This window comes from Channa argus, chromosome 17, assembly GCF_033026475.1.
Source record: "Channa argus isolate prfri chromosome 17, Channa argus male v1.0, whole genome shotgun sequence".
Lineage (NCBI taxonomy): Eukaryota > Metazoa > Chordata > Actinopteri > Anabantiformes > Channidae > Channa > Channa argus.
The window spans coordinates 12907686-13022818 of NC_090213.1; the positions used below are offsets into that span (position 1 = coordinate 12907686).

The 115133-nt window shown below is 39.6% G+C and overlaps 7 protein-coding genes across 19 annotated transcripts; 4 read left to right on the top strand and 3 right to left on the bottom strand.

The window, feature by feature from the left end:
- The first annotated feature begins 227 nt into the window (after positions 1-227).
- gpatch2 (G patch domain containing 2) lies at positions 228-8859 on the top strand. Of its 4 annotated transcripts, none has more exons than XM_067481902.1 (10): positions 228-424; positions 1210-1453; positions 1956-2494; positions 2923-2987; positions 3244-3441; positions 4057-4177; positions 4773-4812; positions 4916-4980; positions 5145-5233; positions 6839-8859. In XM_067481902.1, exons 1-10 carry the CDS (start codon positions 375-377, stop codon positions 7006-7008), a joined length of 1581 nt encoding a protein of 526 aa, XP_067338003.1. In that variant the 5' UTR covers positions 228-374; the 3' UTR covers positions 7009-8859. The 4 variants fall into 4 exon arrangements, with proteins under 4 accessions (XP_067338003.1, XP_067338004.1, XP_067338005.1 ...); XM_067481903.1 differs by having other exon boundaries at positions 230-424; positions 1956-2491; XM_067481904.1 differs by lacking the exon at positions 228-424 and adding an exon at positions 469-940.
- A 1349-nt stretch (positions 8860-10208) lies between these two features.
- On the top strand, positions 10209-38359 carry LOC137102409 (estrogen-related receptor gamma-like). 5 transcript variants are annotated; one of them, XM_067481910.1, is made up of 8 exons: positions 10209-10227; positions 23116-23361; positions 23510-23667; positions 24715-24831; positions 31529-31639; positions 32319-32501; positions 36058-36327; positions 36480-38359. In XM_067481910.1, exons 2-8 carry the CDS (start codon positions 23129-23131, stop codon positions 36722-36724), a joined length of 1317 nt encoding a protein of 438 aa, XP_067338011.1. In that variant the 5' UTR covers positions 10209-10227; positions 23116-23128; the 3' UTR covers positions 36725-38359. The 5 variants fall into 5 exon arrangements, with proteins under 5 accessions (XP_067338011.1, XP_067338009.1, XP_067338008.1 ...); XM_067481908.1 differs by lacking the exon at positions 10209-10227 and adding an exon at positions 10299-10454; XM_067481907.1 differs by lacking the exon at positions 10209-10227 and adding an exon at positions 18302-18681.
- A 6131-nt stretch (positions 38360-44490) lies between these two features.
- On the top strand, positions 44491-46133 carry si:ch211-57i17.5 (usherin). The gene is made up of 2 exons (XM_067481366.1): positions 44491-44774; positions 44869-46133. Exons 1-2 carry the CDS (start codon positions 44562-44564, stop codon positions 44956-44958), a joined length of 303 nt encoding a protein of 100 aa, XP_067337467.1. The 5' UTR covers positions 44491-44561; the 3' UTR covers positions 44959-46133.
- On the bottom strand, positions 46119-57528 carry fez2b (fasciculation and elongation protein zeta 2b). Of its 5 annotated transcripts, XR_010911201.1 has the most exons (12): positions 57117-57528; positions 54107-54215; positions 53259-53375; positions 52426-52567; positions 51408-51535; positions 50838-50987; positions 50466-50546; positions 49903-49978; positions 49753-49818; positions 49405-49432; positions 49214-49290; positions 46119-49025 (listed from the first exon to the last, which is right to left on the bottom strand). XR_010911201.1 is itself a non-coding variant. In XM_067481363.1 (11 exons), exons 1-10 carry the CDS (start codon positions 57422-57424, stop codon positions 49422-49424), a joined length of 1188 nt encoding a protein of 395 aa, XP_067337464.1. In that variant the 5' UTR covers positions 57425-57528; the 3' UTR covers positions 46119-49025; positions 49405-49421. The 5 variants fall into 5 exon arrangements, 3 of the variants coding, with proteins under 3 accessions (XP_067337464.1, XP_067337466.1, XP_067337465.1); XR_010911200.1 differs by having other exon boundaries at positions 49214-49432; XM_067481363.1 differs by lacking the exon at positions 49214-49290.
- A 1853-nt stretch (positions 57529-59381) lies between these two features.
- Positions 59382-72867, bottom strand: wdr26b (WD repeat domain 26b). Of its 2 annotated transcripts, none has more exons than XM_067481369.1 (14): positions 72116-72867; positions 69942-70041; positions 68989-69045; positions 67633-67769; positions 66589-66686; positions 66338-66494; positions 64693-64852; positions 64069-64209; positions 63602-63721; positions 62910-63055; positions 62679-62757; positions 62443-62572; positions 62028-62222; positions 59382-61783 (listed from the first exon to the last, which is right to left on the bottom strand). In XM_067481369.1, the coding sequence occupies exons 1-14, from the start codon at positions 72418-72420 to the stop codon at positions 61758-61760; spliced, it is 1851 nt and encodes a 616-aa protein (XP_067337470.1). In that variant the 5' UTR covers positions 72421-72867; the 3' UTR covers positions 59382-61757. The 2 variants fall into 2 exon arrangements, with proteins under 2 accessions (XP_067337470.1, XP_067337471.1); XM_067481370.1 differs by having other exon boundaries at positions 64714-64852; positions 72116-72866.
- A 1354-nt stretch (positions 72868-74221) lies between these two features.
- LOC137102584 (adenylate cyclase type 3-like) lies at positions 74222-87593 on the bottom strand. The gene is made up of 21 exons (XM_067482238.1): positions 87533-87593; positions 83320-86443; positions 82484-82633; positions 81219-81355; positions 80993-81104; positions 80724-80851; positions 80309-80467; positions 80070-80232; positions 79851-79958; positions 79576-79652; positions 79208-79369; positions 78906-78993; positions 78290-78406; positions 77155-77426; positions 76970-77051; positions 76644-76802; positions 76158-76304; positions 75930-76046; positions 75694-75820; positions 75483-75607; positions 74222-75348 (listed from the first exon to the last, which is right to left on the bottom strand). Exons 2-21 carry the CDS (start codon positions 83998-84000, stop codon positions 75166-75168), a joined length of 3294 nt encoding a protein of 1097 aa, XP_067338339.1. The 5' UTR covers positions 84001-86443; positions 87533-87593; the 3' UTR covers positions 74222-75165.
- Positions 87594-89395: 1802 nt separating this feature from the next.
- Positions 89396-94813, top strand: LOC137102585 (alpha-N-acetylgalactosaminidase-like). Its single transcript, XM_067482239.1, has 9 exons — positions 89396-89553; positions 90192-90348; positions 90801-90941; positions 91293-91504; positions 91609-91703; positions 92077-92238; positions 92578-92775; positions 92885-93025; positions 93979-94813. The coding sequence occupies exons 2-9, from the start codon at positions 90194-90196 to the stop codon at positions 94180-94182; spliced, it is 1308 nt and encodes a 435-aa protein (XP_067338340.1). The 5' UTR covers positions 89396-89553; positions 90192-90193; the 3' UTR covers positions 94183-94813.
- The last annotated feature ends 20320 nt before the right edge of the window (positions 94814-115133 follow it).

A 115133-nucleotide genomic window follows, 5' to 3' on the forward strand; every position in this document is an offset into this window, starting at 1 on the left:
TAGTTCTTGATACTACTAATAATCTTATCAAGATATGATTAAAATAAATGTTCTATTTTTAATCCTTAGTTACAACTCATATATTGATAAATTGAATTATATTATTATTATTGTTGTTGTTGTTGTTGTTGTTGTTGTTGTTTTCAATTTTACTGTAGTCTGATGCCCTAATCCTGGTAATGCCCTGGTAATCGTGACTTTTTTGCCGCACTTGAAGGCAGCATACTACCTCTTGCTGCTTTCACGGTGTCCTCCTCTTGTCGCATATTGATCCAGCTAGCTGATCGTTAGCTTTTGTGTCATGATGGTGTCTGTGGTGTGTCACTGTTTATCTGTTGTTTCTGGCTAAAGATATCTGGAATTTTGCGGCTTTAATGTTCCGTGCAGCTAATCTAAAAACCATCGGCAAAGCGGGAACCGGCTGGTAGGTGGTCTTTGAAATCACGGAGACGTAACATATTGTTCACGTCCACTCCACTCTCGTGAATTCGCCGGTGTGGGGAGAGCTAAAGCTAGCAATGCTAACTGGCTAGTAGCATAGCTGTCCTAACGCATCAAATGTTTCCTTTGTTGGTTAGTTTCTAGGGTCATTCGCTGTAACTAGCACATACAACGGAAGAAGTGTTGGGACTTGAAAGCAGTTAATTAACTAGTTTTAGTGATAGTTGGACGTTTGTTAAAGATAACGTTAACTCAGCCAGCTAGCAGGAACCGTTAGCATATGAAGCCATTATTCGCTAACTTAGAGCAGTGTCAGCGTTAACGTTAAATTCAGTCTGCAGACGACATCGCAGGCTTTTACCTTTTACCTCAGCAAGATTTTGTATTTGGCGTACGTCAAAGTAAGTACTGAGAAGTAAACTCATTGGGTGTTGGCTCTTACATTGCTCGACGAAAAGACATGAATAACGTGTAATACGTGAATTGCAGTGTGGCCAAGGTGAGTTTCACAGCTATTTCACCGTCTATCTATGTAGCTAAGCTAGTCAGCATGAGAGCGCTTGGATGTGGGTCTGTTGATGGCCCCATACTTACTAGTGGCAGCGTCCAAGCATACACAGATTTTCGCAGTCCAATGCCAATATGTATCCCAGTAACACCCATAACTACTGTGCAGACACTGCTGGTTGCCCAGTAAAACACAAGAATAATCAGTTTATGTGTTACCCATGTACAACAGTAACTTTACCCCATTTTCCTCCACCTCAGGCACTTTCGCCGGACGATGGATGAGCTGGTCCATGACTTGGTATCAGCACTGGAAGAGAGCTCTGAGCAAGCTGCGCGAGGTGGTTTTGGTGATGGAGGAGATCATGCACTGGCAGTGGGCTGTCTGCTGAAGAGGCAGGCTCGGAAGCGGAGGGGTAGAAAACGACGCTCGGACAACCCACACCCGCCCTGGGAGGCAGGGCACCTTAGTGAGGGTTCAGAGTCAAGTGTGGAAGAACACAAGGTGAGGTCATGTGAGTGGATGGAGGACAGTTACTCCTTTCAGTTTCAAAACCATCTGCCAATAAACAACCTAAAAGGTGCTCGAGCAAAACACTTAAGTCAAAAGCAGTTTTCAGTCTAATCTAGGCAAGTCAATGCAATTTTATTAGTAAAGCATTTCTAATACAGAATGGCAATCCAAGATGCTTCACATCATTATGTAAGAAAATTGGTAAAATCAAATCAAATGCACATAATGTCAAGGTGAAATTCTTAGATTCTTAAATCATATCAGGAAAAACATCTTAAGAAACTTCTCTTTCTGTTTACAAAATGTGTTAGAATTGCTCATGTAAGTCAAGATTCTTTGTTATTTAATTGGCAGTAAACTGTTTGGTAAAGTGATACATAATCCTTTATTACTGTCCCATAACATTTTCCAGTGGTTTGTTTATTCTGCCTGTCTGCTTTCACTTTGGCCTAACTGGCAGTCTCAGTACTTATTGCAGTGCCGTTTGTTGCAGGACTACCGTGGCAGTATTGGAGGTGTTTCAGCTGCCAACAGCCATGCTCGTGACAATAGTGACTCAGATGAACAACTTGGCCCCAAACGGCGTACCCCTATCACAGCTGACGTGGGGCGAAGCAAGCGGCCACTTTGGCCAGATGACCTGGCTGTCCTGGGATCTACAGAGGGAACTCGCAGTCTCAGGCGGCGGCGTAAGGTCAAACGCATGGCTGTAGACCCACCTGTAGAACCAGAACCTCCCTCCTGCACCATGCTTGGGCCTCCACCTGTCCCAAAAGCCCGTCTTGGAGGCAGGTCGCATAGAGTGGGTGCAAATGAGGGAAGAGGGGCAATGGAGCTCTGCGGAGGTAGCCTGGTAGGAGGGAAGAACAGGGTGAAGAAGAGGAAATTAGCCATGCACAGACTGGGTGTAGAGGCTACAGATGAAGGGGTTGTGGTGGAGAGTGAGGACATTTCTTCACCAATTGAAGGGTCCAAGGACAAGATGGAGTTGGAGGAGCACAAGGGCTCAGATGAAGACATGAGTGACAGGTGGTTAGTGTTTTGATTTTGTTGTTCCTTTAGTGCCCTTTGTTTACAGAAGTTGCAACCCCTGAATCTCTGCTTTCATGTTCTATAAACTTGGGTATGTGTGAGTCAAAAATGAAGTATTGTTGTTTTTAGGCCTAGGAATAAAATATTACACATTTTTTGTTTTTTGTCATTATTATCACCTTGTTCACCTGGGACCACAAAATGTAACTATTTTGTGCATAGTTAATATGGAATAAAGTGTTAATTTTAAAAACAACTTATCTTAAAAAGACTTAAAAAGTCAGGTCATAAATAATCCCCAGTGTGTGTGTGAGAGAGAGAGAACTAGTTAATGTTTCTTCTTCTTGACAGTTGGGTTCTTTATCTAAGGACATTTTCTATGTTTTATATTTTAATATTTTACATTTTTTTGTGCTTCTCTTATGTAGTGAAACCAGCAGTGTCAGTAACAGCAGTGACGGGGGCCTCTACACCAATGATGAGGGGAGACAAGGTACATATTCAGTTATATTTAAAACTATGAATTTCACTGAAAAACCGGTTGGTTTTGTTTACTGTACTTCATATTGGTATTTGAAAGTAAGAAGACACCAGAAATGGACCTCAGTGCTACTCATAACTTTATTTTAACATTAAACTACAGTAATATTGCAGCAAGCTTTAAAATAGCTGAGATCACACAATTAAAATATATGTAGTAGTGCTTAACAACCAGATTTTCACATGTTCTCAATCTTTGTATCTTTTAGGTGACGACGAACAGAGTGACTGGTTCTATGAAGGTGAGCCAGGCTCTGGTTCAGGGCCTGGAGGTGCATGTGGAATAGCAGGAGTGGTTCCCTGGTGGGAGAGGGAGACGGCGCCAGAAGAGCTGGACCTAGCTGACCCCGTCTTCAATAGCATCCTCACAGGCTCCTTCCCACTTATGAGCCCTGGAGCACAAAGAGGCAAGCTGCAGTCACATCAGTCACACTCATATGTGGCATGCTTGAGTTGGTTGTTACATTATAATATGTATACGCACATCTGTAACATGTCACACCAGAACATACACACACCCTAATAAACACATAATACATAACCTTATGCTCATACATACTTACTTATATTACATAACGTTTACAGTATAATGTCGAGGATTTACGGCTCAGTAGGAATGTGCATGCACATACATCTTACCTTGTTGTTGCTCTCCAGTTCATGACCAGCAGGAGGCAAACATTTCACACACAGAAAAACAAGGCAATGCTACATTATGTGGCAATATATTGTTGCTGTAAACCCAAAATAGGTAATTCACGCCTCCATGTCTATGGTTTTAGTTTGAGGGATACATGTATATGAATGCTAATACATTTTCCTCTGCCTTCATGACATCATCAAGAACAGAATTTTAATATAGAGAATTAGGAGGGAGGCTAAATAATATCATCACTCTCTAAACTAGAATCATATTAACAGAGTTGAAATATTACACTGATCAAAGTGATATAATTATTTCAATAGTCAATTAGCAATTTGTGAATTTTATTGGTGACACACTCCTGCTTCACTCCTGCCAGGTTTCCAGGCAAGGCTGAGTCGTCTCCATGGAAACCAGCAGGCGTCTGATGCGGGGTTGCAAGGCAGCTCCAGCCAAGGCTTCAATGAAAGACTGAGCAGGCAAACCCAGGACTCCCACGAGTGAGTGAAACATCTTTTTTTTTTTTTTTTTTACTGCCTCTCATTCTGACAGTCTGTTCCTTGCAATCTGCTCTTGAAATTATAAAACATTTTATTTAGTCAAAGATGTTTTACAGAAGAAGTGGTTGAGACTGTGAAAAGTAGCTCCCAGCAAGCTGCAGTTTTCATGAAATTAATTCTGTTTAATCATCTAGTACACATATTTGCAGAAAAAAATAGTAATTTTATTAAACACAATATGAAATCAAAGTAAACTGGAACTTGGTTCACAGCATAGCTTTTAGACACGTTAATTTACAAAGATTTTTGTAGTAACTTTTGTTTTATCAATTTTGCATTTGTTCCAATTTGCTTAAGTGCAGACTGATCAATAAAAAGTGTGAAACTAAGTTCTTGCACTCTAAATGCAAGTAAGGCAGCAGGTTTGAAAAGCCTAAAAGGTTCTTAGGTTTTTTGTTAAACTTATTCTGGTGGAAAAGGGCCAAGACTTCACTTACTGCAAGAAATGATGATAAATACCAGTTTGGTCTCTTCCTCTGGAACACTGCCTTGATGGGAATATGTGGCCTTAATTATACTATTATGTCTCCAACAGTCCGTGGTTTAGCTCCGGCTCAAGGAGAGAACACGGACAGGTGAGCAACGTTTCTTTGAATAGATTGAAATGCAGCATAAAGGGTTTGATCTAATGCAAAGACCTACGTGTTTGTGCTCTTCACTCCGTCACTTTCACTTCAGTTGCATTGGGATCCACGGACAGACAGAGGGCATCGTAGAAGCTGTTCAGTAAAAACAGCCAGCAGGTGAGAATAATCAGTTAATACCTAACAAGAACTTAGATTCATTTAGTTTAATGCCTGCCTAGTATTGGTTTGTAATTTTCAGACAAATAGGAAAATGTTTTATAGTGCTTTTGTAGATCAAACTAATGCTGCCAAATTGTTGTCCTGCTTGACTGATTCTGCAGACAGACCAGTGGGCACCTCGGCTCTCTGTGTACAGGAGATGTCAAGCGGAGGCGAAAAGCAGCCCCACTCGGTTCCATTGCCCCCTCAGGTATTGGATGCACACCTAGCTACACCTAACACACCATCTGGCACTTACTACCAACTTCCCCTTTCGCTGTATTTTTGGCTCTCACTTTGTCTCTTGTGCTCCTCCCCCTTCCTCTTCTGAGCTCCGTATGGTCACCGGCCTGCTTTTCTGCTCAACTTCTATCTCACACATACAGTGATGTAAACACTGCGTTAGGAAGTGAGCATGTCACGCAACATTTTTAAAAGGGTTAATTGAGAAAAAGGAGTCTCTCATGTCTCATATTCCTCTATCTCTTCTCCCCTCCCTTTATTAAATCCTGCTTTATCTCTTAACCCCCTTTCCTTCTAGGCTTTGCTGGACAAGAGTCAGCTGGCTAAGTCATGCTGTCAGAGAGATACTGGATTAGCTTTTAGCCATTTACACTAGTGTATCACCCCCCTCCCCTCACATCACTACCTCTGGGCCAGTTATGCTTCTGGGGCAGGAAGGGTGAGGTGGCAAAGCCTAATGCTGTTATGCTAAGTCCCACTTTAAAATATTCTGTAGCCATGTTTTTATTTTTTTGTCATGATCTTACCTTAAATACAGAATTATACTCAAATGTAGTGCCAGCTAAAGACATTAGTCTATAGTTTGCTGTCTGTTGGGTTTCGTGCACAAATGTGTAGACTGCTGAAATCTAATTTTCCAAACTGACACGTTCAGTTATACGTTGGATACATCAACACTGTTTTAAATTCTGGACGCAGTTCGGATGCAAAGGTATAGGAGGTGCCAACCTCACAGCAGGGTGCCTACGAGGGCCTGCCAAACTCACAATTTGACTTGGCCCAAATGTGAGTCAGTAGGCATTTGTGTAAATGATCAGGCAGCTTTTCTTTGCACTGCATACAAATAAAGACAGGATTACAAAGGCTAATAGGTCATCCTTCTCTGGGACTGAACCTTGATTTTTCTTGGAAAAGCGAACACAGAATGACCCCTGCTGGTTTTAGACCGACGTGGGTGCACTTCCCCTCATAGGCTATATTTTCTACACTACCGGAAATGTTGGTATTATTTAGATCTTATGTCTTCAGAGGAACTTAACAGTTTGAATGTAGTGGTAATAACCCTCAGAGCATCATGTTCCATAATCGTGTTTTTAACCTGTACCAGAGAATAGACACGCATGTGGAAGAAGACACATTTAAATTTTGCAAACTCTGCTATTAGAGCTTCACTAATGTTAACTAACATTTGTGTATGATTGGCATATGCAAATTTGGTTTAGCCTTTACTAATGTACCTGCAGGTAGCCTTATGAAGCTCTGCTAATTGCTATGTTTCTCACATATAAAAGAGCTGCTTTTCAGACAGTATTAACATTGCAATTAACATTAAACTAAATAAGAGCCACGTTTTGAAGTAGTGTTTGTAAATTTGATTAATTTACTTTACTGATGAGGTGTTTCTCTAGCCACATGTAGAAAATAGCCCTTAGCCCTCATTTGAAAAAAACCAACATTACTTATGTAATGTTAATATTGCTGGCACACTCCCTGTATGATTAAAAATGTGTGCACATGTACAGAAGCTGTCAGGGCCCTTCCTCTATTCCAACATGTAACCTTTATTTTTCAGGAGTTGTCGGGGAGAATGCACCTCCCATTCCTGACACAAACATGGGGAACCGCATGTTGCAGAGCATGGGCTGGAGCCCCGGGATGGGTCTGGGTCCAGAGGGAAGAGGCATCACCGAGCCCGTCCGGGCCACGCAGAGACCAAAAGGCACAGGTCTTGGTTTCAACTGAACACAGTTTCTGGAGCGTGACCCTGAAGAGGGCTGGGAAAAGATGATTCAATCACTACAAGAAGTATTGGAGATAAAACACTGCTTAGGGCGATGAACAGTTAAATGGTCCGGAATAATCCAGGAATGTGCATCATATGATGGGATGGAGTGAGGGCTGCCCTAGCAACAGAGTCTGAAGTGAAGGAGAAACCTTCCCATATTGGGGAAACTACAGAACTCTGGCATATCCTCACGGACAGCTCACAGATATTGAAGGAACCACATGCTAGAGTGAATGACTGAAACTGAGCTGAAGAAAACCCTTTTTGCAAACGTGGTTTTAAAAAAAAAAACATCCCTGTTGGGGAAAATGAACCACATTAAGGCCTCATTGTTAGCGTGTTCAGCAGGTGTGCTGCCTCGGCCATTACAGACCTTGGACCTGAGGTATTGTTGAACACATACTGAAAGCAGTGCACCAGTGATAACAGTGCAGTTTGTTTTCAGTCAGTGGTATTTGCTATTTTTGAGTTAAAGATAAGCAGTTTTGTCAAATATTGCACAACAATTTTTGGAAGACTATTTGAGCAGACTATACCTCAAAATCTATTTTAGGTTTCTTTTTTATTTTAATCAATCAACACTGTATGGAAGTGCGGGGAGATCTGGATGATTTTCCCACCCATTTTATTCTTCATTCAATGGAAGAAGTTGACTCATCAGAATGTTATTATCTTCACAAAAACAAACACAAAAGATAAAAATCAAAACCACAATTTTCCATTCATTTTAACACCACTATGTATTCCTGTGCAGCTGTGGTTGCCACAGGTTTCTGCTGCTGTTTACTAAGGAAACACATTTGAACATGTGAGGTAAAATCATTTCCTTACACTTGATTGTCCTGTTTTACCCATTTTTATCCCGAAGTATGTTTGTACTGCTGCCATCTACAACGAGGCTCAGTGATACACACTGTATGATGAAATAATGCCATACCCTGCGTTTCCATGCAGGTTTGAAATTGCTGTTTAATTCCAGAACATTAATACATTTAGCAAATTTGAATGTTTACAACATGTGAGCAAACTTGACACCCATTCAAAGGTTCTGCTTAACACTGTTAATGTGTTTTTGTTTCATTTCCTTAATTAGACTTTTTGACAAAGGGTGGTCTCGGCAAAATTCGTTTCCCACTCTTGTATGTGTTTTACGGCTCGAGACACATTTGCTTCCAGATGTGAACTGATTGGCCTCCTGCTTCGCTCCATAGTTCAGCCTGATCTACATTTGACCTGGGAGATTTCAGCCAGCCAGACTGGTAGAAGAGGTGGTCGACCTCTTATTCAGAAAGTGGTGTTTGTTCTTACCTATAGACCTCTTACAGAACTAGTTTTCTCCATTAGGCTAATGAAAATTCAGAGACAGTTCTTGAAGCCAAACTGAGCCTAAAACTAGTTTATTTAATCGATTAGTTTAAACCAAAGGAGTCTTGACAATTAATTTGAATTGTAGATTTTTGAGGCCTATGACCAATGACATAATTTCCACATGTGATTGTAAGGTTTCTAAAATGCCCCCCCAGTTTCAGTTTATTGCCCTACAATTTTCTGTCTATGTGTGTATGTCTGTCCATCCCTAAAAATGGAGTTTTAGGAGAATCTTTGAGTTCAAATTGTTAGTCTGTCATCTTCAGTTATTACTGTGTGTTCATAGCAATAACGCAACAAGAACTTGTGTACTTTTTGCCCCATGTTTTGCCTTTCAGGCTACTATCAGATTGCCCCCCCTGCTGAGGTTATTGGGGCTTTATGCAATCTGTGAGCAGCGTTACACAGAGCTAAATAAAGTACCCTCATCATCTCTCCTCTTTGTGTAATGAGAAATTATTGAAGCAAAATATTAGTGTTTTTGTGAAGTTGATACAATAGCTGCTATGGTTAGTCAATAATTTGATTAACCAGTCAACAAATTCATGTGTTTCATAGTGTTCAAACCAACAATTCAAAGCTGTTTCTTTCATTTGGTGCTTTTCTTTCTATTGTGCTCTCTGTAGTGGTCATTTTAAGATGAGGAGTCATTTAATTAAGTCTGGCAGTTTATTCAATGAATAATAATATTAATTGTTAGATGCAGCCCTAGTTTGTTCTCCTTTTAAGCATCCCAGAATTTAGATTATCAAATATATTTGTACATGTTTATTTCTCATTCCATTTGTTAGAGCAGCAATTCAAACTGTATTAATATATATTATTTTACCACAATTATTATAAGAAGCACAATCATAGAAGTCTCTCTCTCTCTCTCTCTCTCTCTCTCTCTCTCTCTCTAAATATAATTCTTGTCATTCACGTGTCAACATTGTTGATATTGGTCCCTTTTGTTTTCACATTGAAATTTGCTGAATAACCAGTTGATAGACATTTAAAGGATGACAATGCACTTTCTGAATAACCCTAAATATATTTTTGGCATTTCTGTTCTGCAGTACCTTGTTTCTTATTGCCCACCATTCACACTAGTTTACTAGGCCAGTAATAGTGGTCAAGCTCTAACTTTGATCCGTGCCTGCTGTTTTTGAAAGAAACTTATTAGCTGATAAAAGAAACCAAAACTGTTGAGATTTTTTTCCTGCCAAATTGAAGGTTTGCAGTCTGTTGTGAGCCATCACACTGGGACTGTAAAATGAACTTGTTGAATTAACATTTTTTGCCCAGTGTGAAGGAAACCAGCCTCTGGTCATGATGACATTCATTACTTAAACATAAACCAAGAGAACTTTCTAGTCAGTGTTCCTGGGGCAGTACATGCACAAACCTACACTCACAGCTGCTTTGAAGAGAGCTTTAAGCCAGAACTGCTCATGAGAACATGCCCTCTGAATATTTCCAACTCTATCAACACATGCATCACATTCACATGCTGACTCAACACCACTGAAATATGATGCATTCTCTCTCTGTCTCCCTCCCTCCCTCTTTTCCTCTTGCTCTCTTTCCCATCTTTGCAAGGCTGCAATACAAATCCCTCCTCTGTATCTATGGGAATACAGGAGCGCTGTGTGTCCTCTACCCTCCCTTCTACTCACCACCTCCCTCTGCATATAAGGGAACACTGGCTGTGTCCTCCACACCCCCCATAGTCTGCCCCACCACCACCCCCACACCCCCTTCTCTTTAGACACACTTTCTGTCAGACACTCTCTGGACTCCTGTGTGTGCACACTACAGACAGGAAGGTAGGTAAACTCAGCACTGGATCAGAGTGAGATGCTGAGAGGAGAGAATGAGGGGCATGTGGGTGTGTGAGTTTATATATTTGTGTGCGTGTGTGTGTGGTGCTGCTGCTGCATCGCTGAGCTACGGAGACCGGAGGCGAGGAGAGCTGGAGCGTTTGTCCTTGAGACTGACTGACTGACTGCAGCTGTAGAGCGGGGGACCAGCCAGCCAGTGGATGAAACTGACAGTGAGTACTGAGCAAAAGCAGTAAGACGAGCGAACGGGAAGAAGTAGACGCAGGGTTTCTTTTAATTGTAGAAAATGGACTGATGTGGTTTTGTTCTTGTCTGCTCCTAAATAGTCCAGCATTGTGTTTGAATAGAAACAGAGGTGTGTATACAGTCTGTGTGTGTTTAACCAGGTGAAGATCTACTCTGCTCCCAGGTGAACTCGTCTCTCAGGCTTTTTATTGGCTCCCATCAATACTTGGTTTTATGTCTCTGTGTAAGACTTTGTAAGCAGTTCAGCAGTTGTTAAGCTATTCAGTATTTCTGCAGCATTGTCTTTGTTTCTTTCTTTGTGTGTGCGTGTAGTATCAAGAAAGATGTCATCAAACATCTGAACATCTATACAGCTCTGCCCCTCCCCCCTCTCACTCCTTCTGTTGACGGATCGATAGTTGTGCATCTATAATTGGAAGTCATCATTTATGGTGACCCTCCAAAGCGAGTCATTATCATGTGTAATCTTGCAGAAAATTACATTTTGACTGGTGTACTTCGGCGTGGCCAGGAATCAGCGGACTACGCTGAGCGGTCTAGCTGGCTGAGGGATGACCAGAAGATGGGGACACTGAGAGAACCCCTTACTAAAAGCCTAAGGAAGAAAGGGGTGGAGTTTGGGGTAAGCCATGGGGCATTTTAGAGGGGGGAGGCTTTTTTTCGTTCCCCAAAAGCTTGGAAATCCTAGGGGTGCCCCTGGGTTCATCTGTAAGATCAGATGTGCAAGGACAGGAAGGAAATATGAAAATGAAAATATTTCCAGAAAGGAAACAGAGGGAAATGATGATTTGAAAGAAGAGGTGGAGGAATCAGAAAAAGGTGGGGAAGTATTGGCATTAGTTCTCCATGGTGTGAGACAGTGTCATGAGATGAGACTGGCTCACCTGTGGAGCTGCTGACAGAATGTGTTAGACAACATTAGAGGGGTGCCTAGATGGATAGGTAGAAAGAAAGCCAGAAGGTAAATACACAAAGCTGCACAGACTTTTTTTTTTTAAACCAACATGACAAGACAGCTCTTTGAGTTTGTGTTGATTTGTTTATTGTAGTAATGCTGACAGTGAGCCAGACGGCTAAATTTACCACCTGTGGAGGGAAAAGTGATATGATGAGATAGACTGTGTCCTGTGTGTGTGTGTGTGTGTGTGTGTGCGTGCATGTGTGTGCCTGTGTGGTGCTGACTCCCAGGATTCAGTGTGTGTTGAACCTGCATTTGTGTCTGTTCACCTGAGTCAGGTTTCGGAAGCAGATGTGTGGATGTACTGTATGTGTAAGACTTTGTAACATGCTGTCACTTGTGTCTGAATGAATTACATTTTTTTTATGCTCAAGTCAAGACTAGTAAAAGCTTTCTGAAATAAAGTAAAGCAAGTCATCAGCTAAATGTAAAAAAGTCATTTATTCAACTTAAACACAAGTAGTAAAATTATTCTTAGCTCATTGCTGGGGATACATTAATGCATTATGAGCATTTTACCTTTACCCAAACCCAGTTTGTACCAAATACTTTAATTTTGTATTATTATTCTTTTTAATTTTTCCTTCATATAGGATTTTAGATGCTTGTCATGTTTTTTTTCCGGAAACTCAATTTTGCACCTTGACTCTTTTACTGTTGAGCCATGTAGCTGTAATCTGGGAAGAATGCGGTTTGACATTGTGTCGCTGAAAATAAGCAGCCTATGTTGCTCCAAAACGTGTCAATTCTTCAGACATGTGCAAGTTACCCACGCTGTGTTAAAGGGCCCACAGCATCACAGATGTTGCTATGTTCTGTTAATGATATTATGAACTGTAGATGGTGAAATCCCTATATTATTTGTAATTTTACATTCATATTTGAATTTACTACAAAAAGTGTTGAAGTATTTGTTCAGGCAGTGTTTCACAGAGTGAGTCATCCTTACATCTGAAAGACTCAGCTTCACTAGGATGGTCTTATTTTACCCAGATGGTCAATATTGATATCTTACATTACAAAACTCCTCTTCTTTTGTTGCCCCTGTCCCATTTTCAGTGTGTTGCTAGCAAATACAAAATAAGCATACCTGCATTACATTTCTTAATTTTAACATTTCATAATGTTGTCTTTGGACTATTTAGAATCCAAAATGGCAATATCTTTTTCACAAAATGTTCCGACTTATGCACAGTTTCGCAGTTCAGATAGTAGTTTTAATCCTGAGGTTTGGGCTCCCCCCAAAAAATCACAAGTTAAATCTGAGGGTTTGTGAGATAAGAAAAACAAAATGATGCATTTTTTTGTTTGTTATTGTAATATTTGCTGTTTTAGACAGATATCAGTTAGCCTTTCTTCTCTGGACCTCAAACTATTTAATTGGATTAAAACATCCCTAAAGTTATAATGTGTAAATCTGACAGATTTGACTGCGTGTGCAGTAAGACGTCACCATTCGAAAAGATTTGGAACTGCTGTTTTGATGCACTGTATTTTAGTGCAGTATAAAGCAGTAGAAATGCTAAAAAGTTTTATTTGGGTCTAAGGAGAGAGGGTTGCAAACCACTGAAGTTGTAAGGAAATGCAGAGAGGTGGGTGAAGTGAAGCTAATGTTGGGACCAGAAGCTGATCAGTTAATCCAATCCTGCTCATTTAGAATATAAAGGGCCCGTGCAGCAGTAATCCACATTATGCTGTTAGGATAGGCTTGGTTACATAATTACCTTAAGAGCTTCCAGATGGGCACCTGGCAGAGAAGACAACATGGCATGATGATGGGACAGAGGAACACTGAACAATGAGCACGCACCATAATTACAGTAAGCTGTTTAAACTTGAGTCCCATTAAAACTGCATTAGAGTCCTTAACCATGCTTTTAAATAACCAGCCCGTATCAAACATGGTCAGTTAAAGGAATTGTGAAAAGCTGATGTGAATATAATAGAAATTCCTCCACTAGGAGGCACTACAGCCAAGTCATTAGGATTAAGAATGAGCCGCCTGCAATTCCGCAGTTACTGTTCATGGAGTCTCAGATGTTTTTTAGAAATGATCCCAAATTAGTTGTAACAAAACCCTGCCGCCTTAGCGCCTTCCTGTACATGTATGTTTCCCAGCACTGACTCATTTCTACGCAGTGGGACTGTGGAATCTCCAGTTAAGTGAAAACCATTTGATGACCATTGACCCGCTGAGGATCGCAGCACCAGCAGCAGGTCCCAGTCGCTCTAAGTGACATTTCTATGGTTACATCGCTTTAGGCTTCTCCCTGAGGCTTTCTAAGGTTTCAGACGTGGACATGTGTGTGTGTCTGCGTGTGAGACCTCTGATCCCTGAACGTACAGTGTGCTACAGATCAATAAAGTGAAATTGATCCTATTCCAAGTGCTCATCTGTCAGTCAATGCATTGTATGTATCATTTCCCTGCCACCAATCAATTTAAAGGCATCAAGCCATAAAGCATGAAAACAGACTGAAGCTTATTTCTATCTATATGTGATTAGTTTGTCTCTCTCTTCACAAATGTCCATGTTATTGTTCATATCACTTATTTATTCTCTCCCTCTCTTTTGCTCTGTCTCTTCCCTTTTGTAAACCATTTACGTGTTTGAGTTACTGTGTTGGTGCAGCAAAACAATAGTGTTTGCACACAGTGTCAGTCGTCTTTACCTCTGTCTCAGTAATTGATGGATGGCTATGAGTCAGGCATAAACTAAGCAGATTACACTCACTATATCTGAGGGCGGATGCTAATGTGTGTGTGTGTCTGTGCGTGAGTGTGTAGTGGGGGGTTGGAGTTTCAGAGTGACTGTCCGGTTTTGGAAGTCAATCCGACAGCTGTACCCAGCGGCTGCGATTTGATGGCTGTAAGTTTAGGGATGAGAAGAAAGGGGTAAACGCACACACACGTGCACACACACACACACACACACACACACGGGTAGTGGTGTCTGCCTCATTCCTGTATTTCTTTTCTTCAGAGAAAACTGGATTCATCTGGTGTGTGGGGTCAATAGCTGGCAGCTGGGTGCTGAGTTACAGGCAGCGTCCCTCTGGAGCAGCTATTGAACTCCTGTCTTCGGTTCTTCCTCAGCAGTGTAAAAATATTTTTGATGTTTAACTGCAGCTGTGCGCACTCATTTTCATTTGCTGCATGCAACTCCATTGTAATTCATGTCATTTCTGGACATTGCTTTGTTTCCTCTGTCTGTCCCTATGTTGGGTATACTTGTTAGTCATTGTTTGGTTTTGTCAGGTATTTTGTTCCCTTGAATATGAGATGCTTTTTGTAAAAGTCTTTTAGATTTTTATTTTTTTTAGCATCTGTATAAGTTGCAATTTTGTTCCTTATATTTTTCTCCAGAATACATTTTATGCATTCAGCAGGAGATTGATTTCTGAGGCTGATACTGATGTTGATGCCTCCATTTCTCCACCTTTGACATTTCTTTCTGCCAATTTCTTATTAGTTTTAGGCCAACAGACACCACAGGCTACAGTTCATGGACTGATAGAGTTATCAGCCAACATAATTTACTAGCTCTCCTTTACATACAATTCCACTTAGTCAATCGACAGACAAATAATAATAAACTTAACAAGTGAAAATGTCAAAAGCTGGAAGGAACAAAGCCTCTCAGGTGTGGGGATGCCCTGTGTGAGTGGAATGCTGTTGGGTTTTGGTCAGTTATTTGGACAAAACAGAAGAACTGAGATTTTACCTCTAATGATGAGCTTTTTTAATTAGGTTATCAGTCTAAGACTTTCCAGCATGCTTGCAGCTCTGTCTGGCTACACAGCAGTACTATAAGCTATATTAACCATCCGAGTTTAGTGTGATGCCATGCTAGCAGTTGGAAATTAGTACAAAAATAGATTTTCAAGTTTTTGGAGACTGAGCTGCAGGCACAGATCACAGACTGCCGACAAGATTGTTCACTTTCAACTACAGCTTGAAGATTTCAGTTCTCCGAAAGCTACTGATCATCTCCTTGATCAGTGGTTTGTCCTTAACACTAACTACTCATCCTTATTGCCTAACACTAACTACTATCTATCTTGAGGTCTACCTTCTGACTGAATGAATAACTTCTGGTTAAAAATTAAAGCTCTTTGTTTGCATCCTGGTTCCCTCGGGTATCTGAAACCAATACTTTGGACAAATTAAAATACTGGTGGCACTAGATGAGTTATTTCATTTCATCCAGTGGAAGCAATGCTAACAGTTGTTTCAAGATTTGTCTGAGTCACTAGGCTTCGTCATCTGGACACTAGCTGTATAACCAGTTTAATGATGATCCATTTACTGTTATGACATTTCAGACATCCCCATCCTTAGGGCTGCTAGGAACTGCTAAAATTTGACAGATTATGCAGCATTACCAGCAGTCCTTAACTAAAATAATTCTGAGCCTGTTGGATAACAACTGTTCAGTCAACTGGTCATTCAATGAATGCAACATCTTTCCAGTCTGCACCATTTTTATTGAGATTAACTCCAACTACTTTCAACTTTGACAGAGATCCTCTGCAACATGAAACAAAAAGCTTTTGTATGGTTGCACACACTTATATAAAAATTATCAGAAAAAATAAACTACTCAAGACCATCTCAAGTGGTTCCCTTGACGCCATTCTGGCTTGACTCAAGTGTGTCTCATTATTGTTGTGGTGCGTCTCAAGAATACTCAACTGGTGCCAAGGAAAACATTAAGCATTGATAATGTTATTAATCTCATCTCATCTCAATCTCAATTTCTACCCGTACTTGGCGTCTGTATGGATATGTAAAAACAATTCCATTGATGGCAGCTGCCAAACTAAAAGCCACAGAGAGATAAGAGCCACTTCGCTTTAACGTCAACATTCAGTTTCCTAAATGGTTTATAGAAGATAATTTCTCAGTGTAGACACATTTTACGTGATACATTTACCTTAGAAAATTTGATATGATAGTAGCACTCTAGTTTTTGGGTATTTCAGGGTTGAGATAAATATTTATCTGCTCTTGGAAATCAACCTCCTTTTATCTTTTATAGGGCTTTGTATGTACTCGCTCATTTCTGTTTGCATACGCTCCGCGTTCATATGTGTGTTTACACATTTTAGCATGTCGGTGTGTGCCACTGCTTTAATGCAGTGCGTGTTTCTGTTGGCGAGCTGTTTCATGTGGTGCATAATGAGATAAGGCCCACTCCATGCAGTCTGCTGTCTGGCCTTTATCTGAGCAACAGATTAGTGCAGGTGATTTCATTCCTGTGGAGATTGGTTCTGCAGGGGTTGGCTCCAGAGTACAGTACAACGTCATGTCGATGAGAGAGAAAGACTTACAAGAAAACGAGCAACACCTTTTCAACTCCTTTTTTGTGTGCATTACTTAGCAAAGTAGGGTGCCAAGAAGTTATTAGAGAATTTTGAAGGAAACAATTTGAAACATTCTGAATATCAGTATCGTTGATGGGTGTGTAGTAAACCACGTGTTTCACATCTCTCTACTGTGCCCATTCAAATCCCAAGGAAACCAGATAAATCGTTTCATGTTTTAAATTTAAAAAATGAAACAGTGTGGAAAGAAAATGGTTGTTCGCTCTATACTATATTATAACCATTGTTCATTCACTGCTCTTTGCTTGCACTCACACAGATGTGTACTAAACATTTGTATGCTGGGCCCTATACGTTACATTTGACTTCTCAACAAGAGTGAATCTTAATGTATCTAAACCCACATAAGGCGAATAATCTGTGTTTGTGTGTCTCCATAAAGAAGGATTTTTGTTGACCTCGACCCTGACGCGTGTATCTGTCTTTTAAGTGGATTAGGACATAGTGACCAGGTTGCTCATCAATCCTCAGGCTACTTATGGTAACTTCACTCTCACAGGATACATGGCATATCATGCAAAATTAAGGAATGTTTTTTAAGGAACAACGAACACCCAAACTACGTGCCATGCCAACCTCATGCGAACAAACAAACATATCGATTTGAATAGTGACATTTCATTAATTCATTGAATTAAGTATCTGTTTTGTTTTTTAAATATCAGACATAACTTAGACCACAGTAACTGTGCTTCTCACTAAGTGTGCACGTGTGTACTCAGTGAAAGTCGGAAAGCATCGCATTGGGCACATAGCCATAGCTGCTTAGATTAGTTAAAAGTACTAGCTGTAAGTCAGATAAGGCTTGATTACAAACTGTGCTGTGTTTCTGTGTCGTTTCATTTCAGAAATGTTACTGCAAGTTTTTTATTACCTGATCCAGCATTTAGACAATGTGACCTGTATCACCTTTAATGTTATTGATCTTTGTTTCAGTTCAAGTCCAACAGCCCATCACATGTCCTTAGACTACAGTATGTCATGTCCAAGTTATATCCAAAACCTGAAAGATATTACATTTATTTGAAATCTTAGAAAACAGCAGAAGCTTATACTCAAGGTGTTTTGCTTGATAAAAGATTTTGAATGATCGTGGATCAACTCATCGATGAATTTCATAGTAGTGTTACATCTGGTTACGTTTATTTGTTACTTTTAACATCATTTGTGTGTGTGTGTCAGTGTAGTTCCTGTGTACTGTGGGAGTAACTGGAATCTATTATTATAGGTTCATTTATATCAAGGAGTATCATAACAAACATGCTTGAAATGTTTGAGAGTTCACCTTCTACTTTCCCCAGATGAGGAGCTAAACTCTGTTAAATACTCTACATCCTCTTGTCATTTCCACCTGCTCCAGTGAGAGTTTCTCATTGCCTCTCATTGGCTCAGAATACAGCCAATCAGCTATCAGCTCAGTGTTGTGGGGGGAAGGCCATTCAAATGATGTGCCTGGGTAGTCATGAGGGCCGGCTTTGCTTGGAGACCCTTGTCACACACAGCTAGTGACAACAGTCAGGACTTCAAAGGCAGCAGTGAGAAGTGTGAGTGACAGGAAGGCGGACAGAGGGACAATGAGAGGATCTGAGCGTGGGATGCAACAGAGGAGAGGGCAGTAGATGGAGACAAAGTTTGGAGGCAGCATAAAGAGAAAGTGACAAAGAGTTCAGTAAGAGATACAGTTTTGAAAAGCGGAGGAGAAGGTGAAAAAAGATACAGAAAAGGCACGGAGAAACAAGTGTCCTTTAAGAGAACCCTTTTCTCCCCTTCAGAGCATGGTGGCAGAGTGCACATGGATTTAGTCGACCTCTACCTCCCAGAGTGTTTCACCTATCACTCTGACACAGAGTAAGTACTTTCTGACTGTCAGGTAACTGTACAGACCATGAAGGCTCCACTTTTATGAGCTGATGTTTTATGTTCAATAATAGTGACTAACAGCTTCATTTTATTGTACGATCATTTATGTGTGGTTCTATGTGTCAGATGTGTCTGCATATATTTCTTTATATTTTTGTGATCTTTAAGTTGATTTGCTCACTTTAGAAAAACGTAAATGTTTCAGGAGAGTTTGTTTTTCGGGGTGCATAGCACAAGACCCCAACATCTACAGTGTGTCTACCAATCTGGGGTCCTGTCATGCCCCTCTTTCCCCTTTCTCGTATTTCATGTCTCATGTCAAAACTGGAAATAAGACACATAAAAAGACAAAATGACATCGTGTCCGCCTCTTGAAAATGTTTAAAATAAAACAATAACACGTTATTATCACTACACTTTCCTAAAGTTTCCTAACAGTTGCAATAATTTAAATCAGGTAGAAAAGCAGCAAATTCTCACTGTTCATTGTATAAGAATAGTCTTTTTGGCTTTTTAGCATGTTTTAAACTATTAATTGATGATCAGTTGCTGTATGTTTTTCTTTTATGATTTACTGCTCAATTAATAGGTTCTACTGAGGTGAATGGAAAAGAGATTTATATAAATATGTGTCAAAAGATAGGGTTTTTCCCCTTTGCTTTATGGAAATTTAGATGAAAATTTTCCAGGTGTGAAGGCTTGTTTGCATTGTTTACAGTTGTCATGGTTCAGCCTGTTTGTTTGTGTATATTGAGGATGAGTGAGTAAAGCCAGTTTGTAGGAAACCAGTCCTGATGTGGAAGAACAGCCTAGGTCAAAACTCCCCCTGCAGCAGACACACAGACATGAACAAAGCAAATAAGAGGCAGTGAAAAGATTTGCGAAGCAGCCAGCTGTTTGATTACCCAGAGACTGCTTTTTGATTGCCTCACATCGCAGAAATCATAAAAATCATGTTCATTATCATCCCTGCTGCAATTTTATCAGCTGTGGCATAATCACTCTGCACTGAGAACAGATCTCTTTGGGCATTTTAGGACTGAAATTAAGTTCCAGCACAGGAGCCTAAGGAACAGATGAGGTCTGAAAAGCGGCGGCAGACATGTGGATGTACATGTTGGCTGACTGCTGGGGACAGAAACAACCAAATAAAGAATGGGAGAAAAGGCGGTGACAGCCGCAGATGATCACTCTGTACGGCATTCTGTCCATGTTTCCAGAGCCTGCAGGTTCCAACAGATTCACCCAAAGCCTGACTAAGGCTCTTACAGGGTGCCACTGATTCCTACTCATCCCCTACTGGCTCATTAGTAAAAAGAAAAACACTACTGAGACCCCACTGACCTAAATAACTATTCGTCAGAGCTGAGGTTATAGCTAAAAGGTTTGTTAACCGGACCTCAAAAATATTTGTTTCAGGGAGAATCTCTGTCACCTTGTTTCACTCTCACTTCCCCAAGATCTGTAGATTTGTCCTTTCTCTGATTTCTTTTTATCTGTTAGTCACTTCCTCCTTTTTTTCTGTGGTTCCTTCCTCCCTTGTTTTCTTCTCACTCACCCTCCCTCCCTCCTTTGTCCGGCGGGTTATTGTCTGCATTATGACTGTGCTCATTTGAAAGTGAGTGTTGCCTCCTCGCTCTTCTTTCAACATCCCCCAGGTTAATGAGCCACAGGACTGCCCTTTTCTTTCTGTTCCTTCTCAGCTCTTTCACACTTCACACACTTCTATCTGTCTACCTCTTGTAATTTCCTCCGGCCTCTCTCCTCCTTCTTTTCTCTGTCTCTGTCTCTCTCTCTCTCTCTCCTTGTTGTTTCACGCTGGATTTTTGGCTTTTGTTTCCAGGGTGCAATTAGCTCAGTTGTTTTGGATACTGGTACACAAAGGGAGTAAGGTACGATAACTCTGAATACCCACTACCATGCACACACAGACATCGGCTCTGATTTATCCCAGATTTATTGGGCTGCAGAGGCTGGACCGACTGTCTTTTGATGGGCTTTTACGTGGAGTTGTAGATTAGTAATATGTCAGAGTGAATATCACATCCCATCTGATCACCCCACTCTAATGCCATTTCATTAGGGAAGCAAAACGCCAACTCCTGCCCTTACCTTCTCTTCCTCCTGGTGATGCATTACAATGGGAGAGCACAAAGTATATCTCACTCTACTGCCTGTCAGAGACTTGATGTGGCAATATGGACAACTGTGATGGATAGCCAGTTCAGGTATCAGTGAGTCGTTTTAAAAGGAAACTAATATATCTTCACTGTATTGTTTTTATAGTGTTCAGAGTGGATTGAAGATGGAGTGGAATTGGGAAGCAGAGTGGGTTGAAGCAGTTTATTGATTAAGGAAGGACAATTTGAAGAATTATGGCTGTGTATAAACTTTGCTTTCATTTAAGAGTTGAAGTGAATGTTTAAAGCCGAATTTCTATATTTTTCTATATCTAAATTAACTAATAATGACTATAACCTGAACAACATTAATCATAGTAACGAACAGCTAAAGACACATATTCACAAATTCAAGAAGTCGGTGGAGACCAAAGCAAAGCTATAATAAGAGCTGATATCGGACCAACATTTGTCATGTGCAACATGTGTTTGCTGTGTGTGGGAACAGGCAAAATATGTCACTATTGGGTTTACAGCTTGTTTCCCTGCCCGTAAGTGACCAAAATGAATAATTAATAAAGGTTTAATGTTGTTTTAAAAACAAGCATTTGCATGAGAGGTACAACTAAACTACAGTCTGTAATAGGCAAATTGTGAACTGGTAAATGAAAAAACAAGAAATAAAGAACAAATCCAGTCACTTTGGAGTTCAGGTTCTGTGTACTTGACTTTTTATGGTGGCATGGATGTATTTCTGTTTGTACTAAAATGTTTCATTACCTAATTCTACAAGCCGGTGGCCGATGCCATGAGTTTATAACTACAGTTGCATTGTTTTCTTATAGAGACGTCTCTTGGTGTCTTTCCTCACTGTCAGTCAGTCTCTTTGTGGGTTTGTAGAGGGCTCAATAGCGCGTAGCCATGGTTTACTCAGGGGGTGGTTAAAAGCCGCCAGTCTCTTTGCCTACCAAATGACTTGTGGCTGAGACAACACTGCTTTACATGTCAGGAAACAGGCTGGATTTGACATCCACCTCATCAGAACGCGATTAGACCTGGAGACATGTATGGCCGTGTGGATACTGTGCGTGTGTGTATGTTTCTCAGCATGTGAAAGTGTGTGACAGACAGAGAGAGACAGAGGTTTTTTTTTAAAGTTGGCCTGACGACTAACAGTTGCAATCAAGTATGTGTCGAGGTGTTTATGAAGACACATGCTCTGCAAGTGTGTGTTCAAGATGCTTCAGCATGATCCCCTTCACGTGAATAGGAAGTTTATGTGGAGAAGTTGGAGCTCGTCCATGACTTTTATTTTTGCATCCACACATGTGTCTGCAGGAGGTGTGCATCAGTGCAGATCACGTTTCAGAGAGCCTACCTCACAACTCAGCTCAGAATTCGCATGCTATTTTCTTCTTGGTGTGGTGGCAGAGAGTCTGTTGTGGTCACATCTTAATCCCATAATAGAGCAATGATACTCACTTTAACATGCAGGCCTTTATTTAAAGCAGATACCATTGACGTCTTTCATTTGAAAGTATCAACAATATCTTAATGATGCAAATAAGAAAAGAAAAAACAAAAATGGTATGTTATTCTTCAAACCATGGATTGTTTTCCTTTTTCGTCTGGTATACGTCCGGTCTGCGTATACTTCACAAATAATTAACTAGGCATTTGTTCATATTTCGTAGACTTGTTTTTTTATGTACATGTTTCATACTGTTCTAAATAATAAAAAGGTTGAATATTATAGGCTGCAGAGTGTTTGGCACGTTGAGTGTGATGAGTAACTCGAAAGCATGTGGAAAGAGAAGAAGTCTATCTGATGGAATGGAGAGGATCACTGGTTTGGCTATTTCCCTAGGTTTGCTTAAGCAATCTTGTCTTTTGAAAACAAAGCAGTGTAATCGACAGTAGCTTTGCATATGTGGGACATCACAAACGGCTGGTTTAGATAAGACCGGTATGGATGGGTGGATGAATGAAGGGTTGTAGATGTAGTTGTTGGTGGGTTGAAAATACATAAATGACACCATAAATGACTGGTAACATTTCTTTCAGGATGTTGCTTACATGTTTGCTATTTGTGTAAATTATGCCTGACTTAATAAAAGTAAACACAGAAGACCTGGAGGTCAACTATCAACTGCTAATACTAATGACAATACCAAGGTGACTCATTATATGAAGCTGACCTGAGAGTTGAATCTCTCATAATAATGAATATGTAATATACAGTATTAAGGTATAAACAAAGTTATAAATCTTCACTTCTTAAACCTTTACTCTTTTCCTATAGACATCTGGGCAGGATGTCGGTGAGGGGCTTGGACCCCACCTGTGCCTCCTCCATAAAGCGTGAGCCCTCCAGCCCCAGCTCTCAGGGCGACGTCAGTCCTGCCCAGCCTAGTCCTGGGAGCTCTTCTTCAGACACAAATTCCAGCTACGGTCTCCTGACAAAAAGCCACAATCACAGCAATGGGCTGGACTCGCCAGGCCTGTATGGCCACACAGCCGCCTTGGCCAACAACGGAGAAACAAACAGGTTGGTATTTACATCAAGCTGTCCCTTATTTTGTGTGTTTCACCTAATTTCAGATGATAAGTGGAAGCATGATGACTATGTGAGCACATTCCCCTTATTTCTTTACTTGACTGGCTTCCTGTTTCTCTCCTTCTCCACCTCTATCCAGGAGGTTTGGGGAGGAAGAAGGCCAAGTGAAGTGTGAATTCATGCTGGGCTCGGTGGCGAAACGAGTGTGTCTGGTGTGTGGTGATGTAGCCTCAGGTTACCACTATGGTGTGGCCTCCTGTGAGGCCTGCAAGGCCTTCTTCAAGAGAACCATCCAGGGTAAGAAAGACTTAAACACACACACACACATTCCTGCACATAAACATGCTTAGTATACTTAGTAACAGAGTTTATTGTGCAAGGCTGATGCCTTCCAGCATCTTATAAACCTGTTTTATGACCAACAGATGAAGTTGTACCCTGAGCGTTTGTTTGGTATAAACAAACCCTGATCATTTAGCTCACCTTCCGCCTCCTGTCTCTCAAACTGCAGAAAGGATTTAAATAAAGACCTGTTTGCAAACAGCTGATATGCGGTTAAACTTACAGCTCATAGTGTATATGGTAAACATGTTTGAGTTCAGCCTCAAAAGCTTCAGATAAGATACGATGCTGAATGTGTGTGTGTATTTGTCCTGTCCCTCGAAAAAACTGCTTGTTAGAGTCTGCATAATGCATTGTGGGTGTTTTAAAGGGATTGTCCTCTGCTGTGGTGGCTCATGGCCCACAGACTACGTTGTGTTCAGGCTTCCAGAAGCTGGCTACAGTAGATGGGTTCAAAGGTCAAACAGGATGAGCATCTGTAAGATCAAGGATCAAGTGGGGAGATCCGATGTCTGGCTCATCAGATACTTCCTGTTCCTGATGGATGGTGGCAGCTGAGAGCGTGTGCACCTGGCTGAAAGCCATTTTTTTTTATGCTAGTGTTAATTTCATTAACATACTACAGTGGACATAAACTGAGCTTCTGATGTCTGCAAAGTAATAAGTGTTGTTGCATTTTAGTCAACCAGAAATGGGGGGGAGTCAACCAGATTTATTATCCATAAATCCATAACAAAAACCTGAGTTAAAGACTGACATTTTATAGTTTGAAGAATGTTAAATCATGTTAAAATACGGGGAGTGTAGGATACTATTTTATGTTGCTAGATCTAAATTCCCAGACCTTGATTTAGACTATTTTTATGTGTTATATTAGCCTCTTTAAAATCTCACACAAATTTCTGATTTCTATAAATTGTGACTTTTGAAATTTGAATTGTTAAGCACAGTATCTTATTATGAGAACTGTGTTGTGTTTCTATAATGTCTCCTTTCCTGCAGGCAACATTGAATATAGCTGCCCAGCATCCAATGAATGTGAAATCACCAAGAGAAGAAGGAAATCCTGCCAGGCCTGTCGATTTGTGAAATGCTTGGCAGTTGGCATGCTGAGAGAAGGTCAGCTATAAACCAATCACATTCTTGGTCATGTTTTTATTTTATTTTATTTTATTGCTTTTCTGAAATTTATTGTTTGGTATAATTGTTAGAAGTTACATTCTTATCCTTTAAACAGTTGAGACTGACAAAATGAACCTAAAAGACACTGACACAAGTCTGACTGCATTTCTTTGTTGTGCATTCCTGGAAACAATAACCTCATTAGCAGCTGAGATTCTCTTAATGTCTCACCTGATAAACCAGTGATGGCATGTACTGTAGTTGTGTAAACTCTTGTGAAACCTAAAACGTCTGGCAGTTAAACTTCAGACCGTTCATGCCAGCTGTGATGTGTGCGTAGCTCTGTGTATGTGTCGTAAACACAAGACTGAACAATGCGTAGACATGTCTTTGAGAGGGAAGAGAGGGCTACTAACTATAGTCTTACCAGAGTTGCTTCAAAAAGCTTCTAGAAATCTGCCAGGGTGTGTAAAACACTCTGGCAGGAGCTAGGCACTTAATAGAAGGCTTTAAAGTTATTTCTTTGGGAGGAGACTTTACAAAAATCAAAATATAGTGACTTTTTAATTGTTTAACATACAGTTTTACGAGTGGGGAACTTTATCCGAATGGCTCAGGTAACCTACCTGTCTATCTGTGGTGCAATGGACTATTAAGTGTTTTTTAAATTTCTGAATCTGAATTGTAGACAGTCTAATGCTTAACAACACCCCAGCAACCTAAAGTATTTACATATTCTATACAATATGCACTAAAAACATGCAATTTAACAAAAGACTCTTCTCCGTTAAATTAAGATAAAATCCTGCCGTAGGTTGTTTCAGGATTTCAATATGGATGCTCCAACATATGCAGCGACATGATCCACAGCGAGTCTGTGTGGTCAGGTGCTCCTCTAGTCTAAATGTGTGCCTGTGTGGTGACATAATTGTTTTCCAGATTTAGAGGTGACTCCGTAAGGAAAACATTAGCAACCTCCTACTGTACGGGCCCCTTGTGGCCTGCTGTGTAGGATCCAAAGATGATATAAAGAAGGGAGCCCATATAAAGCAAGGGAGGGATAGTAAATGTAGAGATGAGGCAGCTGTTGATGAAGGAAGAAGGAAACAAAACTTTCAAATTGCTTGCTGACATCGTATTAGCTCATGTGCTAACAAGACAGGGGACATATTTAGACAGTCAGCTTCTGGGTCATCACAGTCTGCAAAAAATTACTCTTTCGTGCAACCGTTGTTAACTCAGCAGGAAAAGTAAATTAAAGTGGATTAGCCAACACAAAAAGCTATGTTTGCTCCTCCATATTCTCTTTTCCCTTAGTGATTATGAGTTCAAATTGTAAACTCCAACCTACAAGTTGACTCTTTAAATTGCCATTTTAAATGCTCGGGTGACCAGGCCTTTACACAAACTCACACTTCAGCTTCATTTATTTTGGAAGATGAACAGCAAAATTATTACTCAAACTAAATGCTCTTTGTGGACCAACATCACACATCTTTTGTACGACATTTTCCTCCCATTTTTACATAACCCAATTAAAGTACGCCTTGTTGCCAAAGTGCTGACTTGTATACAACTTGTGAGACGTCAAACAGCTCGTTATCTTGGTCTGTCAGGTGTCCTCCTAGCGATGTCTCCAGATCTCAGCAATTACTTTCATGAGTATGATGTTACTGTCACCAACAGCACTGACGGACAAAACTATGAAAGCACAATCCAAGTTCTTGTAAACGGGAATGATGTTTTAATACAGCCTACTCACCTCTAAACATAGCTGCATCTGTTTACTGCTGCTGTGTGTGTTCCTAAGTGTGTATGAGGGAGCTATGGCGATACAGCATTATAGTGTCTTTACACACATATTTTGTGTACATGAGTTTGATGAAGCAAATCAATCTGCACTCACATTTATGCACACACTTGTTTTTGTCAGTGTGTGTGTGTGTGTGTCCTTTTTCTAAATTAGCTGCTTTTAATAGGGTAGGGATATAAATGGCATCCCAGTCCACCTCTCAACGCCTCCTCTTCATGCCACCTCCTTTGCTTTCCCTCCCCCCTCATAAATTCCTCCAGATGCCTTATGGGATTCCTGGACCTCCGTGAAATGCAAACTGCCCCTCGTAACTCCTGTCATAAGCGTCCTCGTAACGTGCTTCACCGTGTCTCGTAATGCCCCTCTTCCCTGGAGAGGCCGCAGTAAAGGCTGAGACAGAGGACCTGTGAGATTTAATGGGGAGAGTCAGAGCCATATTAAATACACAGCTAAAAGACATATAGAGCCCAGGCAGGATTTAATTATGCCTTTTTAGAGCCCATTTCTGCAGTTGCTGTCGCTGCTAAGGGCAGTAAAAACATGCATGTTAACAAAATGTGAAAAATATTTTGAAAATCGCATTATATCCCACAGATGTAATGTGTGATGCTGTTTAATAGTTTGACAGTTTATGTTTGTAAGAAACATGAGCAGTGCTGCAACAATATTTCTCTCAAGCTCCCTCCTTCCCTCATCTCATCTCATCCCCACCTCCTGCCAGCTAAAGTTATTTAGTCTCAGGTGTGTTAATCATGCTGCGTTAATCTGCATTCTGAGAAAAGCAAAAACAGAACGAGTGTGTGCGCTTTTCTCTGCCAACTTTCCAAATCCTTTTTTTTAATATTTGTTGATGAGAAGCTGTATGGAGGGAATGTGCTGGCATGCTGGCTTTGGTGGCAGCCATGTGTGCATTTGTCACAATATCTGAGAAGCGTGGGATTGTTTACAGTGAACAGATGCTGGTGATACAGCAGCGGTAAGGGAGGCCACCTTCCTGGATCAGTCTGGATCAGCACATGGATGTCCGTGCTCCTTATCCTGCTTTACTGTGTACGTTTTGGGAACCTGTAAAGCTCCTCATGTGAATATCCAGGAAGATCCAGACTCCGTCAGAAGAGGGCTGAGTGATGAAAGCAGCAAAAAATAGATCAATGCTTGAGTAGCCAGTGTTTATTGAACTGTGATGGGCTGTACAGAGGAACGGGGAGGAGGTGTGTGTGTGTGTGTGTGTTTTGTTTTCCACCAAAGCTATTCTTGGCCTTTTGGTTGTCAGCACATTCCACTGTGAAGAGTTACACTTAGCTCTGATGTGTGCGTTTAAATAACCGTCAGATGCAAACACACACAAGTACGCACTAGACACACACACACAAACATATCTGTATGAAAAAACATTTCTATATATCAACAACTAGTTGTTTGATTTAATTGAGTCTATGCGATGACAGGACACAAGTAAGCGGCCTCATCCCTCACTTCACGCCTCAGAGTGGCACCTGCCAAGTACCTGCCAGGCTAATCCACACTTACTATTTGCCCCCTGTGACAGCACCAGCCGGTCAGGGGCACTGAGTTTACCTGAACAATCTTTTCTTTAATACCATGCTCATCTTGGGCAGCTCTCCAACTCCTCTAAGCATTTTATTACACTCATAGTGTTTTATGAAGAAGAGCTTGACAATTTTAAATGTATTTTGTGACAAGTTGTCATTTTTCTCTATTTGTTGAGTGTAAGAATTTTTAAAAACACACTAGTACATGACATTTCATTTGTTAGTTACTGAAAGATTCCTAGTTTGACTTTAGGCTGCTGATTAGTTGAAAGTGGGTTTAATTTACCTACAGGTTAAATTAAGTCTGATTCAAGCTGTTTAAACATACAATTCTATATTAGGGCCCGTAGGGAGGTGGGTAAGCAGGATCTTTGCAAGTGTTTATCTGTCAGAATTTTCCGCCGTTATGTGCGGACGTGTCCTGTCATACAACATCTAAGCATGACATTTCATAATAGTGGTGAAGGAGTCTTGTGGCTCTGCCAGCTGAAGCTCAAGCTGGTGCCTCAACAGACAAGGCAACTTGAGGCAGGATCTGGGAAGATCTGGAGCACACTGTAAATATAAGGGCTTTTTATGAGTTGTGTCTATTTCCTAATAGTCTTGTGGACGAACCTGTTTGCTTTCAGCAAAGGCCACAGAGTACGTTCTCACTTTGTTATGAGGTGGCTCATCTTTCCCTTGTAGCTTTCTCCTACTTCTGTTCATAATTTATTTATTGAAATTTGAATATTGAAAAATATTGTTACGGTAATATCATACATGTAAAATATGAGATAACAGCTTTACAAACCACTTACGTGAAATAATGAGAACCTGCCCATGAATGGATGTAACCAGACAACACACCATATATGCCTTACTGAGAGGACATAATGTTTCTTTCATACAATGGATCTTCATAATAAATATCTGCATAAGTACAGGAAGCTGCAGGTTTTAAAGGATGGAGCGACACACTGAGGTGTAAAACAGGCAAACTGTGTTACAGACCGGAGTGCTGTTAGATCTATTCAGGGACCACTACAGTCATTTACACTGTGTAAATCAAGTAACCCAACACCACGACTAAAGGCTGCCTGAATCACCAAGATCACAAACTGTAACTCTCAGTATGTGTTTGAGCAGAATAAAACCAATCAATGTTTCTTTTTCAAAACTACTTATTTTAGTCTCATTCTTTATTTCCTACCTAAATCATAGAAATACATCATAAAATAAGATTATCTCATGCTAGTGATTATTTTCTCTACTATAGTACTTTTGTGGCCCCTCCCATAGAATCAGTTATGGGCCGGTTTAGTTAGGTTGCCCTTTAGTCTAACACATTTGGAAAACACTGCAGATTTGTTATATGACACGTCCAAGTGGTCATTTCAAAAGGCAGAGCTAGTGTGCAGCCAGTGTGAAGAGCTGCAGCTGTTCTTCCTGCCTATGTCGGGTGAACCTGTGTTTGTGGGAAAGTTGTGGCAAACCGTTCACCTATCGCAATGTTACAGCCAGAATCGTAACAGTCGAAGCACACGCAGGGCTGCAACCACAACCACACCGATAACCAGTCTCAGTCAACCTCTGCAGCAGCCACATGCAGCCGATAATGACACAATGTGGAGATGTGTGGCCAAGCTAATGTGTTCACAGTACAGGTCAGGCTCCCTTTAGGGATCAAGGGGAATCCAAATATTTTGCATGTAATGCAAAGGTTTTTGAGGTAATGCATTAGTGTTGCAAGGAAACACATTCATAGAACCAAAACAAACTCGCCACCATGACCCCCTAGGGGCTCCATGGCCCATAGAAGTGCCGCCCTTGGAAAAAAAAAGGAAATTTAGTAAACTTTTTAGATGAAATGTTTTCAACTTAAACAAAAAAATAAACCAATACCTTCAAGCCACTAAGAGGAAGAAGCTGGCATAGGAGATTTCAATCAAGAAAAATTTGTGTTTTATTTTAAATCATGTAAAAATAGCTGTTTTCTTTTTTTGTTCCTGTCAAATCAGTTGTATTTTGTGGATTATTATAAGTCAGAACGTTTAACTGAATGTTGGGATGCTTTATGTACTGTTTGTACACTCATCTTTGTGAGGACGTTTACGAACACAATGCATTCCCCAGCCCCAGGCCCTAACCTCAGCCATCACACCTAAACATAACTTCACACCTTATTGTAACCTAAAGCTCAAACAGCCCTTTGAAGTTGTGAGGATGAGACAATGATAAAATGTCCCTTTAATGATAGTATCAAACTGAAGTGTTTCCACACAACCATACACACACACATACACACACACACAAAGATGCTCTTATGTCCCCATTACCGTGGTGATGAGGGTAACACAACGCTCCTTAAGATGAGCAGTTGTCAAGCTGTTGGGTGTCATGTTACAGGATGCACGCTTCTGTGCCGCCATTAGTCAGATCTCGTTCAGTCTCCTTGAGGTTGTCAAGTCTTGTGATCAGAGGGCAGGTGATCTGATGAACTGTTTGAAACCTGAGCCAGAGTCAAATACTTGACTAATAAAAAATTTAAAACGAAACAAAAGAAAAAAGTAATCCCTGCAGCCTGACTCCAAAACACTGACAAAGATCCAAGTAGAATTGAAACATAGTCTAATAGTGTTTAATGTTAGTGTTCGCAACCATTTCTTATATTAAAATTATTGATCTTCTCGTGTCATCTGATGTTAAACTTAATATTTTTAGATGACTTTCCCCAATATTTAAAGCATTATCAAACAATTAACCAGATTCTCCAAATGTATTAACCTTTATTTGTGCACTGACACTATTATTCTGACATCTGTTATTTAAAAAATCAGTCAAAATTAAAGGACACCATTTTTATTATAAGCAACATATTTAGTGAATCTGAAATTCACCCTATGACGTAAGGACAGTCAGGCATGCGTGAGCCTATAAATAACAATAATTCTCTAAAAGCTAAAATTATTGATTTGAAATGTTCTTGTATTCAGCTCCTGATTTCTGCTCTTCAATACCCTTTGTTGGAGTTGATTAAAATGCTCTTTTTGGTGCAATTGTGGCCAAGATACAGATCCACCAGTGATTGGAGCTTCCACACGTGTATTTATACTACAATCCTTTAAACACATTCCCTGCACTCAGCTGATCTCCATTTAGCTAATTGTGTGACATCTAAGACCAGTTGGCTGCACCTGTGTTGATTTAGGTGTGTTACTTACCTTTGGCTAATCGCTTATTTTGCTTTTTATAGTTTCATTCACCAACTACTTTGTAGACAGTTTTCCTTTTACAGTCTTTTTCACATCAAACCTGTCACTAATACCCATAGTCTGTGTTTTTGTAGGTGTGCGTCTGGATCGGGTTCGAGGTGGCAGACAGAAATATAAGAGGAGAATAGATGCTGAAAACAGCCCATATTTGCACCCACAGAGCAACTTACCCCAGAAGAAAACATGTAAGTGTAAAAACTTCAGGTTAAATATGAGGTTAACTGAAGTCAAATGTGTTATTTTAATAGATTTTTATTGGATTTCAGAGTCTTGACTGTATCTTTGTTGTTGTGTGTGACTTCAAATGGTCAAATCATCCTTTCTGTGATTTTTAGGAATGTTAGGATGTGTTAATCACTTTTTGGTTTTTACTTAAATATTTTTATAGTTGGTATTTGCTAATGATGCTATTAATTATTGCCAACTGCAGTGTCTGAGGTAAGAAATGAGAAGCTTTGGCTGTAAGAAACATCTTGTCTACTCTACTAAAGCAAAACACATGAAAAGCTTGTTCAGGAGCCCAGGAATAGTCTTTTGTGATTTCACATGGTTTATGTAGCTTTAGAATTAAGACAATTCATGAAACATGTAATCATTCCTATCAAATCTGGAGAAATGTAGTTTCTAGCTGAACCAAATGGGGATGTTTTTTTCTACATTGGTGAGGAAACTAAATTTCATGCATGACAAAAGCCAGTTTCTCTGCTCACTTACAAAGTAATGGACATCACGTCTGTTCATGTTTGTGTTGCCTATTATTTATACCCAGTATTTTTTTCACACAGATTAACAAAATACAATATCAGTGAGCATTTCTCGTTAAACAAAGGTTGCAAATATAATCTGTTTCTCTGTCTGTCTTAGTCTCTCTTGGTGGTGTGGTAGAGAACAAAGTAGTGTCTCTGCTGCTGGTAGCTGAGCCCGAGGGCATCTTCGCCATGCCGGACCCCACTGTACCTGAAAGTGACATCAAGGCTCTGACTACACTATGTGACCTGGCTGACAGGGAGCTGGTGGTCAACATCGGCTGGGCCAAACACATCCCAGGTACAATCCAGAGTGATCCCCCTACATCACACTGACATCAGTCAGTTGTTCGCTCACACAATCCAACCTGCACATTAGCTCACATTAAGTCTCTAATCAGCTCAGACGAGAAGATTGTTGTGACTTGTGGTTGCCAAACACTTGCTGGATACCCAGAGGAGAGAGGAGGGCATGTGTGTTTTCAGTTAATCAGTGTGTGTGTGCGCGCACGCTCTACACTGTCTGCCAGGCCCCTGCTGCCCAGTGTGTGTTGTTAATGTGTCAAACAGATGACCAGTAGCCACCTGGGCATTTTAACTCATTTCCTGGGCTGCAGCCGTCTTCCTGTGCCGTCTGAATTACGGAAATCCTCCTGACACTTGGAACACACTTAGCTTCTCCTCTGACACAGGAACAGGGAGCGATGTCCAAAGTTTTTTTTTTCCTTTGCATGATCCACTGCATGAGCTATGTTGGCTGTTGTAAATGCTGAGGTTGAGAGATTTGCTTTGAGACCCACAAATGACCAGGCAGTATTCAACACTTCAGACTCTGAATGTGTGTTTGGGTCACCTCAAGCTGTTCTGAACTAACAAACTAACTTCACACACACCTACTCAAACCTGGGCCAGCAACAGCTGCCTGTTCATTGTCATTGATGGTGGCTTTGCTGCTGTGTACACTCTGCAGAGTTAGAAAGATTCAACAGAAGTGCGACTACGCCACAGGGCGAGAAGAGAGGCTCAACATCTTCAGATACAATTCAGCTACAGCTGGATGAGAGCCAATTACGAGAATCTTAATTCGAGCTGAAGCCAAAGCAGAAAGCCAGTTTACTAGCCAATGTGAAGGAATCTTAAACAAAACAGTGAAAAGTTGATCTAGACAGAAATAACAACAACAACAACTTGCTAAAACAAATTGCTGACATTGTTGATGTGTCTGATGGATTCACCACCAAGCAGTTGGTGCAAAGCATGTAAAGTACAAGCTCAGCACAACACCCCCCAGAGCTTTGCTTGAATAAGAAAATATGGGCACACTGAGTGAAAACACTAATACATACACTGATCAGGCTGATATTATGTTCACCTGTCCACTTTAATACAATCCAATACAGTAGCTCTGCCATGAATTCAAATTTTATAAGGTTATAATTTCTCAGTTTTTAAGTTGAAACTGTCAGGTAATAATTCTTTGTGTTTATTATTGAGGTCAAAGTGGGTTGTGGAGTCATACTGGAGTTCAGTATAATAAGAGGTGGTTCTAATGTTTTGGCCACCCTATTCAAAATGAACAAGGTGCTAAAGAATTTTTTTTTTCTTTTCTCTCCTGTTTTATCGTTAGCAGAAAAACTAACTGAAGCTTTGACTGCTTTATCAGCTGTGGTTATCCACACCCAAAACATCACTTGGGAAACACCTGGGTTTTTTGTTGATGCCTTGTGTCTGAAATGCTTACAAAACAAACATGGCGTGTGTGTGTGTGTGTGTGTGTGTGTCTCATTGTGTCCCCACATTTCTTATTACAAACTGGCCACAAAGTAATTATTTCAGGTTGTTGCCCCTTATCAGCAGTTTCACTGTTCTGTCAAAAAATGACACACAATGAAAAGCGTCACGGAACCCCACCTGTCCTTCTTTCCCACCTCCTACCCCCGGGCTGTTGCTGTCTGTGTCTTTGCCCCATTGTTGGGTCTCTACTTGCATGAGACATAGTCCAACTGACGGGTGTATTTGTAGCCATTTTGCCAGTGGAGGATTTTTGCTGTGAGAGCGAAGCGCTGGTGTGAGGCAGCACAACTGAGAGGGAAGAGAGAGGGAGAAAGCAACAGGAAGCATTGTTTTCATCTAACTTTCAAATCAGTTGCTCTTAAGATTTAATTTGTTGGACTTTGAGGAAGAGGATGTTTGTTACCTTAAACTGTTTCCGTGCTGTGACTGGGAAATGCTGATTAACTGTTACAATTTAATAGAAAAAGAGAGAAGACAGACTCTAAGTAAGGCAGATACTAGGAGGGTGGTAACGGGGACATTCGCATCTTTGAAGACACATGTTGAGGATGTAAAGGAGACTTGGCTCAAAGAGCGAAGGTAGATAGAAAAGACAAATACATTGAGATGGGTTTGTTTTATTTTTTATTTATTTATTTGTTTTAAAAAAGACCCCCTCGTAGCAGCGTAATGATAATGTCACATCAGCTCTGGATGAGTGGCAGCCCCTATCGCTGGGAGAACCAGAATCTTGGGCAAAGTGGCCTGGGCCATCTGAGTTCTTTGCCCAGGGGGAGGTGAGTGTCATGGGGGGCTACTGTCCTGGCTGCTGCCCCTCCTCTGTGTCTGCTCACATTAGGCAGTTTGACAGTGATGTGGTCTGAAGTCTGAGGGCCAGACTGGCAGATGAGCTGGCTAAAGACCAACTGCCCTCTTTGCTTTTGGCCTTTTTTGAGTGTGCGCTGCAAGTTGGCTGTAAAATGTGTTAAAGGCGACTGTGGTTTGACTGTGTTATTGTGGATATGATACAGCTAGTACTAGCAAGAAAATTCTCCTCAAATGGTCCTTGTTGCCTTCAATGCATTTTGCTTTGTCTCTTCAGAACATCGTTTTGTCTTTTTATGGACTGTTTAACCTGTATTTGTCCTGCTATCTATCAAACTGTTGCCTGAGATTTCATCACACAGACCTAAACGCACACATTCACACAGGTCTCAGTCCCTGATCGATGGTCTAGTCCCAGAATACTGATCCCTATCGACCGAAGAAATCGTGCACAACTAGAGTTTCCAATCAGTCAGGGAGTGATGGAGGGGAAACGGACGCCAGTGATGTCCCTGTGGTGATTGTAAAGAGCGGTGGATCCTGATAACAATCACAGATGGTGTCAAAAACACGAACGCCTCCCTTTCCTCTCCTCGGTCTATAAAATCATCTGTTTAATTACAGTAAACGTGTGTGTGTGTGTGTGTATGCAAGTTTATGCAGGAGACGTGAGCGGGTTTAATCATGCTCCTGTGGGGTGTAATTGTCAATCAAAGTAGGTGTGTCCCACAGAGTGTAATTAAATTCTTCACCTAACCACTCCCTCTGTCCTTCCTTTCGCCCTTTGCTGTGTGCTCTGCTTTGAAGGAACCAATCTGGATTGTCAGAGATATTAGATGTTCTGTTCGAAATTACTGCCATTAGAGCATTTCGTATTTTGCTACTACTGCCTCAGCTTTAATAGAAGGTGGGAAAAAGCCAAACCACTTATATGGCTCATTGCTCTCACTTAACCCCTGGCAAAAGTACAGATAAAGGAATCGGTGCAAAATAAGTAGCATAGCTAATATCTACAAGGTTTCGAAAGGGTTTGACATTAGAATGCTAATACTATCTGCAGCTGTACTCGCACTTAACACAACTTAACACTTTTGTAAAATGGGTGACATGCCCATTTAAAATACTTGCATCTGAATGCACTGCATTAAGGTCTTGATTTCCTAAACTCGTCTTCATCAGACTAAACAAGAATGCAATTAAAATTGTTATAACCCACTGCAGTAAGTCTAACCTGTCCAATATATCTTTGTTCTTTCTAGGCTTTCCCTCCCTCTCACTGGCAGACCAGATGAGTTTACTGCAGAGCGGATGGATGGAGATTCTGATTCTTCGGGTGGTGTTTCGCTCACTGGCATTGGAAGACAAGCTGGTGTATGCAGAAGACTACATTATGGATGAGGAGCAGTCGAAGCTGGCAGGGCTGCTTGACCTCAACAACGCCATCCTGCAGCTGGTGAAGAAGTATAAAACCATGGGGCTCGACAAGGAGGAGTTTGTGGTCCTCAAGGCAATTGCACTTGCTAACTCAGGTACAGAGTGATTAGAGATGTATGACTTCACAGCTGCATATTTTTTTTTTTTTAACTTCTGTCTCCCTCCACTGTTCTGTGTTTTAAATTATTGTGCCATTAAAACATCAATTAGTTGACATACCTTCAACATTAATTACTGTCTCTTACAGACTCCATGCAAATTGAGGACCCAGAGGCAGTTCAGAGACTCCAGGATGTTCTTCATGGGGCCCTCCAGGACTATGAAGCCACACACCATCCGGAGGATCCTCGACGTGCTGGCAAACTGATCATGACCCTTCCTCTCCTCCGTCAGACGGCTGCACGGGCTGTCCAGCACTTCTGCAGCATCAAACAGGATGGCCGTGTGCCTATGCACAAACTCTTCCTTGAACTGCTGGAGGCCAAAGCCTGACCCAAACACAATGACCCGTCCTCACCCCTTGTGCAGAAGTTTAGATGAGGGAGGTAAAGGATATCGGGTAATGGTTTATTTGTTCATTTCAGCTTGCATTTGACAATAACGTTTTGAATTTGCAATCAATGGGAAGCAGCTAGGACATTTTCTTTTTAGGGCCGCACCCCTCCCACTACCAATGAAAGTTTAAAAAAAAAAAAAAAAAAAAAGCTGTCGAATTTGCATTTAGTGTCTTAACGCCACGGACGTTGTCATCTTTTCTGTTTGTGACATCGTTTTGAGTGTGGTGACCTACTTCAAAAGTGGAAGTCGGATGACCCTGCAGCGTAAAAGCAGAATAAAACGCCTTCTAGTTATATCTACAGTTACATGCCAAAAGTAGAGCTTCTTTTGTTAAAAAGACCACCTGATACTTGAAGATCCTCATGGATTATTGCATCCATCTTTAAGCCTGGTAATCTGCATTTTAGTGCATTTAGAGAGCCTTTTAATGGCCTGATTATCTTTGTCCTTTTTGTATCAAAAAAGTAGAAAACATGAAATTTATAGGAGGAAAAAGTAAATGTGTCCTAAGAGGCACGGAAAGTCTTGCCAAAGAGTAAAGACTCATATTAATGAATAATACCAGCAATCGTCCACAATATTATGTGGCTGTAAGACCTTCACATAACCCGCATCCCTGCTTTGTTGTGTGCCGCAAAAATATTTATCCAGTCACTATATTCATAGGTGGAAAAATTAAAGGGAGGTGATTCGGTGATCACCACCTCATCAGACGGTTACCATCCTCCTGACTATAGTTGAAAATTTCAGGGAAGAGTAATCAGCATGTCATGATGCAACTGTATGACAGCAAAGTGATATTTATTTAAAAGTGGTTATTTTCTTTTTGGTGTTTTTTCTTTTTTGTTTTTTTTTTTATTTACTAACATGAAAAGTAGAATACAGCAATTACAGTGAATAATTTTTTAAAGATTTTTAAATGATATCATTGTAAGATAATTTTGTACTAGCTTCTCTGCTACAGCACTGATAACGATGTATACCATATCATGAAACTGATTATAAGTGGAGTCTGTACTTGAAGATCATGTAGAGCTGTGTAGATCCATAGATATAACTTTAACTACTGTTTGTGAAACGGCTGCTGTTCTGTATAATCTGGATTAGGGAGGTGCTTGATGTCCTTTCTGGTAAATCAATGTCTAGGATGAAATTTGTGCACTACTTTTGCTTTTAGCCATACGATTTGGGGAAACTGGTGATGGCGCTCTGTTAATCTGTTAGTGTGTTTTGTGTGAACAGTAGTTCTATTTGAAATTTGTCTTTCTGCACGCATTAAATGAAGGGATTAAACTCGGATGAGTCTCAGTACAATAAAGACAAAGCTGTGCTCCCTATTTTACTTAATGCAAGGTACTGTGACACTGCAATGTGCATATTTTTGTGACAAGATGATGGAAGCAATATGACGGTTTAAGTGCGTTCTGTACATTTTTATGTATATACACCATGTCTTATGCCAACAGAGATGTTTAAAGATGCTAATAAGCTTTGTTTGGATGAGCTGTGCCGTGCTATTTCTTTCTCAGGTGGATTCTTGGGCAATAAAGATGATCCCCTTAATGCAAAGCTAGCAATATTTGAGTGTTGTCTTTATTTATAAAGAGAAGTGGGACTGAAAGGTTTTGAAGCAAATTCATTAAGAGCTGCTAAGTGGATACAGTCTATTCTGCACCATCTGACAATGGACTGTCATTTCCAAGTGAGCCCCATTATGGCACATTTAGGCCATCGCAGCCCAGTTGGATGGAGATTTATAATTAACAGCTGCAATGTAATGAAGTTTAACAGTGACTCCAGGGAGTGCTGGTCATCAGATGCCCGTTGAGGCTGATGGAGGCAGAAGCAGCCAAGTCATCGTTCTCTCATCCAGTATTTAACATTTAGCTGCACTGTATATTTTTCTTACTGCACTATGAAAGATATTTTTGTGTTTCAAATTGAAATATCATTTATTTTAGTGCTCATTAGTATTTGTTTACACTTTTAACTTGCTATTAATATTTGGTTATTCATTGAACAAACTCATGCAACACAAACCATTGAAACAATTGAGAATTGAATTAAACAACCTTATTGATGCCCATGGGTAAATTCCAAACACAGTGGTGGAGCAGTTTGTCTGGGTGATGAACAAGCTATTCCAGGCTGCAGGATGACAAGTGACCAAAAATGAGTAGACGAGATTGAAATGTGTGCATGGTGATTGTGGACAAAACGCTTTTTCTTAACATATTTAAAAGCAACGAATATGTTATACATTTTTGTGCAATATTGTAGTAGAAATTGGGGAGGGTTGCGTCAGGAAGGGCATCCGGCATAAAAACTGTGCCAAATCAGCATGCGGACAATGATCCACTGTAGTGACCCTGAACTCACGGGATAAACTGAAAGGACAAAAAAATAAATAAAAATTAAAAATGAATTGTAATATAATAAAAAAGTACATAATATAATATATTCTGACATATGATCAATCATTCATTATTTGTTTATACAGATAATAATTTGAGTGACACTATTACATTAAACTGTTAAAAATGTCCTTACAACTGTTTACAAATTAAGTATAATGTTTTATTGTGTTCCCTGTTTATAAATGATAATTAAGAGGTTAAAATAAAGTGTTGCCTTGAAGTTTTAACCACAACATGGTGTGTGCACCATTCATTTTGTAAATGTAATTAGCAATTGCTCTGTTAAGGAGCAACATTCTGCTTTCATTAGACTAGAGATTAAAGAAACAGAAGAGTCTGGATAACGTGGTTTTTAATGGAGTTTCCAGTCAGACACACTGCTTTCAGTAGTAATCAGTCAAAACTAGTTCAACAATATAAAGTATATGATCTCTTTTACAGATACAAATAGGAACATTTTTATTTAAGTTCATATCTTACATTTTAGTAGGTGATGGAAGGAGAGAAAAGGAGCCATAAAACTCTTAAGAATAAAGATGGATTATAGAAGTCAAATCAGAATCCAAGTGAACCCATTTGTCCTCTATCCCTCCTTATCTGTCAGCAGAAGCTAAATAATCTCTTTATTTACCTGTGGTTAAAACTCACAGAGTGCACCGAGGGATTTGGAACGAGCGGGAGATTTTTCACCACATCAGTCATCAGTAAGTGAGTTAGTGATCTTGAGTGATATATCCCTGTATGTCCCTCTCCCTAAATGAGTTAGTATGTGTCTAGCAGCCGTGTCGCCCAGACACCTTAGTGATGAATGAGGCCCTAAGGAGATGGGCTGTTAAAAAAGGCTGATTCTGGCACTCAAGGGTGAGATCACTTCCTCAATAAAAAAGCATTGTCCCGAATCATCAGAGCAAGGTATGAATACTAATTAGGGTATTACACAGAGGAGAGGTCATCTGTAAAAATAAATCAAATGAGCTGTTAGTTAATGGGGGGGGGGGGGGGGGGGGCTCTGATGCAGAGCAGTGATGTCTGAAAGAAGGGAGCCAGAACTGAATACTTGCAGAAAGTCTTAAATAATAAATTGGTTTTGTACAATAATGCTGCAAATGTATTTATCAGTTTTGTTTCATGTTTTGTGGCAGGCGTTGGCTTTTAACGCTCAACCAATCCATAAAGCATTTTAGTTTGAGGAATCACCACCCTGAAAAAAATAATAAATAGGGGGATGAGTTACTTCTTACAGTACATCTTTTAATCAGACAGTTGTGATGGTCACAAGTCACTTTTACATGAATATTTCTATGACTAGTTTTTCTACAGCCTTAATTTTGGATATCCCCTCCTGACAGATATAAAAAAATACTCAGCTTAAAACATTATTTTTGTCTAATATAGTTCATAAAGAAGAAGTTGATGATGGCACAAATCATGCTTATACAAGCACAGATAAACTTTTCAGAATATTAATGTGAAAACAGCTAAACTCTGTCCATATGTTCTATACAGGGTCAAAGGTCAAAAATAAATAATAATACATAATAATAATAAACACATTTTTTAGTGGAAGTTTTTAACATATAATAAGCCATAGTATTTGTCTTTTTTTAACACATATGTTTTAGTAGAGATGTGAGGCTAAACCTGTCCTAATGTGAAAAGGTGCTGTCGACACCTCCTGTGATACACTCACAGAACAGTAGCACAAGGAGAAGGCCAAACCCTAAAAGGCGTATCTGTGAGATGCCATGGGTTTTGACGGTGTCACTATTTTGGATTCCCAAAAGTTAAATCTTGTGGCTCTAAGTGTAAAAGCACATCGTATTAAATAATCTGGGAGAAATTCATGTTTATTTAGTTACTGTTCAGGTTAGAGACACAGAGAAGCAAAATATTCGATAGTCGTCCTAATCCAACAGTGTTATATCCTCCCAGAATTCACGTTTAAAAGTTTAATGTGTTCGTGCGGCACCACCGTGAACACCCCAACATACTGTTACTAAATCGGCTGCTGTATCTCCTGCCTGTCATTCTCAATCATCCCCCCACAGCTGATGGACAACTGTACATGTACAGTTAGACGTCACTTGAGGACACAACAGAGAGGTGTTACACTCTTTCATATTAGGGCCTCTGGCTAGATGCATTTGCTGTTTGTTCTAAAAGGGAAGAGAAAAGGAGTATTCATTTTGACCATGTATATATATACATGTGTTCACAACCTGTGCATCTGTTTTCAGCCTTAACATGACAGGACTGCCACTAAAGATAAGTAGTGCAGATGTACTTGCATAATTAGTTGCTTCTCTGCTGCTATTTCCTCACTACAGTGGACACTTCCTCGCAACCAGCAGCTGCTGCATCGCGCCATCATGTGGTTGTATAGAAAATTACAAGAAACAATGTGCACACTGAACACTGTTTCCCACAAGATCACAAACAGTTAGAGTTCATATAAAGTAAAACAGTTTTACTTAAGTAGAAAGATTTAAAGAAAGCATCTAACATGAAACAAACAAACAAACAAAAAATCTGACAAAAATATAAAATAATGTACAAATTCTTTCCAAATATTAAAATAGTAATGAAATTAGTTGTAGTACGATGCAACTTGTTGATCACATGAAGCACTTAAGTGCGCGGTGGTTGAGGTGACTGTCTATGCTGTGCTGATTCTTTGTAAAAATTTAAACTATGTTTCGTTATAAAATACAGCAGTACCTGAAATGCAACACTACATTAATGTGAAATAATCCTCCGATCAGAGCTGGTAGAAGAAGAGATTGTGGCTTAATCAAGGGCATATCAACAAGTTAGAAATTTGCAAATAGTTGGCTTCACTTGTTTCTAAACACTGTAAGAATTACATATGATTTAATAGTTATGAACTATTAAAGCTACAAATATGTTTAGATAATTTTTGTATCATCTTCAATTGATATCATTGTCCATTAAGAGAGGAGGCCCACATTGTTATGGAGAAGGACAGACAGTGAACCTGAGGATCAGATGGGTGAAGATACAACATCCATGCCTCTTCAGGTAAACTGAAAACTGACACTGGCTGTTTCCATGGTGCTCCTGAAGAAACGCTAAGGTTGATGGGAGTTTTTAGAGGCTTACACTGCATATGCAGTTTGTTCATGGCTCTTTCTGCTGTGTTACTGTCCTTCTTCACTGTCCACTCTAAGAAACATTACTCTTAGGGACATGGGAATCCATCATTTTTCAAAAGTCTGGCCTCATCTGTTTGGTGTTGAACAAGTAAAAGTATCAGATGTGAAATATTGATGGGGCAACAGGTGTGATCCTAAATTGCCCATCAGGTTGTTTCCCTTCTGATCGATGTGTCAAACAGAGAGGAGCTGCCAGCACCTCCCGCCACAGGCCGAACCACGGACCTCAGCAGTGGTGAGTTCCTGGGTGGTCACACTTCTCTCTGTCTGCATATGTTTTTCTGTTTGTTTCCTCATCTTTTACTGTCAGTCTGTAACAGGAATGTCTAAACCATCAACATCCTGGACACAAATAGTTTTTTTACTGGAGAGGCTTTCTAAGAATTTGGAAAAAAGCATGAACGTTTATTACTTTTATTATCCTTACAAACAAGTACAATGTTGCCACTAACAACATCCTGTCAAAATACTGTACAAGGTAGCAATTTAAACATAAAGACTATTCATAGACAGGCTATAGTGTAATGTATAAAAATGTAGATGAATAGGAAAGAGTGACTGCAGAGTGTGGTGCTATCTGCAGGAGATAATCTAGGGCATGCAAGCCAGTCTGTCTCTAGTTACATGGTCATCTCCTCTGCAGTACATGTGTGATCATCTTTCTTTTCCAGGGGGCCCACTTCTGACCTTATTTCTATCTCACATAAACCCAGCAGATGTCTGAATAAGCACACTGGTCAAGGAGACATTTAGATGAGCAGGTTGTGTCTTCTAAGGGATATGATGATCATTTAGAAGTGTGGAATGTTTCCTATAGTCAGACAAAACTTTGGTTCTTTCTCTAAGATATATGAAGTTAAATGTAAAAAGAAAATGCATTGCTCTTACATAAGTGACAAGTTGGTATTAAAATGATTGTAATGATACTGTACAGTGGGTTTTAGAAATGTAATAATTACTTTAAAAACTAAAAATAAACTCACATATTATCATGGCTGTCATGCTTAAGAAAACCGACTGCCACAGTTTCACAGCAAAACAGAAAAATCAAAGTGGCTCTGCTGTTTTTCCCTGTAGTTTCACCGAGCCTTATCCCTCCTGGAGGCGGAGGAGGAGGAGGAGGCAGCGGTGAGCGGGCAGAGGGAGAGCAGGGGGACCAAACGGTCATCCAGGAGCTGTGGTTCATTGTACTGATGGCAAGCATCGCCCTGCTGCTGCTGGCCATTGTGTTAGGTTTTATGCTTCAGTGGGTAAGAGACATTACTTTATTTCCCGTTACAGTGGTGTAGCCAGTAAAGGTCCGGATGTCCTCCCAAATCTGGGCTGCACCTCACTGACATGAGTTGTGACTATTAAGTTGGGGAGAGAAAATGCAGAAGTGTGTATTTTCAAAAAAACAGATGTAGCTACTCTGTCTTTACAAATAAAGCTCAGATAAATTCAAAGTTTTCTTCTGCTTGTCCTCCGCCAGGCTCTGAACAGACCCCCCTTCACCAGAGAGAGACCTCCACTGGTGAGCATACCTATGCACAAGAGGAGCCCCATGGCTGCTTACCCGCCCTCTTTTTTAGTGAGTGAAGAGCGTCACACCATTTCTTCTTTACTTACTCAGGACATAGATTTTTTTTGTGTGTGTCATAGCAGGCTAAGGAATATTAATAATCAGGCTACTCCTTCAAGATATTATTATTCCAATTCGGTTTTCCTGCTAGTCAAAAAACTTGCCCTAAAACCACCATTTCTCTTTAGGACACTTCACAATGTTCCAGCACCATTGTACTATACTGATATTGAGCCTTGTCCTCGACAACCACCAGTGTTAATTTTGTGGCTGATTGGTGTATATTTGTGCCTTATTCCTCAAAAGTTAAATTCACTTGTGAGGAAATGATTTAAATATAAATTTTTTTTTATTTATTTGAAGAATAAAATAAAGAAGACACACATATAATGCCATATATAACAACTGTAGAACGTACAAAATTGTAGAATATAATTTATTAAACAATGCTATTTCTTCAACTTGTCAAAGTCTCACCCCCTCTTGTTTTTAGTTTGACACTGTGCCTGACACAACAGGCTTCTCCAACAGTGTAACTCTCAAGGGCTTCTCCATGAAGATAGAGGTAAAACTTCAGCACACACACACAGACACACACACACCTATTTTTTGTATGCAGTATGTACACAGTGTGTTTTGTCTTTTCTCCATCACAGCAGGAAGTTGTGGAAGCTAAATGTGAGTCCACTGAAGAGGTCCCTTCTCCGTGTGAGCTGGAGATCCTCAGTGCCTCGTCTCTGAGGCGCAGCGTCAGCCAGGTGATTGACGGGAAGTCTCTCACGGGAGACGATGACCCATGGGACCCAAACATTTCTGGCCATGACAGTGGGATGGTAAGAGAGTCCAGAAATGTATTGCAGAACTTGATGCAGAGATTAACTGTATGCCTTCAATCTATTTAAATACCTATGTTCTCCTCCTTCACAGTTCATGGAGGATGAGGAATTTGTAGACACCATCAAAGGTTTCAGCACTGTGAGGAAGGAGCACACCATGTTCACTGACACCAACCTGTAACCCGAGGACGGCTTTCTTTCTGACAAGACCCCCAGATTTTTAACAGTTTGCAGAACAAAGCTGCTTATTTACATAAAAATCCACTGGATTCTGTCTGAAGTTGTGACCAGCTGAAGTGTCTCTGTAACTGGTTAAGAGGAGACAGGAGCTCCCACAGCTGACGGGATGTTTCCTCTCTCATGTGTGCAAAGTGAAGGCAGAGAAGCTCAATAAGACCACAGATTGCTGAAGTAACTGCTTAAAAACTGAAAATGAAATATCTCAAATGTCAATTTATGAAATTGTAACTTGAAAGAAATAATCTTATTTAGAAGAACCTCATCAAACAAAATAATTTAAGGTATATTTTCAGCTAATTTTAATATTTTTCCCCCTGGGGACCTGATCATTTTCTATAAAATGTTTTTCAACTTTTAAGAAGATAATACTTTTGTAATCAGCTCTACCTAAATTATTACTATTCATCTTATCATATCATCATCATATCTTCAGATACATTTTGATATTAGAATAACATCTTTCTGGCAAATTCAAGGAAACTTAGATCAATTAATGTGATTTGCAAGTGCCATTAAGTGCCAGTAGTGAGTGACATGATCATACACACAACATATTTTTAATTTTTTGCCTTAAATTAGGATATATTAGGATTTTTTGGGCAGATGCTAACTATGAAGGTGGACGAACAAATGAAGTCTGCCTACATAGTGACATCCAACATATTAAGATGGAGGATATTTGTCAGCACAGATTGTTGAGCAATGAGCAACTTTTAAAGAAAAACCCTATTGATTTCAATTTATTTGAATTATTCACGCAAACATAACGACTAAAGGTGATTGGTTGCTACATTATTAGCTAAAAGTTTCTATTAACAATACACCTTCACTTTAATGCATTTAAGTTATGAAAAAACAGAATTCAAGTAGGAAAAAAAATGTGTTTTACTGGTTCTTTAAGGTACCAGATACTTAAGGTACCTTTAAGGTACACAGACTGAAACTAATATTCTCTATAGGTCGATATAAATATAATGCATCTTAAGAATGAATAAACCCTAATAAAACCTATTTTTTAAAGTTATGATTGCAAACTTTCGTCATATTGATATTTTGGAAAAAAAAAAAAAAAGGGTTAAACACACACCTCAAAGCCACAAGTCTTCACATATTAATTTATTTGAAATGAGTTGCATGGCAATATGGGCACAAACACTTGTACCACTAAAGTCATTAACATGGTTACAAAATTTACATTATTATTTTACTGCTGTACCACATGAGACAGTAAACATAAAACCCCAAATGGGAATATTGCATTAAAACAAAAGGAGCTGGTGTAAAAAAAAAGACAACCAAAAAAAAAACAAAAAAACAGGCATTTACAAAGGCAGCCTCTTTTTGTTGCTTGTATTGTTGTACAAATATAAATGTAAATCTCTTCATTGTAGTTACACTTATAAGAAGAAACAAAATGCGGGGCTCTGGCCTGAGAGACGAGATCTTCCAGTGACCTGTATGCTGACTGCCACTTCATTTCAAAACCAGAGATGAATTTACACAGAAACCATTTTTACGAATGCTTTTCCTGAATTATGATCTGCTAAGGGATGTGTATCACTGGATGAAGCCATCCTAAGTGAATCTTCTTAAACCTGCTAAAATTAAATTTAATTTCATTAAAGGATTTCTCCATTAATGCATCATGTACGTGTCCCTTTAGTGTGATATTAATATCTGTAAACAACATAACAATCTGAAAGGTGTTTGCAGAATAAATGCATGCAGGACATGCGAGGTTGTGAATGATTTTCCAAGCTGGCAACAGCACATAAAAAATATTTAAATACACTACTACATTTTTAGCTAATCCTTTATAAAAGAACAAATGGACCCCTAATATTTAAATCACCCTTTGTGCAATCATCCCCAACATCTGCAATCTTTAACACACCATTTTTCCTTGAAAATGCCTCTATGCTATTGTCACTAGACTGCTACAAGTAGATGCTACAGAGAGGTGTTCTTCTGTGCCATGAAGTTGCTGGCTACACTTATTACTATTATCACAAAGCATAGTCTAGGACATTTCTAGGACATCATCATCAAAGACTCAGGCGTGTCAGTACCTTTCAGAAAAGGAATTTCAACCTCTATCACTGATGGTTATACCTGAGAGGTAGACTAGACTTAATCTGAGTATTGACTTGCACCATTAAAAGCTGGTGATGTCAATGTTAATGTACCAATATGCTGATAAGATGTGCAGGGCTACACTGGCGTTTTGAGGTTTAAAAGGGCTGCTCCAGTGATTCAGTCTTGCATTGCCATAAAGTTGGGAACATTGTTGGGAATATTACACATTGAAAAGAGCAGTGAAAATCAGTGGGACTGAAGCTTATATATTTTCACCTTTTCACCAGGATACATATCATACAAATTCCACAATTTTTTTTGACCCTCTCTATGTGATATACCGTAATATTCTTCAATCCTCATGCTCTCAGTTTTTAAACTGTTTTCTGTTCAAAACATTATTATCGTAAGCTGACAGAACCCTGATCACCACGATGATCACTATGAAATCATCAGGGTTACTATCTCAACTTTGACAAGCTCAGTTTACAAGAGGACTTTAAAAACGTATTACACAGGGTAACTGATGCTCTTTAAGATGTGCAAATTGACGGCAGTGTGTAAAAATCAGTGAGCCCCTTTAAGGTTGTTCTCATGCTCATGATGGTTGATAAGTTGCACTGATCAAGCAGAATGCATGCTAAAAAATCTTCATCTTGACACAGGGCAAGATTGTACCACAACCTAATGTTCGTAGCAGGTTAACTCTAACAGGTTAAAGGGTTAATCGAGAACACTCACAACTTACAACAGAAGCTTAGCTACACGATTAAACTAGAGTTACCTACACATTATTTATCAAACAATATGACCATAGGGGTCATTTTCTACCAATGTAAAAATTAATACATGAGGTATCTTAAGCTGTGATGACGACTCTACGGGAGGTGATAAAAGTTTTTGGGGATGTGGTTATTAATCGAGGGCTCAGGGGTCTTTGGACAGCACAGATGCTTTACTTTGACAGTGTAAATACTGCCACGCTACAGTCACAAAAGTGGCTACTTGCAATTCCCTAATCTCATTAAAAACAACTCATTACCCAAAAATATGCTTTACATAGTTGTTCATCCAGCTATTACTTTCATAAATCCTTTCACATTTGTCCCTTTATCAAATGGTAAAAAAGTTCCCCAAAGTGTGCAATTTCACATAATTGTATATAAAATATTTCATTTTAACATTCGGCAAACAGCTATTATTGAGCATAAAAACCCAACCCAATATGCGAAGAAATGCAGGCCTCCAATTTTGGATTTTTTTAAGTAAAGCGTTCGTTTTTTGATCTTTTGGACCAACCTTAAGACATTATATGCAATGGATCAACAAATGTCATAAAATTAAAGGTTTCCAAATAGGAAAGGTTGACTTCTATTTGGTACGATGACTCCTATGGTACTCTAAGACCCAGAGATTCTGCTAAGACCTTTTTCTCTATTAGGTATGAACTCCACAGATGCAAATGCATTCACTTTACACAACAAGACTGGCTTGGATTTCCCTCACACAGGTCTGCTGATGAAGCCCAGAGAATAAATAAATCTTATTATTTCTGTCTCTTTACCATTCAGGAGCCACTGGTTAATCAGGAAATGAGGTGTCTGGAGTAATACTGATTAATGGCATCCACAGACAAGTCATCATGCAATAAAGACATACAAAGTTGTAGCACTCAGGAAATTAAAATGTAAAAGATTAGAAATTAAAATTATAGAGACCAAAGATAGATATCTACAGTTAAAATCTTAAGAACAACAACATTGTGGCAAAGCAAAAAAATGCCACAAGGAAAGAAAGTCTATGTCAAAAATGGGAAAGGAGGTTTGGATTTTAATCCACTATCTGGGTTCTTCCAAATGACCAGAACCCTCTTCTGATGGTCCACTGGAAGGTGCTGGAAATGCAGGCTCACCTTTTACGTGGGACAAAGAACTGTGAAGACAAAAACAGCTTATTACTGATGCTTTTCTTTGAGAGCTGAGAAAGAAGGATAGATTAACCACAAGGAGATGTGTGGGGTAAGAAACAGAACCAGCTCTACAGGTGAGAAGCAAACACTTGAACAATTGCTACTACAAGCTTGCAGTTAAAAGTGGACTCAGATGCTTGAGTGTATTCACATGATTCGGGGTACGTGTAGTGCAACCACAAGCACTACGCAGCACAACAGGCGCTACAGTGTAGAGAGGGAAGGCTGCTGCTTCACAAGAAGACAATGCAGGGAGAGAGAAAAGCGAAAGGGGCGTTTGACAAGACTCAGAGTCGAAAGCTGAAGGTGAAAAATTTGTTAGTGTGTCAGTGCCTTACAAACCTCAGTTTCCACTGCTCTCATACCAGAGCTACCCAAAGGAAATTGCAGCACAGACAGGAGACAAGGAAGGTACAGGTCAACAGTGATGGGTGGCAAGAACACATTTCCCCACATCCTTTAATTACTGTTTGCACTCTTTTCTCTACAGCATCCACTTTTTATTACTGTCCCTGTAAATGGCGAAATGACTTTTGTACTTCTGACAGCAGTGGACTGTGGATGTCCGGTGGAGGCAACAAAAATCAGAAGTCACCTGAGTGTGAAACACACCTCTAAATATTTCCTTCTATTTGCTGAAGTCAAGGTAAGGAAAAGTAATAACAGACATGAAAAAGGCTGAACGTTTACCTTTGAGAATGTAGTCTGTTAGCAGAGCAGGTACCTTTTCACTGTCGTCCCTCATGGCATGGAGGACTAGGCAGAGAAATAGCAGTACATTACACCTTGAAACATTAATACACACTGAGACAAATCAACGTAGCATTGCGGTACACTCACTCTTGGTGAGGATCTCGAGGTCTTCAACGGAAGGAGTACCTGCTTTCTTCTCATAAGGGATTACTGTGGTCAGGTACTGAAAAGAAAGGATTGTGCATTATACAGTAAAACAAACAAAATAACAACATGTTTTAATTTCACACTCTTATTTAATCTTGTGCTTGTCAGTGAAGATCATTTAGCTTTGTATGTGACTGCAGGTCTGTTTTAACTTTTCAGAGGCTTCTCTGGTGTGAAGTTAAGAAAGCAGTGGTTACAACAAGACCATCTTCTTGGCTTAAAACAAAAGAACAGTAAGATGGAGACACAGTAAGTCCTTCAAAAACAATGTCAAGTGAAGGACAGAAATTAAGTTATTTTAAAAAAGAAGATAAAGAATGAACAAAGAAAAAAAAACACAAACCAAGGAGCAAATTGAAATCATAGTGAAGAAATCACATAACAAATGGTTCCAAAAGCCAGCAGTTGTAGCAGGAAATAAAGGAAATGAAGGAAATAAACATGCCAGGGGAGAAAGAACTGCACAGAAATGTATCTGCAGTGGAAAGAAAGAGCAGGGGCACCTGTTTGTCCCCTCCTGTGGTGCCAAAAGTTTGACGGAGGCCATTTTGAATGACATTGGAGAGTCCCTCCAGAGTGAGGAGCTACAAGGAGTGACAGGAAGGAGAGGAAAGAGAGAGCATATAGAGATGAGGAGATTTCTATTTTAAGGGAAAGAAGGAAAAGGCTCCACACAAACCCTTGGTGATAGTGCAACAGCAGTGTAGTCGTGCAAACTATATGTCAGATCATGCATAATGCATCTCTGCTTAGAATTCAAAGAAGTGTGTGGCTGCATATACAGGGTCTGTTTCACTAATCATCAGTGTAATCATGCACACAAGACATATGTGTCTGTCTTTGTTTATGCCCCACAGTGTCACCACATGACTCACTGTGCCTGGCATGTGCGTGCTGGCTGTCCTCTGGCCGTTAGGACCGGTTGTAGTCAGACTTCTAATTTTCTTCTTCTTGCGTAGCAGCTCGCGATGCTCCTTCTGCCTGTTCTGCACGTCGATCAGCAATGAGATGAAACTGTTCTTCACCTGTTTGTTTACACAAAACTCTTTTTTAATTATGCTGGTTTACTGGATCATACTACTTTACTTTTTGCATTAATTTGTTATTATTATTATTAATTTTCTTATGTGTTACTATTTTTGGCTGTTGCTACAAAGACAGTTAAAGTCTGGACATTGGAGCAAATTGTAAAAAAAATACGGTAGTGATTCACTGACCTTTCTTACTGGCCTACAGAACACTGTGTGCACTGAACAATGACTAAACAACAGATGCCCAGATAGCTCTCCTCTCTTCTCTACAAATTATTTTTTTCACATCTATATAAATAGAAGTTTCTAAATGTCTGCCTAAACACGATTTTGCAGATCAATGCACACAAGCAGTTTACATGTTGGCCTTGTTGTGGTAATGCTGCGAAGATGCAGTTAAAATAATAACAGTACCTCCTTTTCATAGTCAAGTTCATCTCGCAGGGCCAGAGCTTGAATGAGCTCTTCACTGTAGCGGCAAATGGCCGACTCCACTTCCTCCCGAGTCTCAGTCAGCTCATGCACAGACAGCTGACGCAGACCTGGGGATAATGTGTAGATATATTAGGAAGAAAGAGCCAGGTGCATGACTTATGTGTGCTGTTGTGCGGAAACAGAGTTGATGAATGTTCACAATTCATTAAAATTTGGACGTTGGACGTATTCAAGTTCTACATTGGGAGCTGTAATACTTTACCTCTAAACAATATTATTAAATTTAGGTCATCTTTTTATAAGATCTGATTAGATTTTATATGATCTTTTGATGTTATCTTAATATATAATCTTGTAAAACCTAAAATACAGAAAATGTGAAAATCTACTTTTAAAGAAAATACACAAATGTTTCTAAATTTAAAGTGCAAACTTCATAATATTTCCCCTGTGAAGTGGTGAGAATTAAGTAGACGTTATTTTATAGAAGAAATAGCTTAGTATGTGTTATGGGGGCGGGTCTGGTGGCTCAGTGGTACATCACTGGGTTCAAATTCCACCCGACCAGGTGTGGCCCTGCCCAGCCAGTGTCAGTCCTGAGCCCAGCTAAAATATATAAACATGCTAATTACAACAGTTTTATATATTGATATCTAAAACAAACCTACAATCATCATCTACACACTGCTCTTACATTAGAAAATGTGTTCAGCCAAATATATTCCACTGATTATATACCATGTAGTGGCAACATATTTGCATATTTCCATTTGCATTTCTTACAAATTACATAAGTATGGTACATGTGTAGCTGCTTCTTCTTCATGTACTACATGACTATCTGAAGGATCACACTTCATTAGGTAATTTGACTGCGCTGTCAGCAGAGTGACAATAGAAGCATGTCAGCACTCATTTGTTAGTGAGCACAGTAACAATTAAAAGCTGTGCGTTGATCTTCTTCCTTGTTAATCTACATAACTATGTTGGTACTCACGATCCTCGTAGCTCGTGTTGGAGCCAGAGCGTTTCAGACCGTGGAGGTCCTGAGACAGCATAGACAGGTCTGACTGTGAGGGACTCTCGTCATCCTCTGGGTCTGGAGACTCTTGCATCATCTCTTCTATCTCCTCTATCACCTAGAAGACAGCACACCCAATTTCACAGGTGGTACTGTAGTTCACACATGGATTTTAGTCTGAAACATGTTAAAAAATTTTAAATGTTTTCCTAAAATATCCAAAACAAACTGTGAGATTTTTCTCCATTTGTGTATGCGGGCAGCTATAAAACAGTTCATCATGCTCTAAACACTATGAGATGTTAAGCACTTAAAGAGAGATTATCGTACAAAGGTGGATTTTAGATTACCTACCTGGCCAGGTTTATGTGATTTAAATAAAGTCAATTTAAATATAATTTACAATCAGAAATGCACAGTGCTGATCTGTTAAGTAAAAGAAAGAGAAAAAAAAGCAGACATTTGTCACAGCATGATATCTTTGTAGCGTTAGCAAAGAATTTTGCACAAGGTTTCTGCCATTTTTAAAATAGTAACAAAGAACAGAAAATATGAAATCAACACATATTTTGATGCTGTATTAAAACCTAAGACTGAATCTAAAAAGTTCTAAACCCTGATATACTGTGGGAATCTTACAGCTGAATAGCTATTTTATCAGCTGTAATTGTATGTGGAGGTGGGTCAAATGCTAGGTTGAATAACAGCTGATTACTAGATGATTCTATAAATATGAAAACAGTTATGTGGCTATGAATATACAAAACAGAGCAGCATTTGCGCACGCATGCATGTGTGTGACTGTTTACTTGTTCGGCTGTAAAGAGCGGCTCCTCGTTGATGCAGGATACAATGATTGAGTGCATATCCATCTGCTCCCTGAGCTCCTCATCATCCGACAGATCCAGAGACTGGTTATCCAACTTCTGTCCATAAGGGAAGGAGGCAGAGAAAAAGAGTTTGGATGACCCAGCAAACAGGTGGCCAAGCAGCTTGAAAGAAGAAGCAAACTGCTTGGCACTGAGACAGTGCGTCTCAACTCTTCATCATTAAGGGAGCATTTCAAAACATGTGTAGACTTATGTTTGTCTGTGTGTGCGCACACACAAAAATGAATTTTTGTGTGGTCATACACAGCATGATATGCATCTGGTTTGAAAAAAAAAAAAAACAAGCACAGAAAAAGCTGAGAACTATGACAAGTCTTTAGAAAAGTATTTTAGGGAAATTAATAGATGAATACAGTGGTAAATTCACCATGAAGGCAGTGTTAAAGTAAGTGAAGAACCTGTTTCGGTCAAAATCAATAATTAAATCAGTCACATACATTGAATGTTTGATAAACTGGCAAAGAATGATGGTGACTGGTGGTTAACTGTACTCACAGAGCTTGTATGTGGCTCACTAGCAACAAACTGTTATCCAAGAACCCCTCAATAAAGTAAATGCTATATGACACAGATTTCTCTTATTGATTTGTTGCAAAAAATTGTGAACTGTGCAAGTTTTTGTTTTGCATCAAGCAAAAGATATGTTGCATAATTTGAGTTAATCTGCCTAGACACTGCGGTGACTATTGCACTTGCGATGACGATGCTGAAATGATATCATGCAGCCCCATCACAGACTGTTTTTGTGGGGTAGTGTGTATATGTACCTCATGCTCAGTGAGGTTGAGGCTGGGCAGGTGTAAGGAACGAGTGTGCGATGTCTTCCAGTCCACAGGCATCACGTTGCCATAGTTATCTGTCAAAGCATTCCAGACTCTGGAAGAAAGAAATATGGAAAGATTCATGGCAAAATAATATACTAGATCAACAGCTTTCAGGTTGTCCTTTCAGGGGTCGCCACAAGGTTTGCTCTGCACATGGATTCGCCTGAAATTTTACTCATTCCTGCCACAACCCTCCCATTTTATCTGAACGTAGGACCACCTTTGTGCCAGTCCCATGTGGCTGGGCAGGGACACACCTGGTGGGGTGGGATTCGAACACACGGCCTTCTGGTGGCTCTACCATTGAAGATTCTTCAGCTCACAATAGCCATACCCAACGCTGCTTTCTTCTCTTTTTCTGTGACACAGCATTACTTGGCAATGTTATGTCCTCTTCTTTAACCACCCCCTTAACAGCACTCGCCTGTAACCACTGATCAAAACAACCCTATTACACACACAGAAACTCAAGTTCAAAGCAGAGTCCTTATGCAATTCAATTCTATAAACTATAAAGAACTATGTATATAGATAATTAGAGGCTTTTTTTTAATTTGCTGGCAAAATCATAAACAGAATCATCATTACACGGACAGGCTGATGCCATTGGTTAAAAACATCACAGCCAGGCAGATGGTGGCTCAAAGTCTGTTAAACAAAACAAGTTTATTGTTCAACTGTGAAATCTAATTGCTCCTTCTTACTGGTTACAAGATTGAAAAATGATGTCAAAGTATGAACATTTAGTTTAAATAAGTAAGAATTTATTTAATTTTAAGTATCCAATGCTTTTGCTGTTCTCATTAATTTAATGTCAGGGTTTGCAGCAGGCTTTATTGAAGTGAACTTCAGTTTTAACACTGTCCATACATGTGGCCTTGCCGAGCAACATGACACAAAGCCAAGCCTATGAAGGATATAAAATTCAAGCACACGTGGAAGTCACTGTCTTTTTATTCCTGTCCCTGACTGCTGCGAGCATAGCAAGGATGGATGCTGTGAACCCATGTGTCAGAGTGGCTCTGCATCGCTGTAAACTCTCTCACACACAAACACACACAAATGTTTACGTAACTTGCATCTTTCTCCCTGAAGTGCTCACGCACGGCTTGGGGAGTAGGGGGCTGTTGGCTTGTTCTAAATAGGGCAGAGGATAGCAGGAAGTATTTTTTGTGCCTCGAGCAATGACGCCATCTCGGACACGTGACTCAATAAGCTTGTTTCCCTAAAAAGAATTTGCATTTAAAAAAAAGGTTTGGTACAGAATTCAAGGAACCACATTACATGTTTCTACTCCAACTCTGTACTTATTTGTCTAAATTACTTGCTCAATTACATTTATGTGAATGTTGTTCACAGCCACACATATAATCCACATGCACGACTTGTCTTTTAAACAAACATGCTTTGCTTTCTCCATACTCACTCTCACAGAAAGACACACACTTTTCCTCCTTGTCATCCCCATCTCAGCTCTGTTCTTACTGGAGAACTTGTTAAGGGCCTAAGCACGTCCTGCAAAAGTGCAGCCATCCAGAATAGAATCTCACTGAGCCTGGCACTGCTCTTTGGGCTTCACTTGGGTGCTGTCCAATTATTTCATTCCTATTCTTCCTGTTTCTTTACCTATGTACTGCCTACAAACAACAAATGCTTTTACTCCATCTGACCAGATTGCTAACACATGTGAGTAAGACAGTCTGTACTACTTCTCTGCATCCAAGCTAAAAAGGTCTTGTGCTAGATCAGTCACAAGTTCCATGTAAAAAAAAAAAAAGACATTTAATATTTGCATCTGTGTTTGTCACCTAGCATTGTATTAACACACTACCCATTTCTATGTTAAATAGTCATTTTTCAAACAAAAAACACAACTTTGTTCCTCAAAGTTCATCAAGCACAGTTCACAACACATGAGGTAGTGTGAATCTAACAATATCAGTACAGTTTTAATATATATATATAGTTAACCAACTGCACAAAAGACAATTTCAGGCCATGTTTAAAATGGGCATAAGCAATATCTATTGAGATTGAGTATTGTGTTCAATATTCAAATCTTAGTTCAGTTATATTCAAGATTCGGGTGAAGCAAAACTTCAGTGTGAAAAATGAACGCACATAGTTAACTTCCCTTTTCATAGAACAAGGGAAGCTAAATTACAATACTAATTAGACTTAGTAGAGTCACAATAGTGCTGCTTTATTGTTTATGGAGGAGGAGGCACCATGACATCTATGCTTGGTGTGGGATGGATATGACTGCGAGGCTGTGAGGTTAAATACCACGGTGTTGTGTGGATGTGTAGCTGTGAAATGTTGCAGACCTCCAACCTTGGTCTGTAAAGGCGTTAGGAACAGATGCTGACAGTGTAACCTTTACGAAAATAATGGGAACATGTACAATACACGACACAGTGTGTCCGTTAGCAGTGAAAAGTAACCGCAGGGCTCCTAAAGGTCAAGTCTTCAAGTCAAAAGCAAGCAACATAAGCACGGATCAATACCCATTCATTTACTCTCGATACACTTCATGGATCAATGGTTTAAATATTGTTAAGGTGGCCTCTCCCCCCAATCTACAAATACACACATGAACACACGTAACTTGTTGTTTTAGCATAAACGTAAAGTCTGACTTAAAAAAGGTGCACCTAACTTATGTTATATTTATCACTTGCTGTGTGTTGTCTTCCCCATTTCTTATTGTCCGTCTATATTTATGCGTTTAATATGGCCTGATAGTAAAATAAGTAGGACCAATGTTGTAACACGTAGGAAGGCGTAGTTTCGTTTGACTAAAGTTTGGTCGGCACAGATTGTGGCTAAGCTAACATAGTGGATCAATCACGGGGGAAATGTTACCATTAGCCTGTTGAAGCTAAAGGGGCTCGCTGGCTAGCAAAGACACTAAAAGTTAGCGTAGATAAAACCAGGAAAAATGCAAACTCACTCGTCGTCTTTCAAATAATTGTCCTCTGTGATAGGTTTAATAGGAGCTATGTTTTCTGTCGCGGTGTTGTAATTTCGAAAGCACACTGTCAGCTTCTCGTCGAAGTCGTGGACGAGGTCCTCCATCGATTTGAAGCTGCAGATCTCCCCGGAGAAACTGTTGTCCAGATCGGAGAAATCGTCTAGGCCCGACGACGAATCGCCCACATTTGAGTTGAGCCTGTCCAGCTGGTCGGCCGACTCCGAGCTCGGCTTGAATTCGTTGAAGTCCTGCCAGTCCTCATCGAAGTGGGCTAACGGCGCCGCCATGACAGCCGTGGAAGCTCGGTGGACAGCCAGGCAGAACCCTCGGTGGTGCTCTGTTTTCGGCTTCGAGACACTGCACCAGACGGTGAGCGAGGACAGAGAGAGAGGGGAGCAGGTTTAGGAGAGGAGGGGTCAGTGTGACGTCAGCGTGTACGCCCCTCCCTCTAAGATGGAACAAAACAAACCCATGTTTATGTGAGTGTTAGCTATGACTGATCTGAAGACATTTGCTCTACATTGCATTAAACCAGCCAGTTCATCTTGCATCTCACTGCTCCTGAGTCTTAGAAGCCATTTAATTTAAAAACTACAGAAAGATCAGTTAACAGCCATGTTTTCCCACTCCCCACGCCTGCCACAATTAGCCTACGGGGTGGAAGAAGGCCTTTTTCCCAATTGCTCTGTTCACTTGTATTAATTTAACAAAGCCTCCCTTTAAAAATTTACCATCTTAGTCATATATTTCATCTCCAGTTTTATTATCTGGTGATATTATTGTCGTGTACACATGATTCAAAAGAAAATGAACTGCTCTCTCTGGACACCCTATATGGACTTTGTATAAATGTATTTATTGAATTATGCCTCCATTATTTCTTTAGATAAAAAAACGGGAGAACCAGTTGTGAAGTCTGCAAAACAATTTTTAAAAAATGTAATCAGACTTTTTTCACTAATGTATAGTTTAATGTATATTTATTTTAGATGCCTGTATAAATGTATATAATTATTTCAGCTTTGTGCTTTATAATATTAATCACTGGGGTCAGCAAAGAGGATATTCATATATTCTAACATCATACCTGCACATACTTTCTAATTCAGAAGCAGTTTTGATTTGAAATGCATTCTGGGACAGTAAGTTTCTTATAATTTTTTAGCACTACTCTTGGCAGAAAGATTGGCCCCAGACAGGGCTTTAAACCCATGTAGAATTAAATGACCCCCTGTGTTCTCAACCTGTGACCCCTTTTTTCACATGCTTTGTCAAAACAGTGATTCAGGATGAAACTGTCCTCTGAATCACGGCTATGTGTTTAATGATAGGTAAAATGGGATTTCTGGACATGTAATGGGTTGTCCATAAACTTGGGGGATACAAAGTCTGCCCCATCAATCATCCATCCGCTATTTTTTCAAAACCCTGAATGCTTTATTGAAAATATGCATACATAACACTTTTCCTACACAACAATACAAAACAGTACAATCACTTTTGTAAATAACACATTAAACGCAAACCCACACATCACCCCCTCCCACCCTAGTCCAAGGAACTTAGAGATGCTACAGTAAGCCCTTAGTATTCCCCACCCAGCCCCTACCCACCACCATCACCTCTGAGAGAGTAATAAGACATATTTAAATCAGAAACAACTCCCTTGGTAAACTCAAGACAAAAGAACAGAGCAGACACAGGTTGCATACAGACATAGCATTTGCCACCAGCAGGTTAATCATGGACTTTATACTGAAACTCTTGTTTGGGTTCTTCTAAAAAAAAAAACGAGTGTGAAAAGGAGTCCATTCTGTGGTTCAAGAGTTGAGAAATGTTTCCAGTGAGTGAATATCAGACCACCACACACAAAACCTACAGACAACACCACTGTCTGTCTCCAGTGATTTGGCTTCGATGTTGATCAGAGAAGTGGCAACTGCCAATCAACAATGGCACACCAAGAGAGATATTTTGGTCAATTACATAGACATGCAATAAAAGTAGATTATCACATGAAGGAAACTCTTTAAAGGCGAGGGGTGGATAGTTCAAACCTGATTTGATTGAAGGTAACACACTCTTCCCACTCCTATTGGCATGGGTGTTACTGTGCATATTCATTTGTAATAGTAGTGGTAGATAAAACACAACAAACTCCAAAAAAAAAGTAAAGAAAATATATATATTTAAACTAAAGTTTAGAGGGATTATAAGGTTTACAAAAAATGAAGACTCCAAATGTCTGGTTATATTTTAATATGATTATACAGGGATAGAAGTCAACCAAAAAATGATATAATGTGAACAAAAATTAAAGTAACAAAAAAGTTCAATAAAAACAGACAGAAAAGCAGTTTTTAAACATTGTTTACTGTATATCAGTCTGTAGCAAATAGTCATTACATACCCTGAAAAAGGGAGGAAGAAAGCTTTGAATGGTGCACTGACCACTGAATAACTTGGCTGGAGAGCAAATGGGTTGTTACTGCTCAATTCTCTCTAAGCTCCTAGAGTGGTACCCTCAAGTTGAGGCTGTTATGCCTTATATGCACAAGGTTGTGTTTTGTAATCAGTCACTGCATTCGGGTGCATAGAAGCATAAAGAGGGCTCAGTCATTTAGCAATCTCCTGTTAGGTCTTTGCCAATACAATGTTTTAAGCCAAAAGTATGGCAAGTATGGCGACCACGAGGCCATGACAACCTTATGGATTTATGCCATTGCAGTAGGTGCAAGAGAGCAAAAGACCACTCAAAGTGCTGTGGGTAGGGGGGGGATGTCATACATACTGAAGGTTTGTGTGCAACTGTATGAACAGGAAGGCAGTTTGTGTGTGTTTTAGGATTGCAACAACACTCCCTAACACTGTTGGCTCAGATCATGGTTCTGGCCTTACTAACTACTCACCCATTTATTACAATCATTAACTTCTCATATGAAAAGATCCTTTACTTATAACATCACCTTACAGCTTTCTTTTTTAACATGCCTCATTCCTTTTCTCGTCACCACAATGATGATTCAATGCCAAAACCTTAGTGCTGTGTGAATGCCATGTTGTAAGGACAAAAAAAAAAAAAAAACTCCAAATGTAAAAATCAAAGCCCCAGATTAAAAAAAAAGTTTTTTCCTTTTACAAAATGGCTCTCAAGTATTCTTTGTTCCACAGACAGAGGTCCCTTTGGGGCTTTGGATAACTTAGAATTGGTTTAAAATCCTCTTTACAATTTTTCTATGGTATTAGGAGCATAGAGAGGAGTGGGGGCAAGAATCTTCTGCTGGTGTGAATTGAACACATAAAAAAAACAAAAAAAAATAAACACGCCAATTAAATCTGCACCCACAAATATCAACTCTCACACTTATGTGCGCATGCATAATCACTCTCACACACTCACTCTCACTCTCTCTCACACACACACACACTCACTCTCACTCTCTCTCACACACACACACACACACTCTCTCACACACACACACACACACACACACACACACACACGGGACAGCTGTCATGGGCAAGCTATCAGAGATGCATTTGAACCCACTTTTGAATTCTTGCCCCTTGAGAAAGGTTATTTGTCCTGGCAGTGGACACCCCACCTCAACAACGTCTGACCCCCTCACTGATATGTGACCTATGAATCTGTCTGTCTGTCTTTTAGGCAGATGTAATGGAGTTGTGCGATAGCTAGCTCGACAGAGGGGATGGGAATCAATACAGCAACTGTCATTGTTAGAATTTAAATTAAGGAATAAAAAGTTTTGTTTTCCTAATGTCGACAAACAGAAAGTGGAATCTTCAAGCTAAAGCTTTCCACGGGCACTACTTAAGCTAAGATTCACTTCTTAAATGAGAATAAATGCTATGACTATCATAAAAAAATTCCAACATTTAGCATAGCCTTTTTTGTGTTCTTTTGTCAGCTGGTCGGTCAGTGTTTTCATGGTGGATTTTCAGCCTTTGACCAACAGATCAAATTTAAAGAATCTAGCAGGAAAGAGGGAAAACATACATACAAAAGAGTTGCTCTATCCCCCTATGCATCATCCTCCCCCGACAACACCCCACCCATGTCAATGGAGACATTATACAGGTAACATGACAAATAAGCAGACAGATCCCAAGAGACAGTCCAATTAGTAGATAGCTGGTCTGCGGTGTCTGTCTGGAGGCAACATGGGGACTTGATGTGCTCCAAGCTCAAGGTGGAAGTGGGTTTCCTGGAAAACTCTGCAAGGACCTGGCATGGCTGAGAACCATGCAGTGAGATGGGGGAAGAACGGTCAGTTGGAGGAGGAGAACAGCTGTTACAGCTCATCAGTAGATGGCGGTCGTATCCTGCTGGGCAATGACTAGATTTCCAGGCCTCTGGATTGGGATCAGGTATTTAGATGAGGACCTGAATTTTCAAAGTGTCCATCATCATCCCACCACTTTGTCCAGGCCAGTCAGGAGACAAAATTTTCTCACTTTGTGTTATCTCTTTTGCCTTGGTGGCTTTTGTTAGTTATTCTTGGCTTTCTTTAGATTGTGGTTAGATTTTATTCGCCCATTGAGATTTTGTTTCATTGTGGGATTCTTGGATTGTTGTTAAAGACGCCCCATGAATGACCATCAACTGTCCATATTACTGCAGTTCTCTGATAAAAAAAAAGACATTAGGTCAACATGACTGCTGCATTGGTGGTTGAAAAAAGGTAGCAATAATATTAATAGCAACCAGCAACAGCAAAATTTGTCTCTAAACCCACAGATACAAAATTACAATATATATCACAAAGTTTTCACAGCTTTATGGTTTTCGTGCTGCTGCATTGGCTTGTACATTGAAGCAGCTTTAGAACAATCACTGGTACAACACACCTAATAAAATATGGCAATTACCATTTAATCCGTCAGCCTCTTGTGAGTCAAGGAAGGGAGCAGGACCCCAGACACGCACTGTACCGTCATCTGAAGCAGAAGCCATGAGTCCTGGGATGGCCGGGTTCCAGCTAACACAGTTAACCGTGCGTGTGTGGCCTGTTAGCTCAGCAATGGGTAGTTCACCACGCCGGTGCCAGATGTAGACTTTGTGGTCTGTAGAGGGGTGTCGGAGGAGATCAAAAGAGAAATATAACTGGTTAAAAGCACATACACAGTAGTGAATACTAGAGCACATAAAAAAGTTTAACATATTAAAACAACATTTTCAACATAAGCCACTCTCAACAAAGTTCAGGGAATGAGATTCTGAAGTCAAAGTGCTACAAACAGTGCATTACAATAAACAGCAGCCTTAATCATTCTATTTTTTAACCTTCGCTGCCGCTTGCAATGAAGTCTTCATTGTGTCCTCCAAAGCAGGAGTGAATGGTATAGAAGCCCTGGGTCACACCTTGGTACTTCCTTACCAGTACCCGGTCCTGAAGGTCCCATAGATGCACTCCCTAGAGAAGGTTGCATATTACTATTAGACAACCTGTTTATTGCCTCTCAAAACAGAGTGCTGGTGTGATAAAAGGATAATGCCAATAGGATGATTAAAAGTCACACCTGAGTTGCTACATTTAACAAAGCTAATCTTCCGTTCTTTGAAACCGTAAAAGACATGATAGGGTGGTCCTCCTGAACTCTGAAAGTAAATAAGACACAGGCAGGGAGCCGCACATTACATACTAAAGTTGATATGGAATTCTATGTATCTTATATGTCTTATATGAATTTTCAAGTAAATATTCAATAATTTACAACGTATACACTACAAACGGCAGAGGGTTAACGCACATGTTCCTGTCTGTAAGGTCCTCAAAGTTGTACCCCCGGATACGTTGATGGGTGTCTGAGGCGAGCACTGTCCTGCCATCACCCAGGCACCACAGGCACTGCACTCTCACACCCTCCCAGGAATCCAACAAGTTACCATCCAGGTCCTAAAACACAGACACAAACACAGGGTCTTATCTCTCGTGGTTCACAAAAAATTTGTGAACCACTTTGAATACCAACAACTAGATAAAGGGAACCTACACTTAACCAGTGAGACATATTTAAACTTATTCATTTATTTAACTCAGGATCCAGTCTTAAATAACTTCTGTGTGGGAAAAATATGTTATCTTCAAGGATTAAATTATTAATTTGAAGTTAAAATTAAAGTTGAGTGTTTTAATCAGTGGGAAAGCCTTCAGGCGGCCATCTTATTGAAACAGGAGAAATCTGGGTCTTAACTAAACAGCCAGTTATTTTGTAGCGGTTGTCAGTTAAAGGTTGGTACAACCCTTAATTAACCACTGTTATACATATACCATAAATTCACATACAATATTTTTCCTTTTTTATCCCCCTCCAATGTAAACCTCACTTGCCTGCAAACCACACTATACATTCAGCACTGACTGAATTCAAAACGTACTTTTCAATGCATCATATAAAATCAATTCACTAAAAAAAATACAAATAATCACCCATCCACTTACACATTGGTAAAATTGTCCCCTCTGTCCTCCAGTGACAAAGCGTTTGCCATCAGGGTTCCAGGCCACACTGGTCAGGCTGTCTTCATGGGACTGGGAAATTTTGGTTCGCAGCTCCCCCGTCTGGTCGACAAGAGGAATGACAGAGTCAAAGGGAAACGCAAGATTGCCAGAAGAAATGTTAAGTGGGGGAGTGGTTTATAAATGAAATGGGAGTGGAAGGAAAAGAAGGCAAGGAGAGGTCACCGAGTACATTCAGCCTACAGAATATCTATGAGTCTCAAGGTATACTTTGCTTTTCCAAAGGCTGTCTTATTCAAATTCAGTAAAAAGTCTTTGATATGATTTTTACATGCTTTTCCTTACAATACAGAAACACAGAGGTGTAACAAGTATATATGCAAGCCGACCCCTGGCTAATGTATATTTAAAACCAACTTAAGTCTTTAACTTGCAAATATAAATATTACCTGAACATTCCAGAGCCAGAGCTCAGAGCAGTCATCAGGTCCACAGGCAATCAAGTAAGTGTCATCGGGACTCCAGGCTAAGTAGGAGACTCCGTACGCGTGACCCTCCAAGGTCCGGAACAGCTTCAACTGATGGCTCTCCTGCTCAAAGACAGGATAAAAATGATTATGATGACATTATATTAGGGCCACAGAGGATATAGTATTTAAACTAAAGTCAATTGTGCAAACGGGTTAGCAAGAAGTAACAAGACGTCTAAGCTTCCAGGCTGCTCCTAGAGTCAGCTCAATCAAATTTTGGGTGACGAAAAAAATCCCAAAGAATCTTTTTTTAAAGTCTTTACTAGGTCCTAGCAAATATGGAGGACATGTGATTAGAGGACTGTTAGTCACTGAGATCTTATTTACTACAATTAGGGTAAACTAGTGAAAAGTAAATAGATTATAAATAAAAAGAAATAGAAGTGCTAGTTTTCCCTAAAAGTTGAGATTTAGGCATGTAAAATAATAATAATAACATCTATGGGGAAAAAAGTAATAAAAAAATCTATGTATCCTCATATAAAAAAAAGAATATTTTAGAGAATATTTTACTATCACATACCATATAAAAGATAAACGTGCCTGCAGAGTTGTCACACTCACCGGGTCCACTTGCCAAATTATGACAGTAGTGTCTTTGGAACCAGTGGCTAGTTTGGTGCCGTCATTTGAGAATTTGCAGAACCACACCTCATTACAGTGCTCTGTTAGAATCTGCTGGGTGTAACAAGGGAACTGCTTCCTGTGACAGACAAAACAAAGGTCAAAATCCTAAAATGGTGATATCACCAATGATAAGTTCTCATCCGAAGTGTTAACGCCTTTACCTGCTCTGTAATGCCTTCTAGCACACACACACACACACATGGCATTCAGAAGGTTTTCAGACCCCCTTCAATTTTGTTATGTTGCTGCCTGATACCTGATACTACCAATCGTTCAAATTCATTCCCTCAATAATCTACACTAGTAGTAACCCACAAAGACAAAGTGAACATAGAATTTCAGAAGTGTGTGCAAATGAATGAAAAAAGGAAAACTGAAATATCACACTGGCTTAAGTATTTAGACCCTTTGCAACAACACGAAATTTAGCTCAGGTGCCACCCATTTTTCTTGATTGTTGCTGAGATGTTTCTATATCTTGATTGGAGTCCACCTGATGAAACCAAGATTGAACTGTTTGACCTCAATTCTTATTATGCCTGGAGGAAACCATGCACTGCTCATCACCAACATCAATAGCATCCCTAAGGTGAAGCATGGTGGTTTCAGCATCGTGCTGTGAGGGTGTTTTTCAGCAGCAGGGACTGGGGGACTGTTCAGGGTTGAGGAAAAGGTTAATGAAGTAAAGTACAGATATTTCCTCAAAGAAAACCTGTTCCACAGCACTCAGGACCTCAGACTGGCCGAAGTTTCACCTTTCAACATGACAACAATCCTAAACACACAGCTAGGACAATGCAGGAGTGGCTTAGGGGACAACTCTGTAAAGGTACTAAAGTAGCTCACTACTTTAATAGTACTCACTATTGAACATCTCTGGAGAGAACTGAAAAAGCTGTCTACCAATAGTCCCCATCCAATCTGACTGAACTTGAGAGGACTTGCTGCTTAAGGCTGTGATTGCTGCCAACGGTGCTTCAATAGCTTCAAAAGTAGCATACAAAGGTCTGACTATGCTGAATAGTCAACAGCTATGGGCTTGGCCCTTCAGGGGTCACCACAGCTGAATGTGTTCCGTAAGTTGATTTCCCATTAATTTTTATGCTGTATGCTCTTCCTGCCACAACCCTCCCATTTTTATCCGAGGTCTGGACCAGCACCAAGGTTACCCGTGGGGGCTGGGTGGGGCTGCACCTGGTACGGTGGGATTCAATCCTGCTGCCTTCTGCATCCCAACCCAATGCTCTAACACTGAGCCACTGGGCCTCCTGCCCCACTGGGCCCCACCATTCTGAATACAATGCAATATTTCAGTTTTTCTTTTTAACAAATTTAAACAGATTTCTAAAATTCTGTTTTAACTTTGTCATTTATGAGTGTAGATTATTGAGGAAAAGGATAGGAAAGATAGATAGGATAGGACTTCTGATGCAAATAACATTTTAAAACACCAAGGCTTTCAAAGCATGTGCTTCATTTAGGTTTGGATCCTGCAGTATCTCAACTCAGCACAAAAGTTTTTTCAGGGCTTTGAACTACATTGGAACAGTATAGTACCAACCTGCTACAGACATGATCCAGGAGCAAAGAGACTGAGTCCAGGTTGTTGTCCAGCTTGGTGTTATGATAGAGGCAACGATCCCTCTGCAGCTCCACTGCTTGCCGCAGCAGGGTCTGCAATCGTCGGGGAGGCAGCATCACAGAAGGTGGCAAGTATGCTACGAGGAGAGGAAACATATTGTACAGGTTACTTGTACACTCAAGCAACATCTATTAGCTTTTCAGAGTCAATGCATAGAAACATGTTCTCACTCTGTAATTTGTCCAGCAATCGGCAGCGTGATGCGGTGCCCTTGCCCTCCCACTCTGCCTTGGCTCTCAAATCCTCAGCATTGCTACACATTAGGTACCTGCAGAAAACCCCCAACAAATGTTTAAGCTAAAATTAAATTACTGGCGTTTTCACAATGAACAAACGGGTTAGTAGTTTGCTAATAATTAAGAAAAAGTACTACATTTCCTCTAAGCACAAGATGTGGTGCAGCACAGATTACAATTGGTGCAGATAAGCAATAATTAATGTAAATAAATATTGTCATTCAATAAAACCTCTAGTTTCCAGAAATGCAATATGCTTTAAAAGTTAAATAGGAGCATCATATGAAGATACTGAGGAACGTGATGACAGAGTCAAGGACACCTTTGGATACAGCTGACTGATTTGAAATGACAACAAATCAACAGCTTATTGTGATCAATTCCAATTTATTAATCAGGTAATGTATGATACTACTTGCTTTGCTGAGAGAATAGAAACTTTGTATTAATGAGACCATGGCTTAGAGCAGTGGTTCTCATTTGAAAATCGACACACTTTTAATGTACACAACAAAGCTTTTGAAAGTAAAAGGTATGTAGAAGAAACAGGTTGATGTTTGGCTAAAGGTAATATAAGAGTACAGATATATGAATTAATTTTAGCATTTGTAAAAGAAATCTTCTATTTAGCAATTTGGGACTGAAAACAAGAGCCAAGGGTACTGAAACTATATACTAAGGGCCACTTTGTCACTTACTCTATTACAAACAAGCCTCTTTTCACATAATTGATTCTGTTACCTGACAAACGTCTAACACAAATAATTCACTATGCAGAAGTTAATTTTTAGTAAAATCTCATCTGCTTTAGATGCCTCACCACAAGTAGTGGGAGTTGTATCATTAGTGATTACAGAGCTATCTGAGAGCTGCACTGGTGAATTTAGTAGCCGTTTGCAGGTTTTCTTCCTACATAGACAATGTAAACTGTTTGATGGCTGTTATAAGAAATGTGCAATGTTAAACTTGTATCAATACCCGCTGAGAACATGGATGCGATCTGTGTTGTACTTGAGAGGTGTCAGCTCTCCCCGGAGCACCTGCAAAGCCTCCAGGACTTTTCCATCCTCAAGATACTCCAAGTACTTCTGCTGGAGCAGCAGAAACTTCATACGCTGAGGAGAGGAAGGGTGATACAGAAAGATTTCATTAAAAAAATCAAAAACAGGATGAGGAGGACAATACACATAGAATGAAAATTCAAACTACTTATCCCTTTAAACTACTATTTTACCAGCATGTGAGATAATATATTCATGCATGTCCGGGTATATCTTTCTTATCTCAGTTATGCAGTAGGACCTGCTGCTTTGACAACTGGTATAAGCACAGTTAAATGTACTATAGATAAATTCAAAGAACATCCACCCACAAATGTCTACAAATAAAGAGCTCACAGACATCTGTCTCTAGAACTACCCACTGACATAAGTTAACCTGGTCAAGAACTGTAATGTTAAAATCATTTAGACAATGAGAACACTGAACTGTTACAACTCAACATACAGAATGGCTCATCACATAGTAGATGCAGGTAAAAAACTGGTAATGGCAGCTAAGCAGACTTCTGATACAGAGCAAACTACATTTGAGTGAGAAACAGTGGAGCATTTTTGGAGCTCCTTGATTCCTAAATAACTTGTCAGCTAGGGCTAACTGGCCGGCCTCAGTCAGATTTCTAAACTGATACGCTACAGTATGTACTATCATACCCCTTTGCTTTCAGTACACAACACATGTATGTACTTTATTTTGTTGTAACAAGAAAATTGTAGGAGTGACTACCTTTCATGTTTCCAAATTTATAAACCAATAAATTTGTTGTTTTCAAAGATGTTCTGTTCCATCCCTCAACTTCATCTATCATCCACAATTAGGTTCTAAATATTTGGGTATACTTTTCCAGAGTAGATGTAGTGCATCTCAAAATACAGATTATTTTGCGTATCATTAGTTTTTGAGTTCATTAGTTTCAATTACACTAACAACAAGTCAAAACAACATCTGGTCTGAAACCACAACTGCAACTCCTGATGAATTTATCATTAACTGTATTGCCACCGTTTTCTCAAAAAATTGTGAAACACTGATCAGGTTTCAAGAGCCCAGTGGGATTTCATTAAATCACTTCTTTTGTCTGACAAACCACGTAAAGGAATCAAAGATTCTAAGTTTAAACATAGAATACTAAAAAAACTCACATTAAAAACAAACAAAACTTCAAGGCATTATCCAGAACATTTTAATGTTCAGTCTGTGGCCCTGCATTATAATAATAGTATTCTAGAAAATCCAGCTGTGCCTCCCAACTGTCATTCTGCAAAGGGAGCTTACCACAATAGCATTGGGAGAATGCATCAGTGCTCTCAGCTCATTGAGATCATTCTCAGCCTGGACCGAAACAAAGGGAAGTTGATGGACAGGAGAGATAGAGAGAAATGGTTAGTGCAGCAGTTTCCACCCATCCACATTAAAAGAAACTAATAAAATCAACAGAAGTGCTGAAGTTATCGTCAATTTTTGTTTAACATGAGTAAACTAATAAAGTAAAACTTATAAACTAATAACAATAAACTCAAAGTTTTCGATGGTTTATTATTGGTTTATAGAGACACATGAGTGTGCCACATCCACACATTTGCCACTACTTAGCTCAATGCTTATGGTAATTTCCCAGTTTGTAGATATTCATAAATTCATATTTCCAAAAGATTCACAAGGCAATTTTCAAAAACACTGCACTTTCATAAGTGTATGCTGTGAAAGGTTGGGATGAGAGCCATGCGGTAGACCAGGGAAACAAACCTAAGACTGGTGATTTTAAAAAGACAATCACCTTAAATCTCCTTCAAATGTACTCATATAAAACTAGTGTTTTCAAATTCTACATTTTTTGGCACAGTGACGCCCCACACCATCTGGCATTAATGCTGTGTTATAATTTGGCTATTCTGATATAATTTTGTCTATTGTATCTTTCAATACAATATTAGGACATTGATTGGAGATGTGTCTTGTTATAAAATATAATTTTTAATATGCATAACTATGATCAGTTTAGGTGATCAATAATATAATGTATTGAAACACAACTACCAGATCAGATTTCTACCAGCAGTCTTTAACAACTCTTAATAGAAATCATATTTGCTTTTGTATATCATTCATACAAGATAACCATTGCTTCTTGCCCCCCACCCCAAAGAAACCCTCCATTCACTATTCACAGTCACTAATTCCCCATCATTCAAAGTGCTGATATATAACCATGGTAACAGAAGACAAACCTTGTCCCACTCCCCCTCCATGACATGATTGCGGAACTTGGTAGCTGAGGGGTGTTCCAGTCTGCAGCCTGATTCCTGCATCAGCAGGTCCACTGTCTGACTGCAGATATACACACAGAGAGGAAAAGAGGCAGACAAAGTTAGGCAGACATAGAGACGCAAGACAGATGGACTAAAAAAAGAGAACAAGGACTGAAGGAAACAAAGGAAACCTTATGCATCAAGCTCAAAGATTTTTATATATATATATATATATATATAAAATTTTATTTACTAGACAGATTATTTCTAGATAGATGATCCAACTTTTGTTGAATATCTAATCATGTATAACATTATAACAGATTGTAAGACAATTCCACATTTATATAGGGATAACAAATTGGTGATATGCAATAAAAAAAATTTAGCATGGGCATAATTTCAATGTCTTGGACAATGGAATGAAGACAATTTCTTCTCTAACAACGTCAGGGTAAAACCAGTCCAGAGCACTTGTGTCATGAGAGCCATATTTCTGGACAGTAGGCTGGTCACTAACATGGACCGAGCTCCGACTGCAGTTGACATCATCCTTTTAACCTGTCAACCATGAACTGCAACCATCTGTCCAATCATCATCTCTTTGCTAAGCAGATTCCACCACCAAAAGCAGATTGCAGATTTGCTAAGATGTGTATATGTGAGATAATAAAAGTGGGATGGGGGGAGGCTGACACCTTCAGCAATAATGACATCATTCTCAGGTATCAATGGAGTGGCGCAGCAGCTCTGTGCCAGGCCTATCATCCAGCTGAGTGCTACACTGGCTTCACCTGAATTTCTCCATCTGCCATATATCCCCATCACTGCCATCCTTTGTAAACAGAGCAATTTAAGATGCCTTTTACACTGCCTTAGAACAGAAGAAGGTAGATAACCGATAATCAGCTATCAAATAGTGGCTACCCCAGCCACTTTGAAGGAGAGGACAAGAAATATATCTCTTGAAATCACACTATGCTATAATAAGACTCATGCACAAACATGCACACACAGATGCACACTGCGTTTGCATCTAAAACAGCTGATAGGAAGCGCATTCCTCTCTCGCCATGAAACCAACAGATTCTGTTGAATTCAGGAGCAACTTTCGCTTAGCCTTCTGACTGGCATCTTCAAATAAATCCATGCCCTAATACAGGCCCCTCACTTTTTGTGACTCGTTGTTGTCACATTGCATTAACACAGTGACTCAAACATGAAGTCATTAATCTAGGAACAAAGTTATCATGCTCCTGACGTAGCAATATAAAATGGTGATTACAGTAATGAATAAAGGAGTTGCTCGAAGTAACAGATCGAGGCGTGAAAAGAGTGCACTCGGAATACTAAAATAACCGGGACAGTTTTCATAACCATGCCCGCTATTAAATGTGGCCTATAAATGGTTCACCCACTCAGTCTTGCGAATAAAAAGAAATGTTATTTTCCCGAGGCGGCCAAGCTGGAAAACGATGAGAATCACAGACCATCAAGGTAAAAAACGACATTAATAATCCGCATATTAACATTTCCTCCGCATTTTTGCGCAATAGCACGCAAAAAAAAAAAAAAATCGTACCCTGCAAACGCAAAAATCCTGCTCGTCTGCTTATTCGAGAGTAAATTGAGTGTTTTCTATGTCCATGATATTGATCTTATGGTTTGCAAACCAAAACAAATCAGCGGATCTCGCTTTCTGAGCGTTAAAATCGTTAGATGATGTAATGCCTTTTATTCAGTGCGAAATCTAAAGTATAACGTTATTTAGCGTATCATGACGTTGCTCACTTTTAAAACATATTTTAGCTCCTGGTTGAACTGTGAAAACGCCAAATGGCAGGCTGTATTTATGTGTGTGTGATGGTTTAATGTCAGGACACAACAGCTTAGCGCAGGCTAGTGGTGTTAGCTATTAAGCTAACTGTTATTGTGCAAGATGGACCCCTTCTTTCTACTAACTGCCGAGCTTACAGGCTAGCTCCCCATCCCCCCATGTTTGTATCTGACAAGCGCACTAATAGCGCTTCAACCAGCTGCTATTTCGCAGTTTCATGCTTAAACTAGCAATACAGGTTACATTTCAGATGTTTAACGTTAACGTTGGGTGCTTTTGTGCGTTTTTCCTCGACTGCCACACTGAGGAAACTTACTTCAGCCCTAGTCCGTGGAGATGTTGCCCTATTAATCGTATGATATCTTCCTCCGCCTGCGATAGTCGTTTCTTCTTTTTCAGCGAGCCGACATCTGAACCCGAAGCCGTAGAGGGAGCCGAAGTCCCCGAACCAGGCCCAGTTGAAGACCCGTTACTGGTACCGACAATATTCCCGTTGTCTGTGCTGGAGAGGAGCCCATTAGAGTGGGTTCCGACGGCCGAGGAGGACTCGCCGTTTTGTGCACTATTTAGGCAGGATAGCTCTGAGGATTCTTGTCCCTGTCCTGCCCCGTTTGCTTGCATGCTGCTGCTGAGGTTGTTGACAATACTCCGGTTAAAGTGAATGGCTGAGGTGGCTTGAGAGTGTGAAGAGTGTGTAGCAAATCCTAGGACAACTCCAGAGAGGCCTGTTACAACTGCTGAAGCCCCGGGCTCTCCTGCTCCCTCCGCCGCCGAGGCTCGGTGCTTCTTCCGCGGGGGCGGCGACGCTCCGCCGGTGTCCGAGTCGGAGGAGGAGGAAGCGGAGGCCAGAGTTTCCTCACCGAGAGCGGCCGTGGTTAGAAGCCGGCGGAGCTCCGGGTGGGAAATGAGGGTTAAGCTTCCAGGTTTGAGGCCTTGTTGTCGGGCTCAGAGCGGACTGTCAATATAAAGCTCTGTCAGTTAGCCCGTTTTTGTTGTTGTTTCTCTCAAAACAGCTGCAGTTCTAATGGAGTCCTGACGCCCTGACGTAACCGGAAATTCCTACACTAACAGGCTTCCGGGTAGAATCATAATCCACGGGGGGCGCATGACAGCTGAGAGTAACAACTAGAAAAAGCATTTCTAAAAAGAAAATACACTGAATGCTTCAGCGCTGGATTTTCCAAGCAAAGCTGAAAAAAGCAACCGTATTTGCTGAAAGAGTTGAAATGCTTGCTTTTAGTGAAAGCTGAATCGGAGCTGAACTATTTTAAATCTAGCTGAACGTTTTGCTAAAATAACTGTAAAAATATAGGAAATAAGCAGAATTGAAAGTTGCCTGTTTTGCATGAAATTGTAGCATAAAAAAAGTTAAAGTTAAAATCTCAGTGGGTCAAATGATCAGATATAAGATGAAAAAGCTAAGCTGTTTTACTTAAAATTGCGGAAAGTTTTGCTTTTGCTGAAATTGCTTAAACGAAATGTCGCTTCCCTATATACTGGTTAGGCAAACTTCAAAGCAAGTTAGCCTTAAAAACCTCAAAGACAAATCTTCAAAGGTAATTATATGATGTCAGTGAGTATGTCATCAAAGCAATGCATTTAAAAAGTATACAAGTCTTAATAAATATAAAGGATATTTAAAAAGCCGCATTCATGTCCTTTATAAAACGTTTTGAACGTTTTATAAAACGTTCTGAAAACGTTCTGAAAGTTGCCAAAAGTATCTAAGTTCCAAAAACGTATGGAAGACGGAAGTCAGAATAATAACAATAATAAAAGTAATAATAAAGATTAGAATATCATTACTGTGAATGCTGGCATTCTAAGCATTCAAGCATTCTAAGTGAATGAATTTGCACACACACACACGCACACCATCAATCCAACATCAGTAGTGACACGCGCTTATAATTTCATTAGGAAGACACCCTTGCAGAAAATTGTATAAAGTAGGACATTTTGCTGCATGCTTTGAATAGGAAAAAGTAGCCAAATATAATATAATAATAATATATATATAATATAAAAGTGGACAAATATAAAAATAGAAGGCCATTGGTCTAAAATGAAATATTAACATTAAGGAGATGTGTGATCAAAAATAGCATTTTCCATGCTTTTCATTGGGACATACGTGTCGGGTTTTGTGTAGCTTAGCCATTTTAGGCTAACTTAAGGAACTGACATGACAAGTCAAAAAAAAAATCCTCTTGCAAATTTGAGCTATATTCATTTAACGTGGCCAAAATGGCTTGGAAAAAAAAAAAAAAAAAAAAAAAAAACAAAACGAATGGTACAAAATGTCCCTAGGATCTTTTAAGGGTTAAGGAAAGTCTGTACTGCTCAAATATGTTTTCACATTAATTAATCTGTACAAATTATAACTATTTTTAATTATTTAACACAATTATTGTGCTAATAAGACATTTTAAAATTAAAGAAACTTAGAAACTTTATATAGCATAATAATCATGAGCTGCTTTTGTCAACAAGTAGTTCTGTAAGACTTACTAAGTCTTTATGTTCTAAATGTCTACAGGAACTTATGTTGAATAGAATTAAAAGTCTTAGTTTTGAATTTTTGTATTAGCACAATGAATGTGTTAGCTTAAAAAATATTACAAATAGTTGGGCCTAGAGTTCAACTATTAAGATGGTAACATACAGTAGTTGTATTATAATATTACCATGACCAACACATGACTTACATTACCATCTATGCCGAGTGGCAAAAAGATCTCAAACTCTAGAGGAAAAATGTTTTATTTACACAATATATATACAGTGTGACCTAAAAGCCCATTCCTGTCCCCAGCTGTGCAGTGCCAGTCCAAGCCCGGTAGAAATTGGGGTTGGTGCGTCAGGAAGGGCATCCGGCATAAAAACTGCCAAATTGACATGCCACTATTGACAATTACCAACTGTGGCGACACTGAATTCACAGGATAAGCTGAAAGGACAAAAAATAAAACAAATATACAGTGTGATCAAACTCCATTATTTTACAAAACCTGAGGCCAAGTAAAACAATGAAGAAAATGATTTATATTTCTGTTCCAAAAATGTTATTCTCATAGCACTCATAAGTCAAGTGCAAAGTGATAATCTTTAACGTAGGATCTCTGTCAGATATTCACCTGTATTCCAAAATTATGTACAGTGGTTCAACTTCAATCAACCATCTTAAATTAAATGGCATTTAAGGAACGGTTGTATAGCTTGTCATACATTTTTTTTGTATCATTCTAGATTCATACATTACATTACTACAGAGCATATTAAAAATATCTAGGTAATTAAACTGCCAATAGAGATAAATTAGCAATCTGTCCAGACTTATCATTTACATTTCCTCTGGTGAACGAGTCAAGAAATGTCCCCAACTTGATGTGGCAGGGCAGTGGTCACTGTACCACCATTGCTACTTGGTTTGTCTTTGCCTTTCATAAAAAAGGTTAGCAGTTCCCCTTTCCCTTTGACATAGATGGGACCTCTTCGAATAAAGCGGAAGCCATACTCTTTCAAGATGTCATAGCAGTCCTCCACCACCTGAGGGCAGAGCAGGACACAACATTGAAGTGCGGTGGAAAAAATCAGAAATTGGAAGTTTGATATGAGTGTGAAATAGGACAAGACACTGTAAAAACACAAAATGTTCAAATTGGTGGTTTAATTAATGTTACCTGAATGTTTCCCATCACTCCTGTGGACTCCATTCTGCTGGCCACATTTACTGTGTTGCCCCAGATGTCATAGTGAGGTTTACGAGCTCCAATCACTCCAGCAAGAACTCCTCCTTTATTTAAACCTAAAGGGATCAGCATAAAAACATAAACATACAAACTTGCAAATGCGCATACAGTCAGGCACACACCAATAAAGACACTCACTGACCGATTCTGAGCATGAAGTTATTGAAGGACTGTTTGTTGAGATTGTTGAGGGTGACTTTCATAGCCAAGGCAAAGTCTGCCAGATCAGCAAGGTGCTGCCAACGCTCAATCAGTGACTGGTCTTCAGGCTGTGGAGCAATGGTACATGGCTTTAAGTGTTGTAATGTTAGCAGCAACAGATAAGATAAAAGGGTACAGTCAATTGTTGGACAGTTGTGAACTGTACAAGTATCACACCTTGCGGTTGCTATATCCATTTGTGTTGCTCTCCGGCGTGAGTCCTGATGCAGCCATATAGGTGCTACCTATTGTCTTGATCTTAGTGATGCAGCGGAACTCGTCCCTGTCTAGTAACTAGTATAGAAAGTAGACATTGGTAAGTCTCCTGGAGTTGTAGCCACTGAAAACCACTGGAGGTGGTTTTCAACATATACAACCAGATGTAGTAATACTACCAGATCTCACACTGTCAAAGTCTGAGATGATCTCATTAAGAATCCTAAGACACTCAATGCCTCCATTGTTGATGCTCTCTTCAGTGTAAAAATCAGAAAAGTTAGGGATGGAAGCAAACATCACGCCTATTTCATCATAAGACTGGCTGTACAGCTCCTAGGAATGACAAATTATATAATATTAGTTTATCATGATTTCATATTGCATTTTTTAAAATCAAAACACTCATTTCACTGATTACTAGAATATACCAAAAGAGCACTAATATGACATTGTCAAATAAACCACAAGATGGCCTTGATATGCAATGGTACATTTATTACTTTAATGATATGATAGTAAGTTTCTTTGGAGCAGTCTTTTTCAGTTTTGTACAATAAAGGTGTAATCTTGCATCAAAGCATCATGCTGTTCTACGTTTTTTTTTCTATATCCATGCCTCCCCAAACCCATAAATCCACATTATAATTTATCCTGGTACACAATCATGCCTACCTCATCTCTCTTTTTAGACCCCAGGAAATGTTTGGCTACATGTTCGGGCAGCATGTTAGTGACCAGTGCTTCATTCCAGCGTCTCATCTCAAACACCCTCTCCTTCTGGTCATGCACACCAATCTTCCACAGGAACAATTTCCTGGACTGACGCTCCAACTGCAAACACACACATACAAATAATGAAAGAAATGATAGAATTTGTAGGATTTTTAGAGAGAAACATATCATGAAAAAACTGCTTATTTCTCTTTTGAAGAAACGTTTACTTGGGTGGTAGTTTGCTGCAGGTCAGCAAAGTGTGTGGACAGGACAAAGTGACTCACTTGTCGGGCAAAGAAGTAGAAGCCAATCATCATGACAATTATCATTATGGTCATGAGGTGTTTAGATGGCACTGTGGATGTTCTGGAAACACAAAGAGAGAGACAGGATGTGAATTCATAAAGGCCTGATGTAACAATTTGTGTAGATAGTTACACCTATATTCACTGATTTAGCAATTTCTCACCTGTAGGCAGCAAACTGTATATAGTCATAAAGGTCATAGATGTCTCGCCAGCTGTAAATATTAACTGCTCCAGTGGCAGTCACAACCAGTACCATAAGGCCCAGTTTAATCAGGTGGCTAACCTGGACCAACATGGCGGTTGCAATAAGTGACATCACAGCCATATAGCTGTAGTGCTTTGGGTTTTCTGCACAGCCTCTGTCACCAAGTGACTCCAAGATGGGGCCAGAAGTGCTGTTGAGGACCCGAAGGGAGGATGGAACACAGCTCAGCTGCAACATCAGAAAGTATCATTTTCAGAAAATGTTTTTATTGTTTATATCCCAGCAGTAAAAAGATATTGACATTTAGTGACTTTTGCAGCAGGTGTTAAAAAATAGTTAGCTGCAGTATATGGCTCTGCATACGTGATATCAATTTTAATTTTGTGCTTGGAAAATGTAATTTTATTGCACATTGACTGTATTTTAAATGAAGTGTTTCAAAAGAAAATCTCTGGACGTTTAATGTATAAAGTTGTCTTATATTGGTTAATATAAGCTATATGTTTGGAATAACTGTGTTACCATGCCAACAATAAGAATAACTAAACATCTTTGCATCTTGTTTTTAAGCACGTTTTTAAAATATGCATGAATGTCACTTCCACATGACAGCTAAGAAATGAGCGTTCACTTTGGCCTCGTCTATTCCTGTCAGACCTCAGAGGCAGCAGTGTGTGTAACAAGCTGCTCCTGTGGGGCCATGACAAATGAGCCAGCAGGCAGCAAGACAGACAACTAATGGAGCCTAGTGGGAACTTTTAGTCAGACACATGAAAGACGATGATAGTTTGATGAGGACAAAGTGGAAACACATAAATGACAGAAGGGGGATATGCTAAGGTTGGGTGATATGATGATATTTTTGCATTACTTTAATTTTTTCAGGTATTTAATCTACAGGACTAGAAAAAAGACTTACATTTCTATTTTATGAATAAGTTGTTTCTCAAATGAATTTTAACAATAGCTGATTTATCACCATATCTTTTTCTTTTATATACTTATTCACTTATACAATAAGACATACCATCAACACAAAACATGCCAATATGCACAGTGTATCAATAATTGGTAATGTCTTAAAGTCATACCATGTCAGCAATCACAGCCATTGTAAGAACAAATATGGCTGCCATGGCCCATGTGTTTCTTGCCCACCGGGTGCGATCTATCCACATTGAGAAAGACACTAACCTCTTGGAGAACATCTGTGAGAAACAAATATCAATATTAATATCATGAACATTGGTTATTGTGCATATAAGTGCATATTGTGCAAATCACAAATGCTCATTTAAGAAAATGTGTGTATAGTCACACACAAATCCTCTGGTTACTCTATGAAACTATCATTTATCAGTTTTAATCAGTACTGAAGGTACTGAATACTCTGTCAGAATACTCATTTTATTTTTATTTATAAAGCACATGTGGAAAGTATCTGGATCTGACTAGACTTTCATGTTACCAACAGCATCAAGTTCAATGGAATTTAAAATACTTTTATTTTGACAGTAACTGTTAAATTGATGACAAGAGAAACGGTTTTAGTTTAGTTCAGTTCTTATTACTTTAACTTGCGTAAAGAATCTGAAGTGATCCTTCTATGTGGAGTGAAAAACTCCTTACGTAAGTAGTTACACTTCTACTTGAAGTTTTTGTACTTGCTCCATCACCCCAACTACAAATCGTTTTATGTTTTCTCACCCTGGGGAAGATGGCAGCCAGGGAGCAGACTGTGAGGATTAGCAACAATACCTCTCCTATGGCAAGAGTCACATAGATCACAGCCAAGCTGAAACAAGAACACACACATTTTGAGTCTCTTTCTAGCAGATCAATTATTCACACACTTAAAAATGTATAAGTTTATTATTGTTACTTTGCTTTAAAACAGGAAACAAATTCAGATATCAATTCATAGATGATTAAGGAGCATTAAAAAGTATGTATGTCATTAGCTTTCATGCTAGATGTGTATTTGATTTGTTTTAAGTCCATTGACTCACGGTGGATCTATGAACACCTGCATTGCTGTGATGAAAAAGAGCACTATCATGCAGCAGCAGAAGGCAGCTCCACTCCGCTTCTCCTTTTCTGAGGAGTAATGCTCCTCCAACTTCCCATCCACAAAACGCAGTGAAAAAGAGTTGATCTGATTGTCCTTCATTCTGCCAGGAACACCAGGAGACATGGCAACAGCGAAAAATGAAATGAATGAAAAAGTGATTGAAAGGGAGGAGGATGCATATGTATTATTTCATAACCAGGAAGATTTATTTTCATTTTTTTTGTCCTCTGAGCTAACATTATCATCTTTCTAATGCTGCAGTCATCTCCTCTCCTCTTCTTCTCTTCACTTGACTCATTTTCTTACATTTGCTGGTTTTCTCTCTCCAGCAGCTCCTGCTGTAGTCGCCTGTTGATCACTTGTTCCTCTACTATCTGATTGCCCTGAAAGAAGAGAGAAACAAAGAAGAGAGCAATCGCATAACAATATTATGAAGTTAGTTTACATTTTCTAATGATTGGTTCTGCCTTTAATGGTACTGAGGATCGTGGGTTTGTATGTTTGTCTACGTGTACAGACTCACTGTATACATTTAACTTCATTTAACAGGAAAATAAATAAAGACACTTATTAGGTGTAACCTCCTGTGTAGACTCAGTGGGTGGAGACTGGGGTGAGGCTGCGTTCCCATTGGATGCTGTAGTGTTGATCAGCTGGTTTGAACTGTTCTTTAACAATGCACCAGGTGTCTGGGGAGGAGAAGCAGGATAGAAGTGTTAACATTACATTAAAAAAAAATTGTCCGTTAGTTTTTCTCAACCTGTTGATTTGATTTGAATGAGAATAGCACTGAAACTTACATTTCCATTGAGCTCGTTTTCCCCCTTTTTACTAGGCACCAAAACCAAGTAAGTCTCGATGCCTTTCTCCAGCAGGTACTCACACCTCTCTCCACCATTCCCAGGCTCCAGTTCAAACTCTCCATGCAGACTGTCCTTTGTGGTTTGTGAAATATGGACTTTCCTGTGAAGCACACAAATGGTTTGAAATAAAATGCATATAAAAATTCATTAATTCCTTTAAATGACTGTTGTCATACCCAGGAATCCCCCCAGACTCCATCTTATTGGCTACAGTGACGTCAGTGGACCAAACGTCAAACTGCCATCTCTTCTGGCCCAGTACCCCTCCAAGCACGGTGCCTGTATGGACACCCACACGCATGTCTACTTCAGTTTTAGTTTTCTCTCGCACATACCTGAACAAGAGGGAAATATGGAACATTTTCGTTAAAAGTGTCCTTTATAATAATCTGTATTGTTTTGCTAAGTCTGCTAAGAGACACTTTTAAGATTTAGACAAAAGGTTTTTCCTTCTTTCATTCCTTCTATCGTTATTTAAACTGTTGACTGCCAAACTGTCGTCTTCTTAGGCCTTAGGACTTGATTCCCTACAAATGCACATAAGCTGGCCACTTTTTCCGTCCTTGTTACAAAGCTAATGTCACTACTTACGAGATGGCCTCTACCATCGATAGACCCATCATTATGGAGCAAACTGCATGGTCCTCTCTGAAGTCAGGAAGACCACAGATACAATAGTAACAGTCTCCGAGGATCTTAATCCTCAGCTGGTGATGTTGCTGTAAAGTGACGCCAGATGTGCAGATTTAAATTAAACAGAAAAGATATTCTGGAAGAATTTATTATTACTAAGCTAGAAAAAGGACTTTACAGCATCAAATGCAACAATCCAACAAAGACAGAGAAAAGCAGATACTTACTGCTGCCAGTTTATCAAAGCGTGCAAACAGTTCATTAAGCAGCTTTACAAGCTCCTGGGCACTACAGGTTGAGGACAGCTGGGTGAAGCCCACAATGTCAGCAAACAGGATACTGCAGTGAAAGTGCAGATGTAACATTATGACACTTAACAAGTTACAAAACCTTCGCTCTACAAGATCGTCACTTGAACACATCTATAACAGGAGCTAATTTCGGGAACCTGACCTGACGTTTTCATGACGGTACATGTACATAGTGTTGAACTGCTGCTGCTGCTGGCCTTTCTGATTGGCCTGGTTCTTCATGACCTGCAGCATCTCATCAGCTATATGTTTGGGCAGGATGGACAGTAATAATTCCTCCTACATGGACAGACAGTGAAGGGAAATGTTAGCTTTACTTTGTTCACAAATGACAGGTACAAATTATGAATGTGTCCACATTGCAGAACGACGGCATCTAATGGGCCCTCAAGAGAACCTGTCAACTGGTCAAATGTGTTCTTGTTGGCTGCTTTTACTGTGTCTGTGTTCTATTAAAACCCCCAATGCAAATGCACCATGGGACTTCTGCATCATTCTCATCTCACCAAATCACATCACATCACCTTTTCCACCCCCTGCCTAAACAAGTCTCACAGGTCTGCTCTAATTTTTCTAAAAATTGTCACAGTCAGGATCATGGAAAATATTAAGTGGGAATTTATCCAGTTGAAGAATTAAATGAAAAAATTAAAGTATGGTGACAGTTATTTTATCTTTGACTTCAGTACATTAAATTTATGGATTAGCTTTTGACTGCAGGCATCTGTGTGGCATGAGACGAAAGGGGAATGTTGTATTATTACCAATTAATTCGACACTTGATTGCACAGAAAATTAGTTATACGTATGTACACACTTTTAGAGGCCAAACTGTATCTTGATTTTTTTTCTTTATGAGTCTGTCCATCAACTCCAGACCTCATACGCAGGAGACAGAAATGATAGCCTGCTTGTCTAATAGGGTAGTGAACTTATAAACATATAATGCACATAGAAAAAAAATGGAATCTGCAAAAGAAACAAAGTGGAAAAACTAAAATTGCAAATACAAATGTAGTAATTAGAAAGAAGATATGAAAAAAGACATAGAGAAATTTAGAGCATTGAGGGGAGTGAGGGTGTGTATTAAAATACATATAAAAAGATAAACTTATTTTGAAAATGATTTTAAAAAATGTAATTCTATTTTCTTACAGCTTCATTTCAGGTTGCGTTTGCTGTTACAGAGCCTAAGCTGACCAAACTGTTTTAGGTCCCTAACAGAGTCCCGGCTGGTGTAAACAAACACCATAATTAGGAAGCAGGGTGTTCTTCCTCACAGGTGTATTTGTGTTTGTGCATAAAGTGTATGTATGTGTTTGCCCAGAAATTGAAAATGTTATATCTCATTAAGAAATGCAGATGTGTGACTATATTTGTGTGTTTGTGTGTGCGTGCTATACTTACCTGCTGGGTGCTCTGCTCTTCCAGGGTGAGTTTGACCTCCAGTGACTGACGAGCTTCCAGAAAAGCTGTTCTGTACTTTCTGTCTGCCATGTAGTATGACATGACACCCACTATGGCTGCACAGAGGTAAAGCATGATGTTGGCTAGGAGCTGAAGAGAGGAAGAGAGCACGGATGTTTGGGTGTACATGGGAATCATTTGTAACCACTGTTTATGAGGCTAATTTCAGGCGGTGGATCGTCAACTGAAGAAAAGGATCTATAACCTAGAATTTCTAGATCTTTTGAATTATTTAACCTTTCATGTTGAGCTTTGTAGACTGAAGATTAATTAGCCAAATTTAAAATAATGTTTTATTGAATAGTTAAAGTGAAACAAATGTTTACAACCGAGTTGCCACAGAACAGGTGCAGGTTTGACCTTTTGAAATAAAGGTGATAAAAAAATTATTGCTTTTAGGTGAGTTCTTAAGGTAGGTCAGATATATAAACACAAAAAGCAAAGCATAGGAAAATTACAAACTTACAACGCAACTTCACTACACAAGTAAAAGTTTGTTTCATATATATCTATCTATATATATAGATATATATCAGTTTATTTAACATGTTTGGGAATAGGGGGCCATGAGGTGAATATGGGATTTGACTTAGGGCCTCTTTATACAGGCTAACAACTGCTCTGAAATAAAGTGTCTACACATACAGTTGTACAGTTCCATTATATTCCCCCTTCTCCAGATTTCTCCACACATCAGTGTTTACACCTCTGAGCCCCTTCATCAACCTGGCAGGTGCTTTGACGTGTCTGGGTTTACTGTCGTACTGCATATTTACCTGTCTCGCCAGCATGGGCCCCTGCAGGTTGGCATCAAACCTTTGAGCAACAATCACACCCAAAACAAGGGTGTGGATCCCACATGAGAAGGTTATGAGAAGCAAGAGAGGCAGCAGGTTCAGTGGCAGTGTCAGAAAAATAGAGAAAGTGAAAAAGGCCTGCCAGCCCACAGAGTTACTGGCGTGGGGGAAACGCTCGTTGTTCAGTGCCATGTAACATAAAACATGGACTGTTATCATGAGCCACACTATGTACGGCAATGCTGTGTGTGAGGCCAGTGGTGCCGGGAGCTTCCGTAACCAGCTCAACAGGTAGAGAACAATGTCCGCGGCCAGGGCTACAGCTGCGACCACCACCATCGCCAGTTTGTCCTCGGTGTACACCACTGCGCACATGATGATAACGAAGCAGTTGAAAAGCGCAGCAAACATCACCAACACGGGCAGGTTCTCTTGTCTCTGCCGTCGGAAGTAGTTCTGATAAAGCCGCTCCAGTGACTCGGGCGTAAAGGTGAGGCGCACCGCGCAGGGCAGGCAGCGGCAGCAGCCCGACTGGCGCACGGCCACGTCCCGAGTCCGACCTCCTCCGTGACCCGGATCACTGGGAACCTGGACTGAATACTCCACAGAGTACTCCACAGACGGCTCCGTGTCTGTAGTGGGATTCCGGTTCAGAGACATGTTGGTTTAACAATTTTACTGCTCCGTGTTGCAGTAATACTGTGTTAGTATCCACGAAGTGCACAGGAAGCCAACATCCATGCAAAGGCTGTGATGTGTCCCATCTTAGTACAACGTTTGGAGATGATTACATGATTAAGCTTTTGGTAAAAGTGAAAAAAAAAAACGCCTCCATATGAGTCAAAAATGTCAGTACAGAAAACAATCAGGGATGTCAAGTAACACTGAAACAGAGTTTCCAACAACTACTTTCAGCACGAGCCTCTCACCTTATGACTGCACTGCCATGTTTCTCCATCTAATTCAAGTACTGAATAACTGCTTAAAATACAGAAGATTCCTACAGACTTTTGTTTCCAGACTGGTTTAGAGGAAAAACGTCTCTCAACCTCCTCTTGCAGATAAAGTCCTGTTTTCTGTGGCGGAGCAACAGGCGAATATCCATTTGAACAGCTGTTTTTAGAAAAGCTTGTGGCTGACACTATAATTAGTTGTATAAGTTTATTAGCGAGTTCTCCACCACACACTTTACCCCAAGATGCTGTTCTGTCTTCTGATATTATTGTCTCTTCTTTGTCCTCACTCTCCCCCCTCCTTTTTCTAAACAGCAAGTCCTCTGTTACTGTTGCTAAGATGAAACCAAAGTGACTGCCAGCTTGCAATCATGTCTTGGGAAATGTGGCAATGATGGTGTGAAGATGTAAGGGAAAGATGTCATCAAAGCTACTCTGCAAAATGTCAAATCATTTACTTTCACTGCTTTATTATATATTCTAATGTTTAACAGTAATCAGATTCTTCAGGGATTAAACTATCGCTATGTCAGTGAACAACACAACAAGTATATATTTCTGATCTCTTTTATTCAACGCAGTTTATAACACAACTGATCTGTTTAATCATTAGAAAAACTTTGTAATTTTGCTATTTTAAATCAGAAGAAATGAAAAAGTCTACACACATAACCACACATACACAGAAATTGTCTTTCAGAGTGTTTGTGTTCAGACACATTAGTGACCGGCAGAAGAAAAAGATGTAAACTCGGACATTAGTCAGTCTCTGTGTGCTCTTGTTGTTGGTGATTTTCCTATCTTACCACCCAGAGTACTTCCTAAGGCCAACAATATAGCCACCACAACTCCCACAGTCCCCAGTCTTCCCAGAGCTGCGGTGCCTAACGCTGCAGCCCCAAGTGCCCCAGCTCCAATAGGGGCTGCTGCTGCGGTGACCGTCTCCATGCCAATTCCTTTAATTAGCTCTGGCCCTATGAGAGGACCCTTTTGTAGGTTCACCTTTGTGTGGAAGGGGCTCTGTGGTGCACCCAGAGCAAATGCTCCTACAGCAACAGCAGCGATCGTTATGAGTTCTGATGTTGTTGGCAGCGTTTCTGTCTGTGCTACTGCTCCTGTGGTCACAGCTGCACCAAAAGCAACAGAAACTAAAACTGTCAAAGTTGATGTTCTGGATCCAAATGCTTGTTCTGCTGCAACGCTTGCCGCTCCAAGAGACACTCCAGCAGCTGTAGCTGCTCCTAATGTTCCGCCAACCCTGCTCCGGGTCCCTAGAGAAAATCCTGAATGCAGAATAGCTCTCAAGGCCACTGATGATATTACAGCAGCTCCCACAGCAACCTTTCCAGCTATGTTTGGCCCTTGCCCGACCATGGCCACTGTGCCCAGGCCAGCTCCCAGCAGACCTGCAGACAGATACGCCACCCAGAGGACCGACTGCAGCATCAAAACCACTTCTGCTTCTGACCCTTCTCCTGCTTCACCTGCTATTAAACCTACAGAAAATCCCAGAATCCCCACAAAAACAGAGTAAAAGAATATCCTCTCCAGCAGTTTGCATCCAGTTTGAGACTGCGGCCTTTGTGTCACCCTCTCTCTTAAGGCCTTTCGTAGGGCATAAAAAATACAGATGGTCAATCCCAAAACAAAGAGTCCAATTATGACACCCATCCTTCCATATACAACACTGAGGTAAAGAGTGGTGAAAATGATCAGCAGAGCTATAGTCATGTCATTTATATTAGATTGTGAGTAAACTATAAAGACTAGAATACTTTGAGCTGCAATGCAAATCCATGGTGGAAGAATGCCTGCTATCACTCCTGTGGTCACAGCACCCACCACAAGTGAGGCCCCCGTTGTGGCCTCCATTAAAGAGGGCAACCTCACTCCAACTTTATTCAACAGCTTCATCACCATGGCAGCGAGGAGGAATCCACACCCTAGAGAAATGAGCAATGAGGTGAACACGAGGCATGCGGTCACTACCCCGACACCTGTGGAACCAGCTCGACGAGCAGCCTGAGTTGCAGCAGTCAGAAGTACGGCATCATCACTCAGTGTGTGATCAACTGCAAAAATTGCAGCTTCTCCAAAAGCAAAACCTGCTGCTCCACTTTTTAGGATTGTTGTCACCAAACTAAAAACACCTGGGAGGGGAAAAGACACAAGGATTTGAGTCATGAATATATACTTTATCGCATGTTCAGTGCATTTAGATATGTTTGCTTAAGTACTGCATTAAAAGAGGCCCTTAGAAATCCAGTCTGTTCTTAATGAAGAGTACTACTCAGCATGTGAAACAGCTGCATACTGTCTGCAAAGAAAAACGATGGTGATGCTGTCAAAGTTATCTTGACTTGACTTGAAAACAAACATTTTTGTAGTATTTTTGGAGCATGGTGTGTCTTTATTGATGAGTTAACAGTAAAGTGATTACAGTTAATTAAGGTAAAAAGACCGGGAATGACGGTGTGAAGGACGCTGTGGTTCATGGCCAAGGCGGTGGTTCATGGAGTCAAGGTCATTGTTGTGTTTTTATATATTATGCTTGGAACCAAAAGTGGATTTTTATATTTGACTTTTTATATTTCTACTCCTCTGAATATTAAATAAAAATAGTGTTCCTTCTACAGTAATACAGGATCTGTACACTAATACATTACTGTGTACACAACAAAGCATATGAAGTGATAAGATTTGATGCCTTGTTAGGATCCCAACAGTTTACTTTATAAAGTACTTAAAATGAGCTGCATTTCCACCCACTCCATTAACTGCTGTTTATTTCCATTGAAAAGAACCCTCTGAAATTATTTACAGGACTTCTACTTTGGAAAAGGATCTGAAGACTTCTTCAAGGCACAGACTGCTTAGGACATGCTATGGCTTGTTCCTGTCACTTTAAGAGAAAAATGAAACCGTTTATATGGTTCCATGCTGAAACATAAACCCAAGAATTCTCTCCGAAATACTTAACAACAACAAACCTTTGAACAGACCCTCTCACTTTCACAGTACCAGTGATTCTCAAAAATGACTAATCTACTTTGTCTGCACACTGGTTAATAGCAGATCTCTCACATGGCTGCAGCTTTCAGATCCTTTTCAAACAACTTAGAGCCCTCTGACCCACCATAACATGACATCATATATTTAGATATAACGTATGGATTAAAACTATACAATGCTGCTCTTCCTTTGGCCATTTCTGGCAGTGTATTTCTGACCGATCTTACCCTGTTGACTTGTTTCTGCCATTTCCCCTCATGCACCAAACTTGTAAGCTCCACCTTTTCCTGTTGATGTCACACTTAACCCTTGATGGTTAGAGCAAAACAGTAAAAGTTCATCAGGGTATCAGTGTGACACTCTAATGTTAGCTCCTACTGGCAGGTTATACATTTGTAGAAGGAAAAAGTATGTCTTATGAAACATAATTTGAAATGATAGCAGTAATATAGAGATTAAAGACAAGTGAGAGGACAGAACAATCTTTAATTATCATCTCTGCATGTTTTATAAAGGTTTAATGACTTAACCACTACCTTAATACATGTTAACAACCACAGGAGATACATCTAATATTCATGACTGGCCTTTACTGTGTCTATGACATAAAAACCGAATTCACTTCAAAATGTGAATAGGACCATTTAAAATGGCTGAAATGAATGGACCTGGTCTTATTGCGCCTCCTGCTGGATGCGTGTTTTTTGTTTCTGATACAAACTGTATACAAACTGCATCTATCCTGTAAAATGCTGCCTGATCATCTGTATGTCAGTATTAATAATCTGATAATGTCATATATAATAGTATAACAGAGGTAATCCTCACTTTGAATAGTTCAGTGGAACTAAAGAACTTGTGCCTGTAATAAATGCTGACAGCGCAGTCTGTGAATTACCATGAGTACACTAATAGCAAATCAAATGTAATATACTGAACTTTGGAATTTGGAATTTGTGGAGGGCAATTCTGCATGCCGGGGCGACAGAGAATATGTGGTTAGTAAAGCTCAATTGGTCGTCAGTGAAGACCCCCAAATTTCTGGCAGACTTAGTGGGGACAATCACTGATTGAGTGTTGTATTGGAGGTCTTCCTGGGAAGACTTGAAGTTTACTTGAAATATTATTTAACCGCTAATTTAAACCTACATCCATATGTATCATTAACCTAAACCTCTACCAGTTCTACACTATAAGGTGGCTTTTTGTATTACAATAATTCTGCTTTAACTCACTCAAAAGTTATAATTTCAGATGTACATTGTCATTGTCCTTTCTCAATACTGATCAGGTGGGTACAAACCAAAGCAGAAAGGTAGTTTTGTAGGACACAGGTAAAGGCAACCTTCATCTCAGAGAGTGAAGAGTTTGTTAAAGCTAAAAAACTAATAGATTAGCACCAGGTCTCAGAAGTCAAGGTCTCCCTCCCAGCAGAACAGCACTTTTTTTTTTACACATCTAGAATTTGTTAGGGAGTGATAAACCTACTTAGAACAGAGTTTCACTTCATTTTTTAAGATCTTTTCCGTTTTCCTGGAGCTGTAGACTTTCAGAAACCACAAACTTTCACTTCTCATGAAAATGGTACTTTTAAGTGGACTATACACTGCACTTAAACAACTTTTATTCAGGTAGCAGACATTTTTTTTTGCAGACCCGTTTATGAATGATTTAGTGATATCTAAAATGACAAATGTTTGCTGATCTCTTGTGAGAAACCTTAATGGCAGACTAACATTACTTAATACATACTTGATGACTTCACTGGGTCTCAACCTGCCAAAAAGTGTCATGCTAAATGATTCTTCACAACCTGTCAGCTGTAATGTGCCCTTATTATAACTAAGTAACATGTATTATACATAAATAACTTTTTTATAACCCAAAAATAAAGCCAAATGTTTAAAGGTTCTGTATTAAACGGTACCAAATTGTGATATGCCGTTTATTTTATAGGATGATGATAAAAGACAATGCGACCTCTCCAAGGAGGAGAGTGAAAACATAATGGAATGCGCCCCGGCCTTCCCCCTGCTAAAAACAGCACTTCCTGCTCTTTGATCAGCTGATACACCAGTCACGTGACTGACAGTTCCTTTTTATGAGCAGCAGCTCAGTTGAATCTTTTGAAGCCGATCAGAGAGGAATTAACATTACAAGAGCAGAGATCCTGAGCGGAGGGGATTTGACCTTATTCTCCATTCTCTCACTTCCTCTTTGAGCTTCGCTTCACGGTCACAGAGCTTCAGTAAGTTCAGTTTAGCTTTACCTCGTACGACTGATTAGGCTTAACGAAAGTATACAGCACTTAACGAGCTGATGTGCACGTTTTTAAATGTATTTTAAAGTGTTGATTTCAGAATTAAGGATACATTTATAACGTTGCTATTTGTTTACTCTTTTGACAGTACAATTTAATGCCAGGTATTAAAATTCCAAACTTACAGTAAAAGGAGATAGTTCATGTTGTTGTTGTTGTTGTTGTAGTAATATACGTTTATTTTCGCATACACTTTGTCTTCACCTTTCTGTAAGAACATTATGTGTTATAGAATAAGGATAGGTTATGATTTAGTCACCTAACGAACATAACGAACAAGAAAAGAAGCCACCCGGCAGGTTGTTTCTCTTATCTGCAGGCACACCTACCTAGTCAGGTGAGAAACAGGAGGTATATATGCTTGAGAGATATTCTAGCTCAAGGTAGCCAGTTATTAGGAAAACACATGAGTCAAGAAATCAGAGGAGTTTGCCACAGGTCATGTGGCACCTAGATTGTAACATTCAGTTAAATAATTAATCTGACATTTCAAACATAGTGTCATAATATTATAATCTTTGTCTTTATATTATGGTCTGCTTTAAATTGATGTTGTGATTCTGCAGGAATGCATTTTCCTGTGGTTGTGTTTGTCCCGGCGCTTTTTGTGGCCACCTTTGCTCTCGACAATGGACTGATGAGGACCCCTCCAATGGGCTGGCTTGCTTGGGAACGATACCGCTGTGACATTGACTGTGAACATGACCCCAAGAACTGCATCAGGCAAGATTTAAGTTAAAGTGTTAAGATGCTTTTCATCAGTGTCGGTGATGAAGATTCCCCATTAGAATAAGTTGCTCTAAACTGCTTCTTTGTGTGATTTGTAAGTTGGAGAAACAATCATCTAACATTTTGATTAACGTTTGGTTCGTGTGCTGCAAGATTTAATCTTTAGCTTTGTAAGTGGGTGGTGGGCAATACTAGGCAGCCAATCAGCAATGTTTAGGTGCAAGTGGGTGCAAAGCTTAAAGAACCACAAGTTTTTGTGTAAACCAAGAATATCTGAACAAATTCCACCAAGCCTTCACTGTTGGCACACACACCGAGAGGAGTTATCTTAAACCAAAAAACGCATTAAGCATATAAATAAAAAATCCAGTCGCAGTGAACTTTCTGCTCTTTAAGCTTTGACTACAACAATGACGTACTTGAAGACATTTTTGTCTTTCTTCCAGTGAGAATCTGTTCATTGACATGGCAGACAGACTCGCAGAGGATGGCTGGAGGGAACTTGGATATGATTATGTGAACATAGATGACTGCTGGTCCTCAAAGGAAAGGGACAAGCAGGGACGGCTACAGCCTGACCCCAAGAGGTATGGTCAAAACGTTATACTCAAAGAGACTGACACACACAGACATTGTTGTTCCTAAGTGCAAACACAAGCCTGTGTGTCAATAAAGCAGTTAAAGAAGGTTTGATAATGTGACAGTCATATGACCAAGTAAAGTGGATTCACCAGTGCACAATATGAGTGCGTGGACCTGTGTTATATGCTACATCAGCAAAAGTGGGATAAAACAAATACCAGTGTCCTCCCTCAAAAGTGGAAGTGGATAATTCCTGTCACACACAAAATAATCGCACTACAGTTATTATCATTAATCATAATAAACAACTGCTGGCTTTCATAAATTAGAAACCTATAATGTGTATTGTGCCTTAGGTTCCCAGGAGGCATCAAGAAGCTGGCACGCTACTTACATGACAGAGGTCTCAAACTTGGGATCTACGGTGACATGGGCACGCTCACCTGTGGGGGCTACCCTGGCACCCCGCTGGACAAGATCGAAATAGACGCTCAGACCTTTGCTGAGTGGGAGGTGGACATGTTTAAGTATGATGGCTGTTACTCTAATGCCACAGAGCAGGAACGGGGTAAGAAAGGAAGTGTCTTTTTTTTTTTTTTTTTTTACTTAAACCACACTTACTGAGATGTTGGGAGTTTGATGTTGGTTGTTTCTTGTTTCTCTCTTGAACAGGTTATCCTCTGATGTCAAAGGCTTTAAATGCAACGGGTCGTCCTATTGCATACTCCTGCAGTTGGCCTGCCTACCAGGGGGGCCTGCCACCCAAGGTAGAATTAGAATTGTTTTTTTTATATATATATATATATATCTATATCTATCTATCTATCTATCTATCTATCTATCTATCTATCTATCTCTCTATCTCTCTATCTATCTCTCTATCTATCTATCTATCTCTCTATCTATCTCTCTATCTCTCTATCTCTCTATCTCTCTATCTCTCTGAGAGATAGAGAGATAGAGAGATAGATAGTGTGTGTGTATATGTATGTTATAAATGTTTGATTATCCTTTCACTGTGACAATAAAAATGTTTTACCCCACTAGAAGTCCGCTCTACTGTGAGGATTATGTTTTAATACTTTAAATACACAGATCATATCTTTACCTTTTCACAATGTGAAACTAATTTGTTTTCAGGTAAATTACACTCAGCTGGGTCAGATTTGCAACCTGTGGCGTAACTACGGTGACATCCAGGACTCCTGGGATAGTGTCCTAAACATCATTGATTGGTTCTCTGAGAACCAGGATGTCCTGATACCTGCGGCTGGACCTGGAAGATGGAACGACCCTGATATGGTTTGTTTTTAAATGGATAAGCAATGACGGTATTTACTTTTAAGATTTCACTTCTATCACCAAGACTGGGAAGCACTAATGGTTAGGAGAAAGAAACAGGCCTCCTTGTCTCAGGTGGTATTTCTCATCTTTTGTTCTGCACGTAGGCCTTAAGCATATGGCAAAGCACCTTTTACTTTCAGATTTCAGACTCTCTGGAGGTTAAATTCAGCTAGACTTCTTCTTTGATTGTTTTCTCAATAGAGAGTTAAAAATGCTACTGTGCTCATTTAATTTTTTTGTGTTTTTTTTTTTTTTCTTTCTATTTTTTAAATGTATTTATTTATTTGAATTCCACAGCTCATTATTGGGGACTTTGGTCTCAGCATGGAGCAGTCTCGTTCTCAAATGGCTCTGTGGGCTATTATGGCTGCTCCTCTTTTCATGTCCAATGACTTGCGCACCATTAGCAGTAAGGCCCGCAGCATCCTGCAGAACAAAATGGCCATCAGCATCAACCAGGACCCACTAGGCATTCAGGGAAAACTCATTTTAAAGGTGAAACACTTTTGCAAGTTTTTATGATGGGACAAACAGAAATGAACAAATTGTAGATTTATGTTTAATACCTTTATATCATCTGTTCCTTACCATTGCTTTCTGCCAGGAGAAGAGCAACATTGAAGTGTTCTTGCGTCCCCTGTCAAACAACGCTAGTGCTTTGGTCTTCTTCAGTCGTCGTACTGACATGCCCTACCGCTACAAGACTTCTCTTGCCAAACTCAATTACACCACCGGTAGCTACAAGGTAGGTCTTAAAAAGTCTTCTTTCTAGTCAGCTGGTGCTACAGTCGGTCTGTTTTTGCTGATGGAGCTCAGTAAAACCCTTTTACCATCAGCAATGGGATGCTACAAGGCTAAATTCTAAATTCTTACTATTCACACATTGTATATTATATATGAATACCTTTTCCCTTAATCATAACTTATGTGGATGATGACATTTTATATACTCTGACTCCTCTTCTGTCTGGTTTTGATGATGTCTATTTATCATTGCAAAATGCAAGTTAGATATTAGATAAATAAGTGATGTTCTCCACATTCACCAATGTTATTGATATTTTTTGTTCTTATTCTTTTAAAACTTCAATAGTCACTCTAGCTGAATCATACAGATATTCCAAATTCGCTAAAGTGTGTCTCCCTCTTGTGGCAAACATTGGTAACACCACTTAATCAAAGCTCACTATGTTGTCTGTGTGCAGAAAAACATGAGTACAGATGTCTCAAAATAAGGTAAACTAGTAAATCAAATGTGCCAAAAGAACAGTGTAGAATATGAACTTAAGTTACAATGGGTTAAATAAACAATATGTGTTGGGGGCCCTGGCCTGTTTTAGTTCACTGCCCTCACAAATAGTGTTTTTTTTTTTAATAATTTGTTTAATTTTGTGGGTGTCTAATTCTGCATAAAATATTAGATTTTTTTAACTATATATCTCAATATCAACAGTACTGATCTATTAAATAATACATTTAATTAAAATCTTTCAATTATTTAGGTGAACAGATTTGCTGCATTTCACTGTTTCTCCACAAGACACACATAATAATAATAATAATAATAATAATAATAATAATAATAATAATAATAATAATAATAATATATTATTATTAATACCTCAAATGCTGGAGTTTGCTAACCAAACATTATTGTATCAGGAGAACTACTTTCACTTTCTTTTTACTCTTACACAGGTCTTTAATGTCTTTACTGAGGAGACCATGACGCTGAAAGACTCTGCTGAGTTTGTAGTGTCAGTGAACCCCACAGGAGTGGTCATGTGGTATGTGTCTCCACCTGCCAAATTAAACCTCCACCAGTTCTATAACGGTGGCAAACTACTGGGATCTGCCTATGACGATGATGATGAAAACGCTATTCCTCGTGTCTTCCTCTGACCTCAGAACTTCATCACCTAAATAATCAGTTCTGCATCTATGCCTTTTGATGGTATTAACTGACAAGACCTCACACATAATTGTGTGCTGCTCCAATGACAAATGTCTTTATTAATTATAAACTGACCAAGATTTTGCATAATCTATTCCAAGCAATGAGTCACTGTGAGCTCAGGGACGGCAATCTTGCATCTACGTGTGACCTTACTCTGAAATTCTTTTTGCACTTCCAAAAGCAATTTTTTTTTTAACAAGAAACGGTGGAAAACTTGACCATTTAACTCAAAAGTGATGATTTAGGACACTAGGTTTTTGATATTTCACATAGCACAAGATTTCAGTTGGTTGCCAAAGGTGAAAATGTGATAGCACTGTGACCTGGAAGGCTCCTACTGATCCTATTGAAAGCAGTTTTTTTTTTATGGTGGGTAATGTCTGCATCTAAAGTAGGATATTTTTATTGAATGTATACATTTAAATTGTGCTTTGTTTGAAGGATAATGTTTTAAAGTGTCAAGATCTGGGTTTTACATTACTTAGTATAATTGTTATGATTACATGTTCATAAAATGAAGCTTTTTTACAAAACATTAGGCTCCTCGATAAAATAAATATGCCAATTTTCAGTCAAGCAGCTGTTTGTGTGTGTGTGTAATTAAAGGTCCCAAGACTTCTGTGACATATTACCTGTGGGTAAATTTGAAGGATGCAATCTTTAGTGATCTTGCACGCTATGCAGTCCATTGAGGCAAAGGCCCCCAAGTTCATGTAAATTAACATGTGCAAAGGATTAACAAACAGCTATTGTTTAAAGGGGGGTGGGGGGGAGAAATCCACAAGGATCATGTACCACAGCTTGTTGTGTCAGTGGCTCTGTTGGTAGAGTGGCCACCCACCAACCATAGGGTCAGACGTTTGCACCTAGCTCTCTCCAACCACATGTCGAAGTGTCCCTGAGCAATACACTGAACACCAAACCAGAGAGGGTTGCGTCAGGTAGGGCATCTGCTGTACAAATCTGCTTCCCCTCTAGCGTGGTCTGTGGGAGCTCTCCTCAGAATGAGTGGTCTTGGTGCCTGTTGCTTTAAATGCTAATGAGTCAGTGATATCCACACCCCCTCTTCTGCACATAAATAGTTAAACCATTGCTAAATCATTTATTCATGACCCATATAAGGTTTTATGATTTTAATGAAAGAAAAGTGTCTATTTATTTACATTACAGTGGATGTAATAGTATGCAATAGCTTGCAAGTCTTCCTGTCGTTGTATTTACTGGACGTAGCTACCCAAAACAGCTCTTTATCTGGACTTCAAACAGTTGATGTCATATTTTCAGTCTTGTAAAACACTAATCACACCCATCACAGACTGAAATTTGGACTTTTCGTTTTCATTTATCATGTTAACTGTGACTTATGTAGAATAATATTGAAACCCAACTTTATAGAAGTTTATATATTACATTTTAGGTATTCTTTAAGCAATTTCTCCTAGCGTGTTTACATACACCTTCCTTATTATGTTTACCCAACATCCTAACCACGATGTTACAAGTAAAATACCATATAGCATAATATGGCATTATGCATTTAGGTGGAGCTCCAATTAGAAGACTGATCTAGTAATAACTAATAAAGGCTAAAGTGCTGATGTAAAATCACTTTTGTTCAGCATTTGTAAATGTAAATTTACAGTACATGGGACAACACTCAGCTGCAATGGGAGTCTAACAACAAGGTCTCCCATCAGTGATTATATGATGTTAGTACTTCTATGAGGGACACATTAACTGAAGTGACCTTAAACCAAAGACCTGGCAAGCAAAGCTCGATAACACTGCATGATCCTGTTGAGTCTACTTTAGAGACAGTTGAGGTTCATGCAGTTCACACAAATATATACACCATAGTGCAGCAGAGGGCTGTGTAATTTCATAACACACCAGTTTATTAGGATGTGAGCTGTGTGGATAGTTTCAGTTCAGCTTCAAATATCGTCCCAGGTTCCTGTATTCCTATAATCACAATAGGCTTTTAGCTTTCATTTCCCATTTGTCTCAACTTGTGAGGTTTAAAGTCCATTTAGAATGTGTTATCACATTACTATTACTGCATCATTTTACTTACACTGCACTCTTTTCTAGAATAATTTGGCATATCTTTCACTAACTGGCAAATCGTTTGTAGATTAATGGAGATTAAAATGAGCTTCAGAAAAGTGCCATATGAAGAGTAATAATTATGCATTTTATAGGCAATGACAATGATGATTTTGTACACAGTCAGTGGAAACTTAGCTGACAAGTTATGGTATAGAATTCAAGGACAAGTTTCATAATGTAGCTGACATGAACACACTTACATCTAGACTAAACCAGCAGAGGTCAGCACTGCTCCTTAGTCTGTATAGATGTAAAGAAACCTCCCTCATCCATTGCCAAAACATGCACCTGCTGAACAAGGACAGTCGGCCCATTTGGCTTCGTTTTTTTAATCTTTTATCTTTCTGTTATGAATTACTTTCCTCTGACATCCCCCTCTCTACACATGTACAACAGTGCATGAACTTTTATGTAATGTATTGTGTCCTCAATTCCTCTCCTTCATCCATCATCTATAGTCCTTTGTTTTATTCATTCTGCCTCCTCATGTTCATTCATACCCTCTTTCTTCCTCCACCTCTTCCTTCTCCTCCTTCTCGCATTCTGCAAAATCTTGTGCAAAGTATCACCTCTGACCTTGGTCTCAAAGACTTGTATTTCCATACAGTGTTAAGATAATGGAGTAATCCCATAAATGTGCACTAGCATGCATGCCACTGCTACTGCATACATGTGAAAAGAATAAACTTGCTTTAAGCAACACACAGATACACCCAATCCCTCTGAGGTCATTTCAGGCCAGATTAGTTGTATGTGTATAATGTATCTGTGTGTGGGAAAGTCGATCTTTGCCTTTCTTTCTTTCCCTTTCAGTCATCTCAGATATCCAGTGGCAGGCTGAACATGACACATCTTTGACTGTCAAGGTCCTTGTCCTTTGGGAACATGATTTGTGAGACAAGCGAGGGAGTTATGATAGAGAAAAAGACAGAACAGTTCCACAAGGATTTAGGCATGGGGGGGGGTTATCAAAAGTCGATTAGAAAGTGCAAATGAGCAAATGAGGGAGGGGAGGAGGTAAGAGATGAGACAGAGTAAGAGAAAGAGTAAGGGAGGGGGTGAGACAAGGAGCGAGAGCGTTCCTGCCGATGCTCACGTAGGCCCGCAGCTGCAGTGAGGCGCATTTGCCACTTTACCCTTTGTGCCCCCCAACTCTAAAACTCCTCATTCAGTTCTGTTGATCCCTCCTCCAACACATGCACTCGTGTCACGCTGCTAGTCACACTCTCTGCCTCGCTCCTCTAAAATCCAAACCAGATGAAAGAGGGATCGAACACTCATGACTGCAGTGAGGCAGATAAGGTACAGACAGAACTTAACATAGCCTATGGGTCAGAAAGTATACATACTCTCAAACTAGGTAACACACTATAGCCCCAAGGTGCTGCTACAGACAGATACTGTTACAGAAATAGAACAGTAATTGAACTGTGCCTCCTTTGTGCCAGTTGGGGCACATAGTTTTTAGATTCCTTTTTTTGTGCATCATCACAGAAAACGCAGGTTTGTAGAAAGACAATGCAGTGAATACAATTTCGTGCATGAACAGACATGCACAAACACTGGCACTGTGCACTTCATCCTGGTGACATCAACGGTCCCTCTGGTGCTGCCTGTCTGCATGGCTGATGGGTTATGACTCATGACATCGCCATCCTAAGACCCTGTCCAACGCAGAAAAGGTGGTATGCATTGTTTTCTCATTCCTCTGTATTCGCAGATTTGTCTTTGAGCTATGGAAGGGTTAAAGCAATCGATGAAATAAAACATAAGTCTCCTTTGCCATCACACATGCAAAGGAAACACTGAACAATGAAGGGGTGATAGTAAAGGATTGCAACCAAACTGTGGAACTGCATATCTAAGTTGTTTTTTAGGATTATTAACCACTTTCACAGACAAAACATCCAAAAACAATCGCAAACTGCACTTAGTCTGGAACATCCAAAAAGATTAGTTGGAATCATTAATCTCCAAAATATGTTCTTGTTTCTCCTACTTTCTTGTTCATCTGAGCTATACAAGTTAAATAAGTTAGTTTAAAATAAATGCATAAAAAATTATGTTTTGCTAGCTTAACTAAACCAGATGGGAAAAAAAAATCAGGTGAATTTTACTACAGGGGAGAATTGCGCATTACAGCTATTTGCAAAGCTACTGTACTGTACTTTTTTTACCACCACTAGTTTATCTAGTGGCACCTTTCTTCCTTTGTTATAATTAGATTTAACTACTACCTTGTTTACGTGTAATTTGAAACTCATTAAGTGTTGAACATAAATAACTCCACCTTTTCCATTTTGGCATAAATACACATTGCACATTAATAGTTCAGAAGCCAGTTGGTTGCTGTATCAAGCATTAATTTGTCATTTCCTGTCAGTGAAGATTCCCTGCAGTGATCCAGACAGGATTCCCAGGTTTTAATTTAAACAAATATTAAAAGTCTGTGACTTAACAAGCACCTCTCTGTTGCAACCTGCTCTGCTTCAGTGTTGATTTGAGGTCTTTCCCTTCCAACTTTTACTTGTTCGCGCATTAGGCAGAGACCAGACACCTCTTGGCCACAATGGTTTACACTACACACCTTTTTCCTCTGTTGGACTCTGTGACCCACAAAGTAAAAAGGATTGTGCTTACTGCAGTCTCATTGTTTAATCCACTCCCTCCTTTAATCCAAATGTACTGAAGCATCAAGTTAATTTGGCTTTTGACTTCAGATGTCTGGTAGAGGTTGTTCAGTACACTTTTCCTGTATAGGCCATTGCAGCATACGGTGTCCTGCTGGCTGTGTGGAGATGCTGTTATTTCAGCTGGTGTGAATGTGTGAGTAATATCTGAGCATATTAGAAAAGACATTTATAGTTGTGGAACTCTGAAAATGTGTATGCATGATGTGTTATCATGCAAAATGTTTTATGTAAACAGCTGCCATCACTGTCATCTATGTATAAATAATGTTTACAACTTACATGTTGTCAGTGCAGTTTTTTGTTTTTGCTCAAGCAGGTTTATACTTCCAGATTTTACTACTAAGCTTCTGTTATCATTGTTTTTATGAATGAAAGTCTGGATTTGTCCACTAGTAGTTGCTGTTGTCAGTAAAATATAAAACCAGACGTGGTTACAGTTGCTGTGTACGAGGCAGGCTGCACGTTGCAGAGGCGCCGAGTTCGCATGGCAACCTGCCAAGTTGTCAGCCGCTTTTTACTGGCAGCCTGTGTGGGTCAAAGTCAGGTACTGCAGCCAGCACAGCTCTCTCTGTCTCTCATACACACTCAAACACACAGACACAGAGACACTTTGAATATACACACTGATCTCATTTCTTCCCCTAAATCCATATATCCCCTTCTACAGTTTGTACACACATTCACATACTGAACCTCTAATTTTCTCTCTCATCTTTGCTTTTTTACTATTTCCACTGCACAGACAAATCCTTTATATCCTGGATCCCATTATGTACTGTGACCACAGGCCTTCCTGCAGACATACTGTCAGACATCTGAGCGACACGCCTTTGAGACAGTGTGTGTGGCCAGCCCATTCTCTCACTGTATTCCCTTTGCTGAGGTTTCTGTCAGACCCTAAAGCCTTTCTGGGCGGCAGAACAAAACCCCAACTCTTCTGGCTGCAGCAGGTTACAGCTAACACAGCAACAGGATTTGGCCTAGTTTCAAGGAAAATGGTTGGAAAGGACTGGAAAGAGCAGGTGGGCTTCTTTGGCAAGTATGTTGTTGGTGCTGCTATGCATATACATGTGTGCATGTGGTGAGGGTCATACTTTAGAGGCTTGCCAGATTTCCAGCAGATATCTGATATGCATTCACAGGCAACAATTTGTTGGGTAACGTGATCCCATTTGAGTCACTGCTGATAATGCACCTATTTCTGGATAAAGCCCCTTAATGAAACACATCATGGCGATGTAGAAAGTTGACTGACAAGATTAGTATGCAAAAGGGAATAAAAATAGAGATGTGATCGGTCAACAATGCTTCCCCTAACCTTCAGGTCTCTGAACATGGATGTGCACGGTTTCAGCATGTCGACTTTCACTGGTTTGTAAAGCTGGACCCTGTCAGACTGTCTGTCACTAAGGTCACTTTTGCCTGCCTGCCATCAGTCTGTCTCTTGTTGTATAGTAGCACTGCTACTATACAATTGTAAGGATGGTCACCAGTGGAAGCACCATGATTTGATTTCCACTCCTTTAGGCAGAGAAAGACTTTGACCACACAGTTATACCATTTGATAAATGTCATAACACCTAACGTAACATAACACAGTTTTGTCAGCCCCCGGTATTGATCTGATCCGATATTACAGTAGGTAACTGCCGATTCAGATTCTGATTTGATACATTTGATACATCTACTTAGTCATTTATGCTACTTGATCCGAATACAAATAAATCATAGTTAGAAAATATTAAATTAAATCAATTAAGATTTAACCTTTGTACAATTGAATTAATAAAATAATAATTGTGGGGATGGGACTTCAGCAACTGATATGACTGGATCACTTCTCTTGCAGTGACGTATCTTGTCTCACAAGTTTTTGCAGCGAACATGTTTAACCAAGAGGTTCTCACGGATTCAATGTTCATTAGGGCTTTGACACAATAGGGCCACCATTGCGACAAAGGCAGACTGTTGGGTCACCTCACATCTCTTTGGTTACAGCCAATGGACAGTACATATGTTTCGTGTCTGCGTGAGGCTTTCCCTCCAGGTATTAGCAATGTGGTAATTGCAACAATTAATTCATCCAACTTCACTGTGAATTCTGCATGATCGTAAACCTTAAAACAACATAAATACATTGCAACATGCATCATAATGTTTTAAAAACAACTGCTATGAAATCGATCTTCTTTGGCCAAAACAATCACAAAACCGTGAAATCCTGTACTAATGAGGGAAAGGAAAAGTGGAAGATACTGTATAAGACTGCACACATCAAGAAAACCTTGAACACATCCCGGCATCATTAGCATTTTTTTCCATTGTCCAGTCATGTTCTGGATTCTCAAACCTTCACACAAATAAACGCAGTTTCTTGTTGATTTTAATTGTTCTCCATTCATTGGAGCATATTGTATCTGCCTTGACATTGTTGAGCAATGACTACAGCTGCATCACCACTTTCCCATAGTTCTGTTTAAGCTGCCCAGTGCCTCTATGTCGGTCGATGAGGCAACAGTGTCAGATGTTGCCTTCACTCTTCCTTCTATGTCTCTGTTCTATTATGTTTTTTGAATACTTGCATAAGAATTTCTCCGTAAATTAATCACATTTGACAGCCTCTTCCTGTGCGTCAGTCTGTTCCAGTGATTTTAAACATATCAGAGGCTTCCAGTTTGACATATGTAGCACAACAAGCTAGTGATTGGAAACAGAACTGTCTATCTAAGCATATGCAGTGGCCTTTGGTTTACAGGAATCACTCTCCAGATACCGTGAAAGTGATGGCTCTTCAAATGTGGTGCTGTTTTTAGATAAACTATATCTGTGGTGCAGATAATGAAAGTGGCAAATTTTTTCTTACTGAGGCAACATTTTACCCGATTAACATTATGTTTTTTATAATTTCCAGAGAGCAATGCAACTCTATTTCCCAGACAAATAAGATACGTCAAAACAGGTTCTGGACAGTCAGTATCTTAAAATATCCAGCATTATCCTTTAAGAGAAAACTGCAATCATTTTCTAAATTAAATGTTTTAATTGTTTTCCAAAGTCATCATATAGACACTAAAACTAACACTGAATCCTGTTCACTCATGTTTGGGCTGTTGTCAGCCTGCAGCCTGGATCAGCTCCTTCGTCTGTGCCATAGATCTTAGACTATGACACAGACTTTTGAAAACACAACAGGCAGACACACAATGCAGTTGATTTAAAGAAATTACTAAACTTCCAAACACTCTTCTCCAATAGCATTGTAATTGTTAGAATGAGAGGATAATAACGAATTCTCAAATTACCTCAAAGTTCTGCTGTGCCTACAGGCAGCACAAACTGCGGGCATGATTAAATTTTTTTTTTTTTAATCCATGTCATTCTTTTTTTTTTTCTAAATTGCTGCATTGGCTACAAGGTGACAAGTTAGTGGCTGCAGTGAACAAAGTTTGCATAATAAGCAACATTAGTTATCAACGCATATACAGTACAGCGTAAGGTTACAGCATGACACAGCACATTCCATTCTTTTGAATACACCCTATCCTATCCTACCTAGACCCTCACCCGCTGCCCACCCTTAAAGCTTTTAAATCCTTGTCATTTGGCTCACTGTTGGCTGGAAAAGATCAAACAACACATGTGGGGCTGACCTTCAGGCGTAGTGCGTCTAAACATTAACTCTGAGGACTGAGTGTTTAGTCCAGTGAAGCTCCTCTGAGTGTGCGTGGAGTTATGTAAGTTTATATGAAAATGTCTAAAAAGAGAGAAGTCTTTAAATTTTAATATTTTGTAGTCACTTCAGTAAAGTATTAGCCACGCGAGTTAGAAATTAACCTGCTTAACTGAGTGACACACAAGCTGAGGGAACAAGATGCTGCTGATTGAAATATATCTCTATGATAATCACTTACTTCGCAGCTTTCATGAGACACAAAGTTCAGGGTGCAGAAAGCACCTGCTGTACTGGCACAGCCTGACCAGAGTCCTTCTGGCACTACTCTGGGCAATGTGCACCTGCGCTGCTGAGCCCACCTGCCCTGCCGAGCCCACCTGTGCTTTGGAGCCCATGTCCACGCTGTGGCCCTGCTGCCACCTGCAGCACAGGGCCTATCTCACCACTCAGTGTGGTTCACAGTGTTGGAGCTGACATGTGAGCAGCTGTTCTTTCAGTCCATTATGAGCACAGCTGAGGCTTTGTGTGTGGTGAAGAAAAGAGCTACTTTTCAAAACTGTGACGTAAATGTCCCTTGCTCTGTGTCAGGGGAGATTTTGGGTCAAGTTATAGTTACTGTATGTGTGCACATTGTCACGTACGGCACTGTAAATAACCCACAGCAGTACTACAGTATTTCAAACAAGAACAATCAGATTTTCTCTATCTCGCTGTGTTCATTTTCATCCATTGAGTGCTGGGAAGTGGTAGCACACTGATGAATAACTTGGAAAATTGTAACATGTTATCAAAGCAGTTGCACTCTGGTATGCTGTTCAGTTATTTCCTTCTTGGACTGCAACCTCAGATCAAAAGAACAATACAAGGACTGAAATGAACTGTCATTCTAAGAAACCTCAACAAAAGCTTCACTTTTTACATGGGTTTACTCCATTTGATCTCAGCTGTTTTATCCTGAGATGTTTCTACAAGTTTTTTTTAAATTATATTATTAGAAGCAAACTGTCATTCTGCATCCTCTGCTGGTATGACAGTACCAGCGCTTCAGCAGAAATTACCAAGCGATATTGTGATTATTGCCAGTGAAATTTTTGGTTCCCAGCAAGACAGTCTAAGTGAATTTGCTAATGCAACCACAACAGCCCTTGATTAAGAAATTCCAAACCCTGCCACCAGGCTGACGACTTCGTTGGGGTATGAAATTCTGTTGTATAGGCTTCCTTAACTTCTTTTTCTTATATTTATACTTATGTTTTACTTTTTGGTTGAGCAGTTTTACACACTTATAAACATGTGTTTAAATTCTTTACTTATGTGTGTTGAATCTTCGTTTATTTGTCTAGTGTGGCTGTATATGGTGTGTGGGTGCCTTCTGCAAACCACAGTGAAGTAATTAAGGGACGCAAGCAGTTTTAATAAGTGGATTGATATTACGCATTTAAACACAAGGTTTTGAAATATATGTTATAATGTTTTATCAGATAATATGTAAATTATTTTATATTTAATATTTATTGATGCGGCCTCCAAGGTCATTTGCGTGTGTCCATGACCACTGGGGGGCGGTAGGGTATTGCCTGACCCATTGCGGGGGGATCTGATCCAAAATAACACGTGGTTTCCCCTTTTAAGCCCCAGAGCCTCATGTCCACTGCCTGAATGACCCACACCTTCATGAATGAGTGGCATTTGGAGTCACATCAAGGTAGCTGACTTTGTCCCCAGTGCCCGACACTTATGAATCATACTGGAAGCTCTATTAATGTTTACAACAACTCCGTTTGCTCACTTTTTGCCTCTGTCACACTTTTTGCAAAAGCTGTCGAGATCAACACTGCATGGTATTGTGAGAGATGACTGTTTCTTGGAAATTCAGTGCCCTCCTTTAATTTAACTTTTCTGGTCAGAGAGTACATTAGGTCAAGCAAACTTACATCATGGAATAAATTACAGGGAACACAAATGAAGGACAGATGCCTAGAGAAGGGACACAGATCTTTATCCTGAGTCCATAAATCGCCTATGGTTGACACGCTGACCCTGTAGCGACTCATAGAGTAGACACCTCAATGACCTCCACTCATTCAATGCAAAAGTGGCTGCAGGAAGAAACATTTTTCAATCAAAGGAAATCTGTAATAAGCTCTAATCTCTCACCTTGACATTTCATACCACCCAGCCCCCTCTTACCCCCTCTAGCACTTTGAAGTCCTGAAAAACAGTCATTGTTTCAGAGCATGGTAAAAAGAATTGCTGTTGTGCCACTCATGTGAATAATACGGAAATTTGGAACATGGAAATTTGAGTTTTTGAATGCCTTAAAAGGAGTAATAGTTTGGGAATGTGTGACTTTGAGGAATGTGATTTGCTGTGTCATGAATGGAAAAGTTGTTGTGGGGAGATTTATTGTGGTTGTGTGGAAAAACCCAGGGGTTTACAGAGAGAGAGAGAGAGAGAGAGAGTTATAGAGAGAGAAGGAGAGAGTGAGTATAATAGATTAGATAATAGATTTTAGTTGATGCTGTTATTGCTGTTATTTCTTGCGTGTTGTGTATGCACATACAGTGCACACACACACAAACATGCATCCATGCTTACAAAGTTGTGTATTATTTAATACGATGCAGCTTTATAGAACAAGACCCTTGTTTTCAACATCTATGGAAAATATGACCACATAAGTCACACGACTACTGTTGTAATTGGCGAGTGTCAAATATTTGACTTTGACATTACAACCACCTGTCTCTCACAATCCCTCACACATGCTTACTCACAAACAGTCCTGGTTTTGTCACGTAGAAGGGCATTGGATTGACCTACAGTTATTGCCAGGAGACTTTGCTATTTTGATATTTAAATACATTTATAAAAAATATCAAACAAATCAAACAAATGAGACAATAAAAACTGAATCATTGAACAATCAATTAGACAGTGTGGATCAGCCCTTTTCTATGAAGGTGGTAACTTTCTTTACCCATTTTAGACTTAATTGTACAAAAAGAATCAGGTAGAATTTGGTCCACATTGGCAAACCACTCTAGCAAACCTCTTCCTATGAAATGTCCACAAAAATTATTAAAGCAGCTTGCCGCATTTAAATGTAGAAAACATTTTCATTTAATGTGCAAAGCTTGGTCAGACACCTGACACAAGTTTATTTTGTGCTGCTTAAAGTTTCTTTTTAGCAAAGGTAACATAGTAATGTCGGACCAGGCAGGAGGCAGAAAGTCTGAGACAGTCTTTACACCAGTAAGTTTGCCTATGTACTCCTGGCACTGACCTTGTAAAGTTCTTATCTTAAGCTAAACCATAACCACTATATACCCCAGCCCTTACCTTAAATTTAATAGCTAAACAAAACTTAACAGATTTTCCTGTGAGGACTGTTTGGCTGTAGCCTGTATACCTCATATAAACTGTCATTACTTTAGACAAAAGCTAAATACCTAAAACAGAAGCAAACATTACACAACCATAAAATCATCAGAAGTAACTGATGTGCATGACATAATTTAGTATTTGTGTTAAACATCCTCCCACTGAACCAGTAATATGCTCCATTACTGAGAACGTGGTGTATATTTTAGACTGTAGCTCTCACCACTGCAGAATGTAGATAAATACAAACCTTCCCTGGCAACAGTGTGCTGCCAGTTTACATTGCTAGGTCACAATTACAGTACCCCTAATTACTGGGTAACCTCTGTATGTGAGTGTGTGTTTGTGTGTGTGTGTGTTGTATGTGTGTGAGCATGCATATCTGTGTTTGTGGATGGTGATGGTCTGCAGAAGAAGCAGAGATGAGGATGTGGGTGGTGGTAGGTGGAATCCCTTCAATGCATGGTTTACCCTATATATGCTGCATAAAAATAAAATGAGAGGGAGATGGAGGCATGTTAGTGTGGAACTTGAAATCAATAAAATGATAAGAAATGACACACAAGATAGGAGGAAAGTTGAAAGATGTTATGCTGCCTTATAAATATCTTTCGTGCTTTCACTCCATTTTCACTGCCACAACAAAGTGTTATTTTTAGCTGTTTTGGTATGTTCTAGCTTTTTCTGTAACTTGCACTTTTTATCTCTCGTCTAGGAATGAGGAGAGAAACAAGTTTTGAAGAGATTGCTCTTCCTTAAAAAACAAGTCCACTGTTGTGCCAGCGGGTTATTATGACTATCAATAACATATAAAAGTTAGTCAGCATCTACTGACTGAAGTAAATTTGACACCAGCAATGTTAGTCAAAATTTAGATGATGTAGATGATTTATAGAGTGACGTCTGAAGTGAAGTCTGAGGAGGGTCAGAACACACAAGACATTCCCACAGGACATCAACGTTCAGTTTCAGTAAACAATGTTGAGGTTTTTGTTTTTTTCAGCGTTAACCATCGATGTACAGTGTTATTGTGACCATGATGATGAAGGTCCTGAAACCTTTGGGAAGCACCTATTTTGAGCCAAACCACTGTTTTTGTTTTTTTTTTTTACCAAATCTAACCAAGCTGTTTTTCTGCCTGTACATAACCAAATTGTTCTGGTTCTGTAATCATATCTCCATGATTGTTTCCATGACTCGAGGACTCCAGTACACCAGCAAACAATGAGCTGCTGGATCAAGAAATTGTCTTATTGGGCATTTGAGAGTGTGGGGCCTATATGTTTATTACGTTTGGAGGCTGTGCTGGGTTTGTATCCATGTTAGCCCCTCTGTTAAGCTGTACTTAAACACAGATGAGAAGGATGAGCATGTCCTTCGATTTGTAAGTTAGTCGCAAACAAAGAATTGGACAAACACAATTTAATACATTTTAAAATGTAATTCAGTACCTTAGGATGGGGAAAGTGAAAAATCTAATGACAATCCAATAGTAAGTTGTTGAGATAGTTTACAAAAAAGTGTCAACCTCATGGTGGTCCAACGTTAAGTGTCAGGTGGTCACCAAAGTACGACCATAAAGGCCTGAACATTATTTTATGCCAATATCTCCAGTAGTCTTGAGATACTTAGTCATTTTATCTGCTAAATTAACATCGATATTCAATTAAGCATAAAATGACATAACTTAAATTCAAAGGTAAAATAATGATAATGGAGAGATGATAGGAGAGAGTGAATGTAGAGAGAAAGATAACAAAGGAGAAATTGAATTATTGCTCAATGACCGAAAGTGGGGTAGACACATAATGTGACTAATGAGTCGATGGAACAAAAGCCGCCTGTGATAGCAAAAAAGGACTATAAAGGAAACAGCCCAAATGAGAAACCCTTTACAGTCAGGAAATGGGAACAAGGTCAAAAAAGCTGGGTGTGATACAGCTGAAATGATTCTGATACATCATTTAGAGGAAAAAGGAAGACAATTAAAGAAAAGAAAGAACTAGAGTAAGAGAAATGCCACCACTCCCAGCAATAGGTTTTTTTTTTTTAAACCTTGCTCTGTAAGTCAAGGACAAATGTGACATTACATATAAGTACACAATAAACATGCTTCCAGTTAGTCATCCAAAAGGTATATTGCACACATAGTTGAAAGACACTCAACATTTATTATAGATGTATATACAGTAAGTGTCATACACAGAAGCTGTTGCTGGCTGACATAGTTGGGAAAGTTAAGGATGACATCACTGCCAGGAAACTCCCTTTGCTGCTTTCCTTTGAAACCTGAGAAGTACCATTGACATTATCTATGTGCAGAATTGATTGGTTGATAGGGGGTTCCCAAAAAAACGCACCCTAATTATATTTGATGTAGATGTAGAGACTGTTTCTCAAATTGTCAGAAACCTCAAAGATCTACTTCCCTGTGCATCCTCATTATAAACCTCCATGGAAAAAGTAACTGACAAACTGCAAGGTACGAGTTATAGCTCTGCCCACCTTGGCCTCCAGAAAGACCCCAGTTTGTAGTTGTGTGGTCAGCGTGCGTTAAGATGCCAATTGGGAACACATGCCATTCTAAGAACTCTGCAGGACTGGGGGATCTGGTGACAGCAGCTCTTGGTTTACAGATTGTCGATGCTAAAATGAGATACACTTAGAGGTAGGAAAGTAGAGGAGAGGGGGAGTGAGGCAAGAGAGGGGCAGTGTGGGAGGATCCGAGGTAGGAGAAGCAGAGTGAAAAAGGAGAGATAGTGGGCAGAGGAAAGAGAGAAGCTTAATGTGGGGCTGCGATGATCAAGTGTCAATGAGTTCGTGTTTATTAGTTTACTTCACTCACTCCCACAGGAGGGATCCAGCCTTAATAAATGCATCGCATAGTGTCTTCCCTCTGCTATCTGCTTGGTGTACATAAAACTTAAGATTAGACCAATGGATAGTAGATTTAGGGTAGAGATTATTTAGTTTATGAACATTTTGGAATATTCTCGTGATCACATTTTTAAACAAAATTAAGCTTCTTCATTTATTTCTCATGGAAAATGGTCCAATCTGAACTAGTTTATTTTTCAGGCAAGATTTCATTCCAGCCTTTCCCTGAATTTGATAAATATTTGATTTAATTGATTTCATCTTGGAAACCTCTCTCTCTCCTTGAATGTAAGCTCAATGTGTGTGTGTGTGTTTGTGTGTGTGTTTTCTGTCAGTGTGTGTGTGTGTCCTTATCTGTCTGTCCTTGAGCTTGACCCTGCCAGAAAAACCTGGGTTAGCTGCAAATAGAGAGAGTGGGAGACGTTATGCTTTTCTAAAATTTTAAACGTTCAACTCTTGGATATTTCTCCCACCTATGTCCAGGCGAGAACACATCTCTGAACACATGTAATTGACTGTGCTGGGCAGCTGAATCTGGCAGGCCTTCACAGTGAGAGGTCACTGTGACAGTATGGCAAGGCTTTCATGACAACCCAAGCTTGTGCCAACACTGCAGGGTTATTATGGGATTGTTATAAACTGTACTGTTTACTGTCAAATTAAACACCACAATATGTTTTCTCGTGATGATGAAAACAAAATTATGATAATCCTCATATTAAGTAAAAAAAACGGAATGGAATTGTTTATCTATGGCTTCTAAAAGAAATCTTCCAAACAACGTTATAGTTTTTGTTTTGATTAAGTTTGTCATAAAAACAACTTGGTTAGGGTTAGAGATCATGGCGTGTGTTATAATTAGTTGCGTTGGGGTCCCCCATCTCAGGGTTACAACAATTGTCGCTTGGTTAAGGTTGGCGAATGACCACCTAATCATGGTCATAGTTAAAAAGCACCTCTGTTCACTGATGGTAGGAAACAGGAAATGAGCTTGCAGCGAAAGAAGGTGCACGCTACATTTCCTACTGTGACCATGACGATGGACACCCAGTACAGGACAACTGCCTACTGCACCAACAAGGAGGTGGAGCACATGCTGACAACAAGTGGGCCATTTGAAGGGGTGATAACATTCGAAGCAAGTAGTGAATGAGTGTATAAGGGAGTGGTTTTGGAAACGGCCTATGTTTCTGTTTAACTGTCTCTTACGTGATCTAATCAGGGTTAAACAGTCAATTTCTGTGATGCAACAGTTTACACAGTAAAGCAGCCAATTCCAGTGTGATTTGCTGAATATTGCAACAATTCACATAATGATGTAGCACAACTGGACAACTAGTAACACAGCTGTTTATGCAGTAACACATAAATTTTCTTGTTAAATTTTGTCAAAATAATGGCTTCTGTGGCACAGGTGTCTGTCCTGTGTTACAGCATGTTATTCCATCAAGGTGCAGCAGGTCTTCTGATGCTGCACAAGTTAGCACATGTTTAAAGGATAGGGTGCAATATTTCCTGAAGAGATCTGGCGGTAGCTATCAATCCATGTATGTGAAAGTCCTTAAATATGGCACAGTAAGCAGATTATAACTAATCTATTAGGGGCTTTACATTATTATCCTAATATAATACACTGTATGATCACAACATCAGGCATAATGCGACAAGGTCACACATTATATGACTTGAATGAATAAGAAGACATCTTGTGATGAACTGTGAATGGTTGTGTAAATGTGGGTGTTGTAGGGACAGGACAACACCAGGACAAGGTGAACAAAGGCAGTGCACACATCTCCCGTACCAACCGATCTTTAGAGTTGAATATACATTCATCCAGCACAGAGTTACATGCCTAATAAGCTGACTGTAAACAGCCAACAGCAAGTTCCAAATAGACACACACAAACAGGCTTCAAATGACTAACTAGTGGGGTCATACTAAAAATAGAGACCTGGACCAGATTTTGCATTTGAACATTAATGACATTGCTAAGTTGCTTTTTTAAGTTGCCATAATCACTTCTCTCAGACACCTGACCAAATGGCTTGAACTCACCTTTTCCGTTTAACCCCCACATGCAGTTTGATAGTAATCACATGCAAATGATTTTAGTGGCCGAAAATAGGCCGATTTCACTGAGAACATGCAGGGAATGTCTTAATCTTACCTTTTACTGGCCCCTCAAACTGCTAATCTTTCAGAAATATCTACTGCTCCTGGAAACAGTGTTTTTGCGCTACATGTTAGCAACAATTAGCCACGGCTAATTAGCTACACCCCAGGTAAAAGTGTTCAATAAAACCACAAGGCATGGCTCAGTGGCAGGGCGTCTAGCACTTATACACATTATGGTGTCTCACATTTTTATAAGAGACCATCAATCATGGATAACTGGTTGGTTGGTCTAAATGTAAGGCGGAGGCTAACTTTATTGCTCATATCGTGTTGCAAATGACTTTGTGTCTGTAGAGGTCTGTAGGGAATACGCACACTCGTCTTTTTTTTTTTTTACCTTGTGTAACTATTTTAACACAAAAATCTACACCACATCTAAAGAATGTAATTCTTAAAATTAATAATAAGCTGTGTTTTAATCAAAGCACAGGGTATTGAGATTGTTCCTTTTTCTTAAAATGATTTCAATATCTTTAATAATTAAGCCTTGTAAAAAGAACTCAAGACTGAGTTTTTTCTGAGAATTTTTCAATAAATGTTATTAATTTCACTTAATTAAAAATGGCTGTTCACGTGAGATCCACTATCTGGCAACATGACTGGAAACTGGACAAATTTTTATTAGTTTTACTGCCATTTTTACAGCTATTTCCACTGTATGTTTCTCTCTGTTATTTTTTTAACTGTGTGTTTAGTTCTCTATTACATTTAGTTAGTTCATATGTTTTGTTGAATATTTTAACTGCTTAAGGATTAAATGTTTTTACCTAACCTTTTCCCAATTGCCCTAAGATAGACTGGCAAACTGTCCAGAGTGTACACTACCTCTCACCCAGTGACAGCTGGGATACACTCTAGCCGCACACGACCCTGAACAGAATAAGGCATTAAAGATGACGGACCGATGGATGGATGGATTTTTCCAACCTTCAACCAATACTTTACCTCTTTTTACTATTACTATAAAAAAAATTTTTGTTTAAATTGTATATATTAGCTTTTTTAAACCACTACCTTTAGCTAAATATTAGGTTTCTGTCTACTAAGTACTGAATTGATCTTCTGATGGTGCGGCCACTTTTGACAACTGATTGTGATAAATCTATGCCCAATACTGCAAGTCATCAACAGGGTTGAGAAGACGTCTTCTTCAGTTATATAACTAACTAATTGATTTCCCTACTTACAGCAATACTTGCATCATGTCCAACATTGGAAGAATTCCACAAACAAAAACAGCTTAAAGTGTTAAAGCACTGTGCCGTGCTGTGCCACGGTCAAAGGACAACTGACCGTTGGGTGCAATAATCACCTTTTATACCTGCGGCCCCTAGTGTACAAACAAAAACTATATTGAAACTTACAAAAGACAAATTTGGCTCCAACAATGGTAAGTTGACAATGACTAATACTTCAAGGGCTGGGCAGAGCATGTCAGAGCCTAGCAGAGCAGGTAGAAGGAGGGCTTGGTGGAGCAGAGTGGATTTATTTTCAGTCACATGTTAATGCTCGCTTGTGTTGGATATTTTTGCCTAAACTTTGCTTTCTGCTCTAGAAATAGTGTACAATGGTAAAGTTTTCTTCTTTATCTTCATCCTGCCTGTCATGTGAAAGGGTCAAGAATTTAGATCATATGGAAAAAGCCAAGGAGATACTGTACAGCATGTTTACTGTTTTGGGCAGCTGATGCCAGTGGTCTAGTTTAGTTTTTTGTGTCCACTCAGAGGAGAACAAAATTACTCAGTGACTGTGCCTAGGAACTGAGTCATAGTGAAAGAAGAGAAAGAGCAATATGTGGCGTAAAAAACAAAATGAACAAAATGGGTAGAAGTTGACAAAGAGGGGATTCAACTTTGACCAAATGATTGCAGCAAAAATGCAGCTGCTGCAATGTGGCAGTATCACAATCTGGTATCATGCAACAATGCTGTCAACACAGCAGAAACTCTGTAAAATGTTGCCTTTGAAAAGGACACATCTTTTAAGAAGAAGCTCATCTGGAAATTAAATTTTAGAGATGTACATGACATCATTTATCATTATGTTTAAAACACCTTGTGCAAGAGTTGACATAAATGTCAAATGTTATGGAGGGTGGAGATTCTATATTTACAGTATAAGTGGGAGAAGAGGAAAATATTTACACTAAGGAGGAGTCTGTGCCATAGGACATGGAGTATATGTATACAGAGGTATTATATACATTTTTTCATTTAAACAAAGTCAGCCAAACTGCTGTCTATAGTAGTCATCTTCATCCATGCATCCATGATATTAGAGAACCTATGTCAGTTTTCATTTTGCCAAATGGTTGTTAAAGGCCTTTGCAACATAACAGAGTGAGACATAGAACAATAACTTGCATGTATGCACATGTACAGAGATGCAGTCAGAACTCCCTTTTGGAGTTTTTTGTATCATCTTTAATTATGAGCTTTTTCTTTTATCCACCTTCCAAAAATGCCTCATTTGCCAGCATCCGCGATGCGTTAATTACTTTGCTTTAATTATTTTGGGTGAATGAAAATGTAAATCATTGTTGTTACTTAATCTTAACATTTCACGCTTTTTTACCCCAGCCTTCTCGCCTATTTTCTGAGTGATTTGTGGTTGATCAGGAGTTGGATACAGTACTTCTGCCAAATTTTAACACTGAGCCCTTGTGGATTCTGTAACAAGGCCGGGCCTGTCTAATACAAGAACACAAAACAAATCCAGCTCTTTGGTGCTTGATCTGCAGTAATTCCCCCAGCTCACATCACTTCCTCACTTGCAGATCTCACAGTAATGCAGCAGAGGTATTTAAAACTACAATGATTCCAAATTACTCGACAAAACCAGTAAAATGGTGTAATTGATACAAATTATTTATATTTACAAATAAATAATTTGTGCTCAAACATGGACCAAAACAAAAAAGACACCATATCTTTTTCTATTGTTTCTCACTCTGAACCCAATTTGAGTGTTTTTCCATGGATTTTTATTACATGTACAATGTACAATACAATTGAACACACATATAAATACATGAATGCTTGCGGGTATGTCTGATAAATGGCAATGCTGTGGTGATGAGTGTATACTGGACTACAGTTATGTGACGGGTAAGTGGGAAAAGCCAAACCAGCATGACCCCAACCGACCAATCAATTTGGTGCTACAGAAATGTGTTCACAGTGGCAGCATGTTTGAGGATGTTTTATTGTTATGCAAATGTGCTGTAAAATGGTTTTCTTTTGCTTTGCATTCTACAGCAGTTATCAGCGGGGTAGGAGAAAGTAGAATATTTACACATCCTACCACTCTTTTCTTGTAATTTACATGCAAACACATGCATGTGAATGAGGAGAAACAACATCAGTGCAGGTCTCCCTCAGCTCTCTACCTCTCTCCTTTCTCCTCCCTCCCATTTTTATCCGCTTTTCTTACACCAACTCCTTTACCTCAATTAGTCTCTTTCCACCTTGCTCCACTGATCCCTCTTTAAACTGATCTCTGCCTTATTCTCATCCCTCCCCTCTTTCCCTCTCTGGTATTCTGCCACATGACTCATTTTCAGCATTACAATCAGTTGGAAACGTGTGTAAATATAGATCAGAAGCCCTAAACACGTAAGACTACGTGTGAGTGAGCACACATCATACTTCTCTGTGGACACGCCTCAGGGAGGGGTTTTAGAGACTCGTGATTTTCTCTCGGTTTACATCAGCAACATGAAGTGATACCTGCCGTGCAGCACGTTGCCTTACTCAGGTCTTAAGGCTATGGCTGGAGGTTTAATCACACCTGTTTTGTCTACACTTTCATGCTGTGTAAGCCTTGGACCAAAGCCTTATTACTCTGCGTCAGTTTGTACTGCATGTCTGGGTCTGAACACACATAGAGTCTATTGTGACTGAAATTCAATTTGTTTAATAAAAACACACCAAAACCTTTAATGACTCTAATGATGACATCAGGCTTTAGTCTGGCATGGGA

Coding starts and splice junctions, on each gene's coding strand:
- fez2b (XM_067481365.1), bottom strand. CDS start 57,424: ATGGCGGCGCCGTTAGCCCACTTCGATGAGGACTGGCAGGACTTCAAC. Junction 54,216..57,116: donor AATTATTTGAAAGACGACGA/GTGAGTTTGCAT, acceptor TCTTTCTTCCAG/AGTCTGGAATGCTTTGACAG. Junction 53,376..54,106: donor TCAACCTCACTGAGCATGAG/GTACATATACAC, acceptor CCTTATGGACAG/AAGTTGGATAACCAGTCTCT.
- LOC137102585 (XM_067482239.1), top strand. CDS start 90,194: ATGCATTTTCCTGTGGTTGTGTTTGTCCCGGCGCTTTTTGTGGCCACC. Junction 91,505..91,608: donor TGCCACAGAGCAGGAACGGG/GTAAGAAAGGAA, acceptor TCTCTTGAACAG/GTTATCCTCTGATGTCAAAG. Junction 92,239..92,577: donor GATGGAACGACCCTGATATG/GTTTGTTTTTAA, acceptor TGAATTCCACAG/CTCATTATTGGGGACTTTGG.
- wdr26b (XM_067481369.1), bottom strand. CDS start 72,420: ATGCAAGCAAACGGGGCAGGACAGGGACAAGAATCCTCAGAGCTATCC. Junction 70,042..72,115: donor CTCCACGGACTAGGGCTGAA/GTAAGTTTCCTC, acceptor GTATATCTGCAG/TCAGACAGTGGACCTGCTGA. Junction 66,495..66,588: donor ATTGCTGGACAAATTACAGA/GTGAGAACATGT, acceptor CTCTCCTCGTAG/CATACTTGCCACCTTCTGTG.
- LOC137102409 (XM_067481906.1), top strand. CDS start 20,824: ATGCATTACAATGGGAGAGCACAAAGTATATCTCACTCTACTGCCTGT. Junction 31,640..32,318: donor CTTACCCCAGAAGAAAACAT/GTAAGTGTAAAA, acceptor TGTCTGTCTTAG/TCTCTCTTGGTGGTGTGGTA. Junction 32,502..36,057: donor CTGGGCCAAACACATCCCAG/GTACAATCCAGA, acceptor TGTTCTTTCTAG/GCTTTCCCTCCCTCTCACTG.
- LOC137102584 (XM_067482238.1), bottom strand. CDS start 84,000: ATGTCTCTGAACCGGAATCCCACTACAGACACGGAGCCGTCTGTGGAG. Junction 79,959..80,069: donor AAAACGAGCTCAATGGAAAT/GTAAGTTTCAGT, acceptor TCTCCTCCCCAG/ACACCTGGTGCATTGTTAAA. Junction 76,047..76,157: donor TCATCTCAGACTTTGACAGT/GTGAGATCTGGT, acceptor TTTCTATACTAG/TTACTAGACAGGGACGAGTT.
- gpatch2 (XM_067481902.1), top strand. CDS start 375: ATGTTCCGTGCAGCTAATCTAAAAACCATCGGCAAAGCGGGAACCGGC. Junction 3,442..4,056: donor GAGCCCTGGAGCACAAAGAG/GCAAGCTGCAGT, acceptor CACTCCTGCCAG/GTTTCCAGGCAAGGCTGAGT. Junction 4,981..5,144: donor TCAGTAAAAACAGCCAGCAG/GTGAGAATAATC, acceptor CTGATTCTGCAG/ACAGACCAGTGGGCACCTCG.
- si:ch211-57i17.5 (XM_067481366.1), top strand. CDS start 44,562: ATGTACACAGTGTGTTTTGTCTTTTCTCCATCACAGCAGGAAGTTGTG. Junction 44,775..44,868: donor CTGGCCATGACAGTGGGATG/GTAAGAGAGTCC, acceptor CCTCCTTCACAG/TTCATGGAGGATGAGGAATT.